The 113,994-nt window shown below is 42.6% G+C and overlaps 5 protein-coding genes and 1 long non-coding RNA gene across 8 annotated transcripts; 2 read left to right on the top strand and 4 right to left on the bottom strand.

Moving 5' to 3' along the window:
• Positions 1 to 16,757: 16,757 nt before the first annotated feature.
• LOC138367811 (uncharacterized) lies at positions 16,758 to 17,252 on the bottom strand. Its single transcript, XM_069329786.1, has one exon. The coding sequence runs from the start codon at positions 17,250 to 17,252 to the stop codon at positions 16,758 to 16,760; it is 495 nt and encodes a 164-aa protein (XP_069185887.1).
• Positions 17,253 to 18,623: 1,371 nt separating this feature from the next.
• LOC123764025 (uncharacterized) lies at positions 18,624 to 25,194 on the top strand. Its single transcript, XR_006773516.2, has 3 exons — positions 18,624 to 18,739; positions 24,585 to 24,688; positions 25,059 to 25,194. It is a non-coding gene; the product is annotated as an uncharacterized lncRNA (long non-coding RNA).
• Positions 25,195 to 26,870: 1,676 nt separating this feature from the next.
• On the bottom strand, positions 26,871 to 55,185 carry dup (double parked). The gene is given in 13 exon segments (XM_069330171.1): positions 26,871 to 27,173; positions 31,552 to 31,654; positions 31,656 to 31,754; positions 33,745 to 33,914; positions 37,369 to 37,456; positions 37,458 to 37,517; positions 37,808 to 37,906; positions 40,880 to 41,004; positions 41,185 to 41,279; positions 42,836 to 43,069; positions 44,429 to 44,672; positions 52,138 to 52,369; positions 54,921 to 55,185. Coding segments are annotated over 13 exon segments (1,923 nt in total). The 5' UTR covers positions 55,137 to 55,185; the 3' UTR covers positions 26,871 to 27,015.
• A 3,745-nt stretch (positions 55,186 to 58,930) lies between these two features.
• LOC123764023 (ubiquitin recognition factor in ER-associated degradation protein 1) lies at positions 58,931 to 69,231 on the top strand. Its single transcript, XM_069330170.1, is given in 8 exon segments — positions 58,931 to 59,053; positions 61,457 to 61,571; positions 65,583 to 65,651; positions 65,653 to 65,701; positions 66,183 to 66,218; positions 66,221 to 66,336; positions 68,481 to 69,007; positions 69,009 to 69,231. Coding segments are annotated over 7 exon segments (906 nt in total). The 5' UTR covers positions 58,931 to 59,053; positions 61,457 to 61,568; the 3' UTR covers positions 69,115 to 69,231.
• A 6,440-nt stretch (positions 69,232 to 75,671) lies between these two features.
• Positions 75,672 to 86,870, bottom strand: Wdr92 (WD repeat domain 92). 3 transcript variants are annotated; one of them, XM_069330168.1, is made up of 5 exons: positions 86,704 to 86,870; positions 86,507 to 86,655; positions 83,600 to 83,669; positions 78,994 to 79,164; positions 75,672 to 76,932 (listed from the first exon to the last, which is right to left on the bottom strand). In XM_069330168.1, the coding sequence occupies exons 2-5, from the start codon at positions 86,636 to 86,638 to the stop codon at positions 76,241 to 76,243; spliced, it is 1,065 nt and encodes a 354-aa protein (XP_069186269.1). In that variant the 5' UTR covers positions 86,639 to 86,655; positions 86,704 to 86,870; the 3' UTR covers positions 75,672 to 76,240. The 3 variants fall into 3 exon arrangements, with proteins under 3 accessions (XP_069186269.1, XP_069186268.1, XP_045607428.1); XM_069330167.1 differs by having other exon boundaries at positions 86,507 to 86,743; positions 86,775 to 86,870; XM_045751472.2 differs by having other exon boundaries at positions 86,507 to 86,870.
• Positions 86,871 to 91,876: 5,006 nt separating this feature from the next.
• LOC123764020 (NPC intracellular cholesterol transporter 1) lies at positions 91,877 to 113,637 on the bottom strand. The gene is given in 8 exon segments (XM_069329785.1): positions 91,877 to 92,714; positions 92,716 to 94,656; positions 102,887 to 103,094; positions 107,152 to 107,424; positions 108,711 to 108,981; positions 110,251 to 110,896; positions 112,950 to 113,495; positions 113,608 to 113,637. Coding segments are annotated over 8 exon segments (4,614 nt in total). The 3' UTR covers positions 91,877 to 92,015.
• Between the last annotated feature and the right edge of the window lie 357 nt (positions 113,638 to 113,994).

Here is a 113,994-nt window from a genome sequence, read left to right as displayed (position 1 = left end):
CCATACCAATATAGAAGCATCAAGAGGAAGTATTGGCCAATAGGCCCTTTGCAGTTACTTCCATTCTTCCCTCTCATTTATCCAATTAATACCCATTGTTCCGTGTTCTGTCTTGTGTTGGTCAAAAAGTTTGCTCACCTCATCCAAAACTGTTGCAACATATCACCTCACCCAAGTGCGAGTATATAAGATAAGCTGTTTAGTGTTAGCAAAAGTAAAACTCTGTTTAGTGTTTTCAAGTTACAGTTGTGTGTGTAAACTAAAGTCTTTGAAAATGTAATAAGTTATTACGAAACGCGTTCAAGCGTCTTGTCAGACTAGAAATAAAACGAATTTTGGAGAATTGATTTTTCTTTTACCATCGACAGTAAAAAGAAACATAAGAAATATTGAGAAAATTCGTGTTAGAATTATTAATCTTACTTTTTCGGTCATATTTAACAACATATGTTTACAAGAAAGACTGCTACCAAAATATACGAATATATATATATATGCAAACAAGCCTGACTGGTCCCCAGGCATACATGCAACTGAAAACTCACACCCCAGAAGTGACTCGAACCCACACTGCCAGGAGCACTATGCATCTGGTGTACAGGACACCTTCACCACTCGACCATCACGACCGTTCAAAAGATGATGGTAGCCGAAGCTATTTACCCCATCATCCTGACGGCGCTCTGATGGTAATCTTGGGCATAGTATTTTATCAAATCACCTCAAATCACCCAAGATTACCATCAGAGCGCCGTCGGGATGATGGGGTAAATAGCCTCGGCTACCATCATCTTTTTGAACGGTCGAGTGGTGAAGGTGCCCTGTACACCAGATGCATAGTGCTCCTGGCAGTGTGGGTTCGAGTCACTTCTGGGGTGTGAGTTTTCGGTTATATATACAAGAGTTCTTATATTCTTGTACAGCCGCCAGCACGCGTAGCGTGTCAGGCAGGTCCTTAATCCTAATATTCCTCGGAATACGACCCGCCAAATCGTTTAACAACCAGGTACCCATTCACTGCTGGGTAAACAGAGGTTACAATTAAGGATTGATGCCCAGTCAATCCTCCCCGGCCAGGATACGAACCCAGGACAAAGCGCTCGCAAAACGCCAGGCGAGTGTCTTACCGCTTTGCCACGGGGACTTGATAGACAATGATGTACGTCTGTATCCCTTCCTGTATTTCTGTATCTGGCAGAATGTCTGTATCCATGGTTTTGTCTACGTCAATGCCTGCATGTCTATATCGATACATGTATGTCTGAATAAATGTATGTATATATGGATGTATCCGTGTCACTGTCCATGCCTATATGATGAACCTGTGTCCTGTGTCCACGTCTGTGTGAACCTTAGTGCCTGCGTCTCGGTTTCTATATCTATATCTATATATCTCATACATTAATAATAAGTTATTATTATTATTATTATTATTATTATTATTATTATTATTATTATTATTATTATAGGTTTGGAAGAACGTACATTAATTGTTGTGTGGGAGCCCAGAGTGTAATAGAGACGTGTTGTCTCCCCAGATATATGGCTTCAAGTGTAAATGGAATATCATTGAATGACCTCCTTCCTCCCCTTGCATGATCAAGTCCCTGTACCACCCTACTACATCTAACCTCGGCATTTGACGTTACTAACCGGCAAGGCTTGTGTCTGGACGTTACTAACCGGCAAGGCTTGTGTCTGGATGTTACTAACCGGCAAGGCTTGTGTCTGGACGTTACTAACCGGCAAGGCTTGTGCCTGGACGTTACTAACCGGCAAGGCTTGTGCCTGGACGTTACTAACCGAGAAGGCTTGTGCCTGGACGTTACTAACCGGCAAGGCTTGTGCCTGGACGTTACTAACCGGCAAGGCTTGTGTCTGGACGTTACTAACCGGCAAGGCTTGTGCCTGGACGTTACTAACCGGCAAGGCTTGTGCCTGGACGTTACTAACCGGCAAGGCTTGTGCCTGGACGTTACTAACCGGCAAGGCTTGTGTCTGGACGTTACTAACCGGCAAGGCTTGTGCCTGGACGTTACTAACCGGCAAGGCTTGTGCCTGGACGTTACTAACCGAGAAGGCTTGTGTCTGGACGTTACTAACCGGCAAGGCTTGTGTCTGGACGTTACTAACCGGCAAGGCTTGTGTCTGGACGTTACTAACCGAGAAGGCTTGTGTCTGGACGTTACTAACCGGCAAGGCTTGTGTCTGGACGTTACTAACCGGCAAGGCTTGTGCCTGGACGTTACTAACCCGAGTGACCTCGCCAGAATGGATGTTGGAGGCTGGCTGCTTCGGTGGATAGCTGGTTATCTATCCAACAGTAAGTCATCTGTTCCGTCCTAGGGACATAAGAGCCTAACAAGAGACTCTACAGGAAGATGTTCTCAGTCCTACACTGTAGACTCGTAGCTTAAGTCTGTGCCCAGGATGCCCAACGAACACGTCCTTAGCTATGTTGATGATATAATATGCCATACCGCTGGGCCTGCCAGCAGTCACAATGTTATTAACTTTGTCTTAGACCAAGACAGGTGTCAGGATCATCTCGGCTGAGAAAACAAAGATGGTGCAGGGGGCGCCCAGCCTGCCGGGGCGGAGTCGTTGGTCAGACTCAGGTGTCTGGTGGCTGTCAGCGTGACTGTGTAGCCAGCTTCAAGTACCTTGGTCTTAAGGTCTGTTGTGCGGTCATGTTGTAGCCAGACTGGGCCCTCGGTGTAGAGAGAGGCTCGCTGTCCTCAGGCTTGTGTCTGGATAGATCCCCAGCTTTGTCTCAAGCTTGTGTCTGGATAGAACCCCAGCTTTGTCTCAAGCTTGTGTTTGGATAGAACCCCAGCTATGGCTCAAGCTCGTGTTTGGATAGAACCCCAGCTTTGTCTCAAGCTTGTGTCTGGATAGATCCCCAGCTTTGTCTCAAGCTTGTGTCTAGATAGAACCCCAGCTTTGTCTCAAGCTTGTGTCTGGATAGATCCCCAGCTTTGTCTCAAGCTTGTGTCTGGAAAGAACCCCAGCTTTGTCTCAAGCTTGTGTCTGGATAGAACCCCAGCTCTGTCTCAAGCTTGTGTGTCTGGATAGAACCCCACCTTTGTCTCAAGCTTGTGTGTCTGGATAGAACCCCAGCTTTGTCTCAAGCTTGTGTGTCTAGATAGAACCCCAGCTTTGAAGAAAAATGTAAGAACTGGTAGAATTATGCATTTTCAACTATTAGTGCTTAATTTATTAGACCGCCTCCCAGCTTGCTCTAGTGCCTGCAAGGTGCTAGGGAGCCTCATCATCACACTCTCACAACTGAATTAGTAAAGAGGAGGAAGGCACTGATTATACTATCTGTGAATGATCGAATCACTTAAAACAATTGTTTAAGAGGAATGAAGATGCTTAGGTCTACGCATCCCAGGCTCTTTAGTGATGCCTTCCTCGTCGACGCCACCATCTCTCACATTGTCTTACACAAGCTGCAGCTGAACTCTGTATGACTTATATTTATAAAGATCTAGAGCATCAACTACGGCACTTTCCTGTCGCGAGGGAGATTACATCTTTCTAAATTACTAATTCTTGCTTTATTTCTCGTTTTCTGAGATATAATAGGCTTACCGCGGTCACCCCAAATCATTGACTGGCCATTCCCACGCTACAACCCACAACAGTTGCCTAATTCCCCAGGTATCTATTTAATGCTAAGTGAAAAGTAGCATCAGGTGCAGGGAAATGTGCCCAATCTTGTCTGCAAATAGAATCCGTGACCAGTAGGTGGTACGCAGACTGCGCTACAATACACACACACGCACGCGTGCGCGCACACACACACACACACACACACACACACACACACACACACACACACACACACACACACACACACACACACACACACACACGAGTGCCCAAATGAGCCACAGAGATATTAGAAAGAACTTTTTTAGTGTCAGAGTGGTTGACAAATGGAATACATTAGTAAGTGATGTGGTGGAGGCTGACTCCATACACAGTTTCAAGTATACATATGATAGAGCCCAGTAGGCTCAGGAACCTGTACACCTGTTGATTGACGGTTGAGAGGCGGGACCAAAGAGCCAGAGCTCAACCCCCGCAAACACAACTAGGTGAGTACACACACACACAGTCTGAGTCTACAGACAGACACAGCGGAGGCTACACATATACATAAATGTGTTTGTGTGGACATAAATAGTAGCGGCCTCGTATTGTTCATGAGATCTCATGCAGTGCACCAACGCAACATTTTCTACGCTCAGATCTTGCAGAATTCGCAAGCTTATGGAGCCCCTTTGGGCAGGTAGGTAGCAACCTAGCATGCAATCACTCAACAATTCATGCATCTTGTAAACCGTAACCTAGCCTAACCTAACCTAGCCTAACCTAACCTAGCCTAACCTAACCTAACCTAACCTAACCTAACCTAACCTAACCTAACTGTTGGTGTATGGGGCAAAATAGTTTTGAATGATTTTCCAGCAGGCCACGCTCAGCGGCGCTGCGCAATACTGCACAACATTGCACAATACTGCACAGTTTCTCATAATAATGTACAATAATTAAGAGTATTGCACAATATTGCACAATACGTTACAATAATGCAACATGTACTCATAATCACACAGTACTTGAGTGATTGTACTTCACAATACTGCACAATACCTCACAATAATGCACAGTACTTCACAATTATGTGCAATACTTCACAATACACAACACTGCACAATACTGCACACATACACACTCCACTTTTAGTTTTCTTGAGCTAAAATTAACCTAAATTACTAAGTAAAAACAATTTCAATACAAAATATTAATTATTATTATAATTATGACTGAATAATTAGCAATATTGTTCTTAATAATAATTTTAATAACTCATAATAAAATTAATATTATAATTATCAATATTATTATCATAGAAAGAATAAAGTAAATAAATAAAAAATATATATTAATAAGATGAATAACAGAACAAAAATCGAGCTAAAGAAAGAACCATTAATTGAGTCCTTATAAAAAAAATCTAAATTATTTGTCACTCATCAATACAATAATTTTCTCGCGTCAAAAATGCATTTCCCGCACAAAACACTTTTTTGAAAAACAAACTTTACGAATTTCACTTGAATCATTAAGTGTTTAGGGTGTTCTGGGGCCTGACTTATCTGGCTCGCGTTACCGGCACGAGTGACACAGTTTACAAGCTTTGTGAGGCGCGTGAGTGTGTAATATGTAGCACGTTTATACAAAAGATTTTTTCAGTTTATTTTCACCGACTGGCGCCTCACACTCTGGCTCGCGCCACCAGGAATTTAACCTTTAATGTTGTACAATGGTTCAACACAACCTTTCCCACCCTTGTTTTTTTCTGTAGCACTGACTCTTCAACTTCATATATGACACACACCTGGTAACACGACACACACACCTGGTAACACGACACACACACCTGGTGACAACACACCTGGTAACACGACACACCGGCGGACGGTCAGGAGTGAGTGAGTGCACTCTCTACTCAACCTCTCACTTGCATACTAACAATGCCTCGTGCTCAACCCTCACAAGCTGACAATTCCAGATATTTCTCACAATTACCTTCAAGGGGCCTGGAGGCCATCTGGAGCCACTCGAGCCCTCTTGGGGGCCCCGGCTGGCAACGTCTGATTGGCTCCCGGGCTTCCCGCTCCCTCTACGCTCATTGGCTGGCCTCGCACGCTCGCCCTCCCATTGGTCGGGAGCCATTGCCGCCGCCACCCTCGGATTTTTAACCTTCGCGGCCCGTGCTGTTTAGTTGCGAATTTGACGGGATTTTAAGGAGGCTTGTTGCGCAGGCTGCTGGTCCGTCCCCTGCTGGGGCTCCTGGCAGCGGCGGTGGTGCGAGTTTCGGGGAGTCTTCCCCTCTTTTCTAGTGGTGGGAACCTAAAATGGCGGACACTAGAGGCACGACATTTGTGGTCTAACGGCACGATGTCCAGTCCTTTTTTTGTAGGTTGTCGGAATTGTGTGGCTCAGGAAATAGTGATCCTCGCTTGTTGTGTGGCTCCCGTGTGTGTGTGTGTGGCTCCCGTGTGTGTGTGTGTGTGGCTCCCGTGTGTGTGTGTGTGTGTGAGACTCCCGTGTGTGTGTGTGTGTGGCTCCCGTGTGTGTGTGTGTGTGTGGCTCCCGTGTGTGTGTGTGTGTGTGGCTCCCGTGTGTGTGTGTGTGTGTGTGGCTCCCGTGTGTGTGTGTGTGTGTGTGTGAGACTCCCGTGTGTGTGTGTGTGTGTGGCTCCCGTGTATGTGTGTGTGTGGCTCCCGTGTGTGTGTGTGTGTGTGGCTCCCGTGTGTGTGTGTGTGTGAGACTCCCGTGTGTGTGTGTGTGGCTCCCGTGTGTGTGTGTGTGTGGCTCCCGTGTGTGTGTGTGTGTGTGAGACTCCCGTGTGTGTGTGTGTGTGTGGCTCCCGTGTGTGTGTGTGTGTGGCTCCCGTGTGTGTGTGTTTGTGTGTGGCTCCCGTGTGTGTGTGTGTGTGTGTGTGTGTGTGTGTGTGTGTGTGTGTGTGTGTGTGTGTGTGTGTGTGTGTGTGTGTGTGTGTGTGTGGCACCCGTGTGTGTGTGTGGCTCCCGTGTGTGTGTGTGTGTGGCTACCGTGTGTGTGTGGCTCCCGTGTGTGTGTGTGTGCGTGGCACCCGTGTGTGTGGCACCCGTGTGTGTGTGTTTGTGTGTGGCTCCCGTGTGTGTTTGTGTGTGGCTCCCGTGTGTGTGTGTGTGTGTGGCTCCCGTGTGTGTGTGGCTCCCGTGTGTGTGTGTTTGTGTGTGGCTCTCGTGTGTGTGTGTGTGTCACTGGTTGCGTGGCTCCCGTATGTGTGTGTGTGTGTGTGTGAGTGTGTGTATGTGTGTGTCACTGGTTGTGTGGCTCCCGGGTTTGTACGATATCAACCGTGTATGACATCAACCGTGTACGATATCAACAGTGTATGATATCAACAGTGTATGATATCAACCGCGTACGATATCAACCGTGTACGATATCAACCGTGTACGATATCAACCGTGTACGACATCAACCGTGTACGACATCAACCGTGTACGACATCAACCGTGTACGATATCAACCGTGTACGATATCAACCGTGTACGATATCAACCGTGTGCGATATCAACTCTAAACGTTGTAATGTCTAGTAAGGAATTATTTTAAAGTAAATAAAGCTAAAATACAAACTTACATATTCCTAGGTCTAGTATGGCATACATATATACGATATTAGGCCTCTGATATCGTATATTAGGCCTAAGAAGGTTAAGTTATGTTAGTTCATTTTGTCACATCAACACAAGTAACAAAAGTGTTTATAGATATATATATATATATATATATATATATATATATATATATATATATATATATATATATATATATATATATATATATATCCAGCGTTGGGAATTTTCTGCCTATACAGTTCTCCCATAAAGGTAATATTGTGTGTATTCAATCTATCATAAAAGAAACAGTGTGTGTATACAAACTCCTGTTAAAATAACATGGAGAATATACAATCAGAGTTCACATTATAATACACAACCATACAGTATGGTGGGTCACTCCGGTGTATTTATAGATTTTGTTAATCTTTATACCGTTAACAAAGTTATGTGTTGACGTATTTAATTGTTGGTGAAATGTTTCGTTATTATTTTTGTGGTTGTTATTGTGACTTAATTTGTTTGTTTGTTTTGTGTTTGTTTCACCGTGTGTGGTGGAGGTGTCCCCGTGTGTTCTTACTCTCCCCGTGTGTTCTTACTCTCCCCGTGTGTTCTTACTCACCCTGTGTGTTCTTACTCTCCCCCGTGTGTTCTTACTCTCCCTGTGTGTTCTTACTCTCCCCGTGTGTTCTTACTCTCCCTGTGTGTTCTTACTCTCCCTGTGTGTTCTTACTCTCCCCGTGTGTTCTTACTCTCCCTGTGTGTTCTTACTCTCCCCGTGTGTTCTTACTCTCCCTGTGTGTTCTTACTCTCCCTGTGTGTTCTTACTCTCCCTGTGTGTTCTTACTCTCCCCGTGTGTTCTTACTCTCCCCCGTGTGTTCTTACTCTCCCCGTGTGTTCTTACTCTCCCCGTGTGTTCTTACTCTCCCTGTGTGTTCTTACTCTCCCCGTGTGTTCTTACTCTCCCCCGTGTGTTCTTACTCTCCCTGTGTGTTCTTACTCTCCCTGTGTGTTCTTACTCTCCCCGTGTGTTCTTACTCTCCCCGTGTGTTCTTACTCTCCCCCGTGTGTTCTTACTCTCCCTGTGTGTTCTTACTCTCCCCGTGTGTTCTTACTCTCCCTGTGTGTTCTTACTCTCCCTGTGTGTTCTTACTCTCCCTGTGTGTTCTTACTCTCCCCGTGTGTTCTTACTCTCCCCGTGTGTTCTTACTCTCCCCCGTGTGTTCTTACTCTCCCCGTGTGTTCTTACTCTCCCTGTGTGTTCTTACTCTCCCCGTGTGTTCTTAACCACGTTGTTCCAGTACGATAAGTAATCAGACAGCACCCGGCAGCAGCAGCTCGGGAACTGTCACTGCCAACCGTACGATAACACCTGTTAAGACAAGCCTCACATGGTATGGCTGACTGAAATGCTAAGCTGTGATTGGTCAGATACTTAGTATAGTCCTATTGTGGCCTTGGCTGCCTTGAAGCTCAGTCACAACGACCGGTTGTTCATACGTCCGTCAGCTGTGTCAAGACTCCTCTGAGACAGCATTAATGATGAACGTTAATTTACCGTATTTGTTTCATCATGAATACAATGACTACATCGCTGTTAAAATTTCGTTACTTAAACATAAATTTGAATTATTAAAAAATAATTATTTAAATATTTTCATTAGTGTTATTTGAAGGCAGCATCATTCTTAATTGACCATTTTCGTATATAATTTTAACTTATTTCTTTAATATGTCACCACAAAGTTATTTTATGTGAGATTTCAGTTATAATGACTAGTGACTTATTTTCCAACTGTACGATATCGAAGCAGAAACAGGAGAGAAGTGGTGCTGCCAGACGAAAGAATTCAAGATGGCTGCCCGGGCAAGTCTGCGGGGAGGACACCTCGGGTTTCACTTAGTGTTTACGGCGGTGAAGGAAGACACGTAATATATATAATCCACCCTAACGACCATTACTAAAATAGCAACACGATTGCCAACAATGTTGGCGCCTGCATTATAGTTGGATGAAGTGTTCTAGTATAGTGGAGTTATGTAGTGGCTGTTTATTCTGTCGCGCGAGATTTTGGGTTCATTATAGAGCTAGTGAGCGTTCATTAGATGTGCTGTTGATGTTGTTAGTGAAGCTGTAAGCATGAGCTGCTGCTGCTCTCTCTCTCTCTCTGTCTGTCTCTCTCTCTCTCTCTCTCTCTCTCTCTCTCTCTCTCTCTCTCTCTCTCTCTCTCTCTCTCTCTCTCTCTCTCTCTCTCTCTCTCCCCCCACATCGTTGTATTGACTCTTACGTAAGTCACACACACGCACGCACGCGCACACACACACACACACACACACACACACACACACACACACACACACACACACACACACACACACACACACACACACACACACACACACACACACATACACACATATACACATACACACACACACCACACACACAAGCGCGCGCGCGCGCGCGATAAGACAGGACAGAGAAGGTTGGGCAGCTATTTCTGGACTGCCAAAAAGCCTTTGATACAGTACCGCACATGAGACTGCTGTTCAAACTCGAGAGGCAGGCGGGGGTGGGGAGAAAGGTCCTAGCATGGGTAAGGAACTACCTAACAGGAAGGAGCCAAAGAGTTACGGTAAGGGGCGAGAAGTCGGACTGGCGAACAGTAACAAGTGGAGTACCACAAGGATCGGTGCTGGGACCAATTCTAATTCTAATATATGTTAACGACATGTTTACAGGCGTAGAGTCCTACATGTCGATGTTTGCGGATGACGCAAAGTTGATGAGAAGAGTTGTGACAGATGAGGATTGCAGAATCCTCCAAGAGGACCTGAACAGGTTGCAGAGATGGTCAGAGAAATGGCTACTGGAGTTCAACACGAGCAAATGTAAAGTTATGGAAATTGGGACTAGGATGATAGGAGACCAAAGGGACAGTGCACTAAATGAAGGGGAACAGCCTACCTGTGACGACGCGAGAAAGAGACCTGGGTGTGGACGTAACACCTAATCTATCTCCTGAGGCACATATAAATAGGATAACGACAGCAGCGTACTCTACACTGGCAAAAGTTAGGAAATTCATTCAGAAATCTAAGTAAGGAGGCATTTAGGGACACTTTACACTGCCTACGTGAGGCCAGTCTTAGAGTATGCCGCACTCATCATGGAGTCCCCCACCTGAAGAAGCATATATGGAAGCTGGAAAAGGTTCAGAGGTTTGCAACGAGACTCGTCCCAGAGTTACGAGGGATGGAATATGAAGAGCGCCGGAAGGAACTAAGCCTTCCAACACTAGAAAGAAGAAGGGAGAGGGGGGGATATGATAGGAACGTATAAAATACTCAGGGGGATTGACAGAGTGGACATAGATGAAATGTTCAACCGATGCTTGAAAGGCGGGATCCAAGAGTCAATGCTCGATCCTGCAGACACAAATAGGTGAGTACACACGTTCATTAGAAAGGGTTCTGGTAGGTGAGTGGACAGCGCGCAGGACTGGCCTGGGTTCGGTTCCCGGACCAGGCAGAAACAAATAGGCAAAAGTTTCTTTCACCCTGATGCCCCGGTTACCTAGCAGTAAATAGGTACCTGTGAGTTACACATCTGTTACGGAGCTGCTTCCTGTGTGGAGGGGGGGGAGAAATTAGTTAGTAGTTAGTAACAGTTGAGAGGCGGGCCGAAAGAGCAGAGCTCAATCCCCGCCAGCACAACTAGGTGAGTACACGTGTACTCCTACGCACACACTTGCCACAGTGACTCGAGGGCGTCTGAGTGCGCTAACACACTCACTGGAGCACCCTGGAGGGCCTCCAGGACTGGTGAGGAGTGTGTTATTGTCTTAGGTGGAGGTGGTGGTGGTGGTGGTGGTGGTGGTGGGTGTGTTGGCGGGAGAAGGGCAGGCCAGGTGGAGGGAGGGAGAGGGAGGGAGGGAGGGAGGGAGGGAGGGAGGGAGGGAGGGAGGGAGGGAGGGAGGGAGGGAGGGAGGGAGGGAGGGAGGGAGGGAGGAATGGTAACAAGAAAGACATGAAGGAGGAAGAGATGGTGAGGGTGGAGGGAGCAGACAAGAGGAGAGGAAGAGAGTGCAGAAGAGAATGGGAGGGAAGGTGAAGGGAACGTGGGATAGATGGGAATGGAAGCGTAGGAAGGAAGGAAGGAAGGAAGGAAGGAAGGAAGGAAGGCAGGCAGGCAGGAAGGCAGGAAGGAAGGAAGGAAGGAAGGAAGGCAGGCAGGCAGGAAGGCAGGCAGGAAGGAAGGAAGGAAGGAAGGAAGGAAGGAAGGAAGGAAGGAAGGCAGGCAGGCAGGAAGGAAGGAAGGAAGGAAGGAAGGAAGGAAGGAAGGAAGGAAGGAAGGAAGGAAGGAAGGAAGGAAGGCAGGAAGGAAGGAAGGAAGGAAGGAAGGAAGGCAGGAAGGAAGGAAGGAAGGAAGGAAGGAAGGAAGGAAGGAAGGAAGGAAGGAAGGAAGGAAGGAAGGAAGGCAGGCAGGAAGGAAGGAAGGAAGGAAGGAAGGAAGGAAGGAAGGCAGGAAGGAAGGAAGGAAGGAAGGCAGGAAGGAAGGAAGGAAGGAAGGAAGGAAGGAAGGCAGGAAGGAAGGAAGGAAGGAAGGCAGGAAGGAAGGAAGGAAGGAAGGAAGGAAGGAAGGAAGGAAGGAAGGAAGGAAGGAAGGCAGGCAGGAAGGAAGGAAGGAAGGAAGGAAGGAAGGAAGGAAGGCAGGAAGGCAGGAAGGAAGGAAGGAAGGAAGGAAGGAAGGAAGGAAGGAAGGAAGGAAGGAAGGAAGGAAGGAAGGAAGGAAGGAAGGAAGGAAGGAAGGAAGGAAGGAAGGAAGGAAGGAAGGAAGGAAGGAAGGAAGGAAGGAAGGAAGGAAGGAAGGAAGGAAGGAAGGAAGGAAGGAAGGAAGGAAGGAAGGAAGGAAGGAAGGAAGGAAGGAAGGAAGGAAGGAAGGAAGGAAGGAAGGAAGGAAGGAAGGAAGGAAGGAAGGAAGGAAGGAAGGAAGGAAGGAAGGAAGGAAGGAAGGAAGGAAGGAAGGAAGGAAGGAAGGAAGGAAGGAAGGAAGGAAGGAAGGAAGGAAGGAAGGAAGGAAGGAAGGAAGGAAGGAAGGAAGGAAGGCAGGAAGGAAGTAAGGGAGTAAATGAGACATATAAAGATAGACAGACACATACGACATAATATTGGTCCATGACGGACCAAAACGTCGTCACTTCTCCATCTTCTGGTGAGTGGTTTGGTTATCTTGAGGTTATCTTGAGATGAATTCAGGGCTTTGCGTCCCCGCGGCCCGGTCCTAAACCAGGCCTCCTTTTTGTTACACCACCCCCAGGAAGCAGCCCGTAGCAGCTGTCTAACTCCCAGGTACATATTTACTGCTAGGTAACAGGGACATCAGGGTGAAAGAAACTCTGCCCATTTGTTTCCGCCTCCACCGGGGATCGAACCCGGAACCTCAGGAATACGAATCCGAAGCGGTGTCCACTCAGCTGTCAGGCCCCTGATGTTCACCTATATAAAGGCTACACGCTGACTGGTGTCGAAGATACACAAGAGTGAAGCACCTCTAGTGTAGCTGTAGAGGACCGTAGCCTCGGACACCTGCCGGTTGACTCTCCGTATGAGTCTGCCTCTCCCACCTCCACTTTTTATTATTATTATTGTTCTACGCTTTATTATAGTTCATTGTGTCCGGGAACAAACAGTTTATATATACAGAACATGTTTTTTGTTAGAGGAAACAATTTTGTCTCCTAGAGGCTGTAGATATCTTAGAACTCCTCCGACGCCGAGCAGGAACCGACGATACAGTAGACATTCCCCCCCCCCCCTCCACCCCCTCTGGATCACCACGCTGAGGCGCTGGAAAAGGAAACTCGCTTGTTTCGATGAGCCCAGATCCTTGAGAAACCTTCTTGCACGCTCTACCCGTGGACCAGGCTCTCAGAGCCTACTGGGAACAACGAACTAATCCACAAGGGCTGTGACGAGGGTTCGAACCTACGTCCGAGAGGATCTCAGACACGCCTTATTCGACTGAGCTACGACATGGTATAAGAATTGCAACCGGGAAATCAACTTGACCTACCACGGATCCTGCAGCCTCTCCGAGACACAAACCAGGTTTTCACACAATTCCCCCCGTGCACCCGAGCCCTGTCAGTAAGCTGTTCTACCTCTTCATGGGGAAATTGTGTAAAAACCTGGTTTGTGTCTCGGAGAGACTGCAGGATCCGTGGTTATCTTGAGATGATTTCGGGGCTTTAGTGTCCCCGCGGCCCGGTCACCGACCAGGCCTCCACCCCCAGGAAGCAGCCCGTGACAGCTGACTAACACCCAGGTACCTTATTTTACTGCTAGGTAACAGGGGACATAGGGTGAAAGAAACGCTGCCCATTGTTTCTCGCCGGCGCCTGGGATCGAACCCAGGACCACAGGACCACAAGTCCAGTGTGCTGTCCGCTCGGCCGACCGGCTCCCTGATAGGTCAAGTTGATTTCCCGATTGCAATTCTTATACCATGTCGTAGATCAGACGATTAAGGCGCGTCTGGTATCCTCTTGTACGTAGGTTCGAACCCCTGTCACGGCCCTTGCGGATTTGTTCAATCTATAGGAACAACGCTGTACAAAGATCTATCTCTCTGTACTTTATTGATTTTTCTGTGATGGAACTGTGCCCATACACTTGGCCCTTGCAGCCTGTCTCAAGGTTTCCCAACGTTAAGAAACTGTCGTACTCTAAGTGCCTTTATCCTGACCTACCAGAGGACCCAAAACAGAAAACGGGACAGTACGTCAATTTCGCGAGCCGCTACTATTTTCTAGTACGATGAGTTTTGGCCTTGTGCAGAGTGTACGTCAAAATGCGACGTGCTATCAGGAGGACGGGCTGGACCATCAGTGGATCAAACACCGATCTGTAACACATGTGACTGCAAGATACGAGGTGCTATATATATTACTACAAGATACGATTACATATGTGATTTCCACATACAAGGATTCCTCTGAGGGATTAGTGAAGTACGGAAGTTGAACAAATCCACAAGGGCCGTGACGAGGATTCGAACCTGCGTCCGGGAGCTGTCATGCGATCTACACAAACACGTGACGCTCGTCTTGAGGGTCAGACCGAAAATAAAAATATCATCGCTTTAACAACTTAAGAATCTTATAAACAAATGTCTAATACACAAAATAGTACCCAGTAATACCCAGCACACCAACACTGCTACACAACTCCGTGTCCGGAGTAAGTCTCCGTGGTGTAGTGGTAAGACACTCGCCTGGTGTTCCGCGAGCGCTATGTCATGTGTTCGTATCCTGGCCGGGGAGGATTTACTGGGCGCAATTCCTTAACTGTAGCCTCTGTTTAACGCAACAGTAAAATGTGTACTTGGTTGTAACAACGATTCTTCGCGGCGGGGATCGTATTCCAGGGACCATAGGATTAAGGACTTGCCCGAAACGCTACGCGTACTAGTGGCTCTACAAGAATGTAACAACTCTTGTATATATCTCAAAAAAAAAAAAAAAAAAATACACAAAAGTACAGGTGTATCTTGAAACGCACAGAATGACTAGCAAATGATTGCATAAAAGTAAAAAAAAATAAAAAAAGTAATATTAATATTAATAACAATGATAAAAATACTCACCAACGAAGAAAAAATTTAGTATAAAGATATACTCATGCAAATGCCACAGATCATGTTCGTAAACCAACTTTATTGCCAGAAAATATTGTTTAAGTAATACTGATGTAAAACATTTGTATTGCATGAATATGAAATAGCTTCATGACAGAGATAAAACAAATTTAATTATTTTTACGAATTTGGTAACAATTTTAAATCCGAGCATAATTATTATCTTTTGTAAGAACACATGACCTTAACGAGTGGCCGTATGCAGCATTGAAAGTAAACAAATTTATCAAAATCATGATTAAAAGAGAATTAACAGAAGGTAAAGTAGAGTTTCATTATGAGGCAGCAAGTTGGTTGTGCCCGGGGCGGCGACGGGGTCCCAGCCAGACAAACACCGTCCTGATAAATTGGCCCCCTAACTTGTCAGGAAGGGCAAGATCTCTGAATAAATAGTTAATTTACGTCGGGCCGGCCTTTGATCTGGGCTGGAGAGGCCACTTATCCGCACTCCACCATACATCCGCCCGGGGAGGACCCTCCGAGCCCAGCCACTCCCAGTGTTGACAAACTAGTCCTTTCCCGCGTAATCTGCGCGCGCTTTTTACACAGTGTTGGTAGAGGGGAATGGCTCGGAAGCAATTGTCGATCGACCCCTTTCTTCCTAAAGAACAGTTGATTAAACTTGAATTATTATATTTCGCATTGGAACTATGAGAAATAACGATACGTTGCAGGTGCATATATGGAACATGTTGATGATTTTGGGGTGACGAGTTTGAGAAGGTTGTAACCCTGCGCCCTATGAGAGCCCGGCCCACGTGACGCTCCGGCCCGCCCCCAACGCGTGCTGAAAACAGCCACTCAGAGACCTCTGTGAATGCAAGCCTGATTGTAATTGGTGGCATTACGTTGCGCCGACATTAATTGGCAGTTTGATCTTCCGTAAACTATGTCCTCTCATCTACTTGATTTAAACCATTGAGCGAAGTTCCTATACGATTATTGAACGCGGCTCGCTTTGATGGCTGTTCACTTACGATGTTTTTGTCGGGGTGAGTGCGTTCGTGGGGACTCATTCCTCTTTTGATTGATGTTAATCTCCTCGTCAAGCCTTATGAATTAGCCTCCAGTGAGTTGCCTCCAGCCAGAGGCCTCCAGCGACGAGCGCTCTCAAAGGCAAAATAAATAACCAATATCAAAACAAAAATAATAATATTCGCATTTTCTTATTATTACATAAGTTCACGTTGAGGATTTTCTTTCGAGCTGAAGTCATTATTTACACAAAAGACTGGTTGAAGCAGAGTGTTGGAGGCGCTGTAAGGTACTCAGAGGCCTTCATAAGAGAGTTAGTCGTGACTTCAGAAGCCTCCCACGCTTGTGTCCAGCACTCCACAGCTGCTCACACGAGAAAAAAACTTTCAACCATATTTTTCTAAACAATATTGTCACAAATTCTCGAGAAAAGAGGAAAGAATTACGCAGGTGTTGCTCTCCGGCTGTGTTCACCTGTTTACTTACTGTTATTGACAACAAAAGTTATTAGAAATATATACAGCAAACTAGTATTAATAATAATAATAATAATAATAATACACAGAGTAATCACACTAACGTGACTACATCAATGAGAAAATCCGTAGGAGCCGTTGTGAGGGTTCGAACCAATGCGGTAAGTCACATTTACCTGAATTTACCTGAGGACCACTAATACCAGTGGCCTCGACGTGGACAGGAAGCCGGCGGCTTGTCAAAGGTACCCCCCATTTGCCCTGATGATCTTTTCTAGCTGTATTTTAAAACCCAGCAGAGTTTTGGCGTTAACAGCTTCGGCGGGTGATTGATAAAGATTAAGCCACCCAAGAGGTGGCAAAGGGCATGAATAGCCCATAATTCGGCGGGTAGGCGGTTCCACGGGTTTACAACCCTATGGGTGAATAGCATCTCCTGTTTTCAGTCCTACATTGAACTTGTTAAGTTTGAACCCTTTGCTCCTCGTTCGTGTTACATCTGACCTTCTGAAGGCATTGTCCGGATCGACATCCACCAAATTGTTCAGTATTTTAAAGCTGAGATCCGTCCTGTCATGCCTGGTCTGCAATGTTGTTAGCCCTGTGGCCCTCAACCGTTCCTGATACGAGAGATGACTAAACTCTGGTATGATTTTTGTTGCTCGGTGTTGCACCTTCTCCAGAGCTGCTATGTCTTTATGAAGATAAGGTCTCCATGCCTGGATGCAATAATCCAGGTGGAGGTGCACCAGAGATTTATACAATTGAACAATTACTTTATTCTCCTTGAAGGTAAATGTACGCTTGATTATTCCCAGGGTTTGGTTCGCTCTTTTTACTGCCGTTCCCACTTGTTGTGCAACGTTTAGTGAATGATGGAGTCTGACTCTAAGGTCCTTTTCTTCATCCATGTCGTGGTGTAGTCGCTAGAGCGTGGAACACCCTCCACATGGGTTCGAACCCTCGTCACGGCTCCTACGGATTTTTTCAATAATAATAATAATAATAATAATAATAATAATAATAATAATAATAATAATAATAATAATAAGTACTGTATGTTTAGATCGGAGTAGTACTGCATAGTATCTCAAGTATCCAGTTTCTCTCTCTCTCTCTTCCCCCCCCCCTAACTGTCACTCACAATTAACTCATTCTCTCACCTTAACTCACTCTCTCACCTTAACTCACTCTCTCACCTTAACTCACTCTCTCACCTTAACTCACTCTCTCCCGCTCTCTTCACAGCTGCCTACAGGAGCAGACGACGTCTGACCCCTGTTACCAGACTGAGAGTTTTCCCTTACAATAGCTCATGATCAGCCTCACACTGCTAGTTTTCCCTGCAACACGATCCCTTAATTACTTTACATCCAGGTCCCCAACCACTGTTGGGTAAAAAAGAGCGAAAATTTGTGGATTGGTTCCCAGTCAATCGTTCCCGTGTTTTGTTATGGTGCACGAGTCTTACGTGTGCCTGTGTACTCACCTAGTTGTGCTGGCGGCGGCTGAGCTTCGGCTCTTTGGTCCCGCCTCTCAACTGTCAGTCTACAGGTGTACAGGTTCTTGAGCCTATTGGGCTCTATCATATCTACACTTGAAACTGTGTATGGAGTCAGCCTCCACCACATCACTGCTTAATCACGTCAAAGGCTGTACCTCAACCAGTCTACGAGAAAAACTAAGTACTATCTAATAAACTTCATGTAACCTACCTTACCCCCCCCCCCCCCCCCCCCCGCCCTAAATGTCAACCCATGTCTGGCTATTTTCAAACATTATTGATTACTGACCACCTTGTTTGACTGCTGATATCGGTCATGTATAAACTTATAAAAAAATGATCTGTTTATTTAGTAAAAATTTCTTGTGCTGTTCTGTTGCATTTTCTGCCGTTCCATCCATCATGTAATTAATATCATTCCCTCTTCTTTTTTGGTTCAATTCAATTTATGCTTTTGATTTAAATTAGTATTAAGTTCTGGTCTAAGTTTTTTGTGTCCCCGCACAACTTGTCCGAAACCCTGTGCGTATCAGTGGCTTCAGACACTGCATGTACTCGTTCTCTCTATAAATCCGACATTATGTTTGTAACTCATTTTCAATGTATGTACTTTTACCTGAATATACGTCTTATCTTGTCTTATCTTATCTAATGCATTCCGTTTATTATCTAAGTATATGTGTGTGTGTGTGTACTCACCTAGTTGTGCTTGCGGGGGTTTAACTTCAGCTCTCTGGTCCCGCCTCTCAACCGTCAATCAACGTTAGTTTAGTTCATTATACACCCCATACCCATCTTGTGCGCGGTAGGGGAAAGGGTTACAGAGGCACATCTGGTTTACCACTGTGTCCTTGTCTGACACAGTGGTCTGTGGTCTGGCACGTCTGGGCCCAGGTGGGTTAGATTTCCGTTCCTTATCATATTGTGGAGAGCTTCTCTTGCCTGGTTGTTTCTTCTGTGTCCCAGTGTTCCGTGTCCCAGGGTTCTGTATCCCAGGGTTCCGTGTCCCAGTGTTCTGTGTCCCAGGGTTCCGTGTCCCAGGGTTCCTTGCCCAGGGGTTCTGTGTCTCAGGGTTGTGTGTCCCAGGGTTCTGTATCCCAGAGTTCCGTGTCCCAGTGTTCTGTGTCCCAGTGTTCTGTGTCCCAGTGTTTCGTGTCTCAGTGTTCCGTGTCCCAGTGTTCCGTGTCTCAGTGTTCCGTGTCCCAGTGTTCTGTGTCCCAGGGTTCCGTGTCCCAGGGTTCCTTGCCCAGGGGTTCTGTGTCCCAGTGTTCTGTGTCCCAGTGTTCCGTGTCCCAGTGTTCTGTGTCCCAGTGTTCTGTGTCCCAGTGTTTCGTGTCTCAGTGTTCCGTGTCCCAGTGTTCCGTGTCTCAGTGTTCCGTGTCCCAGTGTTCTGTGTCCCAGGGTTCCGTGTCCCAGGGTTGTGTCCCAGTGTTCCGTGTCTCAGTGTTCCGTGTCCCAGTGTTCTGTGTCCCAGGGTTCCGTGTCCCAGGGTTGTGTCCCAGTGTTCCGTGTCTCAGTGTTCCGTGTCCCAGTGTTCTGTGTCTCAGTGTTCCGTGTCCCAGTGTTCTGTGTCCCAGGGTTCCGTGTCCCAGGGTTGTGTCCCAGTGTTCCGTGTCTCAGTGTTCCGTGTCCCAGTGTTCTGTGTCCCAGGGTTCCGTGTCCCAGGGTTGTGTCCCAGTGTTCCGTGTCTCAGTGTTCCGTGTCCCAGTGTTCTGTGTCTCAGTGTTCCGTGTCCCAGTGTTCCATGTCCCAGTGTTCCGTGTCCCAGTGTTCCGTGTACCAGTGTTCCATGTCCCAGTGTTCCGTGTCCCAGGGTTCCGTGTCCCAGGGTTCCATGTCTCAGTGTTCCATGTCCCAGTGTTCCGTGTCTCAGTGTTCCATGTCCCAGTGTTCCGTGTCTCAGTGTTCCGTGTCTCAGTGTTCCGTGTCCCAGGGTTCTGTGTCTCAGTGTTCCGTATCCCAGTGTTCCGTGTCTCAGGATTCTGTGTCTCAGTGTTCCGTGTCTCAGGGTTTTGTGTCCCAGGGTTTCATGTCCCAGGGTTCCGTGTCCCAGGGTTCTGTGACCCTGGGTTCTGTGTCCCAGGGTTCCGTGTCCCAGGGTTCTGTGTCCCAGGGTTTCATGTCCCAGGGTTCCGTGTCCCAGGGTTCTGTGACCCAGGGTTCTGTGTCTCAGTGTTCCGTGTCCCAGGGTTCTGTGTCCCAGGGTTCTGTGTCCCAGGGTTCTGTGACCCAGGGTTCCGTGTCTGAGGGTTCTGTGTCTCAGGGTTCTGTGTCTCAGGGTTCCATATCCCAGGGTTCCATTTCCCAGGGTTCCATGTCCCAGGGTTCTGTGTCCCAGGGTTTCATGTCCCAGGGTTCCATGTCTCAGAGTTCTGTGTCCCAGGGTTCCATTTCCCAGGGTTCTGTGTCTCAGGGTTCCATATCACAGGGTTCCATTTCCCAGGGTTCCATGTCCCAGGGTTCTGTGTCCCAGGGTTTCATTTCTCAGGGTTCCATGTCTCAGGGTTCAATGTCCCAGGGTTCTGTGTCCCAGGGTTCTGCGTCCGAGGGTTCCGTGTCCCAGGGTTCTGTGTCCCAGGGTTCCTTGTCCCAGGGTTCTGTGTCCCAGGGTTATGTGTCCCAGGGTTCCATGTCTCAGGGTTCTGTGTCTCAGGGTTCCATGTCCCAGGGTTCTGTGTCCCAGGGTTCCATGTCTCAGGGTTCTGTGTCCCAGGGTTCCATGTCCCAGGGTTCTGTGTCCCAGGGTTCCATGTCCCAGGGTTCTGTGTCCCAGGGTTCTGCGTCCGAGGGTTCCGTGTCCCAGGGTTCTGTGTCCCAGGGTTCCATGCCTCAGGGTTCTGTGTCCCAGGGTTCCATGTCTCAGGGTTCTGCGTCCGAGGGTTCCGTGTCCCAGGGTTCTGTGTCCCAGGGTTCCATGTCTCAGGGTTCTGTGTCTCAGGGTTCTGTGTCCCAGGGTTCCATGTCCCAGGGTTCTGTGTCCCAGGGTTCCATGTCTCAGGGTTCTGTGTTTGGCGTTCAGATCTCCCAGGAAGTAGGCGGGTCTGTTCCTTCTGGTGGGTTTCATGATGTCGGCCAGGGGGGAAGGTAAGGTCGTCTTGGTGGTTGGTAACATGTTCCTATAAAGATTGTACTCTTCGTAGTTTGGAATTCAATTGACAGGAAATTTTCTTGAAAATTATCTAGAATTTTGTGTGGAATATTTCTCCTCGCAGCAATTGCTGCTCCATTGTTAGCCTGATCAGCTCTGTTGACCTGGTAAGTTCTGTAATTGAAGAACTTTATCTTCTCACTTTCCTTTTTCGCATGGCTGTCAATGAGTATTATATCTGGGTCTATTTCTCTGTTCAAGTTGTTGAGTTCCAATGCTCTGTGCGGAGTCCAGCTTAGAACATTGTGTTGAATTATTGTTAAAGACTGGATGGCTATGTTGAAACTGTTAGGTCTCTTCTACCTCTCGGATGTTTTGGGATCGACGCATATCCGTTACGCATTGTGCTGAACTTATTGATGCTTATCTAGTGAATGGTTTGGGGAGTTTGGGTGAAGGCATGCGACATTATGTATCCGTAGACCTCACTCGTATTAGCACCGGGAATGTCGTGTTGGAATTTTATTTGTTGAGTTTGTATACGCTCCTGCAGGGTCTTACGGGTCTTGTTTGTTGAAAAGTAAGTAATTATCAAATAAGGCACCAAGCCGGGAAGGCTATGTAGCACGATCAAATGTGCAGGATAATCAGAGGGCGTTAAATATCACCAAGGATGCCAATAAGAGAACAGAAACGCATAAGGCGAACGATAGCAAGTGTCCGATTCACCAAGAATTCTATCGAGGGACAAGAGACCGCGAGGGACGGTCGGAAAGCAAGATACAGGCTCGTGCTGGAAGTCAGGACATTCAACAAGGATATGCACAACTGTAAGAGGGACAATGCAGTTAGGACAATAAGGAGCAGCACGGCGCTCCATTAAGTGACCGTGAATTAAGCGCGTATGGCCAATACGCAACCTTGCCAGCGCCGTTTCCCACCGCCGGTTACGGTGGTAGGAAGAAGGCCACGGGGACACACTACTTTTAAGAGTACGCAGTTTGTTACCAGTAACAGAAGACCAACAACCCTGCCAGCGGGCAAGGATTGAGGAATGAATAACTGGGTAAAAGTCGGAATAAGGAATACCTTTACGGGAGATGGGACAAGTGCGGATAACTTCCCTATCTGCAGCGTCTGCACGCTCATTTAATGACACACCAATATGGCTGCGAACCCAGCAAAACTCAACTTTCTTAAATCTACTGGAGATAAGAAACAGCCAATGTTGAATCTCGACGACCACCGGGTGGACTGGATTAAAGGACCCTAGAGCCATGAGGGCACTGCGAGTCAACTACAACCACACAGGATGATTGACAGTGAAAAAGCAGTAGACAAAGAGCATAGAGAATAGCATAAAGTTCTGCCGTGAAGACGCTAGTCTCCGCAGGCAGGCGACACATATAGGTGTGGTCAGGAAAAACAACAGAGTAGCCTACACCGTCTACAGACTTAGACCCATCGGTGAAAATGGAAACGGAGCGGGAAAGTGAAGAAAAGTGTTCAAGAAAAAGGCGTTTCAGAACTGTAGGAGGGGTAAAAGCTTTAGTGATGTGAGGTCAGGGATTTGCAATATTGAGGAAGGGGAACCCTCCACGGGGGCAAGGATGGAACAACACGAGGAGAAATATTAATAATACTAACCAAAAGAGAATGTTGCAGGTGAGACAACCGGACAGAAAGCGGGAGGTGGTGAAGAACTGTAAGTACAGGAGGGGAAAAAGTCAAAACACGATACAGGCGAGAGTGAGGGTGTTGCAGGGACCGCGCAAGGTAGCGAAGACAGTAGCGATCTCGGCGGTCCTGGAGAGACAGGAAGCCAGTGTCAACGTACAAGCTGTGGGCGGGAGTTGAACGAGAGGCACCAGAGCTGAGGTGCAACCGAATGTGGAGCTAAGGATTAGTACGGTGAAGAGTAGAAGGAGAAGCAGAAAAGTAAGCAGGGCAATCATAATCGAGTTTAGACAGTACGAGAGAGCAATGTAAAGAGAGGAGCGTGCGCCTATCCGCTCCACACACAGCACCGCTCCTGTGCCAGGTAAGTCCACTACGGACTCACCATAGCCCTTGCTACTTGCCCCGCTCCTGTGCCAGGTAAGTTACGGGCTCACCATAGCCCGTGCTACTTGGAACTTGTTCCGAGTAGCTGAATCTATAACAACAACAACTATCCGCTCCCCAAGAAGTATGGGACAAAACCTTAAGGAGGTTAAGGGCCTTAGAGCACTGAACTCGGAGGTAAGAGATATGGGGCGACCAAGACAAACGAGTGTCAAAGATTAACCCCAAAAGCCTAGCAGAATCTTTGTACACAGGGGAATGACCATAAAGCGACAAAGAGGGACGAAGAACGACACGCTTCAGAGCAAAAGTCATAGCACAAGTCTTAGTCGCAGAGAACTTTCGTTAACGAATGTTTCCCCAGTACCCACAATTAGACAGAGGTCTTGCCAGGGGGACCCCCAGGGGTGCATCGTGAGTATACTCCCCACAAACGGCCACCTAAAGGACTGTCAGTCCATCGAGATTGGGTTCAGTGAGGAAAGGAGGATTTACAATAAAAACGTCCCTTCGCTCGCGGCGTTGTTTACCACAGTTCTACGAGCGAGAGAGTATGCCTCCCTAAACACCTGGGCGTCAAAACAGAAGTAGTCCAAAAGAATAATCAACACTGACAAAATGTTGGCAGGAAATGACAATTAGAAAGGTAGAAAGGAGAAGAGAGGGGGGGGGGGGATGAAACAAGTTAAAGAGATCTGGCAAAATTGGTGAAGACAGCAGCAGGAGCATAAGGCTACAAAAGGACAGAGGACTGACCCATGGAGCATCACACTCCAGCAGCCACCCACTAAGCCCCCTTATGATGACAATGGGCCAGAGAGGAAGGGGGGGGATCAAGGAATGAATAACCTGAGAAGTCGGAGTAAGGAACGCCTTTGTGGGTTAATGGGACAAGTATGGATAGCCTCCTTACTAGCAGCGTCTGCACAATATACTCTAAAACTGGCCTCACATAGGTGGTATACAGTGATCTAAGTCTCCTTATTCAAGGTCCTGAAAGATGTTCTGACTTTTGCTAGCGTAGAAGTGCATACTTGGCCATGTATGCCTGCAGGATTGAACATTGGCTCTTGGATCTCGCCATTTTGGCCACCAGTTGTTTAAAGCAATGACTCCAATCCTTTTCCTTATCATTTCATAATTTTAAAAGTAGATTAGTTTCCTTCCATAACCTGCTCCTTTAGTTCATTCCATTTTCTCACTACTCTTACACTAAATGAAAATTCTAACATCTCTATAACTCATCTGAGATTGCAGCTTCCACCCATACCTCATTGTTTTGTCAATATTCGATGTGAACATTTTGTCCATTTCAATCCCCCCCTATGTATTTCTATCATATCTCCTCGCTCCCTCCATTTTTCTAGCGTCGTCAGGTTCAGTTCCTTCAGTCCCTCTACATACCCCATCCCTTATTTCTGGGATAAGCCTCGTCACAAACTTCTGAACTTTTTCCAGTTTCCTTGTGTATCTTCAGGTAGGGGCTCTATGATGATGTGGCATACTCTAAATGGCCTCATGTAGGCAGTGTAAAGCACTATATGCCTCCTTGCTTACGCTCCTGAATAGTGTTCTAAATTTTGTTAGCGTATGGAGTATGCTGCTGTGAAAGGTGATTTTGTGCCTGCATCGACCAGTCTCGGCTGCGCCCACCTCCTGAATGTGCAAATGTTCAGCAAGTGACAACCAAGGTTAGAACATGGCATATTTGTTAGTTTTGGGAGAGGAATGTACTGGGTAGGCCAGGGATAGCCTGTGGTGTGTTCGAGCTTGTAGGAGGGGCTGTAGCCATGGGTGTGTGAGGTTTCCCTTCCCCAGGATCTGCCAAGCTTGCATTCAATAATAAATTAATTTGTATTGTAATAAAATTGACCCCCAGCCAAAGTATTACTTTACTATAAGTTCTAACTTATTACAATTTTCATTAATGTCTAGTATGTTAACAATAATATATTGGGGGACGTGCATTTCAGTAACAAAGATGTTAGTCAATGGATTTCAAAGACATGAAAAGCAATGACAAGTGTAACTGGAAAACTGTCACAATGTATTCATCAACAGTGATAAAGGAGCGCTGACGACACAAAAACATTCAATGAAGAGCATACAAGATGGCACATAGTTCAGCCATGAAGATGCTAGCCTCCTGAGGTAGGCGGCACATGTACGTTTGGTTTGGAAAGACAACAGAGTATCCGACACCGTCAGCATACTTAAACCCATCTGTTTAGAGAGCGACAGAATGCAAGTGCTAAGAAAAATGTTCAAGGAAAAGGCATTTCAGAACAACAGAAGGGGTAGGAGCCTTTACCACATGGGGCCAAAGCCTTGCTAAGCTTCACAAGTGGGACCCACCTAGGAGGTAGTGATGGTTCAACCTACTGCACATAACAAAAACAGGGAATTACTCCAGGAATAAGCCTTTATGGCACAAGTGATGTAGAATATGATAAAACACATTGAAATGGGGTTGTTAGGATACCATTGTGATGCCGCTAGAAATGGGGTTCCTTGGAGACAACTGTTATGCCCCGGCAACATAATTTTAAGTCCCCGAGAGTATCATGAAATATTCTGTACTCAGATACCTTTCAAAAACTATTTCAAAAAGAAACAAAATATCATAAATCTTTCTGGGAGTTCACAAAACATCAATCTATGTATAGCTTTGTTCCTAAAATCAGTAGCTTTTTTTTTTTTTTTGTTATTCTGCAGTTCTCTTTAAAAGACAACCCCAACTGTCTAGCAAGTTACCAGTATTTACCTTCATATTGTCAAACTTCTAAATTAAGGAAAATAAATTAATCTATATAATACATTAATCATGTATCAATACTGTACAATCAATTCTTAAACCTGTACTTAACCTATACATATATACACACGCATTTTCACATTAACTAGCAAAAAGTCAACTTAAAATTCCTACACAATGTAGTAGGAATCTTATATAATTAATATATAATGAAACAATTATCACAATGCAGCCTTTCTTATGGAATCCCAACCTATTTGCATACCAAAATTGTTTTCCTAAAATATTCAAAATAGTATTATTTCTACATCAATAAAAATACTAGGAACCATTAAGAAAATTAGTTGAAGTATGCATTCAACTACACCTCAAGCACTGAAGATAACAGCCTTAATACATCAATGCTAATTACCTTAAAATCATGATGGCACCTTATTTACACAAACTATTAACATTTTGTCCATTGTCAGTATCTTTAGTGCACGTTTTCTTCAGACATTAATATGTTTATTTTATCAAGACAAAAATGTCATTTACAAAGTCTACACACCAAGAGTTTAGTACAATAAAGACGAGAGAAAAGTTGCCATCATGTTACCAACAAATAATTGTAATTGTTCGTTAATATTTGTTAAATTAATTGTCTTGAAATTTTCAGATTTGAGTTTAGCAGTAAAAAGCTTTTATTACATGTTGAAATTCACCTCTTAAAAAAAATTTACAGCACTAGTTTTACTAGAAAGAAGCGCACCATGCTATACACTTGATCAAGACTGTGGCAAAGATTATACAAGGCAGGACGAGTCCCAACAACAAGTCAGTCAAACTTGTATGATCTCACCAACTTCAATACTTTGCATGTTAACAATTTCACATGTTCAACAGACAAAAATCTACAAGTGCTACATACTTATCTTCCTATTAAGGCAATTTGTAGTTTCAACTTAAATTATTACATTGTTTAATTTATTTTTAATACATTTCAAAACTAAAATAAGTAAATAGTTTTAATAAAACTTGTGCTAAAGAAAAGAAAAAGGCAAATTATAAATACCTAATTTACTACTCAATTTACTATACAGTACATGCAAAAATACCACAAGGTACTAAATTTTGGTACATTTTCAACACTGCTTAATTAATTTTACAAAAAAAAAAAAAGCATTCAAAAGTACATTTACACGTACTAAAAAATATAAAAATTATATGCCATTTGTTTTCTAAAAAAATGTGACTTATGTTATTGTAGCTCCCAAGAAGGAATCATCTGCGTTGTTTCAACACCGATTCAAGTTTATCTATTACATTGCTTAGTTGCTCTGTCTTGTTGATCTTGAGGAAGATGCCGCTGCGGACTTTGTGAATCGTACACCACCCAGGAACCTCCTTTATCAGCAGATGTAAGTGGCTATCTACCTCACCTGAAAATTTGAAACCATTAAAAAAATTATTGTACATATCTGTCGATGGTGCTTTACAGATTATGTGACCTAGTGTTACCATTAAGTAGTAAGTAATTATCAAAAGAAGGCACCAAGCCGGGAAGGCTATGTAGCACCATAAAATGTGCAGGATATTCATAGGGCATTAAATATCACTAAGGATGCCAATACAAGAACAAAAGTGCACGAGGCGAACGATATCGAAGGTATCCGGATCGCCAAGAATTCTATCGAGGGACAAGTGACCTGCGAGGGAAGGTCAGGAAGCAAGACTCGCGCACTTCCTGGAAGTCTGGACATTCAACAAGTAATACACGACCATATGAGGGTCAATACAGTTTGGACAAAATGGAGCACTGCCCTGCTCCTTAACACTATCAGTAACTTTGGATCGGACTCGTGTCCATTATTTTTCTCCCGAGTCCTAACTTTCGACTAACTTGCGTCCACTTTTTATACAAAAATGTACTATTTATTATTTACTATTTATTATTTATTATTTACTATTTATTATTTACTATTTATACAAAAAATATTTGTATAAAACTCATTTTTTATCTAATCGACCTCGGGATAGTATCAAAATAAGCACCTTTAGATTGCGCACAATTTGATACCAAAATGAAAGATATAACATGAAACTTGATGCCCGAACACTTGAAAGATTATAAATAGGCTTTTGGTCAAAATATTAAAATATTTGTTAAAATTCTATTTATTGTCCGATTATCTTGGGACTAGTTTTAAAATGCGCGCCTTTACGTCGCGAACAATTTGATACCAAAATGAAAGATGTAACACAAAAATTTGTCAGAACACTGGAAAAACATAAATAATTTTCTGATGATGAGCTTCCAGAATTAAAATATTTGTTAAAATTCCAGTTATTGCTCTATTATTATGGGACTAGTTTTAAAATACGCGCCTTTTTATTGCGAACAATTTGATACCAAAATGAAAGACGTAACACGAAATTTGATGTTATCAAATTGAACGAGTATACACATTAGGTTGCAGTGTACAAATTGGGCTCGCTCACGGGTAACTTTAGGCTTTTCTGCGGGGAGGCACTCCAGGCTTTTGTACATTATATTCATACACATCTGTAGGGAATTTAATGGCGAACACAATGATACCAAAACGAGCGACTGTAGCACGAGAATTAAGGTGAGAAAAATGGAACGAGTATACACATGTTACTGATTTTGTGTGCTCACGGCTAACTTTGGCCGACTTTAGGCTTTGCTCTTGGGAGTCATGCCAGGCTTTTGGACATTATATTCATACACACCTGTAGGGAACTGAATTGCGAACACAATTCGCAATGATCCTGCTATTATTTAGCGATAATAGTATTACAAAAGCCCCCTGACTGTGATAAAACTGACCAGGATTCTGATAATAGCAGGACTGTGGTGATATTTAGTGCTGCTGCTCCATGGAGGGAGGAGTAATGCTGTGGGAGGGAGGGTGGTGGTATCGTCTTCTGACTGTGTGTGGCCACCTTTTATTGACTACACTCACCATACCAGCTTAGTGGTTCGCTATGGTGAACACAAGTGTAGATACTTATATATAACGTGTGTATAGAGTGTAATAACAGCAATATGAGTAGGTTGAGAGCCGCCATTTTGGCGAGGGGGGAGCGTCATCTGCACGACTATCATGTTGTTTACTGGTGGCCACTATGGTCTTTGGGCACCATACCAGCTTATTTATACAGGTATGGTGAATAAAACAGGTAGATACTTATATATAGTGTGTGTATATAGCCTAATAACAACGCAAACAATATTGTTGGAGGAGAAATATTAGTGCGTCTGGCCTCAGGGCAGGCCGCCACTAGCTGACTGTGTGAGTAGCTACGTCTTCGTGTCTTTACTCACCATACAAGCTTAGATGTACAGTTATGGTGAACAAAACATGTAAATACTTATATATAACGTCTGTGTATAGTGAATAAATGCAGAAACAGTACTGTAGTAGGAGAATGAGGGCGAGTGAGGTGTTGTTGAGGGAGGGGGAGTGGCAGTGAGTGGCTGGCTGGTGTGTAGCGGTCACTCCTCGTTGCTTTTTGACTCACAAGACCAACTTAGTGGTTCGTTATGGTGAACAAAACATGCAAATACTTATATATAACCTGTGTATATAGTGTAACAACAGCAAAACTATTTGTTTATTGTTTTATGAACATAATTGAATCACTAATTTTGAGTACAGCGATGGTTCACACATTTTATTATATAAATATATCACAATTCACTGTACTGTATAATAATACTGCAAAAAAAAAAATAAGAAAAAATCAGACATTGAAAAACTAGGTAATAATATATTTGTGGCAACTGCTGTCTGACAGCTCGGGTGGAGTAGACCTCGTCTGGCGAAGGCTCTGTCAACGCCCCTTTTTTGCCAGACTTCCCTACCCTATTGCGACTGAAATATGCCACCTACGATTTTTTTGTTATTTTTTCCGTGATCAGGGAACAAAAATGAACACTTCTATAAGACGAAAGAATTTTTTGGATTTTTTTTTTTTTGTTGCGCCTGTGGGTGTTAAATCCATTTGGGCCCCTAGCAGTTTGATGGTATATGTCTAACAAAATTTGAAAACTTCTAATCAAGGTTAACCCTTGAACCACGCAATACACACATATACGATGGGAGTAACTTTCCCGAAACCGCACAATACATACATACATACATATACGATTGAGGGGTTTAGCGCACAATTTTAAATGCCCCGCGAGGGATAGGGGCAGCTATAGCCCAGTCACGACCGATAGTTAACAGATGCCACCTAGAAAAAAAATCACAGGTAACATATCCGAGTGTGAGAGCCTCAGTTCTGCATGAGCCACCAAGACTGGCACACGCAGCATCATGAGTTCACAGCACCGCAGTTCAGCTTGTGACCACAGCATCGCCAAAAAGTCAAAATATATATGTGTACATGCTATTATTTAGCGATGATAGTATTACAGAAGACCCCTGACTGTGATAAAAATGACCAGGATTCTGATAATAGCAGGACTGTGGTGATAATTAGTACTGTAGTGGGAGGAGTAATCTTGGTGGAGGGAGGTAGCGTTGTCTGCTGACTCTGTGTGACCACCTTTTACTGTCTGGACTCACTATACCAGCTTAGTTGTTTGCTATGGTGAACACAAATGAAGATACTGTACTTTTATATAACGTGTGTATATAGTGTAATAACAGCAAAAGGAATATGTTGGGAGCAGTCATTTTGGGGAGGAAGGTGGCGTTGTCTGCATGACATGTCATGTTGTGTACTGGTGGCCACTATGGTCTTTGGGCACTAAATACCATCTTATTAGTACAGGTATGGTGAATAAAACATGTAGATACCTATATATAATGTGTGTGTATATAAGATAATAATACCACAAACAGTATTGTTGGAGGGAGAAATATTAGTGTGTCTGGCCTTGAACCAGTGAGGGAGGGAGGCAGCCACCAGCTGACTGTGTGTAGCAACGTCTCTCATTGCTTGAACTCACCATACAAGCTTAGATGTACAGTTATGGTGAACAAAACCCGTAGATACTTATATATAACGTCTGTATATAGTGAATAAAAGCAAAAACAGTATGGTGGGAGGAGAATGTTGGCTAGTGAGGAGGTGAGGGAGTGGCAGCAAGTGGCTGGCTGACTAGTGTGTGTGGCAGCCACTCTTCGTTGCTTTATGACTCACAATACCAACGTAGTGGTTCGTTATGGTAACCAAAACATGTAGACACTTACATATAACCCTGTGTATATAGTGTAATAACAGCAAAACTATTTGTTTATTGTTTTACGAACATAATAATTGATTCACTAATATGCACCCCATAATTTTGAGTACGGCGATGGTTCATACATTTTATTACACAAATATATCACACTACACACTATTGAATAATATTACTGCAAAAAACTAAAAAAAAAATCAGAATCATTGAAATAATTAGGTAATATCTTTGTGGCAACTCTCGTCTGACAGCTGGGGCAGAGCAGACCTCGTCTGGTGCCTGCTCTGTCAACGCCTCTTTTTTTTTTTTTTTTTTTTTTTTTTGCCAGACCTCCTGCTCTATTGTGGCCAAAATATGCCACTTAGGATTTTTTTCCCCCATGATCAGGGAACACAAATGAACACTTTTATAAGATGAAAGAATTTTTTTAATTTCTTTTTTTTTTGCACCTGGCGGTGTTGCAGGCCAAAAAGCCCTTAGCGGTTTAATGGTTAATCTCTGCAAGATATGCAAGTCAATGGGTATATGCAGTTTTTTTTTTTATAAAGCAGAAAAAAAGTTCCAAAATAAACTAATGCCATATTAACTTCTGTTAAACTCACTTGCACCAAGTATAGAAGAGTAGCTGGCAGCAACTTTGCCAGCCACAACTTCCCAGGGAAGAGCAGCCTTCTTATCCGTGATGAAAGCGTTGCGAATGATTCTAGGAGATTTCTGGCAATCTGGACAGCATCTCCAACTCCTTATTCTCAGTGCTGCTTCTAGTCATGCCTCGGGCACTCTTTGCTGCTTCTCTAGCACGAATCTTAGGAGAAAAAGCATTTCTTCAAGACACTTGAGACTAGCCTTCACAAAGAAATACACAAGACATAAAATTCAAAAATTTTAAAAATACAAAACATTAAAAAGAGGTCGAGTATATTCTAGTGAGATAATTCACTTTAATAAGCCTCTTTAAAGATGTCACAAATGTGTTTATGATACAACACAACTTCCATAAACATGTGCACGTATCTTGAGGTTGGTAATTATAGTTGGCTTCAGCTCAAAAGCAAAGCACTGGTACAAAGTCATACAGCTCCACCATAATTACAATCCATTATACAAGGGGGTTATCCTTAACCTGTATTTTCCTTAACCCATTATGCTTAATGATATATTTATCATTATACATATCCTTAATTATTTCATTATTTTCATAGGTTGTTTATCCATTATAAGCAAGGTAGTGACATTTGTATTGTGCCGGACATTTCTTCCCGTTTCCGAAGCATACAGGAGTCTTGCCAGAATAAAAAGTCGAGACTGATTCAGAATAAGCAATGTTTATGAAAACAGAGCTCAGAAGTGAGACTGCCATGTCTTCCATTTCACACAATGCCTCTACGAGCTTTTGATTTTTAGGTGAAGTTTTAACATTCAGTGTCATTCACAGCAGCGTGAATTCTTAACACTTTCGGCAGCTCGGCAGGGCATCCAAATCGCACTGGAAGGTAGGCCGAGCATTTCCGGTAAGCACACAACCCAATGTTAAACTCATTCACCCACAATGTTTATACTTAAAAATAAGACATTGCAAAAAATTTTGCATGATGCTGTTTGCGTCATCAAGAAGTCTGGGTGAACAAATCCACAAGGGCCGTGACGAGGATTCGAACCTGCGTCCGGGAGCATCCCAGACACTGCCTTAATCGACTGAGCTACGACAGGGTAAAAAGAGTTCGAATCGGACGCAGGTTCGAATCCTCGTCACGGCCCTTGTGGATTTGTTCGTTTGATGCATCACGTTAGTGTGATCTCTGTGTGTAATGATGTAAGGGCAAAGAGGGAGAACGGCATATTGACATAGCTCGGGTGCAGGGGGGAGTTGTGTAAAACCCTGGTTTGTGCCCCCGAGAGGCTGCAGGATCCAGTAAGTTCAGTAGAACTTCGGTTTCAACTCTTTTACCCTGTCGTAGCTCAGTCGATTAAGGCAGTGTCTGGGATGCTCCCGGACGCAGGTTCGAATCCTCGTCACGGCCCTCGTAGATTTGTTCATTTGATGCATCACGTTAGTGTGATCTCTGTGTGTAAAGTCTGGGTGGTTTAGTTTTATGACGAAATATGAAGCATCAGGTTGCCGAAAGTGTTAAGAGGCACATGGTTTCCTTACCAAAATGTGAACACCAAATTCTGGTCTTGTTTGCTTGGTTGATTTTCAAAAACTGTTAAAGCCTGATTGTTACTAGTGGCTCTACTTAATCAGCAAAAACTTTATAAAATAGGGTAAACTGATCCAAATGTTTTTCTAGTTGCCCTAAATTGGGTGTCTGGACTGAAAATTTGGTTCTCCCACTCCAAACATGCCAATACTAAATGTGATGGTTCCCCCATTCCAATCACAACATACATATTTGATGCCAAATCATCAGGTCATCCATTATTTCCACAAGTTTGTTCATGAAAAACCTATTATCAACAATTAAAAAATTCATCATCAAAAAGTCAATGATTCTTCTGTCTGACATGATTAAAAAATCATTGAGCAGCAGGTACCCTGTTATCTCCAAGGAGGTTGTGGCCACCAAGGATTGAAATAATTGTTCATAACACGGCCACTCTTGCTCAAGACTCCTGGTGGTCTGAGGCGCAACATTACATTAGCCGTATTGCGCTCCAGTTTTCCACATGGTCTAACATCATAGAATATTACTGACACACCACAAACATTTATAAAACCGTCCAGGAAAGTTATCTAAAGCAAAAGGGCCATGAAGAAAAGCAAGATACATTAAGATAAAATGAAGGAATCTTACCTTTTCCAGTAATGAACTAGAGACACCTTTCAGGGCAGCAGAAAAGTAGGCAGGCTGTGCCAAAGGTGTTGAAGGTTGCTCAGGTTCAACTTTAACAGGTGTCTTTGCTGCCGCCTCTTTCATCGCTTGTTCCATTCGCTGATTAACCGAGAAGAGGTCCTGTGCTTTATCTAATAAGGATGACATTATTAGAAATTAAAAGATCATGCTAATAGATCACATTAATTAAATTTAAAGATCCAATCACTTTCCTCAAATATACAGAAAGATGGAAAATAATATGGATATATTTTTAGGATGAATCAAGATCATTCTAGGTATTCCCTGCTTCAAGGAAAACATGTTATAATTATAACCCATCAAGCGAGGCACTACCAGGGGGTATCATTTCTCAGGATACAAACAGACTGCTGTTAGGAATACTCTGGGTGTAATGATAACAGGAAATATAAGTTATAGCTGATGAATGAATACAAACTAATATAAGAGGGGTGAGGTGTGGGTGGTGGCAATGGCAGAAGAAATGGTGATATGGAATATTGGTGTGGTAGGCTTTTGTGATGGTAACAACTGTGGCAATGGAGGTAGTGTTTATCTATCAGTGTCTACAAGGAGAACTGCACCACTTGGGGCTCCAGCTCTTAGCACTTTTTATTTCTATTAACTTTGGTGCTTAAATTTATTTATTTATTTCTTTCTTTCATACTTTTCTGGCTCACTCCTTTGCTTCTCTGCACTGCTTACTGAACCATGGGTCTATCTTGCACCTTCTCCGAGTTCCTGAATGGTAACGCTTCCATGATCGGTTTAGTTCTCAACTACATGTCATTTGATAGCTTCCCCTCTAGCAAAGTATCCCCATGGGGATTTACTACAGTCAAGTGTCTTGCCCTCTAGTATTATCATCTCCTGTTCTCAACCAAATCCTTGGTCTGGTCTCCTCCTTTAGTTCAACTATGAATTCAAAACAATGATGCAGTGGTCACTGGTTCCCATTGTTATTTTCTCGACAGCCACCTCATTTAGGAAGATCCGGTTTTGTGTGTGATTGTTGTTAACCCATTGCTCACTTTCTGTATGACATAATGAAGTACTGTACAGTATAATTAGTGTTAGCCCTCAACGTTCAGTCATCATGTGTTGACTAGTTCAATGCAGCATTATAAGATAACAATATTTGTAAATACTGCATGTCAATTCTTGAATACCAATGTTATCTATATAATTCCCATTGCTCAATAGAATCTTAAAGCCATTATGAGATAACAAACTTTGGAGTCGGGCAGACCTCAGCATCTAGTTACCTTTCAACAAGTGACGAAGCACTTCCTAAACTAACAATGATCTTCACTCTATGTATTATATAGTAATGCTTTATACTTTTGCTTAGATTCCTTACTTTTGAATATATTTCATATGAAAAAATTTGTGTATTTATTTTTTGGTCTTTGCTCTTGTCACTGTAATGCTGACAAATGCAAAAATGTTGATTACTGCCCAGGCCAAATGAAGGGTAGATATATGATTTTTTGTGTATTTTCCATACCTTTGTATATAGATGTATTGATTCACGAGTAATTATTTTGTTGCCGTCTGATGTCAATTATGAGGACTGCTGCACTTTAAGGGAGAAAGGTTCAAGATCTCCAATTCTTTACCTTGCTGTTTCATTGCCTTACAAAAGCTCCTCTATACGAGGAAAAATTTTGTTTTAGATTGTTGCAGACAAATGGCAGCAAATTTCAGGTCACTTACTGTATTTGCAATTTTCAAAAGCTCAAAGACATTTCTCAGCTGCCATAGTATACCTGTAATTAGTTTCAAAAGTTCATCTATTCTTCAATTCTCCATTCAGACTGTTGCTTGCAGCAGCCTGTAGACCATCTACAGGCACACTAACAATCTCAATGGTCTAACACTTCCTGCACGAATCTAAATGCCTCTTGAAAATACAGTGGAACCTCGAACTAACGAATTTAATCCGTTCTGGTGCAGTGATCATCACGTGAAAAGGATGTCATACAAAACGAATTTCCCCATTGACAATAATGGAAATCAAATTAATCCTGTTCTACCACCGAAAAATATCAATAAGATATACAATGTTTTAAAAAATGGAGCAGTCTACCTTACATACACTGAACAAACCTTTATGACATTTTTCTTTCTTCAAATTTGTTAAAAAAAAATTTTATACCAAAACGTTTGTTCTGTGTTTGGCAGGTAGGCTGCTCCATGTTTCTTAAATAAAAAGAAAAAACGAAAATTAGAAAAAAACAGTTGAAACAATTTCAAAAAGGGACAAATGCCATAAAGGTTCATTCAATGTTTGTCGGGTAGGCTGCTCCATTATGACAATCTTTTTGTTTCAAATGGGTTCCATTTGTTTTGTATTTTTCATTTGTCTCAATAATGGAGCAGCCTACCCGACAAACACTGAATGAATCTTTATGGCATTGTTCGTTTGTCAAATTGTTTCAACTTTTTTTTTTCTTGATTTTTTTTTTTTTTTTTTTTTTGTTTTACCCAGTATGCATGTTATTTTTACAGATACGTTTTTTTGTTAAAGTGGGCATGGTGTTTGTCCACCAACAATGGGTAGTCTACCAACCAGGAAGACTCCAGCACCTCGTAACGCACCCAGAAAGGAAAAGAAGAACCAAACTCAAATGAAGAGGGATCCATTATCGAGGCGAAATCCGGGTCTCGCAGGAGGTACGAAGCAATAGCCTCCCGAACCTCCTTAGGCAGGATGCAGGAAGCCGAAAACCTCCGGAAAGAGGAAACCAAGGAACCCAAGGGAACCCGGAACCAGGAGGAGCCGCACCACATCGCAACACAACAAGGCACAGCCCTACAAAAGGATTGGAGCCAGAGTTCGAACGACTGCCTCTCAACACATCAGCCTCAAAGCTGGGGTTGGATAGATGGCATGGGGGAGTCTGGAGCTCCCTTTTCTCCCCCCTCCCGGGAAGGGGGAAGCTGGAGCTGTGCAGACAGTGGTGCGGCAGAGATGATGATATGCTTGTTTGCTTACTAGTTCGGCTTTCGGTTGCAATTTTTAACAGCCTGTAGTTTGTTTTGGGATGCCTACCTTTCTGGGTGCCTGGGTCAATGGCAGACATAGAATGCTTACTACCACACGGGGGGTTTCTATAGGCCATTGCTCCTCGTGCCTCTCTGAGGGGGCCAGGTTCTGGCTCGTGGTCCCAAGTAGGCATACAACTCCAATCGAATTGACTGTTGCCAAGGTCTAATATATACATATCAGCCCAATAAGCTCCGGGGAGCCAGAGGGGGCTCTCCACACAGAAAATTGCCTATTGCAAAATTTCCTCCAACATCGTTTGCAAATATGGATACTATGATTATTCCCCCCCCCCCCCCGGTATCATGGCATGTTTAAAAATTTGTATCAGCTGCATAGTAAATTAACAATAAAAGAACTTCCTTGCACCTACATACATACTCAGGTTTTAAAAGTTTCAAGCAGATAGGACAAATTGCAAAGAACCCATAAAATTTTGAAAGAAGACTCATTTATTTGATGGAAACTAGTGTATAAGATATCCCTTTGAATGATAGCTAATAATGGCGTATAAATTCAAAATTCAGTCCACATACCAAGAATATCTCTGGCAGTATCAAATGTCTCTACAGCAGGAGGTTGAGGCAGAGGCGACGGCTCAATCTCTGGCACATCTTCTAGTAAGGAAATCTGGATGCCATCTCTTGATGCTCATGCCACAGCTCATGATGGGAGGCTCCAAAGACTGTTTACAAAATTGTATTACTGTTTTACGATGTTAGATAACCCAAGATTGGCTACTAGGGTGGTGCACACCTACAGATCTCAGTGCAAGATCCTCAGTGCCATAGGGAAAAATTGGCAGCAACAGGAAATTACAGGCAAAGTGGGTACAGCAAGGTTAAAGTGTTTTTACAATTGCATGTAAATTTAACATTATTATACATATACCATGTAATATTGCATGTCGGTACAATAACGCACAATATTATGCAACACACAAAAATTTGGAAAATGTTAACTTTTCATATTTACCTGAAGGAAGTGGTCATGATGGTCCCTCAAGATGTCTACCAGAGAGTTGTGGAAAATATTTCGACGCTCGACCATCACAATGGAATCCATCTTACGATACTATAAAAAAAAATATAAAGTATTTTTTTGTTGTACAACGTACGACAAAACAAGCAACTACTTCTGGTAATCAGAAGAACATTAGGCACCAACAGAAAATGAGCCAAAGAATCATTGCTACAGTGTAAACACCAAAACTGATGTGCGTGACACCAGGTGGCAGTTCAGGTCACCCAGAGGTGTCGGCCAGTCTGTTCCCTCACTCATGAGCCACCCAAATCACAGCCCAGGACATTCAGCGGAAGTTTCATGCATAGAGAAACAAAGTCCAGGGACCAGAACATAAGCAGCTAAACTTCATTCATATAAACACTTAAAGGAAAGCTATTATCTGATGATGTAGCAAATCAACTGAATTTTACATAACATTTTTGTCCATGACTACCAAAAGAGGTAGTAGAGATACCATTTAAACAGTAACAGTCTACACCACTATATTGGAATATGGAGAGTTCCAGGACACCTGGAAAACTGTAAATTTAGTGCCAATATTCAAGAAAAAGAATAACTTGATATGACTCACCAATGTACCAGGACAAACACACAATTAGAATGAGTCATCAAGCATCTGGAGAGGATAAATTTCATTAAGTGGCAACACAGATTTTGAGACAGGGAAAGTTGTGCTTAAACTAAATAGAGTTCAATGATAAAGTCACCAAGAAAAGACAGGAGGAGGATCTGGGCTCAATAACAGATAGATAACACAAAATAGAGAAGCAGGCTGTATTAACAGGAATGGCACTAACAGGATAAGAGTACCAGTCAGACAGGAAGCAGGTATAGAAAGAAGAAATGTCAGATGGATGAGAGTGGTAAGCAGAGTACCCAGCCTCTCCTCTCCAGTTGTCACAATGGACACAAAATGATGCAAGTACAAAATTAGTTGAATTTAATCTAACTTGACTGATGACCCCTGCATAGATATAATCAACTTTTGTAGGCCAATATGTTTTATAGAACTGTATATATAATTTTTAGCTGTTGGGGATTTTGACAAAAAATTATTTATTATTGGAGACGACAGATTAAGGTACAAGAGGGGCTCAGTCCTTCAACCCCTCTTTCACATGTACATGAATAATCTATTTAAATAGATACAATCTACCATGTCCATTTTGCAGATAATGCAAAACTGATGAGAACAGCAACAGAGGAATGCAAGATATAAGAGGGATGCTACAAGTGTGATCAAAGAAATGGTTTATAGAACTAAAAATTAAATAATTTCAATTAATGATGATTGAGTGGAGAAAGACAAAGCCAGGACAGTATATGATGAAGAAGGCTACCGGGAGACTTAAAAAATATTGTTATGCACAGTATGAACTATCATAAATGCTATACCTACTATGATTTCTGCAATAATTGCCATGTAGACTATGGATGCTGCAATACATATTATGCATACTGTGAACATTTCTTATGTACTGTATTTGTAAAAAAATATATTGATTTTCCATATTGTTTTTAGAACATAATTTAGCTCAAATCCTTATCATATCTTACAGTAGTATACCAATCTGCACACAACTATAATGGCAAGGACTGTGCAAAACAATTTCTTCAAAACCTCCTTTCTCAATCCTCGAGTTAAAATTCCCCACCTGACTACAAAATGTAAAAATTTTTGCTCCTGGATAGTGAAAACAAGCAAACAAGAACGACATCACACTTGCCGTCTCTCTATGTAGCTCCCCTCTCTGTGAAAGGAGGAAGGGAGGGGGGGCTGCAGACCCCTGCACCTGCTATCCAACCTCGGTTCTGAGGCTGAATGTCAAAAACACGAAACCACCGACAGGATTTCCTGGGGAGCCTCTGGGACTCGCCCAGAAAATGGCATTTCATTACATTCAATGCTGGTTTTATGTGGAGCTCCCCCTCCAGCTCCCTAGAGCTACCTAACCACAGAAGTAAAAGAGGGACTTGCCCGAGAGACGGCCGCCACTCGCACCTCAACTCGAAGTCAAGACAACTGGCTGCAACCTGCGACCCAAAGCAACACACACGCCCAACTAGAGCCAGGAACATTAATGAGGAAATGGGAGGCTAGGACTCTGTTCAACTTCCAAAACCCTCGAGCCGAATGTCAGCCCAAGACATATTACCGAAAATGGCAGCTAAAGCAGCAAATTTGCGAACGTCATGGGGACGAGGATAGACTGCAAGCTGCCTAATAACCCTGCGGACGACCTGGAAGACCCAAGCCCTGGAACAGGGAAGAAAGAAAACCTGGTCAACCCAAAGCACATTCCCGAATGGCTTATGAAAAATAACCCTAAACTGCAAGGGCAGTTCTTACAGGGAACCTAGGGAAGGGAGCCCTAGGCACATGCAGCCCACAGGACTTCGTGAAGTACTCCTGGCTCAAACACCACAAGAGCACAGCACTGTACAGAGTCTGGAGCCAGAGTTGAACGACTGCCACCAAGCACAACAGCCTCAAAACTGAGATTGGATAACCGGCACAAGGGTCGGGGAACCACCCCTTCCCCCTCCCAAGGAGGGGGGGGGGAGCTGCACAGACAGGTAGCATGGCGGCAGGTGTAACGTCATGCTTGTTTTCAGATTGGGGAGTTCTGCTTAGCAGTTCGGCTTTCGGTAGCAATGTTTCACCAGTTGGAGTCTGTTTTGGGATGCCTATCTTAATGGGTGCCTAACCCGGTGGATGGCAGACAGAACTCTTCCAACCACACGGGAGGCGGGGGGGGGGGGGGGGGGGGTTCTATATGCCATTGCTCCTTGTGCCTCTCTGAGGGGGGGGGGGGGCCAGGTTCTGACTTGTGGTCCCCAGTAGGCATTAGAACTCAATTTAAAGGACTGTTGCCACAGTCTAATATTTGCATATCAGTCTGGGGCAAGCTCCGAGAAGCCAGAGAGGCTCTCTACAGAAAATTAGTGTTATGCATCATCTTGTGGAATTGCTTATTACGTATCTTGTTTTCTGTAGAAATGAACAGATATTTAACCAACCTTCAGTGTTTGAGGATGTGCCACTTCTTCAAACTTCCTGGAAAGGTTTTGGGTGGAATATGGCTTGTAATCCAAATTACATGCCACTGTTAACTGGTAGTGATCTTTGGTTTCTTTTCCACTTCCTGCAAAACATTTCCTGGTAATTTATTTACCCACAAAATGCTAAACTATTTTTCACGTGACAATATAGCACGAGGTACCAAACATTCCGAGGGAAAGTGAAAACTGAAAACATTTGATCACACAGTTATTAGCATTATAACATCATAAACAGAAAATACTTTTAAGAGAACATCAAGTACCTGTATTTCTGACATTCATGTTCTTCTCTTGTTTGAAGAGATAAGCCAGAGGAAACACCGTCTTTATCTGCCCGAGGTAGTGTTCCTCAAAGGTTCTGTTGGACGTGACAATTAACAATTTTGGAAAAATACATTATACAATAAACACAGAAAAGGACATGAATGCTATGACAAAGACATGTGAAAAACCTCAAGTTATTACAGATCAAGAAAAATATCCCATACCGTCAAATCTCGGGAGCGCTTTTAGACACATATTTGTGCAAAGTTATCGGTCTTTAGCTGTATTTAATTTGCTTGAAAATATTCTCAGAAAATTATAAACTGTAAATAATGTTACCACAATCTCCCAAGTATCTACACGAGTGCGCATCTCAAACAGCCCATTAACAATGCCAAGTTCTTTTCTTAAATGAATCCTCATGAGTCTGTTATCTTCATGCTCCACCTGAACACCAGTAACATTCTCTACAATGTCTTCCTGGGTCAGAAGACACACCAGGGTCATCTACCTCTCCCTATAACCACTCCACAATATTTTCTCCTTATCAACAATTTTAAGTTTATAGTCTGAGTGCCATCTTCATTGGCAAACCATTACAAAAATAAAAAAAACTGTCTTTAGTAAACTAATGCCCTCGAACATTTTCCTCCCATCTATTTTCCAGTGTTTCAGATGGAAAACCTTCCCATACCAAACAGGTTTTATTTATATTATATGTCAGAAAGAAATTGTATTTATATTTCGATTATATACCTATTGCAAGGAGTGAAAAGCTGTTGCAGGAACCTCAACCTGGCCTTAAATTTATCATGCACAGGACCTGTATCACACTTTCAGCTTTTCAATTGTTATTGTGCACCACCAACAGCTATCTTCAAGGTATGACAAGATATACCAATAATAAACCCTCCTCTAAATCCTCATATTTTGAAGCTCTAAGGGTTTTTCTCTCAACTTTAATTACCACTAAACTCTCCTCTCCTACTGACAAACTACATTGGGTTTTCTTTGCTTTCTTATGCCAGAAGCTGTATTAAGGGCCAATGCTAAACTCTGCCAGCTCCCAGCCAATTTCCAATGTCTTCTAGTTTATATGAGGCAGTTCCTCAGACCCCTTATCCGATTTAACCTAACTTCTCTTCCTTAATATGTTTCAACTTCAAAAAATTATGAATCCAAAATAAAAAAATGCTTGAGCAACAAAATTTAAAATAGCACTCTAAAAAAAAATACAATAAATACCTTAATAAAATTAAAATCTTACTTTACACAAATTATAGTACAGTAAAAGGCCACAAAATATTCCTTACAGATAAAAAAAATTTAAATATTAATTACTACAAAACCTTTCATTTTACATTTTAAATCCTATTCTGAAAGAGAACAATCCTTATTCTTTTCCCACATTCTTGTTGAATATTGATGCAAGCAGCAAGTGCTTCCTGTTGATATTACCAAAATCAATGTGAAATTCTTTTCTAACTCAATTTTTGTTTTTTGTTTTTTGCAATATTCTTTCAACTAAACTCAATCAAAATGTCTGGAGAGGATTCTGCATATAGCCACCAGCCCTTAAAATTCAATTCCCTTAGGAAGAATAAATTAATCAATGATGAGGGACATTGTATGAACTTGTATTTACAGTACCTTCTTAACATTTCCTGTACAGCTGGTTTCAGCTTGCTGTACGTAATAACTTCCTGTCTGTTGTGGAGAAGAGAGACTACTGTATCAACAGCCCTGAACACTTCTTTAACAAAGCGGTACTTGTATGGCAACAAAAGTTCTTCGGATGGCGTTTCAACCAGATGTTGGAAGCGTTCATATGCAGGAGCCTTAATAGGAGTTTTGTATGGAGTTTTTACAGGAGTTTTTTGTGGACTGAAATAAAATGTTAGATTAGTGAAGATAAACGGCCAATAATGATACTTTATACAATACTGCACCAGCAAGGGACAGTAGGCCTTAACCCAAGATATTACCCCAGTTAGGCATCACAAATTCAATAAAACCACATCTAACCCTTAACCCTTAAACTACACAAATCGTCATATGATGTGTGACATTGAAGGGGTATAATTAAAAAAACCAGCGTCGAATGTAATGAAACGCCATTTTCTGGATGAGGCCCGGAGGCTTCCCAGAGCTTACTAGGCTGATATGCTAATGTCAGACTTTGGCATCAGTCATGTGTATGGAGTTCTGTGAGCCTACCAAGGACCACGAGCCAGAACCTGGGCCTGCTCAGAGAGGCATGGGGAGCAGTGGACACAATTGGGGAAGGAAGGCGGACCCCCCCCCCCCCCACAAGGCAAAAACAACAAGAAAAAAACCACAAGAGGACAATGTACCCCAAGGAACAGAGCCAGCCACTGTGAGTGGTAAAAACAAACTGCGCAGCACCCTGCGCCCCTTATCAGTCCAAACTGCCTCTTCAAGGTAAACAAGGAAGACAAAACCTTCAAGCACCCAAAGGGCAGCCGAAAAACTGAGCAGTAATACGGCCTAGCAGAGGCAGGTCCCAAGGAGCTTGTGGAAGGTAGCCCCAAGGGCAGTACTTACAGGGCACCTAGTGAAGGTAACCCTAGGCGCATGCAGCCCACAGAATAACTCCTGGCTCTCGCACCCCTCGAAGACAGCCACCACACTCTAAGCACAGTGCTGAAAACTCTGGAGCCAGCACAAAACCTCCGCCTCTAACATCAGCCTGAGAACTGAAGGATGGATAGTCGGCGTGTGGGGTCTGGGACTCCCCCTTCCCCCTCCGGGGGGGGGGGGGGAGCTGCGCAGACAGCGGCGCGGCGACGTGTGACGTCATGATCGTTTGCTTGTTTCGTCTAGGGGAGTTCTATCCATTTGTTCGGCTTTTGGTAGGAATATTTTCACCAGAATAGGGGTTTATTTTGGGATGCTTACTTTTCTGGGTGCCTGACCCAGTCAATGGCAGACATAGAATGCTACCAACCACATGGGGGTTTCTATAGGCCAGTGCTCTCCTTGCTTCTTTGAGGGGGGCCAGGTTCTGGCTCGTGGTCCCCTGTAAGCCCATTAAACTCCATACACATGATTGATGCCAAAGTCTGACATTAGCATATCAGCCTAGTAAGCTCCGGGGAGCTGAAGGGGCTCCTCCCAGAAAAAGTGTTAGTGGCTTTGCAAGACTATAATTTCAATAAAACATATATGACCCAGTGCTTCTTGCAAGGGTTTTATATAACAAAATAAAAACTTATACTGTACCTGAGGGGAACATCAACATCCAATGTAGTAAATCTCTTGAGCTGCACATTGACAGCGCCTTTACTTGGAGAAGGTGGCTCCACTGACCGTAGATCAGTAACTGTACTCTGCTTGAACTGTCGAAGTTTCTCATGGCACTGATTTACTTTGAGAAGTTTTGCATGCAGTTCATCCAGCCTACCACACTTTCCCAAGCGCTCTTTGATCTCTTCTGGTGTTAATTTCTGTTGGAAAACATATTTTCAGCATCAGAAATTATATACTTTATTTTTTTGGCAGGGATGTTCAGGCACAGGCCAAATTATATACTAACCCCTGCAAGGTCCTTTCAACAAGGGATTTACAAAAATTAAACTTGACATACATTATAATTATCCCATATCCCACATTCATTGGGCAGGGAATTAAAAAATTAATTAAAATCGGGAATTAAAAAAAAGAAAATTAAGAATTAAAAAAAAAAGCATTGAATGGTTGAATGTAATGAAATGCCATTTTCTGGGCGAGACTTGGAGGCTCCCCGGAGCTATCCAGGCTGATATGTATACCCTTAGACTTTGGCATCTATCAGTGTGGATAGAGTTCTAGGTCTACCAGGGATCACGAGCTAGAACCTGGCCCCCTCAGAGTGGCACGAGGAGCAATGGCTTGTAGAAATGCAGATGTGATTTGGAGCATTCTATATCTGCCATCGACTGGAACAGGCACCCAAAAAGGTAAGCGCTTCAAAACAAACCCCTATTCTGGTTAAAACGAAGAAAATAGACAAATGAGTGAACAGAACTCCCCCAATGAAAATGAGCAAACGAACATGACGTCACACAAACTGCGCCGCATGTCTGTGCAGATCCCCCTTCTCTGAGATGGGGAAAGGGGGAGCCCCTAGACCCACCTCGCAGGCAATCCAACCACCAGTTCTGAGGCTAGATGTCAAAACATGCGAAAAACTGCCAACAGGGGGATAAGGGGGGTTGCCGGGAAGCCTCCGGGTCTCGCCCAGAAAAACGTTGTTTCATTACATTCAACGCTGGTTTTCTGGGGAGGAGCTCCTTCAGCTCCCCGGAGCTACATCACCAAAGATAAAAACTAGAGGGACGTACCCAGGAGGCAGTCGGTGCTCGGACCTCAACTTTAAGTCGAGACAAGTCGAGACACCAGTCTGCAACCGCCGACCCAAAGCAACACAGGCCCTACGAGGCCTAGGAACATTTACGAGGTAGCGTGCAGCCAGGACCCTGTTCAACCGCCAAAAACCCCGCGCCCGAATGTCAGCCCAAGACATGTTACCAAAGATGGCAGCAAGCACAGCAAACTTACAAATGTTATGAGCACGGGGATAGACCACAGGCTGGCTAAACCAAATAATCCTGCTTATGACCTGGGAGACCCGCACCCTAGAACAGGGAAGAAGGGATACCAGGTCCACCCAAAGCACGTCCCCTGCCACAGAGGCCGTGGCGCGCAGATAACGGTGAAGAGCCGCAACCGAACACAACACATGATGCACCCCTGACCGAACCAACCAAGCATCAACAACCCAAGGACCCCTTCGGAAAGCAGCCGACTCATTCTTCGCCAGAAAAGAAGGAGACGGCTGCAAACGAACAAACCAATCAACGCGACCAAAAGAGCAAAAAACCCTGCGCCAGAGGAGAGTATGAAGCTCCCCAACCTGACCCCTTGGCATGTAGAGCAAAATTCTTGCCAAATATTTAAACAATGAAACCGCTGGTCTGAGAGGATGGAAGAGCAGGGGGTACCAAAAGCACCAGAAAGTAACCTGCAATAAATATACAGTATGATGAACCAAAAGAAAATCTCATTATATTAATGCATATTTTTTTTTCTCCAGGACAAAACATCCAAGTAAAAGATGGATGCACCCAACGCAAGGGTGTGTAAATCACGCTGGCAAATACAGTACTGTACTGTAAAATTAATTCAGAAAGGGAAGGAGGGGACACAAACCGCCTCCTCTGTAACAACAACTACTGCCAAGAAGGCACAAAGGCCCAAACAGGGGCAAAAGGAGCCCAAGCACTCTAAGTGGAATCCCCTGAGCTCCAGGAACCTCCAACACATGCCCTGAGCCAGAGTCCTCTTTCATACCCACCATCCCCTGAAGAAATGACGGCAGGGGAAAAGCTTCGAAGATGCGAGTCTGCTGGGTCAACCCAGAAGCCTCGGCGGGAAAATCGAACTTGACCACCTACGTGCCCGAATCGGAAGGGGAAGCCCCTGAAGCAACCCGAGCCTCATACCGAGCTAAAACCCGCCCCGACCCTGAAATTCTTAGATGTTCAGGAGGAAATAGCAGGGCCAACCATGCCCACCTGGGAAGGAAGCAATGACACGGAAGGAACCAAGGTCGAAGTGACCAATGCCCCCAAATCTTGGTCCCTTAAACCCAAACAACCAGGGGTTTATATCCTGGGTCTCCAACCGGGCAACCAATCTAGCTTGTTGCAGCAAGGAGAATCGAGCATGTAACGCAGCCACTGCCTGATCCCCGAGATCAACAGACAAAGAATGAGGAAAGTGAAGCATAAGCGGGGAACAGATTCCGGACCGACAGTGTCCCGGATCCAACATGCAGTGTGATGGAGGCAGTATGGATGATCGTTTCCCTGAGGCAGGGGCAATGAACAACCTATGACTTCGCACAAGGCAAGAGCTTGGAAGAAGTACCCATTGTAAGACTGAGCCCAAAGGGGTTTTTCAGGGACCGTAGGATGAATTAGCCCTACTCCTTCTGGGCTAGCTAAGCCAGTAGAACTGCATCAGGTAGCAGGCAAACTGACCACCAGTAGCAGCTATGAAACCTAGGGGAAAACAGAGGATGACAACAATACAATTTAGGCTTGCTAATAAGAAGCTAAGCAGACCTCCTCTGTCTAAACAAGGCGAGAACATCAGTGAACAAAAAAAGTGAAAATAAAACCCCAGAAGACACACAACAAACAAACTGGCAGTCAAAGAGAGACATCGGCCGCTACGTTGAAGTAAAGCTTGCTGCACCAGCCACAGTGCACCTCCACCCAGGCAATAACACTTCCCTACTTGGGGCAAGACGGAAAGCCCTAGACCCCTGACGTACCCAAAGGGTGAAGATAATATCAAGCGATGAAGTCCTGGAACGGGGAGCGATACCCAAATGCACCATGGAAGATAAGCCTGACACGCAAGGGCAGTACTCACGGAGCACCGAGAGAAGGTCACCCTTGGCACATGCTGCTCCTGTACACTAAGACACCTGGCCACCACACTGCACACAGCTGGAACAGCTACACACGGCAAAAATCCAGAACGGAAACTTGAGGCCAGAGGTAACCGATTCTGATCACTAGCACATCAGTTCATGAACTGAAGTGGTGGGCTGAGGGTAGAGCTAACGAGCGGAAGTGCTAGTCGCATGAAGGGTTGCTTGTTTGGTTTCTTTCTATAGAAGTTATTTTGATCTTTTGGGATGTAGATTGCACAGGTTAACCAGACAGTGGTGTGTTTTGATTCGCCTACCTTTCTGGGTCCTTTCCCCGTCGATTGCAATTGTGACATACTTTAAATGTAATGTGCTCATAGGTCATTGCTCCCTGTGCCTCTCCGAGGGGACCACGTTCTGGCTCGTGGTCTCTGGTAGGCATAAGGACTCCTGTGACTGATGACCCGTAACTAATATAGCACATATCCATTCTGATAACTTCAGGGAGTTAATAGAAACAAAATATAGGTAGAAATAGGGTAGTGAAAAGTTACATATATTAAAATAAAATGCCACTTTTCCCTTCATTACATCATTCACACAATATAACAACACAAACACACACCAGTGATTATCCAGAAGCATCTTACTACACAGTAGGATCAGGTGTATAGTCTCTCTTATGAATACTTCTCTAAAACTGCTTCCATTCTGCATTCTCCCTTATCACTGTTGACACTCAATCCTAACTTTGTCATGCAATTAAATTGCCTAGTCTGCTAATCATCTTCCAAACCCCTCTCTTCCTATACTCAAATTCACTAATACACTTTTCACCCACCTACTATCAGCCATTAAGGACTTAGCAATATATAAACAATGTAATAAATGTAATCTGGCACAGACATGGGACGTAACGACCCCATTACCAACCAATATGTAGTTACACCAGCCACATTTCCTGTATTACAAAAGTTGAGAGGATTGGGCTGGTGACCGCATCCCAATCCCATAAAAGTGAGAAATAGTATAATAATGGGTAAATAATATAATCTATATCCTTTATACACTAACCCTATGTGTATAGGGAAGCCGGTCGGCCAAGCGGACAGCACACTGTACTTGTGATCCTGTGGTCCCGGGTTCGATCCCGGGCGCCGGCGAGAAACAATGGGCAGAGTTTCTTTCACCCTATGCTCCTGTTACCTAGCAGTAAAATAGGTACCTGGGTGTTAGTAAACTATCGCGGGCTGCTTCCTGGGGGTGAAGGCCTGGTCGAGGACCGGGCCGCAGGGACACTAAAGCCCCGAAATCATCTAAGATAACCTCAAGATAACCTTTAAAGGGGGCAATACATATATAGCCGAAGCGAGTAACTACTGCTGGATGGTAACTACCATCCACAGCTATGGATGGTAGGGATACTGTAATTACCTAAGTGTAGTTACAGGACGAGATTTAAACTGAGACTGTGTAAGATTTAAAAGTCCCGCAGCTACACAGGGTTCACATCAGCTTCCTCAGGGTTGTATTAAACAGACGCCATTTAAAAAAAAATTGTGGGCAACATTCCCAAGTGTGAAAGCCTCAGTACTGAGGTATTACAGAAGAGCCCGACAGTGATAAAGACTCTGTATAATGTTCAGATATCAGTGAACCCAATGCTGTTCCAGATGTTCACAGCACTAGCCACAGTGTGCCATTGTTTGGTCCATCTAAGAATCTTCAAATTACTTCTCATGTTCCTTTATGATATAAACTTGTGGAAAAATTATTACCTGCTTGACACCTGCTTGATGGGGTTCTGGGAGTTGTTCTACTCCCAAAGCCTGGCCCGAGGCCAGGCTTGACCTGTGAGAGTTTGGTCCACTAGGATGTTGCTTGAAGTGGCCCGCAGGCCCATATATCCACCACAGCTCGGTTGGTCCGGCACTCCTTGGAGAAAATGATCTAGTTTTCTCTTGAAGATGTCCACGGTTGTTCCGGCAATATCTCTTATGCTCGCTGGGAGAATGTTGAACCGTGGACCTCTTATGTTTATATAGTGTTCTCTGATTGTGCCTATGGCACCCCTGCTCTTCATTGGTTCTATTCTGCATTTTTTTCCATATCGTTCACTCCAGTACGCTATTACAGTATTTTACTGTGTAGATTTAAGACCTGGCCCCTCTAGTACTTTCCACATGTATATTGTTTGATATCTCTCTCGTCTCCTTTCTAGCGAGTATATATGGAGAGCTTTCAGACAATCCCAATAATTTAGGTGCTTTATCGGATCTATGCGTGCCGTATATGTTCTCTGTGTTCCCTCCATTTCTGCAATCTCTCCTGCTCTGAAGGGGAAAGCGATTTCATTTACAGGATTTAGTGACCATGATTCTGATAATAGCAGGATTGTGGTAATTAGCGATGTGCGTAGTATGGTGGGAGGAGGAATCTTGGTGAGGGAGAGAGAGGGAGGTGGCATCAGCTGGCTGGTGTACTTACCTAATTGTGCTTGCGGGGATTGAGCTTTGGCTCTTTGGTCCCGCAGTGTGTGGTGGCCACTGTTATTGTATGGACTCATCATACCAGCTTAATGGTTCGTTATGGTGAACACAAATGTAGATACTGTACTTATCTATTACATGTAATAATGTAATATAGTTAGATATCTATACACTATATAGTGTAATATCAGCAAAAGGAGTATGTTGTGAGGACCCATTTTGGTGAGGGAGGTGGCATTGTCTGCTGGCTGGTGTGTGACTTTTCATGCAGGTTTTTGTGGCCACTATGTTGTTTGGATACCATACCAGCTTAGTTGTACAGTTATGGTGAACAAAACATGTAGATACTTATATATAATGCGTGCATATAGTGTAGTAACAGAAAAAACAGTATGGTGGGAGGAGCAATGTTGGTGAGTGAGGTTGAAGGAGGGTTGAAGGAGGGAGCGAGGGAGGGCTGGCTGGGTGTGGCAGCCCACTCTTGTTGTTCGGACTCACCATACCAACTTGGTGGTTCTCTATGGTGAACAAAACATGCAGATACTTATTACACTATATACAATCCGCCAAACACACACCGAAACTACGATGTTGGTACAACGTTCAAACAAGTTTTTACACCTCCTAACCAGTTATAACAACCAATATAGCAAGTTGTAACAACGTTCTAATACGTCATAAACACGTTAAGCCAAGATGTAACAACTTTATTACAAGTTGTAACAAGCTGAAAATAGCAACAACTTCGGTTTGTTTCCAGGGAAATGATATATATAACAGCAAAACGATTTGTTTATCGTTTTATAAACATAATTGAATAACTAATATACTCACCATACTTTTGAGTATAGCAATGGTTCACACATTTTATTATATAAATATATCACACTACACACTATTGAATAATATTATGGTACTGGAAAAAATAAAAAATCAGACATTTAAATAATTAGGTAATAATATCTTTGTGGCAGTGTATAAAATATGTAATGTCACCTACGATTTTGTTTTATTTTTCCCATGATCAGAGAACACATTTTAACAATCTTAAAAAAAAAAATTAATTTTTTGTGCCTGGCGGTGTCACAAACTATAACCCCAAGCGCTGCCCGGGGGTTAGTCTTGGCCTTATACTGTATATCTTTCCTTGAGACATGCGAATGGTAACTTTTCTTGCCAAAAAAGTGGAAAAAGGGATAATAAATGGAAGTAGAGAATACAAATATTACAGTAAAAAATTTAAAAACAAATTCACTGGAAGAATAATTTGCAGGTGGAAAGAGTTTTCTTCACCTCTGACATTTGTGATCCTGTAATTAATCCAAAGTGTATGCATCAAATTCTCACACCACCGAATGATTTTCTGCAAGATCTCCAGCAAGCACAAAGACATTGAAACAGATTTTCTACTAGACAAGCTACTGTATTTCAATCAACGCCAAAATTAAACAAATTTAAAGAAATACAGTACTATACAGTACTTACAATTCCTTCTCTCTTTGTTGTCTTTGATGGAGCACTCAGGAGCTTCCTGAAAATAAATTATATTAAAAATACATAAAATATAGCTTACCAAAAATTAATACACCTAAATTTATTATGAACTTATAAACGTCCGTAGATATAAAATAAGTTGAAAAATGGGGAGGTACTGTACAGGTACATCCATTTAATTACTTTAACTACCATATTCAAGCTGTGTCTACAGTCTGAAGGAGTACAGTATAATGTCCCCTAATGAGGACTTCTTTCTAGTCTGGGAAAAAAAATAAAGTACAGAGATGGGGACTGAGAAAAAAGGGAAGGAAGCAAAAAAACAATAGAAGCAGTGAAATTTAAAATATGAGGCTATAAAGGACCAAGGAATAAATAACCAGGAGCAGAAAGGACATGCAATTACAAATAATGCATAGGACATGTTGGATCCAATCCCACAACAGATATACTCTACTCTCTAAATATTTAGGAGATATACATACCTTGCTCTCATCTTTGTGTTTAGTGTCATCCTCTCCATGGTTCCATGATAAGCTTCTTCTTAGCAGATCTTTGTGCAGTCTCTGGTTGGCCACCGATTTTAGTCTTGGATCCTTCTGGAGTTTTATATCCATTGTCCTCGTCAATCTGCTTTCTCTTTTTTCGTTTCGTCTCTTCATCTTCATCCCTTTTTCTTTTTGGAGTTACTGGTGGTCTAAGATTTTCTTCCCTTTTCAAATGGCAGTTTGTAGTGGTTAAGGTTTCTTCTGCTTTAGTCTGAAAAATAAATTATCAATTGCTACAGACAGTCTAACTAGAGATTCTGAAATAATACTTTCATGAAACTCAGAGGAAACCACTACGAAAAAGTTTCCTTCACAACCTTTATAAAGTTTAGTAAATCCTTACAAACATGAGAGTAAAGACCATTCTAGTACTGCCAGACATGGGCTAGTAAATGTTTTCAGTTAGATGACAAATTACTGCAAGAGAGGAGATTTTACAGCCCACTCTGACTCGTATAGTGGATTTATTTGCTTGCAAAGTGCTTGCAATGGTCAGATTCCACATCCATGATCTGATTCCATCCATCACAATTGAATGTCAACTGGATCCCCTTCTCCTGCTTTCAATATAGCCTTGTTGTGTTCATCTGTCTCGTCCGAGTGATAATCGACGAGACTGAATTGTTACCTAGTGGGAAGGGTACCCCTCCTCCCTAAGTTAAGTGGAGTATTTGGAGCTGCAAGGTGGTAGTAAGGGTAAGCAGATGACTTATGATATCTTATTATTATGGGCGATACGTATGTTTATTTTTGTCAGCCGGTCCTACCTCATGACAAGACAAATGAGGAACTGAAGTTGATTCTTATGAAATCTCACACACAAGTATGAGTGAGGAAAATGGATCACACTATCAATTTATTAAATTTATTCTAATAGTTTGAAGTTGCATTCAATTAGAATATAGAAATAACTCTTAAATAAGCATTCGAATCCTCGCATCGACTACAAGAGTGAGAGGTAGGCAATGATGCCATCACTTGGGAGGCTGCTTGCTTGTTAGTGAAACACATGTTGACATGCTATACAAATATTGGACATTTGTATAGCTTGTCATCAACAGTAATTCAGTTGATTACTGCTGTTCAGATGTCCACATCTCTACTCCAACTCACACTTATTGATAAGTGAACCTCTGTATCTATTATTTACATATTTCTAGCCAGATGTGTACGATCAGGGAGACTAGGGGGTTGAGCTGTTTATGAACGCGATTATAAACACAAACAAGTGTTAGTCCTTTGATTCTACTAATTAGGGATACTGAATTTAATTGAATAATTATAAATTAATATCATTCAATCTAATAGTAGAAATTATCAGTAGGAAAGTCGTGTTAACTAAAACCAGTCAGATGTGAGGCAGCCATATTGAACACGAGACCTGCTCTGTTCTATGGATGACATACGATGTTTCAGCTGCTCTGAGATGTCTTCTAGACAGCTAAGCTATATTGTTTTACTAACTAGTTCAGACAGTGTAGGAAGTTATATAAATCAATTCATTAATCAGGAATAAACTTGGAGTAGCAGAATTAATATTTTAAATCAAACATAATTAAATAAAAAGTACTGCACAGCCGGGGACTGTGCGGGAATTGTGAAACAAGAACCTTCCAGTATACAGTCTGCTTATTTATCAAATAAATTTATCAATTTTTTACACATCTCCCTCAAAGCTTTACCGACATCCACAGATACAAGTTCATTATGGTAAATACATATGTAGATAGGCATATACAATATGTGCATATAGTGTAATAACAGCAAAAACACTCATATTTTAATGCAGTGCAGTTGTTAATGCCAACCACCCGAAATTCAACCACCCGGCCAACCACTCCCCAAATTCAGTTGTGGAGCCAGTCGGCCGAGCGGACAGCACGCTGGACTTGTGATCCTGTGGTCCCGGGTTCAATCCCGGGTGCCGGCGAGAAACAATGGGCAGAGTTTCTTTCACCCTATGTCCCTGTTACCTAGCAGTAAAATAGGTACCTGGGTGTTAGTCAGCCGTCACTGGGCTGCTTCCTGGGGGGTGGAGGCCTGGTCGGGGACTGGGCCACGGGGACACTAAAGCCCTGAAATCATCTCAAGATAACCCCTCATGGAGTAGAGGAACTTAAAGCAAAAACTTCAAAAGATCAGATGTAACACAAACAAGAAGCAATGGGTTCAAGCTCAACAAGCCACAATATAGGACTGAAAAAGGTTATGCTTTTTCACCCAACAGTGCTATAAACCTATGGAACTGCCTACCCGCCAAAGCCGTAAATGCCAAAACACTTGAATTTTATACTGCCTAAAAAATCATTAGGATAAATGAGGGGGACCTATGACAAGCCACCGGGTTTCTGTCCTCATCGAGGTCACTAGAGTGCTAGTGACCCTTAGGTAACTTCGTTCCAAAGAATTTTTTATTTTTTCATTTTATTTATACATATAGCAGAGTTCTTACATTCTTATAAAGCTACTAGTACGCATAGTGTTTCCTTAACCCTAATTTTCCCGGGAATACGACCCACCAAATTGTTTCAACAACCAGGTACTCATTCACTGCTGGGTGAATAGAGGCTTCATTTAAGGACTAGTGCCCAGTCACTCAGGCCAAAGTGCTCGCAAAGTGCCTGGAGAGTGTCTTAAGACTATGACAAGAGGGACTGCTTTCTACCCTGGTAATCACCCAATTAGATAAACATAAAAAAAAATAAAAAAAATCCTTTAACGAAGCACGTGTGTATATTTAACCTAACCCCGCCGTCTCCTACCTGCAGACGCTGGCCTACATTAAGCCCAGTAGATTTGCTGCTGACAAACACAAACTCGCCAATGTCAGCCGTTCCATCCTTCTCCGCTATCTTCGCCTGCACCCTCTTCGTAACGATTCCTGATAATGCATTTTTGCCATTTTTTGCGAAATTTGTGTCACGGGCGCTTTTCCTATTCTTGAAAAACTGTCGCAGATTAGTTTGTGTGGCGGCCATCGTAAGCTTGTAAACAATGCCGTCTTCCCGCCAACCTCGATTTGTAGACTCGCTTTAAGTTGTGACTACATTCTTTAGGGTGCTCTTATTTTTCTCTTTGTATACAAAATATACGCATATATGGCGTATGCCACAGTATAAGAATTCTTTAATATTTTAAATAAAGCTAAACCATTAATGCCTTCAATTATTCGAATAAATGCAAATATGATAAGACTTTAAACTAGCTTATGAGCTTATTGAATTTATTTTGGGCCAATAATATAAAATATTACAATACAATACAATACAATACAATTTTATTTAGGTAAGGTACATACATACAATAAATATTTACAAGGATTGTTTGACTTATAGGTAGAGCTAGTACATACAATGCCTAAAGCCACTATTACGCAAAGCGTTTCGGGCATGATAAACTTAAATGACAAGCTTAATACTAATTGAGCATAATGAGTAGAATGAAAACAAGAAATGAAAACAAAGATGAAAAAGCAGCACAAATACAATTATGTCGACAAACAGCGCTCTTTAAAGAAAAAAACAGACATTGGTTGACAATAGAAGGGTAAGGTAGGTTACAGGGAATTTATTAGGTATAGCTTCGCTTTTAACTTAAACTGGTTGAGAGAGGTACAGTCTTTAACATGGTTGGGAAGGTCATTCCACATTCTGGGCCCCTTGATTTGTAGAGCATTTCTAGTTTGATTAAGTCGTACTCTAGGAATATCAAAACTGTATTTATTTCTGGTGTGATGCTCATGGGTTCTGATACAACCTTCTATGAAGCTTTTGAGATCAGGATTGGCATTATAGTTTAGCGTTTTATATATGTATAATACACATGAGAGAATGTGCAGTGACTTAATGTCTAACATATTCAGAGATTTAAGATTAAGATTAAGATTTCAGAGATTAAACTTTGTAACCATTCAATTGTTCCAGCACCGTGGGAGATTACACCCTTTCCAATTTTAATCCCTCCCTTTCCACCCAAGAAGCAAATTTGAGATACACTGGACTATATCCAATCTTAGTCTATCGGTACCTTGGCCTCAATGTCGGCTCTAACAAGGGGAAGAAAGAGGAGCTCAATCAACTCATAGGAACATGCAAAAGTCGACTTTCATGGCAAAAGTCATGGCTTTCATGGCACTGAAAGCCATGACCTGGAATGGACATGGAGCCTCTATTGCCGTGCTTAAAATGATGTACACAGCCTATGTGCGCTCCGTCATAGACTATGCCGCACCAGTTTTATGCAACTACTCCCAAAGCGATATGAAAAGGCTCGAGAGCATTCAGAATGAAGCCATGGCAATCATTCTTGGAGTTCCAAGAACTCTGGAACCATTCAATTGTCAAAACAAAACACACAAAACACAAAACAAAAACACAAAACGCAAAACGTCTAATCTATGAGAGGAGTTGTCCCTTCCCAGTGTTAAAAGCAGAACTAAGGAGCTAAATGTTAAGCTTGCAATTGTTAAGCCAGAGATCCCCATTACAATGATATTGCTAAGAAAAAAATGAGTTCTGTGCTACTTTCAGGGGAAAACAGGAAAAGCAAAAAAATGGCATCACAGATCAGTCTGCTACCTTGAAGAACTTCACCTGCTTGAGCAAGCCCGTGAGCTCCTGCCTGTAGAGAGGTTACCTCCCTGGGAGGATGACTCGTGCAAGATCATCGTCAATGAAATGGCAACGAAAAAAATCCAACATGTTACCACAAGAAATGGGGTACAAGTGTAGCGAGTAGATTATCCCAATAATATACTCGCTCCAAATGCTTTGTTAATATTCCTGTCAACCTTTGGAGATGAATGAGGTGAGGCGTTGCCCGGGCATATAAGCAGCAGAATAGCAAACATTAACCAGAGTCTACTTTCAAGTGTGGTCTAGAGCAGACACTTGCGAGATACTGTACCGACGCTCAGTGCGCTCAACTCACACCAAAGTATCACCTGTGTACTTCTGTATATTAGACTAAATATATATATAGTATCTTAGTGTCTGTGTTTATTGTCACCATACTTTACGTAACAATAGAACCGTTACATTGGTGACCCCAGAGAGTTTCGACGATACCCAGCCACGATGGACTACAACATGGACTCTCACTGGACCTCCACTGCTGCTGCTTGCTGTGGACCGCAGCCACCTGTCATGGAACGTTGCCAACACCCTTGCCACAGCTATGATTTTCATCGCGATCGTCTCTGCATTTTCATCTACTACGGCTTGCTGCTCCACGATCACTACTCACTCATCTGGCAGCTTCATCAGTAACTACAAAATGTGGGATCTACAGCCTGTCCTGCCGACTCTCCGTCGCTGCCAGGGCACTGCTTGTTCTACAGGGGCGCCCACGAAAGCTGCTCTTTCGTCAGATTCATGTACACGTTCACTGCATTCTGATACTCTGCCGACTCAAGCACTTTGCGCAGTACAGGACTTACAGCTTGCGTTTCCGACACTTCGTCGCCTTCAGGACAATTCAGCTCTAGATGTGATTACCTCGTTGTCCTAACTACGTGCCTACATTACCTCCTAATGTCCTGGTGCCCGAGCCCATCCGCCCCGGATCTAAATGCTCCACCAGCGACCCAAGGACGCAACAATTATGCACATTCTTCTCTCCTGCTACACCGAGCTTGTCCACACACTGCCTACATCTTTTGGTACCAGACTACAATTTCCACAGTCAACAATGTAGTACCCGGCGTGTACAGTCCTAATCAACCCAAGACGCTACAGCTTCGACACAGAGCAGACAGCAGACTACGACCGCATCGAGCCGCCACGCTCTTGCTCCCCGAGTTCAGACACTCACAATTCTCAATCGAGCCGCCACGCTCTCCCACATAGAGCTCCACGACTCCGGCCTCACTCAGCTCTCTGCTCTGCTCCAGGCTTCGTCTCAACGTCTGCGACACTGCTAAATCCAGAGACACATCCGCCGACTACGCAGTTCACTTTTTCGACCACAGTTACCAGCAGCACCGCCACCTACGACAACGGACGATCCTGTACGACCTCCCACCCTACAAACCCAGTTACCAGCCGCACCACAACCTGATCCTACGACGACGGACGATCCTGTGCGACCTCCCACCCTACGACCCCAGTTAGATGACATCAGCGAAGAGGAGGAAGTTAACTTTGATGGTTATGTAACGCGAGCAGGGCGTACAATTCACCGACCAGCTAAGTTCCTTGATCAAGTATTTTTCCTTTCATCCCCTGGGAGGGGGAGTTCTGTAGCGAGTAGATTATCCCAATAATATACTCGCTCCAAATGCTTTGTTAATATTCCTGTCAACCTTTGGAGATGAATGAGGTGAGGCGTTGCCCGGGCATATAAGCAGCAGAATAGCAAACATTAACCAGAGTCTACTTTCAAGTGTGGTCTAGAGCAGACACTTGCGAGATACTGTACCGACGCTCAGTGCGCTCAACTCACACCAAAGTATCACCTGTGTACTTCTGTATATTCGACCAAATATATATATAGTATCTTAGTGTCTGTGTTTATTGTCACCATACTTTACGTAACAATAGAACCGTTACACAAGTATCTCGAGGAAAATGTACTTTCTTGTAAATAAATAAATAAATAAATAAATAAATAAATAAATAAATAAATAAATAAATAAATAAATAAATAAATAAATAAATAAATATATAGGTGTCATGGCTTGGTGCTTTCTCCTCACAGTTTCCTTGCCGTTGTTTACCTGGAGGCCGCGTTCGAGTCCCGAGCACCAAGTGAGGACTCGTCACCTGTGTGGCGTTAGTGTCTAATATTACTCTATGCTCTCTATATAGACCGTCTTCCAGGAATTTTTGATCTAATCAGCAACCTGACGTGGACTACATTAAGGATTATTTAGAAGTGTTGATAATCTATAACATCGGTAATATATATACTATAACAATACAGTGTTTAATAAGTATTAGAGAAGATGAAAAGAGATGGTTGTCAAGGTATGAGTAGTGGTGTTACCCGTGTGTGTAGCATCACCTGAGGTATATATATATATATATATATATATATATATATATATATATATATATATAAATATAAATATATATAGATCTATAAATATAGATATAAATAGATATAGATATAAATATAAATATATATATATATATAAATATAAATATATATAGATCTATAAATATAGATCTATAAATATAGATCTATAGATATAGATCTATAAATCTATCAATTTTTGTAAAACCTCTTGTATGTATGTATCTTACCTGAATAAACTGAACTGAGGTATGTGAACGCGGCCATGTTGTTGTGGTGAGGTAACCCGTCCTCCTCCTCCACGGCCTCCCTTATATCCCCACTATCTCCCTTAGTTGATTGACAGTTGAGAGGCGGGACCAAAGAGCCAAAGCTCAACCCCCGCAAGCGCAATTAGGTGAGTACTATTACACTCCTACCTTACCTAGTTTACCTGAGGGTAAGACACTTGTTGACACTCGGGTACACGCTACAACTGCCTTAATAGTGCACAAAGGCCCTCAAGGGTCATAGAAACGGTTGGCTACATTTACTATCACCTAATGCCTTTGTTCACCTGGAACTTGGTACCCAGGAGTTTTTAGTCAGCTTGTGTGATTGCATCCTGGGGAGGGGGTCAGCAGGTGGAATTTGTGGGGGAGGATTCTATATAAGCATAACGTGTGTATACTTGAGGACCACAAACACAGTGACCTCGACTAGACTCTAGGACAGGAAGCTGGCGGCTTGTCAAAGGTCCCTCTATTTGATCAGATGATTTTGCCAGCTGAATTTTTATAATTCGATAGTTTTGGCATCCATGACTTTGGCAGGTAAGCAGTTCAATGGGTTTATAACCTGCCCGAAATGCTGTGCGTGTTAGTGGCTGTGCAAGAAGGTAAAAATACCAGTCTTATGTAATCTCGCGATCCCATCATACCTTCTTGTGAATAAAATGTATTATTATTTTTATTATTATTGTGGGTGGAAAAAACATCTCCAGTTTTCAGGCCTACATTGTGGTTGGTTGAGCTGGAACCTGTTGCTCCTTGTTTGTGACCTTTTGAAGAAATTATCCGGATCAACATCTCCCATACTGTTCAGTATTTTAAAAGTTTCAATAAAATCCACCCTGTCATGCCTGGTCTGCAGTGCTGTTAACCCGCTGGACTTGTGATCCTGTGGTCCCTTGGTCGATCCCGGGCGCCGGCGAGAAACAATGGGCAGAGTTTCTTTCATCCTATGCCCCTGTTACCTAGCAGTAAAATAGGTACCTGGGTGTTAGTCAGCTGTCACGGGCTGCTTCCTGGGGGTGGAGGCCGCGAGGACCGGGCCGCGGGGACACTAAAAGCCCCGAAATCATCCCAAGATATCCTCAAGATAACCCTGTGGCCCTCAACTGTTGCTGATACGAGAGTTGACTTGGCTCTGGTAAGATTTGTGTTGCCTGGTGTTGCACCTTCTCCAGAGCTGCTATGTCCTTCTGACGATGAGGTCTCCTTACTTGGATACAGTAATCCAGGTTGGGACACACCAGAGATTTATACAATTGAATTACTACCTTCTTTTCCTTAAAGTCAAAGATATGTTTGATCATTCCAAGGGTTTGGTTAATTTTTGTTTTTGTTTTTCTGTTTGTATTGCCACTCTGAATCCTCACCCCTTAAAGTGACTCACTGTCTTCTGTTGCGTAGGTACTCCCTTATCCATTGGAGTACTTTCCCTTTTACTCCTGCTTGCATCTCCAGCTTATGCACTAGTCTCCTATGAGGTACTGTGTCAGAGGCTTTCTGGTAATCCAAAAATGTGCAATTTGCCCAGCCCCTCTCTTTCTTCCCTAATTTTTGCCACTTGGTTGCAGAATTCAATTAATTCTGTGACGCAAAATTTGCTATCCCATTTGTGTATAAGACTAGCCATTATATAACCCTGCCTACCAAACACACGACAAAACTACCACATTGCTACAATGCTCGAACAAGGTTTAACACCCAACAATTGTAAAAATCAATATAGCAAGTTGTAACAACGTTCTAATATGTCATAAAAAACATTATAACAAGATGTAACAACTATATTACAAGTTGTAACAAGGGAATCGTAGGGACAGTTATGTTGAGTGTTTGCTGGATGATGCCTGTCTGTACTTCAACCTCTATGTACCATGTGATTTGGGCCCTAATATTTGTTAAAGCCTGCTAAGTTATGGTATAAATTAATAGCTCAAAATCCCCTAAACCTCTGTCAGAACATAGCGGCCACCTCACATCTACGATATTCAATATAATACTTTAAATTGTTTCAGGTAATGAAGAAAAACTAAAGGCACAAAGAGGCAGATTGTGTGATAAACTGAAAGGAAAGATACAAGCAAAAAGTTATACTGTGACGCGAGAACATCAGGAACCACCACCAGAATGGTTAGTAGTTGTCATATAATTGTCGTACTGTATTTCAATAGTGTGTAATGCTGAATAAGGAAAAAATACCAAGGTAATTCTTGTGACTTCTACAGACTGCCAAGATGTGGGACGTCGAGCAACTCTCACTTACAGTCAGCACTCGAGCAACCCCCCCAACTTACAGTCAGCACTCGAGCAACCCCCACATACTGACAACACAATGAAACCAACACTGTTAAAGTTACCTTCACACATGGCATATTATTCCAAGTTACTATATGTAATGTCCTCAAGGTTTTCAGATGTCAATGGCTTGTGTGTATATTTGTAAATTTCCAAACTTAACCCTTTAACTGCGCAACACATCATATGATGTGTTCAGTGACTTGCAGCAACTTGTGCTCCACATCATATGATGTATTGGAGTACTACGCAAGATTTAAACAGCCCGTGGATACACGGGGTTCACCACACCTTCATCAGGGCTCTTGTAAACAGACGCCGTTTTTAAACAAAATAGTGGGCCAAATTCCCGGGTGTGAGGGGCCTCAATATTGAGTGAGCTACCAAGCCTGACGCACGCAGCATGAGCTCACAGCCCTCCTGTTCAGCTTGTGACCACAGCATCGCCTAAAAATGCCATAATATACATGTTCATGCTATTATTTAGCTATGATATTATTACAGAAGATCCCTGACTGTGATAAAAATGACCAGGATTCTGATAATAGCAGAATTTTTGTGATAATTAGTGCTGTATTGGGAGGAGTAATCTTGGTGGGGAGGGAGGTAGCGTTGTCTGCTGACTGTGTGTGACCACCTTTTACTGTCTGGACTCACTATACCAGCTTAGTTGTTTGCTATGGTAAACAAAACATGCAGATACTTGTATATAACATCTGTATATAAAAGCAAAAACAGTATGGTGGGAGGAGAATGGTGGCGAGTCAGGTGAGGTGAGGGAGGGAGTGGCAGCCAGTGGCGGGCTGCCACTGGCTGCCACTTAGCATACCAACTTAGTGGTTCATTATGGTGAACACGAATGTAGATACTTATATATAACGTGTATATACAGTGTAATAACAGCAAAAGGAGTGTGGGGGAGAAGCCATTTTGGTGTTGGGTGTGGCAACATCTGCATGATCTGTCATGTTGGTAGGGGTGGCGACTATGCTCTTTGGGCATTATACCAGCTTAGTTGAACAGTTATGGTGAACAAAACATGTAGATACTTATATATAACGTCTGTATATAGGGTAATAACACCACAAACAGTGTTGTTGGGGGTGAAATTTTAGTATGTCTGACCTTGAATGTGTGAGGGAAGCAGCCGCCACCTGACTGTGTGTAGCGATGTCTCTTAGTGTCTGAACTAACTATATCAACTTAGTTACTTACTTACTTAGTTGTACTTAGGTGAACAAAACATGCAGATACTTATATATAATGTCTGTATATAGTGAATAAAAGCAAAAACAGTATTGTGGGAGGAGAATGTGGGTGAGTTGAGGGAGGGAGGATGTAGCAGCCAGTGGCGGGCTGCCACTGAGCATGCCACATTAGTGGTTCCTTATGGTGAACATGAATGTAGATACTGTACTTATATATAACGTTTGTATATAGTGAATAAAAGCAAAAACAGTATGGTGGGAGGAGAATGTGGGTGAGTGAGGTGTTGAGGGAGTGAGTGGCAGCGAGTGGCTGGCTGGTGTGTGGTGGCCACTCCTCGTTGCTTTTTGACTCATAATAGCAACTTAGTGGTTCGTTATGGTGAACAAAACATGCAGATACTTATATATAACCTGTGTATATAGTGTAATAACCGACAAAGTATTTGTTCACTGCTTGATGAACATAATACAGGGGTACCTCAGTTTAAGAGTTTAATTCGTTCCTGGAGATGGCTCGTATTCCGAAAACTCGTATTCCAAAGCTAATTTCCCCATAAGAAATAATTTGAAATGAATTAATCCGTTCCTGACTACCCCAAAAACCCCACATCAAACTAAATTTTTATACCTAATTCATCTAAATAAACCAACAAAACTGTTCAAGTTATTACTTACCCTTGCTGAGGACTGCTGTTGGTGTATGGAAGATGTGAGGAGGAAGGAGGAGGAGAGGTGTTACTGTTTAGAAGGGCAGTCCCCTTCCATTATAACATCAGGCAGTGAGGACTTCACTGGTATGCACACTCTGGCACGTTTTGCCTGCATACCACTAGGACCTGCTTGTTTTACTAAGAATCTGTCTAAAGACACTTGTTTTTCCCTACATTTTAACACTTGTCTGTATTAAGACATCACATTGTTATTTAAAAGGTCAATGCAACGGCCTGCTACAGCTTTATCTGGGTGAGTTTTTTCAACAGAACTTTGCAGTTCTTCCCATACTTCACATATTTTCTTAATCAAGGGACATCCTCTACTGCCTCTACTCACAGCTATTTTCTTAGGTTGAACCTTACCAATGGCTTTCTTGAGACCCATGGCGAGATATATAATGACAACTTTTATGCTCAAATGGCCAAAAAACCGACAAAAAACTGTAAATCCTTGTGAAGAATTCAGGTGGGATAGTCACTGGGCGCGAGACATTGGTAAACTGAGGCGCGATCGCCATGCGCTAGTCGGCCTGTACACGTATCAACAAACTCGTGTTCCGAGGTAACCCTCGCCTTCCGAGACACATTTTCGAGGAAATCCTGCTCGTATTCCGAAAAACTCGCATACAGGGACACTCGTGTTCCGAGGTACCACTGTAATTGAATCGACAATATGCACACCATATTTTTGAGTATAGCGATGATTCTCTCATTTTATTATATAAATATATCACACTACACACTATTGAATAATATTACAGCAAAAAACTACGAAAAATCAATCGGAGACATTGAAATAATTAGGTAATTGTCTCTTTGTGGCCACTCCTGCCTGACAGCTGGCGAGCAACAGACCGTCTGGGACGCACGCTGAGTCAGTGCCTGTTTTTTGCCAGACTTCCCCATCCTATTGCGGGCAATATATGCCACTTACGATTTTTTTTTTATTTTTCCCATGATCAGAGAACACAAATTAACAGGTTTAGAAGGAAAAATATATTTTTTTTGTTTGTATGTGCCTGTGGGTGACAAATGCTAAATAGCCCAGAGCCACACAAGGGTTAATATCTAATACCTATATCTCTCTTGTCAATTCAGAAGACAATATAATACTGTACCATACAGAATATAATTTGCATTTGTGGTGGTTTTGTAACATTTAAATGTGTGTGCATTTGGTGTGAGGTATCTAGCCTTAGTTGACTGTTATGAAGATAATAAGTTTATATAAGTATCCTCATCAGTCCTAGTAAGTGACATTTTAGCTAAAGCTGGTACAACGACAGCTGTATATTTTCCAGGTTCCACATTCAATCCTTTATTGCCCAAGTGGATGAACACTGTTCCTTTGCCCTGTTCTCGTATCCCAGCTCCTCTTGTATCGTTTCCGAGTTCTTGGCACTTTTACCTGATATGTTTTACTCTTTTGGGTGTTTGATAAATTGTACCATATTGTATTCACAAATATTTTTTTATTTTATATTCTTTGCAATTTTGTTAATTTCAGAATTGAGAGGAAGGAATAGTTGAATTTCCATAAATATAACTTTAACATCTGCCATTTGAATTTAAATGTAAAAAAATATATTTTCAAATTAAAAATTTGATTACCATTATTTTTCATATTCACCATACATTATTCAGAACTTACACAGAACTCATATTCAGAACTGAACTCTGAATATTCCTGTGTGGTTTTTATTTTTAACTGCTCTCCGCCTTCATATGGTTTTGAGGATTACATGTGATCATATGTACTCTTGGATTTACTTATACATTAACTACCAGGTGTATTCTACTCTGATTTTGTATTTGTCATTACTGTACCTGTAAAATCATTTGCAAAGTATCACATTTATTATAATATATGTAATGCTGTTAGTTGTCAGGAATGTAATTGTGGGGTGTTCATTTTTCTCAAACAGTTCAGCTTCAATATGTTTGGAGAGCCGCTGCAGCCACGGCCTTTCAACACCCACTACCGCTGCTACTCCTGTCTCCATGTTCCCCGGAGACAAGCAGGCTGTGGAGAATGGTGGCAAAAGTAAGTGTGAAATTTAGTCAACGTTTATGAAACAAATATCAGTTGGCACTTAGCAAATTGCATCTTAATGAGCTTATTTATATTTTACCTGGATATTATAGTTACCAGCACAGTATGCCTTTTGAAGCATGATAATTTCTGTAGTTCATTCCCTTATACTAATCAATCATTCAGTTAATAAATGTATCCATAAAGTGGTCAATTATTAAATTTGTTTGAGATTTTGTATTCATATAAAGTTCACATATATGTATTGTATACAATGCTAACAAAAGTGGCTGCTTCTGCAGATTTTCTACATCTTGGGATTAATATAAACGTTGTCCAGTATATGTTTGAATTTGTCCATTTATCAGACGATTAAAGAGGGGGAATAATTCTTCTTTGCACATTGACAAGCAATTATACTTGCTCGTCATCATAATTGTTCTCGTATTTATGATTTCACATTATTATACACTACTACTATTTCTGTTTTCAGTTATTATGCCCCCTTCAGCTTTGGATGTCCTAACACGTCTAATATTGTATACCCAATGCTATTTAAGCTTACAAACCAACGGGCAAATAGACACACGCATTGTGGAGTACTGGAGTTTGTGGCAGATGAAGGAAAAGTGTATATTCCATATTGGGTAAGTTGGTTCTTAAGGTTATTGTCTATTGTATAAGCTTAGAAGCTATAACTTTCTAAGTACGATCGTCTTGTGCAATGCAGTCATCAAATGATGATATACAGTTTGTGTCACTGTTTGAATAGCATTGTTGCCCATATGGTTCCAATATCTCATTGGTGTCTCCAAACTGTTATGAGAGATGCCACAATATAATGTAGAGCCAGGCATACTTCAAGTCCTGGCCCCTCGTCTTGCATGATTTTAGCACTTACCGAGGCTTGCATAATGCTCTTCACTGTATGTTATAGTTATTGAATGTCATTTTTGTTTTTGCATATAGATTCCTTACTTTTGAATATATTTCATATCAACTGTTGCTGCCAACAGTATTTATGTTTTGTACTTCCCCCCCCCCCCCAAAAAAAAAAATTCCTAGATTAGCAATTTCATATACATACAGTACCATATTAGGACTAAGATAGCATATCTTATGGGTGGCCTAGGATTATTTGGACAGATTGGGTTAAGTTGTTTACTTTTCCAGTATTTCAGTGTCATTTGGGCTAATTAAATAATACAAAAAGTGACCTTTTTGGGGTCCACTGGTCCATTTTTATACATTTGGCCAAATAGTTGCTACAAGTACTATCATTTTAGGAGGATTGACTGACCATTTTGTCCAGGTTCATGAGAGCAAATTAAGAGCTACAAAAAATAAAACGGCTGAACGTTAACATATACATCAAGCTGGAAGAAGACAAGAGTGTAACTTTAACCATTAAACCGCACAAAACATTATATAATTGTGCAAGTTTCAGAAACTGATGTTATGTCCAAACACTTTGTTGAAACATCAGTTTCAGAAACTGATATGTCCACAAATTTTTGGTGCATAATCAACTAGGCAAATACTCCAACTTTGTCTAAATGATAGCCAACGTAACTTGAAAAACAAGAAAATAAAAAATATTTTTAAAATCTAGTATTGAAAACTTCATATTTCAACTTTGATCTTTTAAGGGTCGGGAACAATTTCATTAGTATTTCCCCATCCATGTATTTAAAAGCAATTCTAAAATTGAAAAGTGTAGCAATAGGCTCCATGTACAATGTTCTTTGTGATCCTCAGGTGACAGTTTTGTATCTAGAACCACCCCTCAATCTTTCTTAATTAGAATTCTTTATAGCATTCACACATTTGTAGGTTGTGTGTGGCCTATTTTCTCTTATTCACAATCCATGTGACATTTCATCACATTAAATTCCATTTGCCAAGTTGTTGCTCCATACACTTACTTTGTCGAGGTCTTCTTGAAAGGGCATGGCAATTGTGTAAGTTTTCTGGTCTTCCCTAGTATCTTAGCATCATGAGCAAAGTTGCTAAGATCTATAGACCCATCTCTAGATAGGTCTATAGATTGTCTATGGATAGATATAGATTGTCACCAATTTCAGTTCAAACTAGGTTTTCCCAAAAATGCAGCTATTTTTTTATTCTATTTAGAATGTTTACAACATTAATTTGATGTAGAGATTCCACTACCCATCACTGCAACCCGTTCTCGCACTTTCGTACAGTCAATATTGACTTATTAAATAAGTGCACATGTGACATACTAATTTATTGTGAATATTTTAGTTTACCTTGAAAAGCTTCTTATACAGCACCGACCTTACCTAACCTCCTTAGTATGTTAAGATAAGCATCTTATTGCTTCGTAATTATAATTATTACTTAACCTATACCTATAATAGGTTAAGTAATAATTGTAATTAAGAAGCAATAAGATGCTTATCTTAACATACTAAGAAGGTTAGGTAAGGTCAGTGTTTTTTATGAAGCTTTTCAAGGTAAACTAAAATATTCACAATAAATTAGTATGTCACATATTCACTTATTAAATAAGTCGATATTGACTGTACGAAAGTGCGAGAACGGGTTGCAACCCACCACTCATTGGTGTAAACTCCTACATTCCCTATGATATTGAAGGCTGGGTCAGAGATACATCTGCCACAAAAGTAAAATTGGTACATGGCAAAATGATAATGGTGCAAAAGGCTTTGTTATGATATTTGATGGTTGAATGTGATACATTTTTGGGGGGAATTAAAAATATTCTATTCCATATACAGTATTGATTTGTATTTTTCTTTGACAGATGATGAGGAATCTTCTCTTGGATGAAGGTGATCTTGTGCATATTGAATCTCAGTCTTTGCCTGTTGCCACTTTCTCCAAGTTTGAACCTCAGAGTGTGGAATTTCTTGACATAACAAATCCTAAGGCTGTTTTGGAAAATGCCCTGCGCAATTTTGCATGCTTAACCTTGGACGACGTGATTGCTCTCAACTATAATGACAGAATATACGAGATGCGAGTTCTAGAAGTAAAGCCGGGCAATGCTGTTAGCATCATTGAGTGTGATATGAATGTAGAGTTTGCCCCTCCAGTTGGCTATCAGGAGCCAGAGAGAATGGATAGTGCAGCAGCTATGCCTGAAGATGACAAAGAAGAGATGATTCCTGAACCCACAGGATTTTATTCGTTCCAAGGCTCAGGAAACAGATTGGATGGTAAAAAGAAAAATCTTGAGTTGCCTCAAGAAGAACTGTTAAAGAGGCTTCCAAGGCAGCGAGGAATTCCTGACTATGATTATGAAGTTGGGTTAATAAAATTCTGGAGAAAAGCCCACAAAAACAAATGATGTCGAGACAAAAGTTGAAGAACAAGAGGAATTCGAGTCTTTCCAGGGTAAAGGTACTTCCTTACGAGAAGCTAAAACTAGAAAATAATATGTAATTATTAGTGTAGTCACTATACTGTACTATTGTGACAATTACTTATTCTTGCATACTGTATCTTTACACGAGACTATGCTTGAGAAACATTTAAAATAAATTTACATTGACTATTCTTTATTCATTACATAGACTTCTTGTTGTAAGGTTCCAAGTGTTTACTTTGAGAGACTTTCATTCAATATCTGCACATTTGATGGTGCTACATAGCCTTCCCGGTTTGGTGCCTTCTTTTGATAATTACTTACGTACTTTCATTCAACATCAGAAAATTTTAACTCGATTCATATACTGTACTGTAGTTCGTCACTATCCATTACCTTTTTTACAATCTCTTGCGCATGATGTTCTGTACAATTCATGCAGGGTTACCTTTTGTCATCCTAACTTCTGAGTGAAGTGACAACATTCTAGACATGTTAAGGTGTTAAGCTATGTTAATCCAGAAGAAAAGTGTCAAACCCCTCTCAAGCATCACCATTTATAAGCTGACCAAGATGAATGCAAACATCACAATTTACAGGAAGTCGCTCTTCCTTGACCAAACCACATACTAGAAAGTGAAGGGACGACGACGTTTTGGTCCGTCCTGGACCATTCTCAAGTCATGATTGTCAATCATGACAATCGACTTGAGAATGGTCCAGGATGGACCGAAACGTCGTCGTCCCTTCACTTTCTAGTGTGTGGTTTGGTCAACGTACTTCAGTGACATTATTGTGACTCCTCGTCCGCTCTTCCTTTTCCATGCAGCTGTTTTGTGCATCGAGAATGTTAGCTCAATGTGGCTACCTTTAATTCTTATTATTTGGTACTGGTATTTTTAAAGTACAGTACTGTATTACATATTAAAACTAATTGCACAAATTATACGAAAAGCACTTTCGAAATTATGATGTGCTAACATATTCCTCCTCCTCTCACATTTCTATTTGCCTTACTCTATGAATTTCCAACTTATTATCTCTGAAATTGATTAATTTAATATTTACACATCCAATACATGAGTTGTCTGTTGTAACCGACAAATCATTTATGTTCCATGTGACCATCGCCAACTCTCTTAACATTGCAATATAATGTTCAAAAGAAAAGACTGCTCAGTTACCTTATCAACTGGAATATAATGTTTCACCTTCATATAAATGCAGTATATTGTATTTGCCTTATTCATTTGGGTTTCTTGCTCTTCACCCCCTTCCTGTCCAGCTCGTTGCTGCCGTGAGGGGGCTTGGTGGGCGGCTGCTAGAGTGTGATGCCCCTTGGGGTGGTCCCCTGTCCTTTTGTAGCCTTGTGCTCCTGCTGCTGTCCACACACATTTTGCTGGACACCTTTTCCTTCTGTTTCGTTTTTCTCCCCCTCTTCTCCTTTCTCATTGTCATTTCCCGCCGACCTTTTGCCTGTTTTGATTCTTATTTCAGGCTTCTTTTATTTTGACGTCCAGGTGTTTGAGGAGGCATACTCTTGCACCCTTAGAACTGTAGTACCCAACGTCTCGAACGAGGGTGACCCTTTTATTGTCAATCCTCCTTTCGTCACTGAACCCGATCTCGACGGACTTACGGTTCTTAAGGTGGCGTTTGTGGGGCGTATACTCACGATGCATCCCTGGGGGACCCCGGCATGATTGGTGATAGCTTCTTGTTGGGTGTCCTGCCTCTAATTGTGGCTCCATGGTGGGTGTGGGGGCACATTCGTGACATGAACGAAAGTCACATGAAAGACACACGAAAGTCTTTCCTCGTTTTTATGGCAGATAATGTTTCCCCTGTACCTTCTCAGGCTCATGGGGTGGGTGACCAAGCCCCCGAGTTGGACTGTGTTGGAAGACCAGGCCATGTAGCCCCCGCTACATTGGGCCCCGACCTTGCTCCTCCTTTGACCCTCCTGACTTGTATTATTCTTGCCGGTGCCAGATACTCCTGTTCAGGAGTACATTCCCTCTCCTAGACTTTGCAATAAGTGTTGGAAGTTTGGGCACGGTGTCCTCAAGTGCACAAGTACTGTGTATCTATGCCCTATGTGTGGGGACGATGATCATTCTAAGTCCGAGTGCACTTCTCCCCAGGCTCGCTGCCTCAGTTGTGGCGAGGCCCACCCTGCCTTCTTGCGCTTGTGTATACACTGGACATTACAAACTCGAGGAAGCCGTCCTCAACTTGAAACACCGTGACCGTCTGACTTTTCCTGAAGCGAGACGCCAAGTTCAGTCGTCTCGCCCCTTTCGTGGGTATATCCTACACTCGCGTGTGGCGTTCTACCTCTCCTCATCCTTCCCACCTTCCTCAGTCTCACAACCGTTTCCAGGCCTTAGACCCGACCATGCCCTCCACCTCCTCCCCTATTCCTTTGCTTCCTGTCCCGAAAGGTCTCCCTCCTGGTTCTCCACCTGGAGTTTTCCCCCTTCCTGCCCAGTCCACCATGTCTCCTATGTCTTCTTTCCCATCTCCCCCCACTCTTTCTTCCCAACCCTCCCCCCAGTCTCTTGACCCTCCACGCCGCCTGTCTGTCCAGGCTGATATCCATCATCCTCCCAGCAATCTTCGTGTTGTTCGCTCCCATTCCTCTTCTCCTGCTGAGACCATTGAGTCTGTCGCCCGGTACATTGTTACTGAAACGCCTGTCTCTTCGTGTCAGAAACGTAAGCCTGGCTCCTCTCCTCCTTCATTAAGAAAATGTGTGAAGTATGGGAAAAACTGCAAAGTTTTGGTGAAAAAACTCACCCAGATAAAGCTGTAGCAGGCCGTTGCATTGACCTTTTAAATGACAATGTGATGTCTTACTACAGACAAGTGTTAAAATGTAGGAAAAAACAAGTGCCTTTAGACAGATTCTTAGTAAGATAAGCAAGCAGTGAGCCACAAGCAGGTCCTAGTGGTATGCAGGCAAAACGTGCCAGGGAGTGCACACCAGTGAAGTCCTCACTGCCTGATGTTATAATGGAAGGGGACTCCCCTTCCAAACAGTAACACCTCTCCTGCCTCCCTCCTCCTCACCATCTTCCATACACCAACAGCAGTCATCAGCAAGGGTAAGTAATAACTTGAACATACTTTTGTAGTGTATATTTAGATGAATTAGGTATAGAATTTAGTTTGAAGTGAGGTTTTTGGGTAGTCAGGAATGGATTAATTCATTTCCCATTATTTCTTATGGGGAAATTCGCTTTGGTTTACGAGTTTTCGGATTACGAGCTGTCGCCAGGAACGGATTAAACTCTTAAACCGAGGTACCCCTGTACCAGTACAATCAAAGCAGGGCAGCTGCGGGGCATCCGGAAAGGCAACCAACCTCGCATGTTGCTGCAACCTAAACCTTGCATGCAACGCTAAAGCTGCCTGCACCAGAATATCAGTCTCAGTGGACTGGGTGAATGGAGTACAAACAAAGAACACCACTCGCAAGACTCCGGGTCATAGGTGTCACTGACCCCAACAAAGGCAGACGGTGAGTGTCACCATGAGACAAGGGGACAAAGCAACCTTCAAACTCGCACAAGGCTGAGGTGAATTCTGAGGTCTCCTCCATAGGACCACTGAGCCCCAATGAGGGTTTCCAGAGCCCTTAGGCTGACTGCTAAGGGAATCCAAGGCAAGGTACTGCTAACCGGTTATCTCAGAGCTACCAAGCAAACAAACTAAAAGCTGAACCTCTGCGACATGTACAAGTACAGGGAACTAACGGAGGGCCACCAAAATCCTACAAGTTGTCCAACCACACCCACCAGGCAAATTAAAACAACAACAAAAGAAAAAACCCCGCAAGAGCACAACGTCTCCAGGTGAACAGAACCGGTCGCTATGTGTACATCAAACAGCAACACAGTTCCTCGCGCCCCAACCAGTGATGAGACTACCTCCTACCCAAGGGCAAACAGGAGTAAGAACCACCCCAGCTTAACCCCCTAAGGGCGGGCAATCACCGAGCAGCAACAAAACCACGAGGAGGTAGTTCCCGAACGGCTCAGGGAAGATAACCCTGAGGCTGCAGGGGCAGTACTTACAAGGCACCTAGGGAAAGTGGCATTAGGTGCATGCAGCCCCAGTACTCTTGTATTACTCCTGGCTCACAGACCACCACAGAGCAATACCACCACTAAGCAGCTTTGTGCAGAGTGGAGCCAGAGCAATTGACCATTTGCCATCCCAATAGCGTGTGAACTGAGGAGAGTTGCTGGTGTAGAGGTCTGGGACCCCCCCACCCACCATCCCCCTCCCAGGGAGAGGGACGGGGGGCTGCGAAGACAGATGTGCGGTGGTTGTAGTGACGTCATGTTTGTTTCCTTGTTTTTGATTGGGAAGTTCTGTTTGCTAGTTCGGCTTTCGGTTTGCAATTTTTGACCAGCAGTACTTTGTTTTGGAAGTCCTACCTTTCTGGGTGCCTGACCTGGTAAATGGCAGACAAAGACTGCTTCCAAGTACACGGGGGGTGTCTTTAAGCCATTGCTCCTCGTGCCTCTCTTGAGGGGTCCAGGTTCTGGCTCTGGTCTCCGGTAGGCCTCGAACTCTATCGATTCACTGTTGCCACGGTCTTATACACATCAGCCCGGTATAGCTCTGGGGAGCCAAAGGGGCTCTTCACAGAAAAGTATTTTTAAATTTAATTAAGATTTTATTTTATTTTTTAAGGTCTCATATTGCAATACAAAATTCAAAGTGTAACATTGCTGTACATATTTAGTTATATTTTGTACATATATGCGTATCTCAATGAGTTTTGGTCCTAAAAGACACCCACCATAATTGCCAGAAATTTTAAGTTGAATTTGTGTTAGAACTAAGGTCAAACTATTTTTTTTCATTGTAAATCACAGCTTTGATTGCATACAGTTTCCAAAGGTTTGTGTTCAATTCCAGTATACATTCATTCCTTTCTAATAAACCTTTTCTATCCAGCCTTCCTTTCTTACTCTCAAATTACCTCAAATACTCTCATCACCTGACTACCTCCTACCTCTACCACCTCAAATACTTCTCAAATACACAAAGAAATCACATTAACATGAGGTATCCATGAGAAAGTCATTAGGAATCAAAAGGATGATTTGAACCTATGTTCTAGGTACTCCCAAGCTCACGCTTTAGACCACTTCTACCAGTGTTTTAGGGTCGTGTGTGAAAAAACTGACTTGGCTTCAGTTGGAAGCCTCAGGACCCCTAGTTTCCTTGTGGGATTCAGGTGAAACCAAAGGTTGCATTCTTTTTATCAAGCCATGTTGTAGTGGTCTAAAGGCATTTGCTTGGGAGTACCCAGAGTATAGGTTTGAATCCTCTTCATGACTTCTACCAATTTCTCATTATTATTACTGATTATTAACTCGCACACAAATGTATCTTTAAATCAAGATATAATGTGAATTTTTTTTATTATAATAAGTCAATATTTTGAAAAGATATTGCTGCACAAACTCACAAAACTTAATTTTTAGAGTAGAACTGAATAATGGTTTTGATTTTTATCTCCTGCCGAGGCCATACACATTACTTAGCCGACACAAACCTAAGAGTTGACAGCACTGAACTTAATTTCAAGCTTAAACACTTTCGTCACTGCTGGATGAAAGTGTTAACCAGGATGCAACCCACAACAGCTGCCCAACTCTCAGGTACATATTTACTACTAGGTGAACCAAGGCATCAAGTGAAAGGAAATGTGCTTAGCCATTTGTCCCATCTGGGAATTGAACCTGGGTCCCTCAATTGTAAGCCACCCATGTAGATTACTGTTCTAGAGGACCCAATTACCTGTAGCATCATAAACAAACACTTTTTTTTAATTAGCTTTGAATTGTATTATTTCCCAAAAGAAAACTGCAGGCCACCGAGCATCGGATTACTACTATTGTGACTATAGATACAAAATGCAAATGCAGTTTAAATAAACGTTTACAAAATCCACAGCTGGTTGGTGTCACCCTGTGGGAGATTAATCAACAATCTTTTTTTCCACATGATTGGAAACAGATCAAGAAACAGTGTCACCCTGGGAATGATAGACCACAGAAAAGTGCCACTGTGGGAAATAGATCAAGAAAAAGTGTCACTAGGAGATGGATCAAGGACAAAAAAAAAAAAATTCTTATTTTTTTATTGAGGTAATTTTTTCTTTAAAATAGAGGGAAGAAATAGTGTGGAAAGTAATCAATAAGCTTACATTCCTGATGAGGTTGACTGACAGTGTTCTAAAGTGCTTCCTAAATTAGCTCCATTTAATGGTACAGCTAATGTGCTGCTAATGTAAAATATGCTGCTACAATTAATGTGTCTAAAATATTTAGAATTAGGGAGAAAGATGAATATAAAATTAAAATGAGGCAAGATCTATGTTGGTATATTAACTCTGCATGGATAGATAAGCCACATGACTATGATGTCTTGCAAAATCTAATCCTGATTATATATATATATTATATAATATATATATATATATATATATATATATATATATATACATATACACACACATATATATATATACATATATATATATATATATATATATATATATATATATATATATATATATATATATATATATATATATATATATATATATATATTATTATTATTATTTTTTTTTTCTCTCCATTTCAGCAAGAATTGGTAAAGGATATTAGAAACGCAACAAATATATTTTTCCAATGTGTGGCAATCCTCCAGGATGCATACCTAAACATCTTGCCCTGGAATCAAACTTGGGATCAATCGGTTATGAGACAACTGTGCTAGGTTCAAAGGCTATTGAATTGAGGTATTAAAGTAATTGATTGGAAGGAGGTTTAGGAACCTGGTTTACACACACTATCAAAACAAACTAATCATTTATAACTGAGGAAGGATTGTGCAATGCAAGCTAGGTCAAAGGCCACCTATGGTAGCCAATTCACTATCATCTTGGCTAAAGCATTATCATTTTCAAATATTTATAAAGACTAAACTTGATAGTTTAAAAATGAGAAAATATCAATTAAATGTAGTAATAGGTGCCAACATTATGCACAATGAAGAAGAACTAAGCATATTAGCATACACATGCAATTAAAAAAAATTCACATAGCTGCTTCGCTGAATAAATATATACTGTATTGTTATATACGGTCAGTCTTTATTCCACATTTTTCTCACACTGTATTCAGTTTTGTAAAAATGACAACTCTAATTGTCTGATCAAGTCCTGAACATACACTTAATCCCATCTTATCTGGACTCCAGTCAAAACTTGTGATGGGCTGACTGGTGAGGGTAGAGTTCTGCAGGAGCTTCACCTCCCCAACAACCCCAATCTCTGACCCATCATCAAGTTTCTTGCACCTTGATGCAGGATAGGAATATTTCCATAGCATAACTGAACCATTACCACCTGTTGTGACGAAGACTTCACGATTTTGTGGCAAATGTTTCCCGCACCACACGGTAGACTTGTGGCCCTTATCCATAAGTCTTGTAAAGCCCTTATCTGTATGGAATGTTCGAAGATCGTGGATGTAGAATTTTGATTCTAAGGTAGTGGTTATAAGCTTGTTCATCAATATGTCTTTACGGTCAAATTCAAGTGAGCACACACCATTTTTAAGGTTTGTTTCCCACTTAATAGCCATGCTGCGAAGATCAAACATTTTCACGTCACCATTATCAAAGCCAGCACAGAGAACTCTTTCTTCAGTAGTGTGCGAGTTTCCAAATGCCACACTCCAGCAGTCACGCTTCTGTTCACCATCCTTGGGTTCAATGGTGATGACTGGCCGATCTTTTTGACGGGGGTCCCACACTTTTACAAGTCCATCCCTGCTGCCAGTGGCAATCTCTGGTGCACCTAGTACAATATTAATCAACATATTACTACAAAGCTCCTTTCAATATTTTATCTGTGTAAGCAAATACAGTTCTGTAATGGCTGTTTCATTTGTGGGAAATACAGTACATCCAATTGATACTTCACCAAAAATCTTCCTAGCATTCCATCATACAATATACTGTACAATATATGAAGAATTGAAGTAAATATGCTATTTAATTTGATGACCAGAAGTAAATATGCTATTTAATTTGATGACCAGAAGTAAATATGCTATTTAATTTGATGATTTGGTCTGGTCAACATACTTCAGCCACATTAGTGTGACTCATCGCCTGCCTATTTAATTTGAATTATTACTTATTTAAAAAGATACTTGCAAACAAATATTCTAAATTCAATGTGTGCTGTACTACTCTTCCATTAAAGATTTTTTACACTCTACAGCATGTTTTGTGTCAATATAAAGAGCAATGCATCAGCAGAGCTATAAGCTCTTGAACAAAACTCATTTATAAATAGAAATACTGCTTATGTAAACAACACATAACTTAAAATATATACAATGCATATTGCTTAAACCTACTCCAGCTTTTCCTCTGCTAGTCAGGCCTAGTAAGAGAATTTGTTTTCCATTGTTGGGGACAGGAAGCTTGTTTGGCTCATCGAAGTCTCTCTAGGCCAACAAGTGACCTTCACCACAATGCAACCAACAATAGTTGCCCAACTCCTGGCACCTATATACTGATAGACGAACAGAGGTATCAGGTGTAAAACTGTGCCCAAACAACTCTTCCTGCCTGAGAATCGAGCCCAGGAACACTCGGGTGTGATACCATAAGATCAACCTAAGGGTATTTTAGACTATTTTGATTACTACTGAAGGAAATTCCATTATAAGGAAGAATACTTAGATCTTCAAGAACAAATTTTTTGTTGTTGTTGAAATAACCATGATCTTAAGATCTTGAGTCACAAGGTAACATTCCATATTTGACTTTCCACTTTACATTTAGTGTAAATGGAAGACAACAGATTTACCTGTGACTGATATAGGACAACAATTTTACTCCATTTCCAGCTCAAGTAGGAGGCTCAGAGGAGGACTGCCCTACTGAACCTAGGTAGCACCTAATATGGACTGTGGCAGCCTCTGAACGGGCAAGAAAGCAAGCTAAAGATTGAAAGGTAACTCTGAGAAAGTACAACAACCCAGGGGACTAGAAAGAGTCACGGCCGCTGTGATTATGCAACTGGGCAGCCCAGCACGCCCCAATCAGCAACTAACCACTCCCTACCCTGGGCCAAACAAAGGTACTGGGACCTAAACTGACCTCAAGGGAATAGTAGCAAACCAAGCAGTCACTACCTCTATGGGAATGGGGACCCAAAGGACCCAGAGAAGAGAACTCTGAACCCTAAGGGGTGTACTCACAGGGCACTTAGGGAAGGAAGCCCTAAGCCCATGCCGGCCGTGGTACAAAACTCCTGGCCTCCAACACGCAAAAGGAACACCAGCAAGGTGAAGCGAATCAGGTAATTGAGGCCAGAGCAAGTGTCCATCCTGTATTGCTTCAGCCGACAAACTGACAGTCCAGCTGCCGGCTCAGTGGGCTGGGATTCCTCACCCCCTCCCGGGATGGGGGGTTGGGGCAAATATGCGGTACTTTGTGTGATGACGTGTTGCTTGTTAGCATGTTTTTCTTTGGGGGAGTTTCTAGCCTTTGTTCATTCTGAGGTTGCAATATTTCTACCAGGAGGGATATGTTTTCAAGTGCCTACCTTTCTGGGTGCTCAACCCCTATCGATGGCAGACATGAATACAGATACTTTCATGCATGAGTTTCATAGGCCATTGCTCCATTTGTCTCTCTAAGGGGACCATGTTCTGGCTAGTGATCCCCTGGTATGCATGACAATTCCATATGAATAAAGCCCCATACTAATATTAGCTGACATCAATCCAATAGCTCCAGGGAGCTGCCCCACAGAAAAAAAAGAGTGAATGTAGGAAGAAGTTTAAGTGAACTATTCTTTGTTATAGATACAGGACACAACAAATAGCAGTATTTATATTACCTTTGCCAATGTTCAGCCCAGCAACTCCATCAATTGCATTGATGATCTGACTGTGAGCCTTGACAGAATAAACTGGCATTTCAGGAGACTGCAGGTCAATAATTTCCATCTTTCCTTCAAAATCTCCCGTGGCTAAGTGTCGATCCTCCAGAGTTGAGGCTCCAAATGTTCCTGTGAGTGACACTTCATTCAGGCAAAAATTCCTATGCTAAATTCCATTAGTTAAATAGAAATTCAAGGAGTTGCAATAGTCAAAGTTTATTGTCCACACTTGTCTATACAGTGGAACCTCAATACACCTGATTAATTGGAACCCAACTAATTCCAAAAGAAGACTCGTTATAATGTACAGCATTAAGATTTAAGGCTTTATTTTATTTTCTATTATGTTATTAGCAAATATTTTCTTTATGTAAATTATAGAACAAATAATAATATATATAAACAAAACATTTTGAATATAAATACATTTCAATTTTTTTTTTTAATATTTCTATTAAATAGTGTAGCTGTAGCACCAAATCATTGATGATGCCATGATAAACCAGAACCTGAATCTGAAAAATTCTCTCCAGCTCATCAAGACATCCATTTAAACTCAGTCCACTCTATCAAAGTTCCACTACAGTATGTATTTATATAATTGTGTGACTAAACTAGGCATAACATCCTCATTTATTCAGGGAAGGTTTTAGGTTACAAAGTTCTTCAAAACTTTGCAGTAAATTAGATGCAGTTAGTTACAATATAGAAGTCAATCATTTGTCTAAACGAGTGCAGCAAATTTCAAAGGAAAGCTTTGAGCATATTAAAGCTTGAAGTTAAGCAAATTGTGAATTGGCAAGTATACTTCATTCATAAACCTTGGAGTGCAACTGCTAATAGCTCATCCCAAACCAATTGGACAAAGTGCTTCCATTCAGCAAACACTAAGGCATATGAATGAAATGTACTTATGGATTACTAATAGAACCCAAAGTAGCTAACCCAGGTTTAACTGCACAAAACCCAAACATCAATAACGCACATAATTAGCATGACGAACAGACAAGAAAAGAACATACAAGCTTGAGGCCCATGGCAAGAAATGAGCAAGGAGGAGTCCAGCAAGGGGACTCTAACACAGGACAACACCAATAATAAGAGCTTCGGATCCAGAATATGAGTCAGAGGTCCATATAAGACCGAAGGCCCAGGAGAAGGGCTACGTGCCTGAGGTCTAGAGTTCAGCAAAGGGAAAACAAGCCTGGGGGGCCCAGGGAAGGGAAAACAAGCCTGGGGGGCCCAGGGAAGGGAAAACAAGCCTGGGGGGCCCAGGGAAGGGAAAACAAGCCTGGGGGGCCCAGGGAAGGGAAAACAAGCCTGGGGGGCCCAGGGAAGGGAAAACAAGCCTGGGGGGCCCAGGGAAGGGAAAACAAGCCTGGGGGGCCCAGGGAAGGGAAAACAAGCCTGGTGGCCCCAGGGAAGGGAAAACTTTTTTAACTGGCCAATGCCTGGGTATACAAGTCTGATGTCAAAGGAAAAGATTATTTATATATATATATGTCGTACCTAGTAGCCAGAACGCACTTCTCAGCCTACTATGCAAGGCCCGATTTGCCTAATAAGCCAAGTTTTCCTGAATTAATATATTTTCTCAAATTTTTTTCTTATGAAATGATAAAGCTACCCATTTCATTATGTATGAGGTCAATTTTTTTTGTTGGAGTTAAAATTAACGTAGATATATGACCGAACCAAACCAACCCTACCTTACCTAACCTAACCTATCTATATAGGTTAGGTTAGGTAGCCAAAAAAGTTAGGTTAGGTTAGGTAGGTTAGGTAGTCGAAAAACAATTAATTCATGAAAACTTGGCTTATTAGGCAAATCGGGCCATGCATAGTAGGCTGACAAGTGCGTTCTGGCTACTAGGGTACGACATTATATATATATATATATATATATATATATATATATATATATATATATATATATATATATATATATATATATATATATATATATATATATATGTCGTACCTAATAGCCAGAACGCACTTCTCAGCCTACTATGCAATGGCCCGATTTGCCTAATAAGCCAAGTTTTCATGAATTAATTGTTTTTTCGTACTACCTAACCTACCTAACCTAACCTAACCTAGCTTTTTTGGCTACCTAACCTAACCTTACCTATAATATAGGTTAGGTTAGGTTAGGTAGGGTTGGTTAGGTTCGGTCATATATCTACTGTTAATTTTAACTCCAATAAAAAAAAATTGACCTCATACATAGATGAAAAGGGTTAGCTTTATCATTTCATAAGAAAAAAATTATAGTAAATATATTAATTCAGGAAAACTTGGCTTATTAGGCAAATCGGGCCTTGAATAGTTAGGCTGAGAAGTGAGTTCTGGCTACTAGGTACGACATATATATATATAGTACTATATATATATATATATATATATATATATATATATATATATATATATATATATATATATATATATATATATATATATATATATATATATATATATATATATATATATATATATATATATATATATATATATGTCGTACCTAATAGCCAGAACGCACTTCTCAGCCTACTATTCAAGGCCCGATTTGCCTAATAAGCCAAGTTTTCATGAATTAATGTTTTTTCGTCTACCTAACCTACCTAACCTAACCTAACCTAGCTTTTTTTGGCTACCTAACCTAACCTTACCTATAAATATAGGTTAGGTTAGGTTAGGTAGGGTTGGTTAGGTTCGGTCATATATCTACGTTAATTTTAACTCCAATAAAAAAAATTGACCTCATACATAGAGAAAAGGGTTGCTTTATCATTTCATAAGAAAAAAATTATAGTAAATATATTAATTCAGGAAAACTTGGCTTATTAGGCAAATCGGGCCTTGAATAGTAGGCTGAGAAGTGAGTTCTGGCTACTAGGTACGACATATATATATATATATATATATATATATATATATGTATATGTGTGTATATCACGAAAATAAACACGTGATTAAGAATGTGACAATGTCAGACCACGGAGGAAAAATGAAACAGGAAATTTCCTTAAGTACTTTCGTATATTAAATACATCTTCAGAAGGTCATTTTACAGATCGAGTGATGGGTATAAATAGGCAGGAGAGAGTGGTGAAGTAAGGTGAGGTACAATACTTGGACAACGCAGAAGGCCCATTGGCCCATCAGATGCACCCAATTAGCCCTCACCTTACTTCACCACTCTCTCCTGCCTATTTATACCCATCACTCGATCTGTAAAATGACCTTCTGAAGATGTATTTAATATACGAAAGTACTTAAGGAAATTTCCTGTTTCATTTTTCCTCCGTGGTCTGACATTGTCATATATATATATATATATATATATATATATATATATATATACATACATATACACATATATACACATATACAATACATTAGTTTTTATAAGAAAATCTTCCTCCCAAAATTGGATTAAGTCTGGCACAAAATAGTCTGGATTATAAAGGTTCCACTATATATTTCACGGCTTTAATTATTTGTTAATGACAAATGAGAATCAATTTTATATCCATTATATTATATATAAAAATATATATAAAATATATATTTTATATTTATTTATGCTGGTTGGCATAAATGTAGGTACTGTACTGGTACAGTACAGTACCTGCAGTACCTACTGTACAGTACAGTACTAGTGTTGCATTTAGTGAAGAAGAGCAAGGAATGCCTCATGCAAACATATCAATTGCCTAATATCATTTCCAGCCCTCATTTATATGCAAAATGAACACAATTTTTCAATGCAACTAAATTTATTGACAAAGGAGTAAATATGTAAACAGGAATAAATAAAAGTGCCCAACACACAATGTAACAACAGGTGATATAATGCAACAGAGAGAGAGATAAGACATACATATCAAAGTAGCAAGATACAAGTACAATTCAGACCTCTACGGTACACTGGTTAAACTGAGATCTGATGAACCATATGAATGTATTAGAGGAGGAGGGAAGGCAAAGAAAAGATGCTAGTTATTACAAAGGCCCTCTGTGCATTTATAAATTTTCCCTTTAAGTTTAATACTGTATGAGTAAATTAATGTTATAAGTAATTTTTATAAGATATGCCCAGACACTTATGCTTATTTGTAAATAAATAAAATACTCTACAGACCGATCATTAAACCCAGCATACCTTCAACAAAAATAGTTTGATAAATATCAAACAATAATAAGCACCAGTAATAAATATCACTCCCCTAAAGATGCAATGAAATAGAATAACACTTAAACAGCTTCACAATAAAAAGTACAGTAAAATATTTGCATTAATCTATATAATATACTGGAAATAAACTCAGGATAACCAATATAGAAAAATAAATACTTAAACGTAATGAAAACATTGTTTGAAATTATTAAATTATAGTTAGGCATAGTTGAATGAGCAAATAATTTGCATTTTAAGGATATATGTAACAGAATCTAGCCATGAAAATAATCATTGTTATTAGAACATATACAGTATAAACAACAAAATTTTTTACATGAAATAATCAGAATATATTGGGACATACGTAATAATTCATACCACACTTTAACGCTTTGGGACGTTCCACATCGTGCAGCAGCTTAAGGTCTCCGTCGCTCATCTCGTACACCTGTCCAAATACAGTACACCATATTATACATTTATGTCAACTGAGCACAGCTACCAAAGCAAAATTATAAATTACATTGCTGGCACTGTGTACTCGTGCTCAAATGGATTAATTGAACCGACTCCCCTTGTTTCATCTTAAATGACGTTCAATCTGGCACAGGCAGTCACTTTAAACAATAATAGTCTTTACCAAAATGACTGGGCAACTTATGTTGCCTGTATATTGCAATGAAGAAAAAAAAGCTTCCAGTCCAATTAGCATTTTAAAGGAATGATGTCTGTTCAAGTGGGGGTTTATAGTACAATACCGAGTACATTTATGATTAAACAAGCCCAATACAGTATACACAAACAACAAAATAGTGTACAATATAAAACTTTAGACAACTGGATAAATCACAACTGTCAACAGCCCGTCCTCCAAAATTGGGAAGGTAAATGTAACAGCACAAGTGCAATTATGTACTATTCATAGCAGTCAGGAATTGTTCTCATTTTCACTTTGTATTAAACCGTAATAATCAAATATACTGTGAATATTTGAGTTTACTGTACCTGAAAACCATGACCTAACCTAAACGTCTTAGTGTTTGAAGATAAGCATCTTATTGCTTCTTAATTACAATTAATACTTAACCTATAGTTATATTGATATTACAGTTTTATAAAATAAAACAAAACTAAAATATATCAATAAATTGTGAACTCAGGATATTTTCAAATTTTGTATAAAATCGCTATTGTTTAGTAAAACTGAAAAAGAAATTCCTGATATTTAAAACTTCTGTATAGCAAATTGAACTTGAAAACTTCATCCTAAAATTCTGAGTGTCTTAACAGAAAACGAGGAGAATAAATGGAGAGGTAAATGTAACAGCCCCATAAGTGCAATTATGTACTATGCATGACAGTAAGGAAATGTACTTATTACACTTAGTATGAAACAGTACTGTCAATTCAGAGGATGGGTTGCTGTCAAACAGAATAAAGCACAAAGTAAGACATTATACTACTGAATATGATTAAATGAAAGTTTAATCATGAAAATTTGTAATGCTAGTTAGACTTAAGTTCGCCGAGGTTTTCCTAGGCCAACGGCTGACCTCTCCAATGGAGAAAACTCGTAACAGATGCTCAACTCAGTTTAGTTCATTTATTATGAACCCCATACCCATCTTGTGGGCGGTAGTGGAAAGGGTTACAGAGGCACATAATGGGCTCAGGGACTGAACCCCACAATTCATTTTGCTAACTCAGAGCTACCTATTTACTGCTAGGGAAAGAGAAGCGCAAGTTGTAAGGCAATGTACCCAAACATCTAGTCCTACACTAAGAAGGGCAGCTAATGTTTATACAAAATGTTTTTGAGTTCATGCCCTAAGATAGGTTTCTCACCTATAGGGTTATAAACCCATGGAACTACCTACTTACTGAAGCTGTAAATGCAAAGTCATGATTCTAGTTTAAAATCCTGGTAGAAAAAATCCTCAAACAATGGAGGGGACCTTTAACAAGTCGCTGGCTTCGTATCTTCTTTAAGGCCATTAACATGATAGTGGCCTTCAGATAAATTCAGCTAAAAATAGCAAACTTATTGCTATTACTTTATGCCACTTTAAAGAGAGAATAATTAGCATACAGTACTGCAGTATAAAGTACAGTAGGTGTTTGTTGAGTGGTATCATGATATATAGAAATTATTAAAAGTATATTTATGCAGCAGACATATTTAAAAGAATGAAAAATAATTATAATTCACTTAATGTTATCTGCATATGCATACAAGTGGTAGGGATGCAGTGGGCTTCACAGTAACTGGGAGTGACTGCACACACAGCCTTACCCTTGCTTAGCTCATGGAGAAAATCCCAAAGAAGGGAATCATTCCTCATCTCAACATGAACAATATTAAAATCAATGCAACATGGTTTTGTTAAAAATAAGTCTTGCATCACAAACCTGCTCACATTTTGGAAACGATAACTACCTATTCAGAGAAAGGACTTCCAATTGATGTAATATACATGGACTTCGCAAAAGCTTTTGTTAAGATACCACAGAAAAGACTAGCAATGAAAGTACAGGCACATGAAATAAATAGTAGAATAATAGAATGGATAAAACAATGGTTAAAACAAAGAAAGAAAAGAGGTCATCTTAAATGGAATTGAATCTGACTGGAGAAATGTGATGAGTGGGGGTAGCCAGTGCATATATATATACACATGTTAGACTTATATTGAGGTCTCCTTATTCACCACCATCTTTAGTGATGGGGAAGGGGACAGAGTCTTTAGTGACAAGCCTATGGCACAGGGACAGCAAGCCAGAGGCTTGTCAAAGATCTCCCCCTCCCCATTATTTGTGATGATATTTCCCAGCTGAATTTTAAGTGATATTGTTTTAGCATTTATGGCTTCATTCCTTTGACACCAGTAGCCCTGGCATCTGTAAATGCTCTGTATACTGTATCACTCAAAACTAGTATTGCCCAAGTCCCAAAAGCTTAAATGCTGTTCATACATAGAAACATTATTTTTATGATTGCAATGTGTGGAGCATTATTTATGAACTGGTGAATGAATATGCAGACAAAAATAATTCAGTATACACTTTACTGGTTATAGGATAGGATATTAAGATAAATTTGATTACATCAAATTTACCTGCTAAGACCCAAGTCACCACTACACCACAAACCACTGATTCTCAAGGAAGACAATTTTAAGAGATCCTGAGGAAGACTGTGGTGAACTAAAGACAAGCCATAAGTTCCTGTCCTGGTGGAAGCCCCTTAAGAGATGACGACCACCAGGTAAAGCATAAATATCATACCTGGAGGGCCCCGGTGCCCTGGGGGTGGCTACCAATGGCAACCACCTTCGCCGACCGCGGGATCCATTTCACATCGAAGGCGCTGTAATTGAGGCTCTTCTCAACATATACCAGCACCTGAGGCTTCTCCATGACGGTAGGCTCGAGGGGACACCAAGCACGAGGGCGTCAGCTCCAGGGGACACCAAGCACGAGGGCGTCAGCTCCAGGGGACACCAAGCACGAGGGCGTCAGCTCCAGGGGACACCAAGCACGAGGGCGTCAGCTCAAGGCTCGGGGTAGCCAGCACGGGGGAGACAAGTCAGCTGGTGTAGGTAAACACCGGTCCATAGATTTACCCAAATCGGCCCAAAACTACACAAATCGTCCTAGCATTACGTAAGTAATGAAGAAATATGGTATATTTACTTACTATAATGTTGGTGCTACACGTAGAACATGATCAAACCTATTTTTACTCTGAAATAATCTAATTTCATAACGAAATGAGACGTAAATATGTGAGAGGTTAGAAATTAGAAATTCTGATTCTTGAGAAATTAGATTCTGCCCGAAACGCTGCGCGTGCTAGTGGCTTTACAAGACTGTAATTACCATAATTGTATCCTCACATTCCTTATGTACATTCTTGTATATGCATAAATAAATAAATAAATAAATAAATAAATAAATAAATAGAGGTGACGCCATAGGAAGTCGACGGTCCAAGCGACAATTGTGAGGAGCGACTTATCCAAGATATATGGTCGCCTGGAGAGTGTTTGCTGCCATATCAGCCTCCTGTACACAGTGATCCAGTCGTCGTATTTCATGGCTCAAATTGTCGCAAATTTAATTGGTGATATTAAGAAGTAGAATGTGTATTTATATAATATCTTTCATAAACAGCCATTAAATCTTTAATATTTATTAAACAAAACGTGTCTGGAAGTTAAATCAACTCCACAGGACAATAAATTTGTTATATAGATACTAGCGTTATTCGTTGGTATGCGTTCGCAATTTAAACGGCTCATGTCCTTTTCGTTCATTGAACACCGAACCCTACACAACCATGCACAACTCAAAGTCCAACAATTCACACCCCCGGAGTAATGCAATTGGAACCTGACAAGTTGTGTAACCGGAGCCCGACCAGTTGTGTAACCGAAGCTTGACCAGTTGTGTAACCGGAGCCCGACCAGTTATGAACCGGAGCCCGACCAGTTGTATAACCTGAGCCCCACTAGTTGTGTAACCGGACCCCGACCAGTTGTGTAACCGGACCCCGACCAGTTGTGTAACCTTAAGCCTAGCAAGTATACATCTCATCCAACCCCCACAAAGCTAAACAGTCCCAGCTGAACACAACCAAACTCCATTCCTAGCTCGACCAAACAAAAATCTGCTTAGAGCTACCTAAAACCCTCCACTTGTAGTAGAAACACACTATGGAGCCATATCAAACAATTGAACTATACACAAAAAAAGAAACCCAAATTTCTAGCAAACAAACATAAAGCCCTTGCAAAGAAACAAAGCCCTAGCAAACAAACCTGGAGCACTAGTACACAAACAACCACTGGAGCACAACCCAAAGCCCAACAAGTCACACCCCTGGAGTTATGTAATCGGAACCCGACCAGTTGTGTATCCAGAGCCCTGGAATACAGCTGGAAAGGATCATCAGGTCAAATAGGGGGACCTTTGACAAGCCGCCGGCTTACTGCCCTCATCGAGGCCACTAGTGTTAGTGGCCCTCAGGTAAATTCAGTTCCAGGAGGGGTGTCCCCGCTAAGTTGTTCATCTATTGCAGTATCATACTATCATGCAAGAGGAGCCACACATCTATGGTTCATCCAGTAATATCAGCGGACTTCTAGATGTTAACTACTCGGCTTAGACTCGGTTACAAGTATCTCTGGGAATTCTCATTATCTGCTGATGTAGATCTGACCAAATGTAAACTGTATCAAGATTGTAACTTGCTTAGCTTCAGTCCCTGAGCCCATTATGTGCCTCTGTAACCCTTTCTACTACCACCCACAAGATGGGTATGGGGTGCATAATAAATGAACTAAACTAAACTATTGCAGTATTTGTACATTGAACTGTCGCTTGTCAGTAAACTTAGTTGTTAACTATTAACTTCATGAAATAATATTACCTTATACGCGAGAATAATTCTGAATACACAGCGAGAAAATTGATGAATGAGGCTTTGGGTCAGGCGGCGGCGTAGGCGAGCCTGGCCTGAGGACAGGCAACTGTAAATGCTTCACCCTCCACATACTTCAAGTAAAAATAATTGCCAACAGAACCTAAATACCGAACCTACTATACGCCTAATTAATTATAGAATATAAAATTAATTTATACACTATAAAAACTTTTTAATACACAGTACATGAAAGTCGATAATAAATGCGTCTTGGGATGTGGGGGAGACGACCGCCGCGTTAACGAGCCTAGCCTGACGACGGGGTAGTTTAACACTGGGGAAGTGTATTCTACATAATATCCTACCCATATAATGTTGGCAAATCATGATCCTCAAAAATCTTCCACAATATCCGAGAGAGGACAGACTATTTAGCATTAGTGGAATACAAACATTTGAATACTACACAACCCGGATGAAAAAAAATAGGGAAACAATGACCCTCGGACACATTACAAAACTCAATGCTATAATAGCGAACAAATGTATAATGCATTAAGCATTGTAGGTGGAGGTAGACTATATATTCATGCATACCTCCCAACTGCTCAGATATATTTGCAAAAAAAAAAAAAAAAAAAAAGAAAAGTGATCAGCCTTACCTACACGGGACCGACGATGCTCACGCCACGGCTGCTTCCTGACGACTGACCGGGTCGGCGTCGATGACCCCGTAGCGACCAACCGACCCAGAGACTCCCTGCCTAAAATTATTTGAACAACGTATTGAAATTCCTAGCGTATAGCGCCAGGAATGTGTAAATTAATATTTATATGCATTATAGGCCTTTCTAAAGTAATTTATAGATCTGAATATCATATATTGTCTAACAAACGAATTATTTAAGTTAAGATTTTAATTATGCCAGATACAATTAATTAAGTCTCATCGCACACAAGAAGATTCGTCGGCGGATTTTTTTTTATTTATATATAAAAAAGTTTTTAAATTCTTGTAAAGCCAGTTTTTAAATTCTTGTAAAGCCACTATAGCATGCATAGCGTTTCGGGTAGGTCCTTAATCCTAATGTTTATCCCGGAGTATGACCCGCCAAATCGTTTAACAACCTATTCTCTGTCGGGTGAACAGTTAAGGATTGTCGTCCGGTCAGTCCTTCCCGGCCAGGATCAAAGGGCTTGTAACGGTTCTATTGTTACGTAAAGTATGGTGACAAATAAACAGACACTAAGATACTATATATATATTTGGTCGAATATACAGAAGTACACAGGTGATACTTTGATGTGAGTTGGGCGCACTGAGCGTCGGTACAGTATCTCGCAAGTGTCTGCTCTAGACCACACTTGAAAGTAGACTAGTTAATGTTTGCTATTCTGCTGCTTATATGCTCGGGCAACACCTCACCGTATTGCCCGGGCAACGCCTCACCTCATTCATCTCCAAAGGTTGACAGGAATATTAACAATGCATTTGGAGCGAGTATATTATTGGGATAATCTACTCGCTACACCATGTAATGTTTGTCCGTTGACAACGGATTTTTCTCTTGTCCTGGTAAAGCTTCCTAGATAGTGAGAGAGAGAGAGAGAGAGAGAGAGAGAGAGAGAGAGAGAGAGAGAGAGAGAGAGAGAGAGAGAGGGGGGGGGAGAGAGAAACGGTAGCAGATTGGTAAACACAGGCCAGTTACAGCATAAAGGGGAATTTGGAGGTAATCCCATAATAAGGAGAGGGTGGGGGAGTCACGGCGGCTCGAGAAGGGTGTGTATTCATGACCAATATGCCAGTTAGGAGCCGCACTCCCAAATAAAGGTGACGTTGAACCCCTCTCTGAGCATACAGCATTTACAGGGTGATCTCCCAACTTATTATATGCACTCGAGTGTCCACTGTTGATCGATTGACGACAGCAGCAGTGTGGCTGCAGTGGTCGATCTTATTTTATCAGGAAGTAGTTGGGGTCTCTGTTTGCCAGTAAGTAAAGTATTAGTTAAGTTCAGTATCCAGTGTATAAAACCCTCAACCCGTGATACCTGGCACAGGAGGCTGTAAAGTCCATCACAAGAGGAAAAGAAAGTGCTACGTCATTACATAACACTTGGAAGAGGTATGAGGGATAAGGATTTGGGATGGGACAGGGGGGAAAAGAATGGTGCACAACCACTTGGACGGTCGAGGATTGAACGCCGACCTTTAAGAAGCGAGACTGTCGCTCTACTATCCAGCCCAAGTGGCTGGGCTAAGGGAAAGGAAATATTTACCTTTTCACTGACTTTGATGACCAATTGTAATTACAGTGGTTGAGCTCAGCATACGCTTTTCCAATTAGTGTGTTTACTAGTTTTTAGTTTAGTTCATTTATTATGCACACCATACTCATCCTCTAAGTGATTGTGGAAAGGATTACAGAGGCACATAATGAGGTTAGGGACGTTCTCCCGTTAGTGAGGTCAGGGACTAAACCCAAAATCCATTTATCTAAGCAAGTTACAGTCTTAATGAGCTGGTTACTACATCTGTAATGGGTTCGAGACCGATCACCAGTCTCTAAATTAAACAACTTGGTACATTAATTGTGATTCTTTATCATCCTTAATTGCGCTCAACTCTTTAAAACATAATTGTAACATACTCATTTCTTCTTCTTAATTGTAACATTTCTTACTATTATTCATGAACTTGAGTATGGGATTCAAATCATGCTATTAAATACTCTTTGCGTAGACTACAGAGGTTAGGCTACAAAATGGAGCTTTCACTGTTGTCAGTAACTTCCTTTTCATGCCATGGTCATTTTTTTTTTTTATTATTTTCTAAGGTCTATCACCAAATGTGACATAATAGCAATACCCAGAAAAATACATAGGTCAAAAAATACATTTTATTGCCAAGGAGACATTGTCTGAACTTTGGACAATATTTAATGATCGTGAATTAAATTATATGTTAGTAGTATAGTATCAGTTTGAGAGTAACGGTAACATGGTTTTCCCACTGATAGGGGACAGAAAGCCTGTTTGGCATATCCAGGTCCCCATAAGCTGGCTTTTCCCAGGATGCGACCTATAACAGTCGCCTAACTGCCAGGTTAGGTTCATTTACCAATTTACTGGTAAGTGAGCAGAGGTACCAGGCGTAAGGAAACATGCCAGAGAACCGAATTCTGGTCCCTTTCGTTTTTAGCCAATTGCGCCATCCACTTTTAAATAAATAAATACAAAATGTTCAAAATTATAAATAATACAAGTTGGTTATGCACGGCTTGTAAAAAATAGGTTTAAAAATGTTATATCACAGAAAGGAATTAAAAGGTTCACTATGTACAAAGTAATGCACTAAAATATGGACTGTCACAATGCTATGGAAACTTCTTTGGTATTACATTTGTGCTCAGGAAAGTAAGCCGAGTTTGTGTACGCCTGTGGGTGCTCCGCTACCTCGTCTACACTGTCGGGGGAGGATGTCTGAGGGCTGCCACTAGGCTCTTCGGTAGTAGCATACGCTTCTGGGCCTATTAGAGATAGGATCACGGGAAGGAGAACAAGTCCATAGTAAAGACCTAATATGGATGTTGCTACAAATACTTTAAAGAAAGTCGTAAACACATGGGACGAGGACCCAGCGAGGAGGACGAAGGAGAGGAGTGTTGAGAGCCCACCCTGCAGGACAGCGGGGCCTACATTTTCCAGAGCCACGTGGACTCTTTCCTTTTTGTCGAGGACATGGCGTGTGGCCAGGAAGGCATGGGCCACATGTGCTGCGTAGTCCACACTCAGCCCGATGGCGAGGACAATAGCGATGCAGGAAACAGTGTCGACAGTAAGACCCCACGCCCAGATGGTGCCCGACACCCCAGTGACTGTGGCAGCTACGCACCCTAGCACGAGCATGGCAGCGGAGAGTGACGCCAGGAGCAGGAGTGTGACGATACCCACCACTAACCCAGCTAGTAAAATGTTCCTCCACAATTCGTACCCGATTATTTGATTAGTTTCCCATATGCTGTAAGCCTCGGCCCACGCAGCCCTGTAGCCGCCAACTGGTATGTCATGCCAGTATGGTCTTTACAGTTTCTAAGGCTGTGGCTTGTTCTGCTGGAGAGTTTGCTGGCCGATGGGTGAATTCAATTCTAAATGAACTGATAGGAGGAGCTGGGTATTTACATTCAAGAACGCCGTCCAGAGTGAAGTCATTGCGATAGGAGGCCCCCGACGAGGACTGGAGGAAGACGGAGAGCGTGTCTTGTAGTAAGGTGTCCGTAAGAGTAGTGTTCAGTAACTCTGGTATAAAGGACATATACTCGTCCAGCGCCGTAAACCAAGCGTTCACTGAGCTTATCACTTTGCTTTCCGTCAGAGAATTTATGAGATGATTTAGGTTACTTAACTCATCTGGTAAGGTAACGTTGGAGAAGTATATATAGCCACGCTCTCCTGCTCCAGGGAAGTGTTTTGTGGAGACTTCAAACATTTCATACAGATAAGATGAGCGCGGTATGAACCACATTGGGTTAAACTCCTGGTGCAGGTTCATAGTAGCCCAGACTGAGGAGGCCAAGAGGCAGCTCGAACATACTAGGATTAAGACGCGAACTGGAGTCCACAAAATAAATGGACAGAAGACATATTTGAAGGCGTCTGATAGCAAGTCCCTCTTGCTGCAGCCCCACGGTTTCCAGTTTTTGTGTGTTATGCACCACAGAAAACCATTTTTATTTTTTTCCATTCGTTTTTCATCTTGCACCAGCCACGCTAAGAAAAAAGTAGCTTGCAGTACATACACTGCAAATATGCCGACGGCAGCGTACAGACAGAAAGACCGCAAGGCAGGCAAGTCTGTTGACGCTCCTACGGCAAAGGCAGTCACATCAGTCAGTGAGGTGACAGTGATGGCTACGCCCGCATGACGCATTGTTCGACCAGCGCGTTCTATATGATTTCCAGAGATAGGTTTATGTCGGCCAGCTGCCTCCCATGCTGCCATGATGACGAACATGTCGTCCACGCCCAATCCCACCAAGAGAATCGGCAGAATGGAGTTAACCGGGCAGTAGGGAACACCGAAGAATGAGCATACACCATAAGACACCGCCACGGCCTGCCCTACACTGAACATTCCCAGGAAAGCTAGCATTGGGCGTTGTTGAACAAGATTTCTTCGTCCCAATGTCAGGTTTACAAAGATGCACATCATCATAAAGCCGACGGCCAACCACTGAACATCACCCCAAATATTATCGTCACTAACACTGCCGAAGCTACTGGCGGCCTGCGCATACACAAGAATGTCCTTTGGTCGAGAGGTGTCGTTAAGAACGGTGTCCACCCACGCCTTCTCCCAGGTAAAGCCAGCCGTGTCGACCAGCTCCCCGCTACCCTGGTCCACTACGATGTTCCCTTGGTCGAGGGCGGTCTGGTTCACTACCGTCACCCACATATGCATGGCAGCTCTGGCACCCACCACTCGCCCCGCCTCGTCATATGTGACGCTGCCAAGGTAACTAGTAAAGTTCACTTTGTAACCGAAGACTTCGCTCAGTCGTGCCGAATTGACATCTTCTACCACTTGCTCATCTGTTAGGTTCCTGATAATATTCTCATTCAGACCCCACACTTCGAGCAGGCTGGTTTCAAGACACATCTTGGGTAGGCTTATAACACTATCGCAGTACTGATCACGGGGAAGTTTAAGGCTCAAGTCTTCTGTTATAGTTTGAAATAGATCCCGGCGTCGTCGTCGGAACTGCAGAACCCCGTACTCAAAATCTGAATCGTCTTCTTTTGGTGGCTCGTCATCCATAGGCAGAGAGGGAACACGGGCGCAGAGAGCATCCCAGGAGGTGTGGTTCACCCCGACGGCGATGTGCTTGACGCGGGAGTGCAGGCGCCACATCTCCTGTACTGCTCGGGCCGTCAGTATATTGTCTGCCTCCCACACAGCCAGGTGACGCCGGAACGTGCTAGGGAAGTTCACTGACTGCCAGTTCATTACCTGAGGACACATACAAGACCAGCTCAGTCTTAGGCTGCATATTTCATAACATACTTTTATTATAAAGGTCCCTGTGAATATGCTCATGTGGTTACAACCAAAAGTAACGTCTGGAAAGAGAAGTCACGAGCGCAATATTTAAGCAATCCGCACACACATACATACATATATGAAAAACTCACACCCCAAAAGTAACTCGAACCCATACTGCCAGGAGCACTCTGCTGGCGTACAGGATCCCTTAACCGCTCGACCAACACGACCGGACAAAAGAGGATGGTAGCCGAGGCTATTTCCATCCCCCCCGCCGGCACTCGGTTGGTAATCTTGGGCATGGTATTTTATCAAATCGCCTCATTCTTTGGGGCACATGTGAGGAACACAAATGTGAACAAACCTGAATGGTTCCCAGGACTATATGCAACTGAAAACTCTCACCCCAGAAGTGACTCGAACCCATACTGCCAGGAGCACTCTGCTGGGATACAGGATCCTTTAACCGCTCGACCAACACGACCGGACAAAAGAGGATGGTAGCCGAGGCTATTTCCATCCCCCCGCCGGCACTCGGTTGGTAATCTTGGGCATAGTATTTTATCAAATCACTTCATTGCATATAGTCCTGGGGACCATTCAGGCTTATTCACATTTGTGTTCCTTACGTGTGCCCCAAAGAATGAGGTGATTTGATAAAATACCATGCCCAAGATGGTGTAGTGGTAAGACACTCGCCTGGCGTTCCGCGAGTGCTTTGTCATGGGTTCGTATCCTGGCCGGGGAGGATTTACTGGGCGCAAATCCTTAACTGTAGCCTCTGTTTAACTCAACAGTAAAATGTGTACTTGGTTGTAACAACGATTCTTCGCGGCGGGGATCGTATTCCAGGGACCTGCCCGAAACGCTACGCGTACTAGTGGCTGTACAAGAATGTAACAACTCTTGTATATATCTCAAAAAAAAAAAAAAAAAAAAAAATATATATATATATATATATGTATATATATATATATATATATATATATATATATATATATATATATATATATATATCAGGTAAGATGAAAGGGTACATTGTAGCAAGGTTTTATATCAACTAATAACTACAATATAAATTGACAGAGGTAAATGCACTGGTAAGGATATGTCTTAAGTTCTGATATTGGGAGAGTGGGTAGTACAAGATACAGTGTGAGTTTGCAGCACAAGGTAGGGCACTATGAGGATGAAATTATGTACTTTTTGGTTTTACTTTTGAATAAGGCTTAGGTTGGACAATTTGTTAATTCATCAGGGAGTGAGTTCCATAGACTAAATGCTATTATTTGCATGGAGTGTTTGCACAGATTTAGTTTGACTCTGGGGTTATCAGAGATATTTATTTCTGTTGTGGTGCTCATGGGTTCTATTACATCTGTCAAGGAAAAGTTTCAGATCAAGATTAGCAAATAGGAACAAGGTTTTGTACCTGTAGATAGCACATGAGAGTGTGTGGAGTGAGTGTATGTTTTGCATGTTAGGGGACTTAAACAAAGGGGCTGTGTGTTGTCTGAATACAGAGTTTGTTATAGTTCTGATAGCAAATTTTTGTTGAGTGATGATAGGCTTGAGGTTATTTGCAGTGGTTGAACCTCCATGCACAGATACCGTAAGATAGGGATAGATTAGTGCGTAGTATAATAAGAGGAGAGAAGAGTGGGGAACAGAATGTCTGATTTTAGAAAGTATATCGACCGTTTTTTTATATTTTTTGGATATGTGTTGTATGTGGGGGCTGAAGGTCAGTTTCTTGTCTTTTTTTTTGGTTTTTGTTTACAGGGATATTCCTGCGCGGGTCCTAAGCCTCTGGCTGGCCCACTGGGCGGGCCCTAAGCCTCTGGCTGGCCCACTGGGCGGGTCCTAAGCCTCTGGCTGGCCCACTGGGCGGGTCCTAAGCCTCTGGCTGGCCCACTGGGCGGGCCCTAAGCCTCTGGCTGGCCCACTGGGCGGGTCCTAAGCCTCTGGCTGGCCCACTGGGCGGGTCCTAAGCCTCTGGCTGGCCCACTGGGCGGGTCCTAAGCCTCTGGCTGGCCCACTGGGCGGGTCCTAAGCCTCTGGCTGGCCCACTGGGCGGGCCCTAAGCCTCTGGCTGGCCCACTGGGCGGGCCCTAAGCCTCTGGCTGGCCCACTGGGCGGGCCCTAAGCCTCTGGCTGGCCCACTGGGCGGGCCCTAAGCCTCTGGCTGGCCCACTGGGCGGGTCCTAAGCCTCTGGCTGGCCCACTGGGCGGGCCCTAAGCCTCTGGCTGGCCCACTGGGCGGGTCCTAAGCCTCTGGCTGGCCCACTGGGCGGGTCCTAAGCCTCTGGCTGGCCCACTGGGCGGGCCCTAAGCCTCTGGCTGGCCCACTGCGCGGGTCCTAAGCCTCTGGCTGACCCACTGCGCGGGCCCTAAGCCTCTGGCTGGCCCACTGCGCGGGCCCTAAGCCTCTGGCTGGCCCACTAAGTGTTGCTTGTTTCTGTTTTACTTGGGCGGAGTATGAGTATTTATGACTCGTATGGTCGCTTCAGTAAGATTTTGTCCCATGTGTTTAACAACTTCTGCTCTGTTGAATCTAAGTTGAAATCTTAATGGGTTTGTAACTGTGCACTGTGTTAGATAATGTTCCTGTGGTCTGTTGTGGCTGTAACTGTGCACTGTGTTAGATAATGTTCCAGTGGTCTGTTGTGGCTGTAACTGTGCACTGTGTTAGATAATGTTCCAGTGGTCTGTTGTGGCTGTAACTGTGCACTGTGTTAGATAATGTTCCAGTGGTCTGTTGTGGCTGTAACTGTGCACTGTGTTAGATAATGTTCCAGTGATCTGTTGTGGCTGTAACTGTGCACTGTGTTAGATAATGTTCCAGTGATCTGTTGTGGCTGTAACTGTGCACTGTGTTAGATAATGTTCCAGTGGTCTGTTGTGGCTGTAACTGTGCACTGTGTTAGATAATGTTCTAGTGGCCTGTTGGGGCTGTAACTGTGCACAGTGTTAGATAATGTTCCAGTGGTCTGTTGTGGCTGTAACTGTGCACTGTGTTAGATAATGTTCCAGTGGTCTGTTGGGGCTGTAACTGTGCACTGTGTTAGATAATGTTCCAGTGGTCTGTTGTGGCTGTAACTGTGCACTGTGTTAGATAATGTTCCAGTGGTCTGTTGTGGCTGTAACTGTGCACTGTGTTAGATAATGTTCCAGTGATCTGTTGTGGCTGTAACTGTGCACTGTGTTAGATAATGTTCCAGTGATCTGTTGTGGCTGTAACTGTGCACTGTGTTAGATAATGTTCTAGTGGCCTGTTGGGGCTGTAACTGTGCACAGTGTTAGATAATGTTCCAGTGGTCTGTTGTGGCTGTAACTGTGCACTGTGTTAGATAATGTTCCAGTGGTCTGTTGGGGCTGTAACTGTGCACTGTGTTAGATAATGTTCCAGTGGTCTGTTGTGGCTGTAACTGTGCACTGTGTTAGATAATGTTCCAGTGGTCTGTTGTGGCTGTAACTGTGCACTGTGTTAGATAATGTTCCAGTGGTCTGTTGTGGCTGTAACTGTGCACTGTGTTAGATAATGTTCCAGTGGTCTGTTGTGGCTGTAACTGTGCACTGTGTTAGATAATGTTCCAGTGGTCTGTTGTGGCTGTAACTGTGCACTGTGTTAGATAATGTTCCAGTGGTCTGTTGTGGCTGTAACTGTGCACTGTGTTAGATAATGTTCCAGTGGTCTGTTGTGGCTGTAACTGTGCACTGTGTTAGATAATGTTCCAGTGGTCTGTTGTGGCTGTAACTGTGCACTGTTAGATAATGTTCCAGTGGTCTGTTGTGTGTGTAACTGTGCACTGTGTTAGATAATGTTCCAGTGGTCTGTTGTGGCTGTAACTGTGCACTGTGTTAGATAATGCTCCAGTGGTCTGTCGGGCATTTCTCCACAGTGCTATTCTTGTCTATGTATAGACCAAGGAACTTCCCCTCATTTTCATTGGTAATGTTAACATTGTGTATCTGAAGTTGAATTTGCTTTTAAGATTTACTACCAAATAAAATGTAGTAGGTCTTTTCTATGTTTAGTGTGAGTTTGTTGGTTGACATCCACTAGTGGTCATTTTTTAATTCATTATTATCAATAATATTTAGTGTGTGAGGGGTTGGGGTCAGAATAGATGAAGGTAGTATCGCAAGCAAATTAGTATAGGTTTAAGAATGTTAGAAACATTTGGTAAATCATTGATATATATATATATAAGAAATAAGAGAGGTCCTAAGAGGACTTGGGATAGAGGAGAGGGCCTATTTAATAACCCGCGATGATTCAAAAACTTGAAGTCCAATTCCAAAAGTGGCTTTGCGATGATGTATGCAACACTTTTATGCATATATATTACATTGAAACTATCCACAGTACAGCATTAATATGATTAAATGCACCAAAGTTGTTACAAGACCTTGTGCACTTTGTAAATGAAGATATAATCGGATTGAATATCTTTATGACACAATGTGAACATTTGACTTCTTGACTAATTCAATTTCAATTTCTTTCTTTATTATGATCCCATACCCATCCCGTGGGAGGTGGTGGAAAGGGTTACAGAGGTACATAATTAGTTCAAGAACTGAACCCTCTAGTTCGTTTAGCGAAAGCAAGTAACAATCTTTTGAAGCAAGTTACACAATTATTAATGTTATATATACATGTACATATACATACATTTACACAAATACATATACACATACACACACACACACACTCTCTCTCTCTCTCTCTCCACTCACCCCCTCTCTTGCCCTCCTCCTGACAAATTCCTATCACAGCATAACAGGAACAAGCATGATGGCCAGAGGAAACAGAGGAACAGGGAAAAGTCAAGGTGATGAAATGAAGGAAATGTTCGCCCAGTTTGTGGAGAATATCAAGAGTGAGATGCAGAAAATGATGTAGGAAATGAAGAATGAAATAAGCAACCTGAAAAGAGAGCTAACAGCAGCAAAAGAGGAGATTAGAGCCCTCAAAGAGAACAGTGTTGATGCTGAGACTCAGATAATCATCCAGGGGGAAGGTGGAAATAGTATACTGGAAGAGAAGGCCAATATAAAAGCAACATTTGCAGAAATGCTAAAAAATAACTCTGAAGTAATGTCCACAATGATGGAGGTGGCCATGAAAGCAGCCACCTCATAGGAAGCGGCACACTCCACTAGCCAGCTGCTGGAAAGAAAAATATCAGTGGTAGCTGTGGGTATTAAAGAGCAGGAAGGCTCCAACAGGACAGAGAGGAAGGATAAGGACACCGCAGCAGTGAATGAAATACTGAAGACACTAGAGATGGAAGGGGCTGAGCATAGAATTGAGAAGGTTTTCAGGCTAGGCTGGTACAACAAAGACCGAGATCGTGTGTTAAAGATAGTGTTTGCAAACGAGAACACAAAGGAGTAGATTCTAACAAGGAAAAGCTGCCTGCAACATGTGGGAGATTTAAAAAAAGTATTCCTCCAGAGGGACATGACGAGGGAGGAAAGAGCTATGGCGGCAGAAGCAAGGAAGAGGCACAGGGCGAGAGGGGGAAATCAGGAACTCACAGCTCCCAACACAACATCCCCAGAGGTGAGAGGGGGGGGGGGGAACTCACAACCAGCTACCCAGTAACACCAGAGGGGAGGGCAACCCCACCACCCTCCTCTGCATAGAAAACCCCCTCTACCCCAAACCCTCCCAGCCCCAACTCAAATGCACAGCCAAATCTCCCTACCCCCACACCCCATTCCCACCCTGCTACCCCTCCCCTCCTCCCGCCATGTCCCCACTTCCCCCTTTTCCTTCCAGTCCTCCCTCCTTCATCCCATACCCTCCCTGTTCCCCCCCTTCACTTGACCCCCCGCCCCTCACCCCAGTATCCTCTGAGACCCTGTTATCCACTTCACAAATCCTCACACCCATGGAACAGCTTCCCCCACCAGCAGAACACTCACCAAGGAGGCGATTTGAGAAGGGACAGAAGAAAGTGAGCCTCAGGGCAATGTACACTAACATAGATGGAATTACAAACAAAGCAAATGAGCTTGGAGAATGGGTACTAGAGGAAAACACAGACATAATAGCACTCACAGGAAACAAAGCTAACGAAAACCATAACAATTGCAGTGTTCCCACAGGAATATTATGTTATGAGGAAAGAGAGAGAAGGAAGAGGCGGTGGTGGTGGTGGTGTAGCTCTGCTGGTAAGAAAGGGCTGGGACTTTGAGGAGATGGTTATTCAGGGTTGTGAGGGTTTCAGTGACTACATAGCAGGTACCATAACAACTGGAGGACAAAAAATTATAGTCGTAGTCATATATAATCCACCACCAAATGACAGAAGACCCAGACTAGTAATATGATAGAAACAACATGGCCACCAATAACATAATAGAGGGAGCAGCTTTTGTTGCTAGCAGGAATGGATCTGGACTACTTATCATGGGTGTCTTCAACCATAGGAAAATAGACTGGGAGAACAGGGATCCGCATGGAGAGCTAAGCTGCTGGACGTGGCAACAAGACACTTTCTAAGCCAGCACATCAAGGAACCAACAAGAATGAGAGGAGAAGATGAGCCAGCCATGCTCGATCTGATATTTACCCTAAATGAATGGGATATAAGGGATGTTAAGATGGAAGCACCATTGGGAAATGAGTACCAAAGTATATTAAACTTTGAGTACCTGGTACAGCTAGGAATTTTCTACCCCAAAAAAGATCTAGGAAACAAAAGGCTGGTTTACCGAAAAGGGAAATATGATGAGATGAGACGTTTCCTAAGGGAAATACCTTGGGACAAAGACCTCAGAGCTAAGTCTGTACAAGATATGATGGACTATGTTACCCAAAAGTGTCAGGAGGCAGTAAACAGGTTCATCCCGTCCCAAAGGGAAAAATCCGAGAAGCAACAGAAGAATCCATGGTATAATAGGGCATGTATGGAAGCAGAGAGACTGAACAATAGGGCGTGGAGGAACTTCCAGAATAACAGAACACCAGAAAGCAAAAAGAGATACCAGAGCACCAGAAATGAGTATGTTAGGGTGAGAAGAGAAGCAGAGAAAAGTTATGAAAATGATTTAGCAAACAAAGCCAAGACTGAACCAAAGCTACTCCACTACTACCAGCTACTCTGGTGTATACAGCTCCAGCATGGAGTCCATATCTAGTCAAGGATAAAACCAAACTGGAAAAGGTTCAAAGGTTTGCCACGAGACTAGCACCCGAGCTGAGAGGTATGAGCTACGAGGAGAGACTACGGGAATTAAACCTCACTTCACTGGAAGACAGAAGAGTTAGGGGGGACATGATCACCGCATTCAAGATTCTCAAGGGAATTGATAGGGTACTGGAAGTGATGTGGTGGAGGCTGACTCCATACCCAGCTTCAAGTGTAGATATGATAGAGCCCAATAGGCTCAGGAACCTGTACACCTGTTGATTGACGGTTGAGAGGCGGGACCAAAGAGTCAGAGCTCAACCCCCGATCAGTCCAGCAACCAGGAGGCCTGGTCGACGACCGGGCCGCGGGGACGCTAAGCCCCGGAAGCACCTCAAGGTAAGGCAAGCACAATTAGGTGAGTACATTCGATACTTTTTTAATATCACATCTGTTCATCCAGCAGTAAATAGGAAAAATGGAATTATCAAGGGAAAGCGCCAAGCCATTACGACTATACAGTACTAGGAAGAGGTCAGGATAAGACGGCGGGACGGGGGAAAGGAATGGTGCCCAACCACTTGGACAGTCCGGGATTGAACGTCGACCTGCATGAAGCGAGACCATCGCTTTACTATCCAGCCCAACAGCCAGCAGTAAACAACGAGCCAGCAGTAAACAACGAGCCAGCAGTAAACAACGAGCCAGCAGTAAACAACGAGCCAGCAGTAAACAACGAGCCAGCAGTAAACAAAGAGCCAGCAGTAAACAAAGAGCCAGCAGTAAACAAAGAGCCAGCAGTAAACAAAGAGCCAGCAGTAAACAAAGAGCCAGCAGTAAATAGGAAACAGGGAGTTAGGAAATTGTGGGGTTGTATCCTGGGCAAGGCCAGGAGGTGGGCGGGGGGCTCGATAAGTTGAGGCTTCCTGTTCTTGACAGGATAAACATAGAAACCAATAATAAACTAGTAAATAATTCGTGAGCAATGAAATAATCTACAAGTTCAAGTCCGTTAACTTCATTTATACTGCAACTGGCTTACATAAACTTACTTTAATGTATTCCGAGTCCTGAGGGATCCACAGTCGATAAGGACGAAGTTCTGTGGAGAAGTTGAGGGCCCCCAGTGCGCAGACTGCAGACACCAGGACGCAGAGAGCAGCCACCGCTGTTGGATGTGCCGCGACACGGGCGCCGTGGCCCTCGAACACCTCCTCCAGGCCCCGCGTCACCCACCTGCTCACCCGGCTCAGACAACTGCTAGAAACACACGGGTGTTAGCTGTTATTTGGCCATATATGTTCTTGGTTGATCTTGTATATATGTGAGTGTATGTATGTATAGCCTCACACAAGTCTGCATGCGGAATGGTCTGAGATAAGGGATGGACATAGGCTGATCGGGGTAGGCCCAAGTAAAATGCTTTAAGAAATATTAGAAGTTATTGAGACACACCCTCATCCGATTTTCTTGGAGTCAATATGGGTTATGATTCACCAAGAACTATTTTGTGTTCATAAAATAATATTTTATGATAGACCCTTACAGTGGTTGTTGTTGTAGATTCAGCTACTCGGAAAAAAAGTTCCAAGTAGCACGGGCTATGGTGAGCCCGTAGTGGACTTACCTGGCACAGGAGCTCGGCTGTAACTCCCTTACAGTGGTCCCACTGCTTCTTAATATACTTTCTGAGAAAAAGGGAAGAGGGGTGAAGAGGGGTGAAGTGGGGGGGGGGTGAAAGAGGGATAAGAAAAGGTGAATGGTAGAAGAGAAGTGAAAGGGAGAGACGAGTCCTTCAGGGGTCAAGAGTTTTCTGATACATGCTGGCTTGGGGATCATTCAAGCTTGACGGATATATATATATATGTCGTACCTAGTAGCCAGAACTCACTTCTCAGCCTACTATGCAAGGCCTGATTTGCCTAATAAGCTAAGTTTTCATGAATTAATTGTTTTTCGACAATCTAACCTACCTAACCTAACCTAACCTAACTTTTTCGGCTACCTAACCCAACCTAACCTATAAAGATAGGTTAGGTTAGGTTAGGTAGGGTTGGTTAGGTTCGGTCATATATCTACGTTAATTTTAACTCCAATAAAAAAAAAATTACCTCATACATAATGAAATGGGTAGCTTTATCATTTCATAAGAAAAAAATTAGAGAGAATATATTAATTCAGGAAAACTTGGCTTATTAGGCAAATCGGGCCTTGAATAGTAGGCCGAAAAGTGCGTTCTGGCTACTAGGTACGACATATATATATATATATATATATATATATATATATATATATATATATATATATATATATATATATATATATATATATATATATATATATATATAATATATATAACTGAAAACTCACACCCCAGATATATATATATATATATATATATATAATTCATCAAGGGATATTCTTGTATTTAAGGACTCTCGTCCTAAACGTCATGTTAAACGCCCTACGCGATTTAATGATTAATTGTGTTCCTATGTAATGCAAAGTATTTACTTGTTATGCAAAACTAAATTTAATATTGTTTGAATAATGCAGATCTCTCATTCAATATTTTGTAACTTAGTATTACAGTTTCTTTCATTTTTGTTTAACATTGCATTTGTATTTTCAACATTGAAATCCCTTGTGGTAAAGATTAAGTGGTTTAAATTCTTTGTGTGCTTAATTAATGTTAAATGTATGCAATATCTCTTGATATGTTAATAACTTACTTTGTGTCAATAACTTTGTTTTGTGCTACAAGCATGGTAGACATCCTGTATTCATTCTTTTTAAAGAAAGGGAGGGATGTCATGTTCATAGAAAACGGTACCATCCGTTTGTATGTGCTGCGGCTCGGACGCCGAGCAGAGGTAAACAAGAAAGCGTACGGGACGCTACCAGCTTGGAAGCAGCTAGTCATGTAATCTTTTAGTAAGTATTAAAGTCAGTAACCAAGCAATGGCTTTATATCAACCCTACAACCAAGACTTCCTCAGCAACAGATGAGGAAGTATATGTAAGTATACTGATGAGGAAGTATAAGCAACATATTTATGCCCGAAACGCTTTGCGTAATAGTGGCTTTAGGCATTGTATGTACTAGCTCTACCTATAAGTCAACCAATCTTTGTAAAAATTTATTGTATGTATGTACCTTCACCTAAATAAACATTTTATTTTATTTTAACACACAAACACCACACCTGCGTGCACGGGGGGGGGGGGATGTGATTGTGTGTGTGTGTGTGTGTGTGTGTGTGTGTGTGTGTGTGTGTGTGTGTGTGTGTGTGTGTGTGTGTGTGTGTGTGTGTGTGTGTGTGTGTGCGGTGTGGGTGTTTCTTCCTGGCTCCTGCGTGGGACTGTTCTGGTTTGAGAGTAATCTTGTTCTCTTTATGTGCTTGTTTATCATTTGTTGAGTGCTCTTCGGGTTGCTTGGCTATCAGTGCCTGTTTATGTTTTGGTTATTTTGTGCTTGTATATGTCATTCTGTGCCCTTATGTCATGTGGCTGTGTATTGTGTGTCCGACACTTTGATTGTACTACGTGTTGTGTCTTGCTGTAGGCCCCTCAGGCCGGTCACTATGTGCCTTGTTTGTTTCATTTTGGTTTTGTCTGTTTTATTGTGTTTATGCGCATACTTTCCCTGTGACTATATCAATATTTATAAATATATTGTATTGTACTGTTGTTCTTTATTTACTGTCTTGCATTGTGTTTTGTGTTTATTGTTATGTTTTTGTTGTCGGCCCTTCAGGCCGGTATTTTGTGTATTTGTGTATTTGTACTTTTGTGCTTTGTGGTTTTGTTATTTGTGATTTTGTGTTCTGTTTGTTTTGTTCTAGTTTTATTGTACTGTTACGAATGCTTGCATGTAAACCTGTCATTACCCTCATGTCTTGTTCTGTTGTTCTTTATGTACTGTCTTGAATTGTGTTTTGTGTTTATTGTTATGTTTCTGTTGTCGGCCCTTCAGGCCGGTATTTTGTGTTTTTGTAATTTTGTACTTTTGTGCTTGGGTGTTTGTGGTTTGTGATTTTGTGCTCTGCTTGTTTGTTCTCGTTTTATTGTACTTATACGCATGCTTGCATGTAAAAAAAAAAATGTATATAAAAACCTGCTCGGATGCGAAAGGAACAGTTGTGTGAAAATATCAAAGCAATCGGAGAAGAACTTTCGGAGATTAGCGATTTTGAACAACGAACATTTCCATTTTTATTTATATAGATTTGCACAATACTAGGTTTCTAGGTTTATTTAAAACCTTCATTATCAGGCGCTCTGGAAAATTGATAGTACAAAACCTGTTTTTTTTTAATAAACAGTCCATATTTTGCACATCCCGCTCATAGTCGCTATGGGTACTATCACTGACAGGAGACAGGTTATAAAATATGACCAATGGCGTGTACAAATTAACCAATGACCTGATGGTCGTTATGCGAATATAGCCCATTGTTTTTGAATAGAATATTCTTCGGAAACATTGACCTAAATAAGTTTCTAAATAAAAGACGCTTCAAAATGTTATGTAAATTAATATAAAATTGCTCATGTTGGTGAATTATGTGTAATATTTGTAGAAGCCCAGATATAAAAATAAGTTGCAAGTGAGTGTGTTGTGAGGCTGCTGAGTGTGTTGTGAGGCTGCTGAGTGTGTTGTGAGGCTGCTGAGTGTGTTGTGAGGCTGCTGAGTGCGCCAAAATTTAGCCTCTGAATCTCGCGGTTTAATATTAAACCTTTCGCGCGACGCTTTGAACCTTGCGCTCAAGTAGGTCGCAGTCATTATGGCTTTTGTGTAAGTCCACGTAACAATTTATCTTAGTTTATGTTTTATATTTCATATAAATCTGTTAAAAAATGTTGTATTACTGAGCAAATAGATAACCATATTGATGTATTGTTAATGACATTGTTACTAACTAAATAGTAACGTTAAATATTAAATAAATAATTTTTAGTTTTATATTACAAGTAAATAAACATAATACTTATGATACTTCTACTACTACTAAAATAACAACTGTAACATAACTGCCACTATTTCCATCATAAAAATAGTGATAATAATACTTATAATATCAGGAGATAAGAGAGAAAGCAAAGTGCTAACCATGACATGTGGTGAAAGACCAAGATGAAAGTAAGTTTTACACAATAGGTACTTACGCCTGTCAAGGCTTGATCAAACAGGCTTCGTTAGCGGCAGGTCATCTATAGTTACATGTCTATAGATACATGACTCTCACCTTCATGTTTCGCTGCATATTGTCAGTAGTTAGAATGTAAGCAAATGCTGATTTGTAATATCTTTTACCTGTCTCGCTTGTTGCTGCTTGTAGGTTTAGAGTCCGAGTCCACTTCTGCTGGGGTTGACTTCGCGGTCACTGCCGTCACCTGCGTGTTGTCTGCTGGGGTTGACTTCGCGGTCACCAGCGCGCTGTCTGCGTTGTTGGCGTTATCCGACGCTAGGGTGTCCAGGCGTTTTCTCCTGAGTGTTGGGGTCGTCTGTGACCACAATGTGATCGCCAGCGACGGCGCCGTCGTCCCCTGAGGTCGATGTCGTGTTGCGCATTGTGTGTGGTGACGGCTGCAAGTATCAGAGAGATTTCGTTCATGGTATTGTCATCAATATTGTTGTTTACCTTCTAAATACAAATCACCACAGTCTGTCTTTCAGGCCTCTACAATCATATCGTCAGCCTCCAACGACACTAAAAGCATACTGACAGCCACCCTTGACAATATAATAATACCTAAAGCCTCCCACAAGACTATAATCGTACTGACAGCCTCAAACGCCTGACTCTACTATCATGCCGACAGCCCCACGATCGTACAATCACACATAGTCTCCCACGACCCTACAATTAGTTGTATTATACTGTATCAGCAGCTCTAGAACTAGCAACAGTTGTATTACCACTGTATCAGCAGCTCTAGAACTAGCAACAGTTGTATTACCACTGTATCAGCAGCTCTAGAACTAGCAACAGTTGTATTACCACTGTATCAACAGCTCTAGAACTAGCAATCAGTTGTATTACACTGTATCAGCACTGTAATACAACTAAAACCAGTGTAAAGTCCTGGTGGGGCTTCGGTTTGGGGTTTCCAGAGCCTTCCAGTGAATTCAATAGTGTTAACCGCAACCCGTCCTCTTACAAATTACGTCACTTTTTTAGCCTGAGTGCGCATACGAGCGAAAAGCGACGTAATGTAAGAGGACGGGTTGCTGGGGGATAGTTAGGTGCAGGTTTGAACATATTGCGTTGTTATTTGGGTCATCAATTTGGAATGAGGCTGCTATTGTTTTGAAATCATAAATGGATGGGGAATTTTTGGGGGAATGATACCTGTAGCATTGCTTGATAATACCAATAACACTTGACAATACCAGTGGCACTGTTGATAACATCAGTGGCACTGTTAACAGTACCAGAGGCACTGTTGACAATGTCAGTGAACATTTTTGCTAGGGACATTCCCAGGTACGGGTCGTTGGCTGCCTCTGGCTGGTTCACTGCGTTAATTACTCCCTCCAGTGTACTTACCTAGTTGCTCTCGCGGGGGTTGAGCTGCTGCTCTTTGGTCCCGCCTTACTGAGTGTGACTCGGAAGCTGGGTGAGTGTGTATGACGCGAATGTTAACTTCAGTAACCTTATGTCCAATGTGATTAACAACATCTTCTGCTTTGTTAAATTTCGGTGAGAGTATTAATACTCTTGTGTTTGTAACTTAACAGTTTGTTAGATAATGTTCCAGTGGTGTCGTGCATTTTTTCACAGCGTTGACATTTCCTCTCTTCTTCTGGAAGCTGTACATGGGTACAACACAAAAATATTGATGATAAAATAATAAAAGCAATTCACTCACAAATGAACACTGTCGAGTAGGCTTCCTAAATTTACGAACAAAGATAAATGCAGCGTCAGTGGGCGCTGAGACGCAGTAAGAGGCCAGAGGGGCACTGGGAAGAAGAAGATTCGATACACTCGTAAGTTCTCAGTGATGGTAACTGAGCCGAGACGGGTTGACACAGCCCGCTCCACACGCCTTCCTGCACCACACTGACGGTGGTGGGCTCTCACGCGCTCACCTGTGGCTCCCCCGCCACGCCCTGCTGCCACCACCCCCCCCCCTGCCACTAGCAGCAACAGCAACAACAACAACTGCAGCAACAACAACCTGCAGCAGCAGCAACAACAACAGCAGCAGTAGCCCGTTTCTCTTGATCTGCCACTACGTATACCACCCCACCTCCAAGCCTAACCAGAAACGTTCGAACCCAAGCCACCCACCTAACCTAGCGAGGCCGATACATAGAAAACGTAGATATCTGTGAGTTGTTTCTTTTCATAGTAGGATGCATTTGTAGCGTTGGTTACCATAAGGTACAAAAATGCTAGTTGAGAGGACAGGTTGCTAGTAGACCTTAACAACTGATCTACACATACGATGGCTATCTTGGCTTACGTCTATGGTCTCAAACTACATATTCGGTCATTTCAGTAAGTTCTTTATTTATGCCTACGACACAGGAAGGCAGTTTCAAGCCGTTGAACCAGGTGGATAGTTAAGTCTCCACCAATAACACGTCACCCTCATCTGACGTCACTGGGTGCCACAGGCACTATGGAGTTAATGAAATCTTGGTCGACATTTATTTTATTTATTTATTTATTTATTTATTTATTTATTATATATACAAGAGTTCTTACATTCTTGTACAGCCACTAGTACGCGTAGGGTGTCGGGCAGATCCTTAATCCTTATGTTCCCTGGAATACGATCCGCCAAATCGTTTAACAATCCAAGTACCCATTTTACTGTTGAGTTAAACAGAGACTACAGTTAAGGATTGACGCCCAGTAAATCCTCCCCGGCCAGGATACGAACCCAGGACATATTGCTCGCGGAACTCCAAGCAAGTGTCTTACCACTACGCCTGAAGGGAAGCAATTAAGTCCTTGAGAAGAAAACGCTCTCAGCATGACTATAGCTCTTGCAAGAGCTATGAGGACAGCAGAGGACGGTACAGCTGCGGCTCACATGAAGCCCTAGCTGTACCGTCCAGTGACAGGACGGTAACTTGTTGGCGTGTATGGAGAGGTGTTAGTAGGAAGGAGCACCGGGTGACGCTGTAGTGTGAGGGACCATATACACCACCGCCTCTTCTCCTTCACCCCCTCTTTACCCCTCCCCGTCACTTATACCCCTCCCCGACACCTCTCCCCCCCACCCCGGCTCCTCTCCTCCAACTCTCACCCTCGCCATGAAAGCAAAAACACGAGACACGTTTCTGATTACTAATCTAATAGGCAGAGATTAATCTGTCAGCAGTTCTAAAACTTTCTTCCTGGGCACCACACGGTGGTTCCAGCCCCCAGTCCAGATGTCTTCCTGGGCACCACACGGTGGTTCCAGCCCCCAGTCCAGATGTCTTCCTGGGCACCACACGGTGGCTCCAGGTCCCAGTCCAGATGTCTTCCCGGGCACCACACGGTGGCTCCAGCTCCCAGTCCAGATGTCTTCCTGGGCACCACACGGTGGCTCCAGCCCCCAGTCCAGATGTCTTCCTGGGCACCACACGGTGACCCCAGCTCCCAGTCCAGATGTCTTCCCGGGCACCACACGGTGGCTCCAGCTCCCAGTCCAGATGTCTTCCTGGGCACCACACGGTGGTTCCAGCCCCCAGTCCAGATGTCTTCCTGGGCACCACACGGTGGCTCCAGGTCCCAGTCCAGATGTATTCCCGGGCACCACACGGTGGCTCCAGCTCCCAGTCCAGATGTCTTCCCGGGCACCACACGGTGGCTCCAGGTCCCAGTCCAGATGTCTTCCCGGGCACCACACGGTGGCTCCAGCTCCCAGTCCAGATGTCTTCCTGGGCACCACACGGTGGCTCCAGCCCCCAGTCCAGATGTCTTCCTGGGCACCACACGGTGACCCCAGCTCCCAGTCCAGATGTCTTCCCGGGCACCACACGGTGGCTCCAGCTCCCAGTCCAGGTGTCTTCCTGGGCACCACACGGTGGCTCCAGCTCCCACAGTCTTGCAAGTCTGGGGCCAGATTCACGAAGCAGTTACGCAAGCACTAACGAACGTGTACATCTTTCCTCAATCTTTGACGGCTTTGTTTACATTGATTAAATAGTTTACAAGCATGAAAACTTGCCAATCAACTGTTGTTATTGTTATAAACAGCCTCCTGGTGCTTCGGAGCTCATTAACTGTTTAATAATTGTAAACAAAGCCGCCAAAGATTGAGAATAGATGTACAGGTTCGTAAGTGCTTGCGTAACTGCTTCGTGAATCTGGCCCCTGGTTTTTGCTGGAGCTCCAGTTAATAATTTTTTGCTACTTTCGTTTAGTGGAAGATGCGTAAGATGTGGTGGAGGTGCGGGTTGATCTTACGGTTTACCGTAGCAAGCCTGTTATCCAAGTGTTCCTGCATCAACACTTAACCTTCTCCAGGACGCAAGAAACAACAGTTCCCTAACTTACAGGTATCTAGTTACTGCTAGGTGAACAGAGGCATCAGGTGAAATTAAACGTACCCAACCGTTTCTGTCCTGTCCAACAGGACAGAGCCCTGTCCTGGGGTTCGAGCACGGAATTCTCGGTTCTGAATCGAGGATGTAGACTATTCTGCTATAGGTGCGTGTGCTTACCTGATTGTGCTTGTTGTTGGGGAGGGTTGTCTCTGGTGCCATCTCTCAGTCACGTGGTGTGCAGGTTGCCCACCCTACTGAGACCTTTCTCATGTATATCTTATTATTCGAGAGAATATGTGTCTGTCCGTTTGTTTGTCAGTCCAAAGATGGAGACCAGACGCTTGGGCCTACCCTCACCCAAATTTGCAGGGGGAAGGGTTTGGGGTACGGGTCGGACACAGGCTAATCGGTGTCCTCAGAATGCAAGATGGAACAGCATGCCGGGGTCACATTCTGACCCCCACGACGAGTTCTGGCATTGTTCGCCAGCTACACATCAAGCTATTTTGAAACCTAAAATTTCAAAACTATTTTTTCTTATAGAACTATATGTCATTATTCACTAATCTCGGGAAAATTTACGAATTCTACTATCCTTACTTTGGCCGTAATAGCATACAACAGACGACCCTTCCCCAGCTCAAAGGCTTTCTCAAGCCTGTTACGGACCCGAGCCCAGCGTCGTAACACGGAGCTGTGACGACCTCGCCATCTGTGAGTCAGCTCCCGAAACCCCCTCCAAATGGACGGCGCCATCTAGTGAGGACAGGATATACCGGCCACAGGGGCTGGTTTCCCGTCTTGATCAGCTAGTAACGTAGCCGCTGCTGACCTCTGGTGAGGTGGCGCTTAGACAGCAACACCATCTATGGAGTGGATAGGTGGACGTTTGTGTCTAAGCCTGTAAGTGAGGTGCCCTAGGGTGTCCCTAGTTCTGATGACGTGTCCGATTACAGAGTCGACCTGGGACTGCTGGATTAGATGATGGGCAGTCTACCCAAGGCAGCCAAAGTCTCTCCACGTGTTTGCTGCAGAAGCTGTGAGTTGCTCCCGGACGAACACTGCTGAGAGTGTTAGCCTGCCTGTGACGTGGCAGAGTTGAGGAATCGTCATACCCGGGGGTTGACTGGTGAAAAAGACTAGCCACTGTGGTGAGGAGAGTGATCTGTGGAATCACACGAGGCTCCTGCCTAGGGCTCGCAACCTTAGTATCGGTCGTGGAGTGGCCTACGCAGCGGAGCTGATTGGATCCTGCCAGCTACAGGCTGGATTTGTGGTTGGAGGCCTCCACGACGGAGCACCCAGTGGGACTGTGATTTGGCTGGCCTGTGGCCAGGGTAGATTCGCCTAGAGAATCGAAGGATTCATCGTGGGCCACAAAGAAGAGAACCAGGGCTACTCATCGTGAGCACCGTGCAACATCCTGAGTCTTCGGAGGAAGACAAGTTATTGTACATAAGTGTAGTTATAGCCCCAGCGAGTGACTGTGAGATATTTATTTATGGTGGTGGAATATATATATATATTTAAATTTAGTGCATTTGTATCCCTTCCCCTTTAATTTACTTGCGTTACGGAACACACCCCTCGAAAGCCACTACTAACTTGGGGCCGGATACCCAAACTCTAATAACATCAGAGAACCCCAGTTGCGACCCAATAGGCCCGTAACAAAGCCCCGCCCCTTTCTCAAGCCCCGCCCCTTTCTCAAGCCCCGCCTCTTTCTTAAGCGTCACCCCTTTCTCAAGCGTCGCCCCTTTCTCAAGCCCCGCCCCTTTCTCAAGCCCCACCTCTTTCTCAAGCCCCGCCCCTTTCTCAAGCCCCGCCTCTTTCTCAAGCCCCGCCTCTTTCTTCAGCCCCGCCTCTTTCTCAAGCGTCGCCCCTTTCTCAAGCGTCGCCCCTTTCTCAAGCCCCGCCCCTTTCTCAAGCCCCGCCTCTTTCTCAAGCCCCACCTCTTTCTCAAGCCCCGCCCCTTTCTCAAGCCCCGCCTCTTTCTCAAGCCCCGCCTCTTTCTCCAGCCCCGCCTCTTTCTCAAGCGTCGCCCCTTTCTCAAGCCCCGCCTCTTTCTCAAGCCCCACCTCTTTCTCAAGCCCCGCCCCTTTCTCAAGCCTCGCCCCTTTCTCAAGTCCCGCCTTTTTCTCAAGCCCCGCCCCTTTCTCAAGACCCTGCCCCTTTTTCAAAGTGGATAACTGCTCCCTTTTATTAATTTTTCACAGTGCCAAGCTCCTCCCACCGGCAGACCACACACACGACAATGGTAGACAGTTCCATACGTACACAGCCCGACCTCATAAGAGCACGTCGCATTTTGACATATAGTTTACCCGAGGCCAAAAACTGCTGTACTATAAAATGATAGAGGCTCGCGAAATTGACATAATGTTTAACTTATAATGATAAATGTGGGATGTAAAGTCATGTGTGAGTGTGTGTGTGTGTGTGTACTCACCTAGTTGTACTCACCAAGTTGTGCTTGCGGGGGTTGAGCTTTAGCTCTTTGGTCCCGCCTCTAAACCGTCAATCAACAGGTGTACTCCAAGACTGGCCTCACGTAGGCAGTGTAAAGCGCCCTAAATGCCACCTTACTTAGGTTTCTGAATGATGTTCTAACTTTTGCCAGTGTAGAGTACGCTGCTGTCGTTATCCTATTTATATGTGCCTCAG

This window comes from Procambarus clarkii, chromosome 23 (genome assembly GCF_040958095.1).
Source record: "Procambarus clarkii isolate CNS0578487 chromosome 23, FALCON_Pclarkii_2.0, whole genome shotgun sequence".
Taxonomy (NCBI): Eukaryota; Metazoa; Arthropoda; class Malacostraca; order Decapoda; family Cambaridae; genus Procambarus; species Procambarus clarkii.
Note: the sequence above shows the minus strand (reverse complement) of the source record. Positions and strands in the feature narration are given on the sequence as shown.

Excerpts from the sequence above, each read along its gene's own strand:
- LOC138367811 (XM_069329786.1), bottom strand. The coding sequence starts at position 17,252 with ATGGATGAAGAAAAGGACCTTAGAGTCAGACTCCATCATTCACTAAAC.
- Wdr92 (XM_045751472.2), bottom strand. The coding sequence starts at position 86,638 with ATGGAGAAGCCTCAGGTGCTGGTATATGTTGAGAAGAGCCTCAATTAC. Across the intron at positions 79,165-83,599 it reads TCCCAAAGCGTTAAAGTGTG|GAACATTTGGAGCCTCAACT; the intron begins GTATGAATTATT and ends TGTCACTCACAG. Across the intron at positions 76,933-78,993 it reads TGGGCTGAACATTGGCAAAG|GTGCACCAGAGATTGCCACT; the intron begins GTAATATAAATA and ends ATATTGTACTAG.